This window comes from Schistocerca gregaria, chromosome 5, assembly GCF_023897955.1.
Source record: "Schistocerca gregaria isolate iqSchGreg1 chromosome 5, iqSchGreg1.2, whole genome shotgun sequence".
NCBI classification, from domain to species: domain Eukaryota; kingdom Metazoa; phylum Arthropoda; class Insecta; order Orthoptera; family Acrididae; genus Schistocerca; species Schistocerca gregaria.
The window spans coordinates 625,963,656-626,107,834 of record NC_064924.1 but is presented as its reverse complement, the minus strand read 5'-3'; positions in this window follow the sequence as shown (position 1 = coordinate 626,107,834).

The following is a 144,179-nucleotide window of genomic DNA, read 5'->3' as shown; positions in this document are numbered from 1 at the left end:
TATTAAAAAAAGAAACACGTAAATCACGAAAGTGGGAAAGGTCGCCCATAAAAAAAGAGAAGTTAACGGCAACTATCCTTTCTAGAACAGGATACTTTCATTATTTATTGCTTGGCCCTAGGCCCCTTCTGTTTAGCTACATCTTTTCACTCCTTCACGTCCTGCATTTAAATCTCAAAATAACTAATGAAGTTACAACAACTTATTATATGAAATATGGAAATCAATCCTTTAATTAGCCTAACATTGATAAACAATATATTTACCCATTAACTTCGTATTAAATTTTTAGATAATTACGTGTCAATGTAGTTTTATGCAGTAATTCCTCTTACGAGGCCTGTGTCCAGCAGTGGTTTGATGATGGCATACTAATCCGCGCTTCACTCTCTGCCTATCTAAACCCTGTTAATTCAGGCAAGTATTTGACCCATTTCTGAAAAAAAACGGTTTGAGGCAGGACCTTAATATTTTTACTGTATGTTACATAATGCTAATAGAGTCAACTGTACTAAAATCTATTTTATAGTTTTTAATAAAAACTTTTTTTTAATTTATTAACAAAAATATTAAGTTTTTTCTTCAGAAAATATTTTTGTAAGCTTCCTAATGGGGGAATATTAATGAATGTAGTATAAGAGGTGGCTTTTTTATGTTATGCAGAGTCTCTTAAAATTTCATTCATTTATCTATTATAGTTTCTGATATAATGGGCCATACGTACTGAAAATATTAATTTGCGGAAAATTGACTGTAGAGAAAAAAACTTTTGAAATTTGTTACAGTTAATTAAAACTGCCCTGCTGCATATGATGGCCCTTCTTAGCTCTCTAGCAGGTCTTCCAGCTTCTTTTTTTACCTTCATGGAAATTTGTCTGGCTTTCTTGGCCATATTAGATGTAGACCTCTCTGCATCGGCTATCCACATTTTATGGTAATGTTGCAGTCCAGTGATCATATTTAAACCAGGATTAATTCCCAGCTTTTTCAGTACCCAACTCTTTCCAGTATTACCACAACTGAATGTAATAACAGCATCATGAACTCCTAGTTTCATTGTGTGCATACCTACAAATACAGTTTTTGAAAATCGGTTCCCAATTCTGCTGTTGAAACATTCGTTTGGGTTCTGTGTCTGCCGATGCAGACATTTCCTTAGAAGATCAGGATGAGTCAAGTGTCTGAAAATACGTTTAATTGCTGTAATAACAGCAGCAGGAAGAGAATGCTGGTAGGAATAAGATTCTCCAGTTGCCTGAGCCCTATTGTACTTGCACCACGAATTTTCTCCTGATGGACTCAATCCATGACATGGCTTATCATCAGTAGAGGACTTATGGAAGAGTATGGCCCAAACATCTCTCTTCATTGCCTCCAGATTTTCTTTATTTATCCTAACTGCTTGCCCACAGTATACCTGAAAGTTTTCTATTTCAGTTTTAGTTAACCGACCCTGTCCAGTCAACAATTTTCCATCTTCTAATTTTTTTCCTCTTATATCAACAGTTAGTTTTCTCAGCTTGTTTCCAAGCATTTTTGAACATGGCCTACACATTCTATTTTGCTAACACTGGCTTTTTCATATGGCTTAGAAGCGACAGTGGATGGCTTGACAATGGGTGACTGAAAAGTCGGTGTGGCACATATACACACGTGGTAGGAAAATGCTCTTTAAATGCTAGAAAAAAAGATTTCAGCAAAATCCTTTTCATAGAACTTAAATAAAACCTTAATATATCGAAATATGATGAAAACCGAAAATCGATTTTTTTCGACCTGGACCACGCTTTGGTCCGGAGTCGTGAGAGTAGTGACCAAGTGTGGCGACCCAAAGGGCGGTCACGTGAAAGCAGTGTGTAGTTGACGGTTGCCTGTACATTGCGAATTTTTCGGGGTAAACTGATGCACTCAGCTATTTGATATTGTTGTTTTGATATTTATCTACGTTGTCTTGGAGCTTACATGTATTTAAATTTCTTACTTTAACATCTTTAGATTCATTCAGTTTTTATTTTATTTACTTATCGGTTCCCTGACACAACGACGCTTGGATAAAAAAGACTACTTACATTAAACTTAAAGAGGGAATACATATTATTTTCTTTTACATTTTAGAGGACTTTTTGTGCCGGGGTTTTTCAACATTTTAAATTTCGGTTTTGTTTCACGCTTGTTAAACTTAATTTCACAAGAAGACACGGCACAATCGGCACTCTATCCCCACATTCGCACAAATACTTACGAGGGCGAAACACGAAATTGCGACGAGTGGTTTTCCCACTTATGCGATTTACATATTTCTTTTTTTTTTTTAGTTTACACGTATTTTCATTGACTGTATTTCACAATATATTTAGCTACTTTAGGTAACATAAGCAATAAGCAATGGCGATAATTCTAAGTCATTTCGGAAGAAAGCAAGCTGCCATTAGGCCTAGGACATCTTGAAACGTTGTTGTTGTTGTGGTCTTCAATCCAGAGACTGGTTTGATGCAGCTCTCCATGATACGCTATCCTGTGCAAGCTTCATCACCTCCCAGTACCTACTGCAACCTACATCCTTCTGAATCTGCTTAGTGTATTAATCTCTTGGTGACCCTCTACCATTTTCACCCTCCACACTGCCCTCCACTACTAAATTGGTGATCCTCTGATGTCTCAGATCATGTCCTACCAACCGATCCCTTCTTCTAGTCAAATTGTGGCACAAATTTCTCTTCTTCCTAATTTTATTCAGTACCTCCTCAATAGCTAGGTGATCTACCCATCTAATCTTCAGCATTCTTCTGTAACATCACATTTCGAAAGCTTCTATTCTCTTCTTGTTCAACCTATTTATCGTCCATGTTTCACTTCCATATATGCCTACACTACATACAAATACTTTCAGAAACGACATCCTGACATTTAAATCTATACTCGATGTCAACTAATTTCTCTTCGTCAGAAACGCTTTCCTTGCTATAGCTAGTCTACATTTCATATCCTCTCTACTTCGAACATCATCAGTTACTTTGCTCCCCAAAAAGCAAAACTCCTTTATTACTTTAAGTGTCTCATTACCTAATCTAAGTCCTTAAGCAGCACCAGACTTAATTCGCCTACAATCCGTTATCCTAGTTTTGCTTCTGTTGATGTTCACATTATATCCTTCTTCCAAGGCTCTATCTATTCCTTTCAACTGCTCTTTCAGTTCCTTTGCTGTCTCTGATAGAATTACAATGTCATCGGCGAACCTCAAAGTTTTTGTTCCTTCTTCATGGAATTTAATTCCTGCTCCGAAATTTTCTTTTGCTTCCTTTACTGCTTGCTCAATATACAGACTGAATAACATCGGGGAGAGGCTACAACCCTGTTTCACGCCATTTCCGACCACTGCTTCCCTTTCATGCCACTCGACTCTTTTAACTGCCGTCTGGTTTCTGTACAAATTGTAAATAACCTTTCACTCCCTGTATTTGACCCCTGCCACCTTCAGAATCTTGAAGAGAGTATTCAAGTCAACATTGTCAAAAGCTTCCTTCAAGTTTACAAATGCTAGAAACGTAGATTTGCCTTTCCTTAATCTACCTTCTAAGATAAGTCGTAGGATCAGTATTGCCTCAAGTGTTTCAACATTTCTACGGAATTCAAACTGATCTTCCCCGAGGTCGGCTTCTACCAGTTGTTCGATTCGTCTGTAAAGAATTCGCGTTAGTATTTTTCAGCCGTGACTTGTTAACCAGTTTTAGAATAGAGAAAACTATACTGAAATTGGGGCTTTAGCTTGGGAGCTGTGATGCCAGAGTCAGATACAGGGATAAGTTCAATTTTTAACACCCCTCTGTTTGCATCGTGAGCAAAAAAACTTTCAGATTATGCTGATAATTCGTAGGAAGTCGCTAAGTGGTCTGATTATGAAACAGTATAGTCACGGTAGCTAGCGACCGTTTTTAAGCAAAAGCTACTTCTTCATGCATAGAAATCTCAAGCATAATACCTCCTAAATTACGTTTTGTAGGATGATATAATTTTGTAGGTACATTCAGAGGTATATGTGAATACTGTCTGAAAAATATGCTACGTTTTCCTTCCGTCATTTAGTACGGCCAGCTGATATTTGGAAAAAGAATTGTCGGTCCACTGTTCAGTCGTCCAATGTTTACGCTCTTTAGAATAAGCGAGGCATCGTTTGGCATTTACCGGGGTGATGTGTGCCTTAAGAGCAGCTGGTCGATCACGAAATTCAAGTTCTCTCACCTCCCGCCTAACTATCATAGTATTTGCAGTGGATCTTGATGCGTTATGGAATTAGTGCGTGGTGGTCTGGATAGATGTCTGCCTATTACCCTCTTCAACTGGCCGCAGTCTCTGTCAGTCAACAGACGAGTTCGGCCTATACGCCTTTGTACTGCACGTGTCCCTTCACGTTTACACTTCACTATCGCACCGGAAACATTTCACCTAGGGCTGTTTAGGAGTGTGGAAATCTCGCGTACAGATGTATGACACAATGTGACACCAAAACGCCTGACCACGTTCGAAGTCCGTGAGTTTCCGCGGAGCGCTCCATTCTGCTCTCTCACTGTGTCTAATAGCTGCAGAGGTCACTGATGTGGAGTACCTGGCAGTAGGTGGCAGCACAATGCACCTAATACGAAAAACGCATGTTGTTGGGCGTGTTCGGGTACTTTTTATCACATAGTGTATCACACCCGCCTGCTCAGGGAAGCTACAGAAATACACAAACATGACTATAGCATCAACAAGAAAGAAGAAATCCTCAGGGTGAACGGATCCAGCATTCCTGTGCTGCAGAGAACGATCATTGCTGATACCAAAGGGAGAATCACAGCGGTAATGACAACGAAAAAACCATGGGATGTTGTCGTGCGAAGTGCATACAGTTTGGGACCGACAGTCCATCACCATCAATGAACGGCGTCATCAAACAAACGTTGGCGGAGGAAACCCTGGCAGAGGACAACGGGCAATTTGTCATCCAGCAACCACGAGATTCATGAAATTTTTTTACTAGGTTAAGCCCAGGAGAGTTGGACCACCTTCTTCTTCAGAGTAAAATTTGTGTGTTCCCTAACTTATTTTACTTTTGGAACCATTTTTGTGTAGCGTGTCATATAGCTTAACTACAATGTATTACTGAAGCACTACCACTTAAAATACAAGACACATGATGAATTGAATATGCACATGAGTAGGTCATTTCACCCATACACCAATGGGTGAGATGGACCAGTGTACTGGGAGAGATGGACCATATAAAATGGGTTTGATGGAGAGAAGAGTCAATTAAAATTACATATTTTTGTTTGGAACATGTTCTAGGGAATACATAATTCTACTATTAAATAATTAATCTAAAACAGTATTGTCTATTGTAAATCATGATTGAACACTCGCTTTTCTAATGAGTTGTTGGTTATGTGCAAGCATAAATCTTTCTTTCTCTCATCACAGCAGTTACACTCACTATCAAATATTGATCATGTGACCTAACGGTGTTTCGAAAGGATAGGCTAAACACGGTTGGCGGAGGAGTGTTTGTTAATGTCAGAAGTAGTTTAACTTGTCGCAAAATTGAAGTAGATACTTCCTGTGAGTTACTATGGGCAGAGGTTATTGATGGCAACCGGAATAAAATAATAATTGGATACATTTACCGACCTCCCAATTCAGATGATATAGTTGCTTAAAGGTTCAAAGAAAACTTGAGTTTGATTTCAAACACGTACCCGAATCATACGATAAAAGTTGGTGGTGACCTTAATTTACCCTCTATATGTTGGCGAAAATACATGTTTAATTCCAGAGTTATGCATAAAATATTATCCGAAATTGTGCTAAACGCATTCGCTGAAAATTATTTCGAGCAGTTAGTTCGTGAGCCCACGGGAGTAGTAAATGGTTGTGAAAATACGCTTGACCTCTTAGCAACAAATACTCCTGAGTTAATAACGATCATCAAAATCGACTCAGGAATTAGTGAACACAGGGCTGTCGTAGCTAGATTGAATATTGTAATACCCAAATCCTCGAAAAATAATCGAAAAGTATACCTATTCAAAAAAGCAGATAAAAATTCACTTGGATCCTTCCTGAGAGACAATCTCCACTTATTCCAAATTAATAATGTAAGGGTAGACCAGATGTGGCTTAAATTCAAAGAAATAGTATCACCAGAAATTAAGAGATTCATACCAAATAAATTAACAAACGACGCGGCAGATCCTCCTTGGTACATAAAACGGGTTAGAACACTGTTGCAGAAACAACGAAACAAACACGTCAAATTTAAACAGACGCAAAATCCAAAAGATTGGTGATCTTTTACAGAAGCTCGAAATTTAGCGCACACTTCAATGCAAGATGATTATAAAATTTTCCACAACGAAAATTTGTCTCGAAACCTGGAAGAAAATCGAAATTGATTCCGGTCGTATGTGATGTTATAGGCAAGAAACAATCAATGCCTTCTCTGCACAATAGCAATGGAGATACCATCGAAGGCAGTGCTGGCAAAGCAGAGTTACTAAACACAGCCTTCCGAAATGCCTTCACAAAAGCGGACGAAGTAAATATTCCAGAATTTGAACCGATAACAGCTGCCAACATGAGTAACGTAAATATCCTTGGAGTAGTGAAGCAACTTAAATCACTTAATAAAGGCAAGTCTTCTGGTCAAAACTATTTTGAATGGCAACGAGTTTCCCACACATTATTAGATAAGGGGTAGTGTATAGTTTTACTTTCTTCATATTCTGGCCCAGCTACGGTATAGGCAAAGAGGATATATCTGCCACAAAGTCATCTGGTGAGAAACCATAGCCTCGAAAACTGGTTGTGTCTATTTATTTTTAGTGTTCCGTGCCTCAAATGTTAAAAATGGAACCGTTATAGGATCGTTTGGTTGTTCTTTATCTTTCCGACTGTTATAAGTATGCTGATACATTAGCTCCATACTTAACAATCATATACAACCGTTCGTCCGACGAAAGATCCGTACCCAAAGACTGGAAAGTTGCACAGGTCACACGAATATTCAAGCAAAGTAGTAGGAGTAATCCACTAAATTACAGGCCCATATCTTTAACGTCGATATGCAGCATTATTTTAGAACATATATTGTGTTTTCCAACATTATGAATTACCTCGAAGGAAACGGTCTATTGACACACAGTCAACATGGGTTTATAAAAAACATCGTTCCTGTGAAACAAAACTAGCTCTTTATTCATATGAATTGTTGAGTACTATTCACAAGGGATTTAAGATCGATTCCGTATTCCTGGATTCCCGGAAGGCTTTTGACACTGTACCACACAAGCGGCTAGTAGAGAAATTGTGTGCTTATGGAAAATCGTCTCAGTTATGTGACTGGATTTGCGATTTCCTGTCAGAGAGGTCACAGTGCGTAGTAACTGACGGAAAGTCATCGAGTAAAGCACAAGTGATTTCAGGCGTTCCCCGGGGTAGTGTTAGGGCCCTTTGCTGTTCCTTATCTATATAAACGATTTGGGAGACAATCTGAGCAGGCGTCTTATCTTGTTTGCAGATGACGCCGTCATTTATCGACTAATAAAGTCATCAGAAGATCAAAACAAACTGCAAAACGATTTAGAACAAATATCTGAATGGTGCGAAAAGTGGCAGTTTACCCTAAATAACGAAAAGTGTGAGGTCATCCACATGAGTACTAAAAGGAACTAGTTAAACTTCGGTTACACGATAAATCAGTCTAATCTAAAAGAAGTAAATTCATCTAAATACCTAGGTGTTACAATTACGGACAACTTAAATTGGAAAGAACACATAGAAAATGCTGTGGGGAAGACTAACCAAAGACTGCGTTTTATTGGCAGGACACTCCTACTAGGGAGACTGCCTACACTACGCTTGTTCGTCCTCTTTTAGAATACTATTGCGCGATGTGGGATCCTTACCAGATAGGACTGATTGAGTATGTTCGAAAAGTTCAAAGAAAGGCACTACGTTTTTTATTAGCGCGAAATATGGGACAGAGTGCCACAGAACTGGTGCAGGATTTGGGATGGACATCATTAAAAGAAAGGCGTTTTTCGGTGCGATGGAATCTTCTCACGAAATTCCGACTACCAACTTTCTTCTCCGAATGCGAAAATGTTTTGTTGACACCGACTTACATAGGGCGGAACGATAACAAAATATAAAATAAGGGAAATCAGAGCTAGTACGGAAAGATATAGGTGTTCATTCTTCCCTCGCGCTATACGAGATTGGAATAATAGAGCTTTGTGAAGGTGGTTCGATGAACCCTCTGCCAGGCACTTAAATGTGATTTGCAAAGTATCCATGTAGATGTAGATGTAAATGACCATCGTGAACCGGAAAAACACCGAATTCAGTTACCATATTTATTAGTTTCGCAATACATTTCAAAATACCCAACACTTTCATCTTCATCCCATTCATCAAAATTATTTTCGTAATTTCCTACATTCTTTGAATCTGATCAGGACGGTAAACCAGATGCTGTATTTTTCCTTTTCAGCTTCATCAGCCTGTTTCTCTCTCCACTAGTATTTCCTTTGGTGATCTTTTTGTGCCTTTTTCTCTGTTTCCTTTTCCCTCTTTCTTTTACAGTTTCAATATTTTCAGCAGAGTTTATCCATTTAGATACAGTGGTCGCGTTCCTCTTAAAATTTATAATTTTGTCAATAGATGGAACAGGTGATATTTCTTCTAAAAGTGAAAGAATTTGACATGTGCAAACAGGTCTGTTCTTTTGATGTGATTGGAATCACTAGGTGTTTGGCTGAGTTTAGAACGGTGTGTTGGTCTTGTGTGATATTCTGTTCTTTCACTTGTTGGTACACACGTTCGTTATCTTCCGACAAATACGCATAGTCTGGGACTGCGGCCATCTTCATTGGGATTATTCCACACTCCTTGAAGCAACACTAGTCCATCTCTCCCCATTTTATGGTGAAGGTGGACCACTACGACTTCTGTCTCCAACTAGCGAACTCAGTGGCCATTTCAGTTAGTTTCATACCTACAAATTTGTCAAACTCGTAGTAACAAGACTGCATCAGTACTATGCAAAGTAAGCCTTTGTACTAAAATTATATAACTAAACAATAAAATTTTTATGCTTATCAGACCAGAACAGAGATTTTCCTCCAGAAATACCACGAAAATAACAGCTACCCTTTAGCAACACGCCTGTTCACAAGTGAGCTTCCTCGCAAGTTACGGGAGCTACTCTCTATATGTGCATTTGTGAAATACTCCACTTGTCCGTCTCAGCCAGTGGTCCAGCTCTCCCAGGCTTAACCCTATGTTAAGTGTGTCATAATTCGCTTAGTGGTCTCATTCTCAAACAGTGAATCACGCAAGTCTGGCCATTTGCGTGACCTCAGTCGGTCATATTGCCTTAAGACGTAGATATTAAAAAAAATCTCCTTTCGAGCAAACCTTGCAAAATCCAACGGTACCGACGGACCGTCGTGATACCCCCTGCCTATAGGTGTCACTGGATGCGGATGTGGAGGGCATGTGTCAGCACACCGTTCTCCAGGCCAAGACATGAATTATGACAGCATCTTACCTTCAAGTTCGTTCAGTTATAACCTAAAATATTTTGAGTAAATTTTTGTGCCTCTTGAGCTGTCACATAGGCAACCAGCATCTGCAGTTTGGTTCTAGATTCTGGCATGGACAATTCGTAATATCGATCAGTGAGCTTAATTACGAGAAACCTACCAACAAAGCAGTGACAAAGTAATGGCGTGTCAGATTTATAAGTCAATAAACAGTAATAAAAGTAATGCTGACTGGCTCTCGGATACTGATTTAACATGAGCAATTTCCCGTCAATTTCATAATAGCGACTGCTCAACTACACTCCTAGAAATGGAAAAAAGAACACATTGACACCGGTGTGTCAGACCCACCATACTTGCTCCGGACACTGCGAGAGGGCTGTACAAGCAATGATCACACGCACGGCACAGCGGACACACCAGGAACCGCGGTGTTGGCCGTCGAATGGCGCTAGCTGCGCAGCATTTGTGCACCGCCGCCGTCAGTGTCAGCCAGTTTGCCGTGGCATACGGAGCTCCATCGCAGTCTTTAACACTGGTAGCATGCCGCGACAGCGTGGACGTGAACCGTATGTGCAGTTGACGGACTTTGAGCGAGGGCGTATAGTGGGCATGCGGGAGGCCGGGTGGACGTACCGCCGAATTGCTCAACACCTGGGGCGTGAGGTCTCCACAGTACATCGATGTTGTCGCCAGTGGTCGGCGGAAGGTGCACGTGCCCGTCGACCTGGGACCGGACCGCAGCGACGCACGGATGCACGCCAAGACCGTAGGATCCTACGCAGTGCCGTAGGGGACCGAACCGCCACTTCCCAGCAAATTAGGGACACTGTTGCTCCTGGGGTATCGGCGAGGACCATTCGCAACCGTCTCCATGAAGCTGGGCTACGGTCCGGCACACCGTTAGGCCGTCTTCCGCTCACGCCCCAACATCGTGCAGCCCGCCTCCAGTGGTGTCGCGATAGGCTTGAATGGAGGGACGAATGGAGACGTGTCGTCTTCAGCGATGAGAGTCGCTTCTTCCTTGGTGCCAATGATGGTCGTATGCGTGTTTTGCGCCGTGCAGGTGAGCGCCACAATCAGGACTGCATACGACCAAGGCACACAGGGCCAACACCCTGCATCATGGTGTGCGGAGCGATCGCCTACACTGGCCGTACACCTGTGGTGATCGTCGAGGGGACACTGAATAGTGTACGGTACATCCAAACCGTCATCGAACCCATCGTTCTACCATTCCTAGACCGGCAAGGGAACTTGCTGTTCCAACAGGACAATGCACGTCCGCATGTATCCCGTGCCACCCAACGAGCTATAGATGGTGTAAGTCAACTACCCTGGCCAGCAAGATCTCCGGATCTGTCCCCCATTGAGCATGTTTGGGACTGGATGAAGCGTCGTCTCACGCGGTCTGCACGTCCAGCACGAACGCTGGTCCAACTGAGGCGCCAGGTGGAAATGGCATGGCAAGCCGTTCCATAGGACTACATCCAGCATCTCTACGATCGTCTCCATGGGAGAATAGCAGCCTGTATTGCTGCGAAAGGTGGATATACACTGTACTAGTGCCGACATTGTGCATGCTCTGTTGCCTGTGTCTATGTGCCTGTGGTTCTGTCACTGTGATCATGTGATTTATCTGACCCCAGGAATGTGTCAATAAAGTTTCCCCTTCCTGGGACAATGAATTCACGGTGTTCTTATTTCAATTTCCAAGAGTGTAGATTAGGAAATCAGACACTTAAAGTAGTAAAGGAGATTTGCTGTTTGGGGTGCAAAATAACTGATGATGGTCGAAGAAGGGAGGATATAAAATGTAGACTGGCAATGGCAAGGAAAGCGTTTCTGAAGAAGAGAAATTTGTTAACATCGAGTATACATTTAAGTGTCAGGAAGTCGTTTCTGAAAATTTTTGTATGGAGTGTAGCCATTCATGGAAGTTAAACGTAGACCATAAATAGTTTAGACAAGAAGAGAATAGAAGCTTTTGAAATTTGGTGCTACAGAAGAATGCTGAAGATTAGATGGGAAGATCACATAACTAATGAAGAAGTATTGGACAGAATTGGGGAGAAGAGGTCTTTGTAGCACAACTTGACCATAAGAAGCGATCGTTCTGAGGCATCAATGGATCACCAATTAAGTACTGGAGCGCAGCATGGAGGGAAAGATCGTAGAGAGAGACCAAGAGATCAAAACACTAAGAAGGATGTAGGCGCCAGTAGGTACTGGAAGATGAAGAAACTTGCACAGGATGGAGAGCTGCATCAAACCAGTCTCAGGACTGAAGACCACAAAAACAACAACCCGTAAATTTTGGTAATCTAGTCAACTACCTGGTTGATCTACGATATGAAGCTTTCCCTACATGTATACGAAGCGAATACTGTTGATGACCACATGTAACGAATATTAGGGTTGGTGGTAAAATGTAATCTCACAGTAAACGCAGATGTTTCCCCTTAAACTATACAGTGGATTACAGTAAATGAAACTTCCTCCCTTATAGATTGGCCAGGATTAACCCTCATGGCGCATATTAGCAAGAAATGTTTGCAATCACTATCCCTATCACAGCTGGAAGCCACTTACTTAATATCACGTCTTCTAAAGATGTCCTGTAACCGTTGTCCCGTTTCGCTCCTTCTCTGTCGCTCGCAGATTCTGACGCTTGTACCATAAACCGTACTTAAAAATTTTGTTCTACTTCATTAATACCAACATTATTAAAACAACTTTGTAGATAGTCTATTCTTAATATTCATAACAAGATCCCCGGTCAGTAACCATTAGTTCCGTGGACCGCAAAAGTCACAACAATGCTTCACACGGCCTTACAGGTAGAATCGCAGAAACATGCTTTCCCAGGCAACTATAACAATTACTTCCGTCTTTATGTAGAGTGGCACTTCACACACTAGCCTGCGAATTGCCACCTCAAAAACCGATAATAGACTGCCTTGAACGCACTCAGCGCCGCACAAGTACGACATCCCAGACAGTGTCTGAGCAAACTGTTCCGTCTTTACATGAGATCACATTTCATGGATTCATGTATTACTTTCTCAGGAAATGATCATAGACTGGTAGTTAGCTGTCTCAGCAGTTAGGCGCCTGCCCTCTCAGAGCGCTCTTGTGACTGGTCATTCCTTTCCATCAAATAGAACTGACAGTAATTGTCATTTCCTGATGAATTGAAGAATATTTAAAATATTATCAACAGATTCTTAGTGCAAGTAACGTCGCCAACACGGTTAGAGCTGGATATAAATTTTGAAGCAGTAAATATAGATAACAAAAGATTCACTCTTTGGATCCCTGCGTTGTAGGTGAATCCCGACTGTCTCTTCTCTGCTCCAGTAAGGTAAAGGTCTTGCTCGCCCGGCCATTCTCACGCTATGTGACCATCTGGCGCGTCCTTAGATAAGAATGCCTTGTAATGCTACGTACTCGCTAGCTTCCCGTAACAAAATCTTCCTATACTGTGCCATAGAACATAATAACAAGTTGTAAGAAACGTGGCAAGTAATGTGGCATAAATGCCACACACACATAATGGATGATGTAATCGGAAAACGAAAGGGCGTTTACACCAGGACATTGCCTTCGTCATCAGATGAAAATCGTGCTTAAGCAGTACGAAAAATCTTTTGATATGCACTCCAGCTGATGTAACACACACAAATTTGTCCTGTTTGAGGCTTACAGAATACCACTTGGAGGTTATGAAGTGGCAACACCTATTCAATGGATACTCAATGGATACTCAGTGTATTGAAAAAAAGAGCACAGATAATGAAAAGATCGTGGTTATTCGAAATAATGTATAAATACTGTTATTATCAGATAACAGCACTATTGTTGTTTTACTTAGGTAAAGCCTTTCTGAACAATTCACGTAACTTTCAAGGCAATCATTTATTGGGAACGTGCTACGACTGACGGAACACTCATTATATCCTTTATGCTGGTTATAGTTAGTGGCCACGATGTATTAGTTGTGAAAGATTTGGTCAACAATAATTCCAAGCGTAAAATACAATTTCACGCCTATTCGGAGCAAAGTTTATCACCTCTGTAACATAGAGCAGCTGCACTTCAATGTTTCGTCGATTAACATTTTTCGGAGAGTTGCTAATGAAGGAGCTCATGAATATGCATCAGATAAGTTAGAACACTGCAAGGAATAATGTATTCCTAGCGGTTCGAGGAAGTTGTGATATAAAACCGCGGTACCAACTTCACAAGCCGGATGTCTGTAATCAAACGTTCCACCGAGACGCTAAGATCGAAGACATGATTTGCATCTCTGAGGACTATATTTATTTCGTACTATATTGGCGTATTGTAACTACCTGGAGACTTCCATTAAAACCGGAGGATGCACGAATATTTGAAAATGGGGCTAGCTTACTGTTTTTTATAGTATGAAATCCTAGAAAACTCTTAAACTTGGTAGACCAGATGTCATCTGCATTTACTGACTAGATATTCTATAGTGACAACTCAGTGTATTCCTTAACAATAGTTTTTTGTAGCCTTTCAAAAAGGATGTAGTCACCGTGAATACAGTGTATACTAATTCTAGCAATTTTCATATGTATGAAGAATTAACCAATTATACTGTCACATTGATGTGCTGAACTAAGGCGAAGTCTTTTCTGTTTTGTCCGCGACTTACACCTGAACATCTATTACACCACTTCACTGCAATCCATTTACATGAGTGTCGCTAAGATTTTAAGAATACCGCCTCCTACAACGCATAAGAAGTTAGAATTAATTTCACTTTTTCTCGCGCGCTGGTTGAGTTACGATAAACAAGCTAACTCCACAAATATCCCGTATTTTTAGATACGGGCCTGTCATAAAACTTCATGCACGCGTCTCGGAGATTTATATAAAAAAAGAAACACGTCATTCATGGAATGATTTCTTCTAGTTATTGTTGTAATAAATGTTACATAATGCCATTATATACGACTGCTCGCTCAGGAGTGAGTTGTTCTCGTCATTAATTTACAAGTTAAGCGTGAAACATGATTTTATTAAATTTGAAGTAGGTCATTTAAAGGTAACGAACCCTTATAAATTTATGAAAAACTCGTCACCATTATCATTAAATAACAGTCAATAACGTATCTACGACATAAGCCTTCAATAGGTGCCATGACAATCAAGACAGCATACAAATACCACACGATAACGTACTAGCGTAATGGATAAAATCGTGGTTTCTTGGAGTTTCAAGATGTAGGTTCGCATCATTCCATATGCATATGGTCTGCATATGGTCTATTTCTGTTTTCACGTTAGCGTTGTTGACATATTATGGGACTTTCTTAAGAATGTAATAGAGGAACATACTGCAATATTCGATGTTACTTACATTTTCGTTTGAGTAGAGACCGAAGGATGAAATAAATATTTAACAATTCTCGAGTGCGTCGTTACTTAGGAATCTTAAGAGGACAGCTTAAATTGCTGCGAGTGAATCTAGAAGCAACGACATTGTCTTCCTTGTCAGTAAGTCGAGAGCAGATGATGCCGTCGTCGATATTGTGCGTGACGCGAAAATGACGTCACGTTTGTATGAAGTGTTGTTTCCCAGCGAACTACCTTGCAGCAGGCGCTAGCTGGTGAGCCTTCAGCTTCTAAAACTTTCTGCAGTCTCCCACCTATTCCGGCGGGCAGCGCATTGTCGTGTCACGACGACAATGCGAGCGCACTAGGCAGTGTTGTGGCAGAGATGATCTAGTGAACATTTAAAGAGAGAGTCGTAAGTCAGAAATACTCGAAGTTTAATTATAAAGTGTTCAGTGGCATCCTGAGGGTAATATTCCATTGGAATTTGAATGTCGAGTCATCCGTGGTTTTCTTTGAATGAGAAACCTATAAAATATTGTCAGTATCATAAAGGAAATGGCCGTGATACCATTAGGGGCGTTTTCCAATGTTTTTGAACGACTAAATGAAAATAAAGGGCAGTCTGCAACCATCTGGACTTCTGCATAGTAAACGTCTTTAAAGGACTTAATATACACTGAGGAAAAACAAAATCGCAACACCAAGAAGGAGCTGTGCAAAATACACGAAAGCTGGCTTTTTTATACAAGTGGAAGATGATGTCCAGTCACTTTTCTCTCCACTCGCTTAAGAGTGGCGGCAGTAGAGACACTACGAGGATACAAATCATGTTTGCTTTAAATACAGTCGTGAGCATTAATTACCTTGAGATTGGATGTGATGCGTTGATGTTAGTCATCGTGTTCCGCGTCTCGCTCTGGGGCATCGTTCACTGCACCTGAAGCAACAGTTGAGCAGTAGTTGGCACCACCATCATACAACGATCTGCTACAAATCGGTTACTTCAACGAAAGTTCCAAGCCAGACGCTCTATAGTGTGGATTCCACTGACCTCAAACTACCACCATTTGCACTTCAATGGTGTCAAGCTAGAGCTCAGTGGATGACAGGGTAGAGGTCTGTTGTGTTTTCTGATGAAAGCTGGTTCTGCCTTGGTTCTGCCATGTGTTGGTTAGGAGGAGGCCAGTTGAGGACCTGCAACCTACATGTCTGTGTGGTAGACACACTGGACCTACACCTGGAGCTATGACAACAGAAGAACTCTCGTGGGTACGCCACGCATCTGGTGCAAATTTTTGGTCAATCTTGTGAGTCGACCTTTTGTGCTGCCATTCATGATCAGTATTCCATGGGATCTTTTCTAACAAGATAACACTCGCCCACATACCACTGTTGTAACTTAACAGGCTGTAAAGTGTGTAGAGATGTAGCCTTGGACTGTTCGATCAGCAGATATGTTACCAATGGAACACATACGGGACATCATCGGAGGGTAACTCCAGTCTCTCTACAGCCAGCATGAACCATCCCTACATTGACCGACCAAATATAACAGGCGTGGAACTCCAGCCCACAAATTGACATCCGGCACCTGTACAACTCAATGTATGCATGTTTGCATGCTTGCATTCCAGATTCTGGCTGTTACAAAGGTTATTAATGTACCATCGTTTCACATTTGCAATGGCTTACCACGTGCTTACTTTACCATGTGATCTTGTAGTGTTAATCACTTAAATATGTTACTTAGGCAAATATATTTCCGAAATTTCATTACTCTCTATTAATTATTTTTTTATGATGCGATTTTTTCCGGCTGTATATTTACATAATCAGTTACGCTGCTATGAATATTATTTTTTATTTGAGCGATAGGCCTATTTCAGCCATATAACAGCTCTCAGGTTATGTCTAACATTGGTACATTTGTTATATTACATGTACGTTGCTTATGAATAATGAGATTTTACATACGTTTTCAAGTCGGTGCAATATTGTTGTTTCTTTGCTGTCTTTTTGTTAGTGATTATATTTTACTGTAACGGAGCAATAATGATCAGTTTTGTAGTATGTTCTGACTCTATGTAGTGGTCAGAAATAGATTTTAGTCTGTATGTGACATCTAGTGACGGCAGTTGTGACAGATGATAAGCGATTTTGTTATTTCTATGCTGTCTATTTAGAAGGAATTGAGATATAATATCTACCCACAGGAAAGTATCTAGTTTAATCCTCAACGTACAAACTGAGGTGAAATAAAAGCAATTCATCGAGAGTTTTATTGATATTATTTACAAAGATGTAGGATAAATCATAATACAGCCATAGACAAAATTTAAGGGAAATAACATCATCACAGATATCCATTCAGTATAACCCAATAACATCGCTGACAGAATTCTCATTAAGCAGATGTAACTATCCAATATCACTGAACATCTGACATAATACCTGTCACGAAAATTCCACTGGAAATTATATTTGTTTCGGACTACTGTTAATGAATTGTCAGAACGTAACACACAACGGATTACTACTAGAATAACAACGGAAGAACGTAGCTAGCAAATAAATAGACCGTAACAGAAGTAATAACATCGCTGATAACCTGTCCCAAATGCTGTCTCTAAATGTCAGCTACAGACGAAGGTCTGTATCTGACCACTACTATAAACGTCAAAACATACAGCAAAACTGATTATTGTTGCTACATTAACGTGACATAAAATCAGTAACGAGTAGGCAGAAACAGAAACAACGATAGTGCATTGAAGTCAGGACTAGAAAACGTACGTAAAATCGTATAATTCGCAAGTAACTTACATGTAATACAACAAATGTACCAAAATTTATAAGATGTTACAGATAACCTGATGATGGATGTATAGCTGAAATAGGCATGTGGTTCAAATAACAATAATATTCATAGCAGCCTTACCAGTTAACTCTTTATATAAAAGACAATGTCGAGAGAGACTGACCGACTGACTGCCGCATTATCCCATTATCGCCCAAAAACCAAACTGCCGAGGAAAGAAATTTGAAATTTGCAGTTGTGGATCTTACACTGTAGATGTCGTTCAGGAAGGGATTGTTCGTAAATTCCAACACTAGGCGGTTGAAACGGGGATAATTTTTTTTTAAAGTGTAACTGCTAGGCGATTTTGAAGGTAGACCTATTAAAATTGGAATTGGGTTTCTCGCTAAGCAGCAAAGAAATACGTGTTTCAGTCTTTGCACTCGCTTAGATTGTATGCCCTGCAGAGGTTTGTATTTTGTTTTCATTTAATCTAATTTTTATGTTATTCACAAACTGCAAGACCTTCTAAGCTTTTCACGCTAATGAAGGCTATATAAGCATGGATTTTTCGGAATGTACTTCTGCCCAAAAAGCGATTCTGGTAGTTGGAGTGCAAAGTTTTTGTTAATCCTGCCTTTTGCCTTCTTCTGGAGATACTTCCATTGCAACTTTCATTTCCTAACAGTTATATCTTTAATCTAACCGAGAAGTGAAGTACCAGTTTTCATAAACATAGATTTAAAATTTTCGAATGTAACTAAATATCTTCTTAAACAGTTTCATCCCCTATTGCACTCCCGTAGGAGTTGAATTTCCGGAAACAGAGAAACACGTATATTTTTATTGCTAACCAAGAAGTACCAGTTGTCATTGTGTAGCCATAAAAATCCTTCAATAGTTGTTCAGAAAATTTTTATTTTCAAAAAACTTCCATCCAATGTTTTACATTCTTAGTGACTGAATTTCCATAAATTATGGAATACGTATTTTTTTATTTTCTGACTAAGACACTGGATAACAGTCTTCGTAATTCTAGCTTCAAAATTTCCTTGATAGCGACATACTTCCAAAACCTTTCATCCCTTATTTCACCACCTAAGGAGTGGAATTTCGGACAATTCCTTCTTAAACTGTACCTACAGTATAAGATCCACACCTTCTCTAAACGTCAAATTTCTATCCTTAGGGGTTTGGGCTGGACCCTTTAGGGGTTAAACTTCCAAAAATAGTGAAACGCGTATTTATTCATTTCTAATCGAGAAGGCGAACATCAGTTTCAAAGGTTTAGCTCCAGAAATGCTTTCGCAATGGAGTATTTTCATTAAACGTTTCACCCCCTGTTTCATCTCCTTAGGGGTTCAATTTCCAAAAACATAGATACAAGTTTGTTTTATTTCCTACAGAGAAGCCAAATAAATTTTTTTAGATTTAACTAGCAAAATGTTTGCACAAATCAAATATTTCCATAAAACGCGTGTTTTCTTATTTCCAATTGAGAAGCCAAATTTAAATACTCATACATTTAGCTCTAAAATTGCTTTCATAACAAAATACTTTTACAAAATAATCGCATCCCCTATTTCACAACCTTTGTGGTTCAATTTCCAGAAACAATTAAATACGAGCTTTTTTTAAAATTCTTAACCAATAAATTAAATACCAACGTCCATAGAAGTATCTTTAATTATACTTCAGTAGTTCTTTCATAATGATATACTGTCAAATAAAGCGTTCATCTACTGTTTCACCCCCATAAAGTTAAATTACCAAAAATGCTGAAACATGTATTTCTTTATTTCTGATCGAGAGACAAAAATACTGATTTTCGTAGGTCTAGGTTCAAAATCTCTGTAATAGCTAAATTAAAAAAAATAAAAGTGACGTTCATCACCTGTTTCACCCCTTTATACTTGGAATATAGAAAAATCTCTTCTTAAACGACACCTGTAGTGTAAGATTCACACCTCCAAATTTCAAGTTTCTACCATTAGTGGTTTGGGCTGGGCGATGATTAGTCAGTCAGTCTCTCAGGAGATGGTCTTTTACATATGCTGAAAGAACTACTGCAGTATTTTTAAAGCCACACGTACATCTACTGGCGTTTTTTTGGAACTTAAACCCCTATACGGGTGAAATAGGCTCCTTCCAAACCTAAGGATAAAAACCTGGTGTTTAAATAACGTGTAGATCTTGTAGTATAGTCATCACCCAACGGAGGGACGAACGATGGACAGAATAGCGTCAAGACTAGGTCATTCACTGGTTTGCCACGAAGAAGGGCAGGCGTTTCTGTCCCGTATCGTCACAGAGGGCCAAACGTGGTGCCACCATTGCGAGCCCGATGGCAAATGGCAAAGTCTGCTGTGGAAACAACACCTCACATCTCCCCCGCCAAAGAGGTCCTAAGCTGTTCACTAAAGTTCCGCTAACGTCATGATGAACTCCATCTTCGGCAGGAGCGGCCCTCTGCTCGTAGAGTTCCTGGAGCATGAAACCACAGTCTATGTGCTGCGCTATGAAGACACTTTGCAGAAACTTCGACGCATTATAAAATCAAAACGTCCAGGATTCGACCTGTTGCACGATATCGCCCCAGCCAACTGTGTCAATCGGACAAAAGCTACACTTCAGCGATGTGGTATGGAAACATGCAACATCCTCTGCCCAATCAGTATCCTTCACCGTGTGATATTCAAGTCTTTCGCGACCTGAAGAAAGACATGAGTGAACGAGGAGGGGCAGGAAAGGATGAGGTTGTGGATCCGTCAACGGCCGACCGCGTTCTATGAAACAGGAATTGATTCTCTCGCCACCCAGTGGGATAAATGTCTTAACGCCTGTGGTGATTGCTTTTACATGGAACAATTTCATGGCCGCATCGTGGCGAAAGTGCTGTTTTCATTAGCCTGTTATTCATAATTACCATTGAGAACAATTTGGCCAGATCGTAAAGCGGAAATCTGAACGGATGTCGCTGACAGGGTAGGTACCAAATTTGATCTTGTAAGATTTTTTTAATTTATTTAATAGGAAATATGCATGTAGAACCACATCTTGCACTCAATTTGTCGTTTTGTCATTTACCTACCTTACTAAGATTCATGCTAAGTCAACATACCGTGCAAATGCTAGCAGCCGCAACAGATTACAGTCCCGTAATGCGACATTGGACCGGATTATTATATGATTCAATCTTTTACGACAAAAACATTTCAATAGACATCTCTATTCAGCATCGTTTTCTTGCCGCTGATGTTTCTACCAGCTTTTTTTCCCTAATAGTGACTAAATATAGGTGGGCACTGAAATTATCTTGCGAATTCCTCTACACTGCCATTTGACTATTGATCTAAATAAAGGTAAAGTATTGCCCGTAAATAGCTAGAACGAGCAATTACTGTTCGATTAAATTATAAGTGATAAACATATGAGACCAATAAAAACGTAAAATATCTCGTTTTAAGCATTCGGAAGCGGCTGTAGTGGAATGTCCTCATAAAAGTAAAGCGCAGCGGAGGCGCTGCAGTAGGAGATTCTCTAGGAGAGGCACTCAGCATTCCGGAGAGGTGCGCTATTAACTGAAGTGACCTACTATTCCGTCTCGCATACTGCACGCGAAATGGCTGCGACCGAAAAATCACTGAAATTAGAACGCACGCAGGCTAACCGGCTGTTGATCTCGTCACACACCGACCGGGAATGAAAGACAAAAGTGTAGGAAGGCTGACAACTGTTCGAGGTGTAATCTGCCACGCACTTCAGAAATTTGTTTAGCAGCCACCCATAGAAGGAGAGATTCCCATAAATACAGTAGCATACCAAGCAGGTGCTCTAAGACTGGAGGGAGATATCTATGAGTGCGTGTTGTTACTTTACAATGCTAAAGTACATGAGATAACAAGCCTCCCTTTTTTCATTACTCAGGTGGCGATATCCTAGTAGAAGAACCTTCACTAGGGAGGAAACAGGAGCTCAGTATGCATGTCACCGTCTCGTAAGCAGTATTTACACGAACTGCTTCCTTATATCAAACGTTTACGTGTAGCAAGAGAGACTACTGGTCCTCCCCTATCGCAAATTTCGTGAGAACCGTGTACTGTGCTGTCTGCCACCCGAAAGTTGTGAGTGAGTCTCTGGCGAATCACTCTTGTTACTAAAAGACGAAATATAACAACAGAATCAAGGAAGGTACCATATGACATATTACATATTGTATGGTACGCCCCGACACTTGCTTCTGGTGGTTTTTGTATCGTAGCTCATCCTTTCCTTTGTCTTCCCCTGCTTAAGGGCTAAATGACATACAGAGTTACGTATCTTTGGTTGCTCTGACTAAAAAGACTGTCATTCCAGTATTCTACGTATGTATTGAAGTACTCTTCTATAGACTTACTTAATAGTTTAAGGTTTGGTGTATCACACAGCACACCTGCTAACCAGTAGACTTATCACTTTCATGATAACGTTGGTTATGCCCTTTCCACATATTTAAATATTTGCGAATTCGTTACCGTATATTGCATTAGAAATAGTTTCGTTCATTAAAAATGCCGTTTGAAATAATTGGCCACTTATGAAATTGTGATTGATGGATTGCATTGACGTTACTTTATATTCTTGGTTTGTTATTTGTTATTAGCGTAGGGAACATGATTATACAGGTAGTTGGGGGTTCACCACCGGTAAGTGGTTTTTGTTTACTAGTATATGACAACATATAATTAAATGTTTTACTTTCAGTTTGTACTCATCAGTATGTGACTGTAATTATTTCGCGGGCATTGACATTAGCACTAATATGTGTTTAGCTATGCATAACATGTAGTATTTAACGACATTTAGTAGGTTGTTTCTTACGATATGTACTGTCATGCTTAAAAGTATACGAACGACCTGAATTATATTTCGCCTTATTCACATGTAACCCGCATAACGCAGCTGTCTAGCAGGTCATCTACTCGTTCTTTGGTTAAGTCGTTTGACTATTGAAAATGGTACCAACAAGTCACCACTAGAAAACACTGCTCTATATCGCAATAACTCGAGATGTAAAGTAATACCACGCTACTACAAATACCAGGCAACACCTTATCACAGATAATACTGTCATTAAAGCTTGTAAGCTCACATTTATTACAATAAATGACATACCTGAAATGTTACCACTCTCATTATTACGTCAGGTAAGTAATGCACGTAGTAAGTTCGTCGTATTCGTGATTTCCTCATCAAAGTAACATACCTTTCTTGTTATTTAACATGAAAATGACATTAAAAATTTAAGTTATTCACGAGCAGCTAGTTCAGGTGACACGTCGAACCATGTTGTTCCGCATATGGATTCAAACCAAGGTCATGCACACTAAGCAAGACGGAAACTGACAGTCATTACTGACTAGGCATACAGAGAGTGATATACCTCGATTTTACACAGTATCAGTTAGCAAATATCAACTTTAAATAACATAAGGTGAACATTTTTAACCGACACGATCTCCTACCCAGTATCTATTTTCCCTGTTAACAAAATGCGAGAGATGTTAAATACTGCTTCTTCGCAAGTAAGTTAGTTGAAATGCCATTAGGTAAAGTTTGTGTTCGACAGGGAATCTAACCCAGAACCTAATCGGATTGTTAATGAAGCACAATCAACTGTGACCTGTCTGATTTTTTCGGCGGTAGCTAGATGTTTTAACTAAAGTGACGAGACGAAACATTAATTTTTTCCTTCCCAGGACTCTATACCGGCATCTATCGCTGTTATACTCTAGATAAAACGAACGTTAAATATGGGTTTGTTACACCAGCACCGAAATGTAAGCATGTTTGAATTAGAAATAATATGACAAGGAGTTCAGTGCTAACTGGGAATCGAACTCCACACATGTCGTTGTTGACTACACACAAAGAGATGTCAGATACCGAATTTTTCTGCACCAGCAGCTCCGAATAACAACCTTGAACTTGCAGCGACCTTGTAAATAGTTCTGTGTGTCACTGGGAATCAAAAACGTCAGATATCGTTAGTGTTGAAAATGAATGGAAATACAATTAAAAAATCAGACAGGTGTTCTCATGCTAGAGCCTTATAATACATAATGAAAACTTTACTGCCAGGCCAGGATTCGAACCCATTCATGCGCAATATGTGGACACTTTGAGGCATCTACTGTTTTGAACAAACGACAAATTTTAGTCGATCTCTATTGTCACGAAGGGATCAAATTCTGCGTTAAGGGTGGTCTGAGTTGCATTCCCAATTCAGAACCAATTTTATCGACATACAGAAGCTCAAATAAAAGATGGAATAAGTCTCCTGTGACCCTACACGACGCTTGTTTCGTCACTATAGATAAATAACTAGAATAAGAAAGGTTACTGGTGACAGAGTTTCTACATGTCGCCACTCCTGACGTTATTGTGGCTCAACCTAACGTCTACTTGGTAGAGAAGGAATATCATGTGTAATATGAATTTCAAACCACAATGCCATTATATCTTCTTCACTTGGCGTAGGCAGTGAAGAATAGAATCTGTCTCTCGCTATCAAAAATCATCAGCAGAAATTGGAATGGAACCCAGACCGTAACTATATGAACCTATCATTATTCCTACGTATCACCAAATCCTCTTCTCTGTGACTCATTTTTCTATCTTAACGGCGTTGCTCGACACTGGAAGAGAATTCTGACACACAGGCTCCCTGTAGCGCTTTGCAGCATGTTCAGTACATTCACTTACTAGGGTGACAGAATGGCCATGAAGTAGCAGCCTCTGCTACCCAGTGCATACATTCGACTCTATTTAGTAATCACCGAAATAAAATAACGTAACTACCACCTACACAAAACTGCCAACAGTGTACGATGCAGATATTTAAAAACGAACTGTTCCTTTCCACTTGAGCTACTCTATTGCACTATCTGTCTGTTTAAAACGTCGTGCAGTGCAAAAGAAAAGCTGTAACTGTCTGTCACTCAGAAGCCTAAATGCTGCCATATGCATTATATCACAGCACTGTAGAATGTGGAGGTTCTGGAGGAATTGTTTTTGACTTCTGGAGCTGCTGTAGCAATGTGTTAGCTAACGGCGTAATGTTAAGCTTTGTGCACTGTAGATAAGACGTCACGAGATCGAGTATATAAACTGCTACTTTTTTTAACGCAATTCTGTTGTCCGCTGAAATTATCAATCTAATAGAAGTGTGAACATAATTTCCTTCACTTCTCAACCCAAAAAAGCGCTAATTTCTGCGACATTTTGTTCTTTTCGGGTTTAATAGACGACCAGGCAGTAGATGCACCTCGAAAGCTTTGTATTATGTAGGGGGTGAGCACAGCGTGAAAAACTACATCAAAAATGTATCTTCTACATTAGCCGCCGTGTGGTAGTGGCATTTATTCTTCTTCAAACCTTGTTTGACAGGTTTAACTCAGAACACGTTTTCTACATGCATGTAATCAATAAACTGCATGTGCATTGTCAGACTGTTATAGATAACATCACAGAATTCGCATACATCGTTGATGAATAATTTCTCTCTCATGTTTACTACTTTGTTTAACAACACTAAAAAACTTTATGAAAACTGTGCTGTATTATAAGAAGTGAAATAAAACTACCCACGATAACCTTACGATGAAAGTCTGTTTTAATAAAACTGAGTATCTGTACACAAGTGTTTCTCTGTCAGCACGAATTAGTAAAATACTATTCACTTAAATTTCGGTTGGGTCTGTGTTTAATTGGTATGCTGTGTCATATTCAAGAGGTATGCAAATGTAGCATTTCGCAAATAAGTTGTGTATTTCTAGGAACCCAAAATATGCTTGTCAGCAACGGAAAGAGGCGTTACCTGTCTTGCAGCATTGTTCGTTTTTCACCATAGCGATTTGAGCCGAAAGTATTTTCTTGCGATTTCCTTATCAATGTTTGAATGCTTGTAGCTCTTCACAGAAGGCATAAAGACGTTGGACTCAGCGAGACTGTATTAGCGAACCATAACATACGCTTTTACACAAGTCAGCACATTACCACTAAAGCTAGCAAAGAGGTATGTGGCTTCGAGTGATCTTACGTCGCCAATAGTGGCTATAACTCGTAAACCGCTATTTAAAGGACGAGATCAGTTGCGATTTCCACGTGCAAATACTTTCCTTGGTTGAAAACCATAAATTTACAATCTTTTGTTACGCCTCAAGCGATAATAACTCAGATTATTCAATATAATGACAGGAAAAATCAAGTGAAATTTGAGGCTTTATTCCGTGCACACCAGGAAATAGCTCGTCGTTTATAGAGTTGCCAAACATACCTTGCCTTGTTGCCCAATCTCAGTTACAGTACCAGCAGGAAGAATACGAACCGATGTGATCATACAACGGGCTGCGAAGAGACCAGTCTCAAAGATGCAGCTGCTACTGCCTGGAATACGTAATGCGTCTAATTCGCATTTCTGTAGCTAGGTTTAGGGACAGGAGTGTAGTTACTAATAATACTCAGAACTGACTGCAAACTTAGCATCATAAATCAGTAACTCTCATAGTTCTTTTTATATTTCTTTCGTAAGTGTAGTCAAAGCTAAAAAACTCATTCACGCACGTTTTCGTGAATCGCCGATAGTTGAGCACGACAAACAAATAAAAATGAATGTTTGTGCGAGTGTGTGTGTGTGTGTGTGTGTGTGAGAGAGAGAGAGAGAGAGAGAGAGAGAGAGAGAGAGAGAGAGAGAGAGAAAGTGAGTGAAAAACTGTTGTAAAGAAATTGAATCACTGTATGTTAATATATCTTTCATTGAAACAACACATCATTACGAAATATCGTATTCATTATCAATGGAGCAAGTATTTATATAATCTAATCTAATCTGATCATATCATATTGCTGACTATCCATGAAGGGTCATGAATTACCGAAATTTTCTCCAATATCAGTAACCTAATCTAAAGTGGAAAATAAAAGACGACAGTTTTTGTAATGAACAGAGACTCCTATCATTACCCTTTGGTCCCTCTTCCCTGTTAACTAGCCATCAAAAATGTCTAATATACCTCCACTCAGAAGTAACAACGTGTGAATGCATTTAAAGATGAAGCACATGATGTGATGAACCCTACACATAATCGGATTGTTAACTAAGTAAAATCAAGTGTTACGTATCGGTTTCTCTTACCAGCTGCTATGTGTTTGAATCTAAAATAAGGAACCAAACTTTTTGTCTGAGCGACAATCAAACCGCACATCTACCGTCCTTCTACATCATCCACGAATATAGCTTAAGTATCAATTGCTGACTCACCAACTGTAAAATGTGTACATAGTTTATCAGAAATAACGACACCTATTGCGATTGTTGGCAACAAATGAACAGACATTAAAAATGCACGTTAATGTTCATTAGCAGGCCAGTGTGCATGTGATAGGGCTTGAAACGAAATTATGAATATTATTGTACTGGATAATTATTCGGACCCTCATACTTACCTTTGGAGGAGACCTAAAGAAGATTGGAGTCTTAGGAAAAGGATCGTAATTGTTGCGGTGTACTGTTCCGAGAGATTCAGATCCTCGAAAGATGAGATACGAATTCGAAACACAGTCAGCACCAAATTTTTCAACGTCTCTAGTTCAGTCACGTACAGGTAAAATAAGAGCCCTTTTCCTTTAAATGGCTATCCGTTCATCAAATAAAGTAAAATTTCGTTATGTAAGTAAATTTACTGGTGACAGTATTTCTGTTTACCATGACTTCCACCTATCTCATTTCCCTACGTAAACTCGCTCTGTCCAGGTGATAATGTCGGAGCCTGATGTTTATTGCGGATTCTGGATTATAACAACTATTTCTTGAGGTTACCAGAGGTAAAGTAAATCTGTTTGTGCGTTCTTAAAAGTATATGACTGAACCCACGTATTGCACCTGTGATACTTCGTTCCACTAGACCATTATGGCCACATTTCCCAGCCCCAGTAGTGTGCTGTAACAGATTACATGATTAGTCATGGTGGAAAAAAGAAGACTCTATTAAATGGTTAAGTAGAATCAATCTGCTGACGCGCAGATTATACTATTCTCATGTGAACGGGATGTAAAGACTCTTCTAGGGATCATAGCTTCGATGTGAAGCCTTTTTGAAATTTTCACTTATTCAGAAAATTTCTTAGTTCGAGAAAATCCACTGTGAAGTTTGAAGTTACCGGATAATTCGATTATTACCGTCATTAATACTATCATTTTCTTCATACCGCTGCTGGAATACATGTGCTTGAAGATCATTTAATGCGTTTGGTCATTATAGAAGTAGTTTCCCAAGGACAGGTTCTTTCTTAATATCAAACATATAGCAATTACTCATAGATTACATTAAAACTAAAGTAATTGTTGAAGACTTTACTTGATAACAGAAACGTGCTGTCTTTTTTCATTTATTTGCGACTAGAATTGTCTGTCGAGTACTGCCATCTAAAAGTCAAGGGATCTTAGTGCCTTTCGATATACAACGTACTCAGTTCATCCATATGATTTGGTCGACGTGACCTGTTCCAATTTGTGTATGACACAGAATGCCATAAAATCAATTGTTTTCCTTTGCAATAAACAGAAGTATTTTCACTAAAAGCAATCCAAGTTCAAAATATTCGCAATATTAGTTCAAATTTAATATTCACTTCTATAATGTAGGACAGTATTTCACAGTTGCAAAACCCGCATCCCACCCATTGACCTTTCACTAGTCGCTGACCGTACATTCTAGCTCAGAGTGACACCAGCTTAAGTAACCTAATGTAGCGAAGACTGTTTGCCAGTGCTCTTTCTCACCGGAAAATAAGCAATTCACTCATTGCACTCCATAAGTACGCTGTAACAGTAATTTCTGCGTATTTGCAATGCTTACGGATTGTAGAATTTAGTGGTGATCTCTCTTCCACTTCTGTATACAATAAACCTGACATAAACGGGCGCTCCAATTTTACAGGCTCTGGGCAGTGCAATATCATACAGACTACAGTAATGCACTTACAACTGCCAACCTCACTGTTCGTTTTACTTGATTTTGTGATCATTTAAATAAAAGAACATCTCCCTTTCCCATTCCGTGCAATTTGTCAGCAAGGTTTTGGACTTACAACCAGCGAATTGCAGCAGAGTACCGCCAGTAAACGATTCACAAACCACGATTTTGTGCCGTTAAGACTATTTCTTTATACATTGTCGTAGCTGAAGGAATTTAGTTTCTCCTTAAATCGTCTAATGGAGCAACGTTCACAGATATCTGACATAGGAAAAGCTCTTTAACCAGGTACGAAGGTTGTAAAACAAACTTACCACAGTTTGTGTCACATTAATTTTTTGTCTGATAGCACTGCTTAAGTATTTTGTCTGAGAGGTATCACAAGTAGTGTTCCCGTAGCTGTGGGAATCATTGGTTGAGAACCAGTTTAACACAAATGGGTATGGTACTGCTAAATATTCAGAATGATGATCATCCGAAGTCTGAGTTCATCTACAAACTGAGGTGTATTTATAATACTGAAGCTAGACCTTGTATCCTTGTTTTCCTTGAGTGGGCATCAGAAGGCGTTTACACACATGTATAAAATCCTATGAATACTATGAATGCTATAGTTAACGATGCTCCCATAAACCATTTTTTAAAAATTCTTCTGGGTCTTCAGTGTGCAATATGTGTTATAGATCCAGTCTTAAACAAAAAATTGACTGCCGAGACGTTCACGTAGGTGGACAATACAGTCATGCTCCTCTCAGAATTCTATGTCCGGCAATATGCGCGATCTAGCAACATTGTAGACTGCAGCAGTTCCCAGAGGAAGTCTTGACTGCACTCTGTGTACATCACTCTTGACCACGACTGTAGTCTTGAACTATTTGGCGAGACTAGCTAATGTGAGGACTGGCAAACTAAAGCACATGTCGAAAAAGTTTTTATCGTCCTTTTTTCTCTCAGTGCTGAAACTATGAGTGTAATTTAAACGAATCTACATTATATTTCGCTTTGTGTTACTTTGGTAATACCAGTTTGGTTCAAAAATATTATAGCGAGAGGTTTCTAGGCCGGCCTTCTACCTCTGAACACCGCATGCATCTGAGATCTCTGGAACCCATTTGCTGCCCACTAGCGGAGGCTAAGGTACTCCCCTACCTCGCCTTCCGCCAACACCACCTGCTCCACATCTCACTCTTCATGGTGTAAAATGCTTTAATGTTGTTGAGTGGTGACCCATAAAATCTGTCTACGATTTGTGTTTCACAACCGATAGCAACGGAGGCACAAAGCCATATTTATTTGATGAGTATTTTATTACACTAGTATGGATAACATCAATGTGGCACAGAATTAATTTCATTGTTTGTAATCCAGCTAGCTATAGCTAAAGCATCACGTCCTGTTATTTTTTCTTTCACAGGAGATTCTCCAATTAATTTTTTTTAGGTCATGGATTCATATGTGTTAGTTAGGCGCAGAGAGTAAATGCAATGTAATGTTTTTGGTTTCTTTCTTTGATTCCATATTGTAAATGGACGTGAAACACTGTCTCAGTACCTTTCAGAAGATGCTCCATAGTTACTCAGGCGAATTGCTTGTTTTGAGGTCCATACATTAATTAATGGAGATGTGAATGCTGTTTGAAAGTGATATTTAAAATATTCTATTGGATTTAAGGCAAGAAAATTTTCCATATTTGATGCTACCCAGACAAAAAGGAAGTTGCTAGAGCCGCTGTTAGCAAACGTCTGCAGAGAGTTCCTAATTGCTAATGTGGAAATTTAGATTGTAGGCCCTACACTCATCGAGAGGTTCGTTTTCTTCATACTTATGAGCCTGGCGTAAGAGTAGTAAGTGAAGAACAATATTAAAATTCGTATCGTTGACGGTCGATTCGAGTTTCTTCAGAGACGCATGTCTTGTGAAGCTGCTTGGCAGTAAGAAAGCCGAGATCTGTGACCATTAACACAACTTACTAAGTCGAGTTACCAAGAGGACTTGATGTGCAAGGGTTTTCTTCCGATTTCGTTACAGAATTTTTTCTAGAAATACGCAGCTCCATAAAATAAATCAGAAAAAAGCTCGCACACACTGAACACAAGACTCCAAGATAAATGTGTATATTGTCCGTGAGGAAACATCTCACATTCCATTCATCCTGATCCATTCGTAATGTGCATCATCAGCAATGAGTGATTGGAAAATTGTTGTGGGGTGACCGATAACAATAACAATGGTAGTAATAACAAATCAGTAATCAAGAATGTTTACTGCATTCCAGACAATTGATAACGATTACCAAAATAACCAAGAGAGGCAGAGTGTTTAATTGGCGTACTGCATAGGTGTTCATACCACTTTGTTACTGAATTCTGTTCTGATTGCGTGCAGAGAGAAAAGAAAGAACCCTGTAGCCATACATATCGTTAGTACAACCAGATAGTACCTATCAACTAACCTTGATTTGCATCAAAAGACGAACATGGCGTCACCATGCTGATATTAGAAATACATTTCTGTTTTCTCTCTCTGTCTCTCTCTCTTTCGTTTTATTTTTTGAGGAAAGCATCGAGAAGCGAGAGTAATAAGCAAGTGGCGTATAATATATTTAGAGTTATTTACATCGGGATACATAATTCAAAAATACATCTTTTAAGTGTATTATTGCGTAATTCCTATTACTGACAGTATATTCGTGAGCTTGCCCACATTCAGTGGAGTGAAACCTATCAAAGATGCAATCAAAACACAAATAAACACAAATGTTTCTTGAACCATGCACAACACACAAATGAAAAACTAGTTGCACTGACGTGTTGTCCGATATATAGCTCGGAAAATATATCTGATTCATGCTGCTAAATACAGCTCTATCAGATATCAATTTGGATGTGTACCAAGTGTATAAAAGTATATCTTGAAGTACACAGTAAGGCACATAGAGGTATTCGACTGGAACATAGTCATGACCAAGATCGTAACTGGGATCGACAGTATCGTCGTCTACCACCTTGACAACTCGAACGGTGACAATGCCCGGCTGGTTACTTACGTTTACTGGTACAAAGCTACAGCACGAAAACATAAAAATGTTAATAACCCGAATATCATTAACTTTGGAACCCATAGTAAAGTAAAGCTGTCATCAGTCGGAAGACTGGTTTGAACACGACATTGTTTTAATAGGCACGGTCTTGTTGGAGGTGGTATGCCGTTGCTTTCCTCGGACCTCTGAGTTGACTTACCTAGCCAGTTAATAGGGGAACCTACAGTTTAAAGTGGCTTTCGGACGACAGTGCAACTACGCATTTTTCACATCAATAAAATCTGCCCCTTATGAACCATGGACCTTGCCGTTGGTGGGGAGGCTTGCGTGCCTCAGCGATACAGATGGCCGTACCGTAGGTGCAACCACAACGGAGGGGTATCTGTTGAGAGGCCAGAAAAACATGTGGTTCCTGAAGAGGGGCAGCAGCCTTTTCAGTAGTTGCAGGGGCAACAGTCTGGATGATTGACTGATCTGGCCTTGCAACATTAACCAAAACGGCCTTGCTGTGCTGTTACTGCGAACGGCTGAAAGCAAGGGGAAACTACAGCCGTAATTTTTCACGAGGACATGCAGCTTTACTGTATGATTAAATGATGATGGCGTCCTCTTGGGTAAAATATTCCGGAGGTAAAATAGTCCCCCATTCGGATCTCCGGGCGGGGCTACTCAGGAGGACGTCGTTATCACTTATGTATCATGATTTGTGTATCAGGAAGTCGTTTCTGAAAGTATTTGTTAGGAGTGTAGCCATGTATGGAAGTGAAACATGCACGATAACTAGTTTGGACAAGAAGACAATAGAAGCTTTCGAAATGTGGTGCTACAGAAGAATGCTGAAGATAAGGTGGATAGATCACGTAACGAATGAGGAGGTATTGAATAGGATTGGGGAGAAAAGGAGTTTGTGGCACAACTTGACCAGAAGAAGGGATCGGTTGGTAGGACACGTTCTGAGGCATCAAGGGATCACCAATGTAGCACTGGAGGGCAGTGTGGAGGGTAAAAATCGTAGAGGGAGACAAAGAGATGAATACACTAAGCATATTCAGAAGGATGTAGGTTGCAGTAGGTACTGGGAGATGAAGAAGCTTGCACAGGATAGAGTAGCATGGAGAGCTGCATCAAACCAGTCTCAGGACTGAAGACAACAACAACAAAAGCTGCCCGAGGGAAAATAAGTGTAAAGTGGCACACAATAACCGTGTGACTAACCAGAGACCAAACCCGAAATCTTTGTTATCATAGTTTTGCTCTTTACCTTTTTGCCACCACTTAACAGTTACAATCCTTAACGTATTAATAAAATGTTTTATTTGAAGACGCTCTTTCGGTGTACATAATTGAAAATACGATTGTCCATCCTCAACTTTGGCCTCAAGTTTTCAAAATCTAGTGAGTGTCTAGAAGAAAGCTAGAATGTCCATGCAAGCATGTCAGACTCTTTCCTCGTGAGACTTATTTACAGATCGGAAGTTTGTGAAGACTGTTTCGCCCTGCTCCCTACAACGAGCTTTCTAAGTGACATAGAGCAATGTATGCTATACCTCGAATACACTGAACGCCATAGTTTACTTTAGTGCTAAAATATGTTCGTTCCTTCGAAGTAATAGTTACGACTAAAACATCTTTCTGTTGAACCTGAATTATGTTATACAGATATAAATTGTCATTTAACACAGCTCCCTAAAAATATTTCTATCATGGTTCAAGTTCTTGTTTTTTTTTAATACATATATGGTAAAATCGATAGCTGCGTATTTCAGACTAGTGATATTCGTGGATATATCCATAAACTGAGCCCACCTATCTGTTATAACTGGATCGTCTGCAACACCATTGATTTACTGATATTGCTCTGAACGTTACAGTGAAACCTGAATATAATCTGTGTGTCACAGTATTGAAAGCTTGAAATCGGGATTGAATTTGACATCGGTGCTCGTGAGAGTGCTCTGCGTCCTGTGTGGCATTTCGTTTCCTGTTGCCTTGTGAGTCGCTTCTTACTTCTGTCAAGATGACATTTCACAGCTCAGTGAGTATGATATAGGTCGTATCCTTGCGCTTTATGAAGACGGTTACTGTATCAGTGCCACTTCCCGTGTTCTGGGATACAGCAAATCGCTATTCATCTATGGGTGAAGAGGATGGAAGGTGAAGGCCACATAAACCGTCGTCGCCGCCCTGGACGCCCACGGACTACTACAGAGGATGAAGACAATAGTATGCTCGGCTGCAGTGTTGTGGACCCTTTCAGGAGCATAAGAGAAATTGAAAACATCCTAACAGTGAACAGGTTGACCATCTGTTTAATGAAACTGAATATGAACAGAGACTGTGGCATTATTGACAACTCTCTCTCCTGTTTTGTCTCGTCTGGCGGTAGGCCGCCATTGTAGTACTGTCTAAGTTTTATCTGTATTTTTGAAAAATATAGTAGAAATTGTTGTTAGAAAGTGTGTATTGTTGCCTTAGTTGTGTCCTCTCATGGTCGCAACCATTAATTCTCATTAACCAAGTTTTTTCAGACCTTCGTAGTGCAGGGAGCTCGTTTTCCCTAGCAGCATTTGGTCGGCCATTACGGTGACGATCCATGTTATTAAATGTAAATGCGAGAGACTTCCCAATTTTATCTCATTAATTTCAAAGTTAAATAGGGTAGCGATGGATTTATCAAAATTCGCAGCACTGAATGAGTTCAGTATGTTTCATTTTGGCCGCCTAACGGCAGATGAGATTTTGTCCAGGTTTGCCTTGCATATAATGAACAAGAATTATTGAAAATCATTCCATTCAATAAGCTCTGCAATATCTCAGTTACTCTTTGTGAAATTTGGTACATAAATAACCCGTAGCCTCTGAGACCCATATTAATAATTACAGTTTGCCTAAGAATACGCATATTTTCTTTTCAAAATAGCAGTGCTCACGCAAACTATTTATTAGAAAGCGGTGAGTAGCTCGCTGTGTTTAAAACATATTATATCGTACGTATTTTGGGCAGCTGATATCCGAACGAGTGTAATGGCGTTATTTGTTAATTAATAGTCTCAAGTTAGCACACAATATTTGAAGAAACACCCAACCAAAATCATAAAATATAATTATAAATATAAAAATATATAATTATCCCATGATAAGTGGTCCCACGCGTATATATATACAGTTATACCGTGGTAAAGAGCACTGGTAAACAGTCTTCTAGAATTTATGGTCAGCGACTAAGTGTAAGGTCAATGAGTCGGATGTGTGTTTTTGCAACTGTGAAATACTTAACTACATTATTGAAGCGCATATTAAATCCCGCCTTGGTGCTGATGGCGGCGGGAGATGCTAACGTAGACTGCAAGGAATGCCCCAGAAACAGCAGCTGACGACGGCCGCACGTGGCGAGCGCCGCTTACGCGGCAAGACTGTGTGCCGGCGAGTGTACTGGCTGGCAATTCCGGGCGGCTGGCCGGCCACTGCGATGACGAAAGTTGCCCCGTGCTAGGAGCGAACCCGTGTTCTCAGATTCGGCGGCTCTGGGCGGCGTCCATTGAACTGGATTTCTTCCCAATTCACAGGTGACTTCACTGGTTCGGCCGCATCCCTTCGTCCGAACCAGTCACCCGGGTTATTCACTATACGTCTCCCTCTATTGCTATGCTGAAAACTTGAAAGCAGGTAAAGAATGCAGAATTCGCTTGGTCCCAACTCCCCTTGACGGGAGACTGAGTGGCGGCTCTCTTTGTAAAAGACAGTGTTGCTTGAGGCAGCGGGATGTGGAAAGGGTCCTTCCGGATGCCATGAAGAGCACAGGGTGCAGCCAGCTGCAGGTGGTGGCACATGTCGGCACTAATGACGTGTGTCGCTTTGGATCTGAAGAAATTCTCTCTGGATTCCAGCGGCTATCTGATTTGGTGAAGGCTGCCGGTCTTGCTTACGAGATGAAGGCAGAGCTCACCATCTGCAGCATCGTTGACAGAACCGACTGTGGACCTTTGGTGCAGAGCCGGGTGGAGGGTCTGAATCAGAGGCTCAGACGGTTTTGCGACCGTATTGGCTGCAGATTCCTTGACTTGCGCCATAGGGTGGTGGGGTTTCGGGTTCCGCTGAATAGGTCAGGAGTTCACTACACTCAGCTGGCGGCTACACGGGTAGCGGAGGCTATGTGGCGTGGACTGGGCGGTTTTTTAGGTTAGAAGGCCTCGGGAAAGTGCGGGATGGGCTGCAATGTCAAAGGGTGCTTGGCAATTACAGGACGTGCTTGGATCAAGGAACAGTCGGAATTTTAGTTGTAAATTGTTGTAGTTGCGCTGGAAAAGTCCCTGAGCTTCAAGCGCTAACAGAAAGCACAGAAGCTGATATCGTTATAGGTACAGAAAGCTGGCTAAAGCCTGAAATAAGTTCTGCAGAAATTTTTACGAAGTCTCAGACGGTGTTCAGGAAAGATAGATTAGGCAGAATTGGTGGTGGAGTGTTTGTGTCTGTCAGTAGTGGTTTATCTTGTAGTGAAGTCGAAGTAGATACTCCGTGCGAATTGGTGTGGGTGGAGGTTATACTTAACAGCCGAATTAAGTTAATAATTGGCTCCTTCTACCGACCCCCAGACTCCGATGATACAGTTGCGGAACAGTTCAGAGAAAGTTTGAGTCTCGTAACAAATAAATACCCCACTCATACGGTTATAGTTGGTGGGGACTTCAACCTACCCTCGGAATGTTGGCAAAAATACTTGTTCAAAACCGGTGGTAGGCAGAAAACGTCTTCCGAGGTTGTCCAAAATGCTTTCTCCGAAAATTATTTCGAGCAGTTAGTCCACGAACCCACGTGAATTGTAAATGGTTGCGAAAACACACTTGACCTCTTAGCCACAAACAATCCAGAGCTGATAGAGAGCATCATGACTGATACAGGGACTAGTGATCACAAGGTCGTTGTAGCTAGGCTCAATACCATTTCTTCCAAATCCATCAGAAACAAACGCAAAATAATATAATTTAAAAAAGCGGATAAAGTGTCACTAGAAGCCTTCCTAAAAGATAATTTCCATTCCTTCCGAACTGACTATGCGAATGTAGACGAGATGTACCTCAAATTCAAAGATATAGTAGCAACAGCAATTGAGATATTCATACCTCATAAATTGGTAAGAGATGGAACGGATCCCCCGTGGTACACAAAAAAGGTCCGAACGCTGTTGCAGAGGCAACGGAAAAAGCATGCGAAGTTCAGAAGAACGCGAAATCCCGAAGATGGGCTAAAATTTACAGACGCGCGAAATTTCGCACGTACTTCGATGCGAGATGCCTTTAATAGGTTCCACAACGAAACATTGTCTCGAAATTTTGTACAAAATCCGAAGAAATTCTGGTCGTTTGTAAAGTACACAAGCGGCAAGACGCAGTCAATACCTTCGCTGCGCAGTGCCGATGGTACTGTTATCGACGACTGTGCCGCTAAAGCGGAGTTATTGAACGCAGTTTTCCGAAATTCCTTCACCAGGGATGACGAATGGAATATTCCAGAATTTGAAACACGAACATCTGCTAGCATGAGTTTCTTAGAAGTAGATACCTTAGGGGTTGCGAAGCAACTCAAATCGCTTGATACGGGCAAGTCTTCAGGTCCAGATTCTATACCGATTAGGTTCCTTTCAGATTACGCTGACACAATAGCTCCCTACTTAGCACTCATATACAACCGCTCGCCCACCGATAGATCTGTACCTACAGATTGGAAAACTGCGCAGGTCGCACCAGTGTTCAAGAAGGGTAGTAGGAGTAATCCATTTAACTACAGACCTATATCATTGACGTCGGTTTGCAGTAGGGTTTTGGAGCATATACTGTATTCAAACATTATGAATCACCTCGAAGGGAACGATCTATTGACACGTAATCAGCATGGCTTCAGAAAACATCGCTATTGTGCAACGCAGCTAGCTCTTTATTCGCACGAAGTAATGGCCGCTATTGACAGGGGATCTCAAGTTGATTCCGTATTTCTAGATTTCCGGAAAGCTTTTGACACCGTTCCTCACAAGCGACTTCTAATCAAGCTGAGGAGCTATGGGGTATCGTCTCAGTTGTGCGACTGGATTCGTGATTTCCTGTCAGGAAGGTCGCAGTTCGTAGTAATAGACGGCAAATCATCGAGTAAAACTGAAGTGATATCAGGTGTTCCCCAGGGAAGCGTCCTGGGACCTGTACTGTTCCTGATCTATATAAATGACCTGGGTGACAATCTGAGCAGTTCTCTTAGACTGTTCGCAGATGATGCTGTAATTTACCGTCTAGTAAGGTCATCCGAAGACCAGTATCAGTTGCAAAGCGATTTAGAAAAGATTGCTGTATGGTGTGTCAGGTGGCAGTTGACGCTAAATAACGAAAAGTGTGAGATGATCCACATGAGTTCCAAAAGAAATCCGTTGGAATTCGATTACTCGATAAATAGTACAATTCTCAAGGCTGTCAATTCAACTAAGTACCTGGGTGTTAAAATTACGAACAACTTCAGTTGGAAGGACCACATAGATAATATTGTCGGGAAGGCGAGCCGAAGGTTGCGTTTCATTGGCAGGACACTTAGAAGATGCAACAAGTCCACTAAAGAGACAGCTTACACTACACTAGTTCGTCCTCTGTTAGAATACTGCTGTGCGGTGTGGGATCCTTACCAGGTGGGATTGACGGGGGACATCGAAAGGGTGCAAAAAAGGGCAGCTCGTTTTGTATTATCACGTAATAGGGGAGAGAGTGTGGCAGATATGATACACGAGTTGGGATGGAAGTCATTACAGCATAGACGTTTTTCATCGCTGCGAGACCTTTTTACGAAATTTCAGTCACCAACTTTCTCTTCCGAATGCGAAAATATTTTGTTGAGCCCAACCTACATAGGTAGGAATGATCATCAAAATAAAATAAGAGAAATCAGAGTTCTAACAGAAAGGTTTAGGTGTTCGTTTTTCCCGCTCGCTGTTCGGGAGTGGAATAGTAGAGAGATAGTATGATTGTGGTTCGATGAACGCTCTGCCAAGCACTTAAATGTGAATTGCAGAGTAGTCATGTAGATGTAGGATTACTTTCAGGAAAGACTGAAACCTCCAGCTTTCAGAGGAGGTAGATCGTTAGTACAACTGTTTGCCTCAGCAGACGTGCTAAGCAGGAATGTTAGTTTAAAACACTTGTAACCAATTTTCTGACTGGAGGGCACGTTTTCTCTTGTGTGTACCTACGTGTAAGTCAATCAATTCGTCAGCTTCAGAAACCTGTCATGGACTGGGAGAAGTTTTCTGTCTTTCTCCCCGCACCTTCGAATTATTCATTAATGATAATAAAATCCTCAGGAGTACGAGTTTGTTTAACTTATGTACGAAACCATTACTGAAGGGAACTCGCAGCTTCCGCTGCAGTTTACCAGCAATTTTCCTACAACTGGAGAAACAGGCACGTTACAGGTGGTTAAAATAGATCACACTTATTGCTAGCAGAATGAAGAATAAATACGTGTTGACAGGCGGTTGAGAAGATAAGGCTTGTTGCCAGATACCACTTGCACCCATATGGATGTTTCCATTGTAGTTCCGAGTGCAGAGGTCAAGCTAGACTCAACTGTTACCACCTCTGCCTACTGTATTCATGCTGTATGAGAGTGGTAAGAACGACCTTACAAAAGAATCACCAAGTGGATTGTAGTTAACTTCCATGACGGCCTAACTGCACAATTTTATCACTCTCAGCCACACAGTTGCTTGTCTCACGCAATGTAATGATTCTGCTGATGTTCGTTCTTATTTTTCCGGTTTCTTGCTTTTAACCACATTCCATTCCTGCAGTATCCACGACTTATTCTCCTGATTATACATTTACTGTGTTCTCTCACCTGACAGAAAGATAGATTTAAAGAATACAATCCTTCGTTCTTTCATTAAATGTTCACTTGCTTATCTCAGTGAAATATATGTTGCTGCTTCATGATAATAAACTATGACTCTTACAGTGACTGCCCTGTAATTTACCGATAAAAATTACCTTGTCAGTAATACATGTATGTGTAGTAAGGTACCTATAGAAGCACTACAGTATTTTTTATTTACTTTTTTGATTAAATGAAATTTATTGCTTTTTGGAAAAGATACAATAATAAATATTTTATCTGGCTTTAAAATGAAAATCTTAAAAATGATACCAGTTAAAATGTAGGGCAATAGTCAGAAACGACCATCTGACATCCTTCACTTTTCACTTTCCTCTTCATCTTTCCCCTCATTGTAAATGTATTGGTGCAAATAATTGCCTATTTTACACCAGTAATGAGTTTATTTTTATTATTTGTTAACTTTAGTCCGTCGGTTATATTATTAACAATTTAACAAGTGAAAAGTGGGTGAGTGTTGTATATACCTCAGGATACGCACTTAATTTATCATATATTTCTGAGGTATTATCTAATGCAATACCCAGTTATATTATCTTATCCGTATTTTCAGAAAATATGGATATTTATTTAGTGTAATTTTATTCATTTGATCTGAGGGGCAAGGGTTGGTTGGTGCCAGTATATTCTTCGTTTATCACTCAAAAGTATTAAATAAGGTTACCCAAGGATGCAAAGGAAATCTATGTCATGTAGACATATAAAGATAAAGCAGCCATCAACCAGAAAAGTGGTTCGAACTCCCCAGTAAATTTCTAGCTATAGTTCCGTTGCTTCCTGCGATTTCTCGACTCCTTTATCCGGTCTGTTGTGAGAAGTTTACAGGGAATACGAGTCATAATTCGACTTCGCATTACTAACATTAACAAATCATTGTCGAACGTGAAAGAACAATTACGTGTCCAAATAGTCTTTGGACCAATCCCGGATTGGCACTTGGACCGTCATGATTTGTAATCTGACACTTACCCACCGTACCGCCAAGCAAATTGGAAATCCTAATATTTACACTTTTATTAATTATTGAAGCAGACCGTGGCACATTAATAAAGTTAAAAACTCCTGTGAATTTTTCAGAATGAAATATTGAAGGTATTTTACGCTGAGACTGAAGCACTTCACTGCAGGCAATTGATAGTAGAACGTCTGCTTTGAAAGGATATGCTGGAGACAGGACGATAAGCTTCGGGTCGCAATGGCGACAGAGCATGAGAATTTGGGCTTGAAAAGCAGTAACATTTTGCTATATACCACTGTGGTAGGCGCGTAGGCTTTTCTGTTCTTATCCAACTACAGTTACAGTTTACATCAGCTGTGTAGGCAACCCTGTTTCTAATACTTTCTTAGTCTGAAAGGTTCAAAATTCGTCGTTACGTGATGAAGCAGTAATTTTACTGAGGTTGGCTGTATGCGACTAATGATCGACTATTCACATTTTAGATGTTCTCTAGAAAGGGGCCTTACATTATTTCCACATTTCCTTACTTAACCGAAATTGCTCTGGAATTACTAATCACTGCACAGTGTGTTTCAGATGAAAATACGTTCCTTTTTTTTTCGTTGGCTTTCAGGATTACTTCGTTATATTTTTCCGGAGTCCCAATGCAGTTGGAAAGCTCTACACATCTATGTACATATTGTCTACATTTAGGACTGCTGTGGCAGTGGTGCTGCGTTACATAAGCTCGAAGAGATGGAAAATTATCTTAACTTTTCTCGACACCTCTCTCATCTTATTCTTCTCCTCTTGCCAGGCGCTGACGAAAGGTCAGTTTCTGGCGGCTGCTGTTGCTATTGGTATTGGTTGCTATTGGTCGACCAATACGCAGACGGTTAATCTCGGTTGTGGAATGATGCTGGAATTTTCGCCTGATGTTGTCCCATACTGCTAGACTGGAGACAGATATGGTGATCGAGCAGGCCAAACAACATGTTGACATTTTGTACAGCACTTTGGGTTACAACAGCGGTATGTGGCAGAGCGTTATCGTGTTGGATAACACAGGCCGGAATACTGTTCAAGACTGGCGTACAGTAATGGAGTCAAGGTTCATGGGATGACCACAAGAGTGTTCGTGCTCTCGCACGAAATCGCACCCGAGACCGATATATCGCAGAAGGAGCATCACGCTTTTCGTACTCCTACTACACTGTCTCATTCTTACTGGTTGTAGAGCTGTTAAATGTCTCTTGACTAACATCAACTCATCTCGCTCAATCTCAAAAGTAACTATCTATCACACAATTTTCAGTGTGTATCTAAAACAAACATGCTTTTGATTCTCATAGTGGCGCTACTGGGTTGTTTCAGCTTTTTTCCGTCAGTGTATGCGGAAGAAAAGTAGCTATTGCTCATGTGAGTCGTCTCAGTAACAAATCTTCCATTTCCATGACAGAGATATTCAGCGAAAGATATAGGAGGTTAATACACCAGAAAATGTGTTTATGGTATCACACAAACGGACACAGAAAAATGGTGACTGTTCGCTGCGTTGAAAGAATTAATTTTTAAAAGTGTCCAAACATTTAAACATATTACGTGAATGCGGGATCGAGGACACGAGCTTGCGACGTCGCTTGGAAGCGATGCTATAATCTGAAAAGCTGCAACCTATATGTAACTTATTCAAAATTTTATTTCAGTGGTCGTTTAACCATTTCTGTGGTCGTTTTTATAAAGTTTTGGGCTCTGTTGCCTCTATGTTGGTTATAGGGTATACTAACAACAATGCTATGTCACCTAAAGCGTCGAGGACCGTTGCCTAGCAATTACTTCCGTATTGTCTCGAGTACTAGAAGTGCCTATCCGAATTCGCTGTTTGAGTTATTGGGTGAAAGAAGCTTCAGCTTTGATTTAAGTGTTGTAGAGTGAATTTTGTGTTTCGAGAACAACAATCGAAACATTTTAAAGTTCCTTGGGAGCTTTAGAAGCTTTTTGCGAAGTGAACACCCAGCTTCAGAACCGAGGAGGATTGTACCTGCAAGAGGTATGAGTTATTCGCGTATCTGTCAATGATTTATTCACGTTTCGGAATCATCTGTAGTTAGAATATCGTAGAAGCTTTTAAGTGTCTGTGTACTTGGTAAAGAAATACTAGCAGGTTGAAGCATGTGGTAGAGTGTGATGTGATTACAGAACCTTATGTTAGTAACAGTATATCACGTGAAACACCATTTTGTTTCAATTTTTCATGGAGATTCGAATATTAACTTCTTTTTTTTTAAGAGAGATTTCTACACCATCTGTTTAGCGTAATTCATGTTCTTTTATTTTGTGTTCTGTAACTAATTTCTTAGTTTCTCAATGGCAAACGTGTCAAGCAAATTGGTCTTTTCCAGCCGTTTGCTTTGACCCATGACATCCTATGTGACTTCATGACTTTATGTTGAATTGGACGTAAGTGGACTGTTATTAAAAGTTAGCATGTGGTTGTGTTACTTACCAATGTAGTCTGTGAAGTCTGTAAACTATGCTGTTATTCCAAATACGTCGCGACATACGAGGGTTTGTATGGATGGACCCCGAGACCACACATTAAACTGCCGTGGAGAAACCAGTAACGATTATATTTTTATTCTTTTTCCTGACAAATAACTATCTGTTTCTTTCTGCATATCGCACGATTTCCCAGGTTAAGGGTGGGCAGGACCTTCAGAGCAAAAGATAAATTATTGTGAGTGAAACGATTAGTGATTATGATTATCATTTGATTCTTATAGTTATTTAGCTGTCTTTTTAATGTGGGAAGTTCGTTGAGAGTGAGGTTAGCCCTAACGAAGTTGCATTGCTGCTGGTAATGTTACTGATAATTTTTTAATTTACAAATATTTGGCCGTTTTTCAAATGTGACTCTTTGAGACGCTGCGATTATGAAATCCACTGCCCTAAGAGGCTCAGTTTGTTTTTACTGGTCGCTCACTCTCGCGTTGCATAATTGTTTTTTTTTGTTTTTGAATTTGTTTAGCTGAATTAGATTGACGTTTTGGTATTTACTGGTGAATTATTTGTTTTCGTTTTTCGAGCTTTTTATTTCCGTTTGTAGTGTGATTCCAGTTTATTGTACTATTTTCTTTCTGTTTATTCAAAAGGAATTTGGGTTTATAATTTTTCGATTAAGTTGATGATATGTGGGTGTTGTTTTGCATCTCTGTCCATGGTTTAGGAATAGAGTTCACACGAAAGATGGCCATACCTTTTTCTTTTGTTTTCTTTATACTAGAGAAATTCATGTGCGTCATCCTTGCATAATGCGATTCATGTGTGTGTGTGTGTGTGTGTGTGTGTGTGTGTGTGTGTGTGTGTGTGTGTGTGTGTTGTTTGTTTGTGTGGGGGTTTTGTTGTATATACTGCGATACCATTTGTGAGTTATTTTTTTATATGTTTATGTGTATCACGGAAAAGTTCCTATGCGATATTTTTCGATTATGTCGTTTTGTAGAGGCGTGTGTGATATCGCTGTCATCCTTTGAGGTACAAGTCAAGTGAAGAATTCGATTCCAGTCCTGCCATTTTTGCAGCCTTTTCTGATTATGTTAGAGACATTTGTAGGGGCTCTGTCTATTAGAGCTATATAGGTACAGCGTTCGGTGCGTTTAGGTTAGTTTTTTTATGTTTTCGTTTGCGTCATTCTGGAAGAATGTGTGTGTGTTATTTTGCAGTTATGTTGTTTTGTGGAGGAGTCTAGTACCACTTTCTTCATTTCATCTGTATTGGTCAAGCGAATTCTTCGAATTCAATTTTGAGTATACTATATATTTTCTTTCAGTTTATTCTAGAAAAGTCTTAAATGATCTTAGGGTTAGCTAACGTTTCAGTATGTTCCCATCTACAACCCTCCCATTCCTGAAATTGTCCCCTATAATTTCATTTCGTGTGATGTTTCAAATAGTTTCCATGGGTTTTTGTTTGTTGAGAAGTGCGTTATACAATACACAATAGAATATTTTAACAGAAACGATTGATTACGGTCTAGGACCAGACCAACATTCGTGTCCAGCTATCCGTCTGAGTAAATTTCAGACGTATATTGGTCCGTCATTGACACTAGCTGTACATTCATAACATTACGTCCACTTAACATCGACAACGTTTTTCTCAATATTCCATACACATAGATAATATCAACGATGGAGCTTTGTACATCTGCTAACTACTGTTCTAACTAAACAAATTCGTAGGAGAAAAGGTTTTTGGACCCGATGATTTCCTGGTTCAAGACCGAAATCGATCGTCTGTAATAAAATATGCCGTTACAGTTGTGTGCTGCATATGGCAGTTCTTAACATTCATTAAAGCTGTACAGAACCATTTACACAAAATGTTTTATGTTTGTTTTTGATTGTAGTGGTCTATATTGCCGTTGCTGTCTTGAAGAATGTCATCCGGCTCTTATTAGATGCTAACTGCGATTGTCGTAGTATCTCGTGTAAACATTCCACGTTACTCCAAAAAAGCGTTGTGGGCCAGAGCATGAAGATAGAACTGTACCATAGTCTATTTCTATCAGTTGCCGAGATTCACAAGGAGAGCGAAGTTAGCGATTTTTCTCGCTTGTCGATTACCTGTACTCATAACAGGGTAATGCTGCTGGAATTTTCTTCCATCTGTGAAAGCGAACACATTTTGGAAACTGACGCCAACTGTTTTGAGTCATACTGAGCTGACCTTCCACCTTAACAAAGGCGTATAGCTCTTTTATTTGTTAAACAAAGGCGTATAGATCTTTTATTTGTTAAACAAATTGTATTAAGAGCTTGGACTATTTTTAATTGGTTAATTCATTGTGAATTTATTAGTTATTCGAGCGTTTTCATCTTTTAGACATGCTGTATATCATTCAATAGCAGGGTATGAGTATTTCGTCTGAAATTTATTTAAATTATTAATAATTTTACTACAGTGCTTGTTTACCTATTGATATCGACGTTCCTATAAAACAATGTGCTTGCTGGGACTGCTATTAGTGGGGGTGCTATTTAACGTTGAACACAGGGTATCCTAACAACAATGCTATATCATGTAAACCTTCGAGAACCGTTGCCTAGTAATTTCTTCCGTATTCTCTGGATCACTAGAAGTGCCTATACGAATTGGTTCTGTGAATTATTCAGTAAGAGAAGCTTCAGTTTTGATTCAATTACTGTAACTTCGAAGTTTGTGTTTCAAGAAAAACTGAGGAAACTTTTTAAAGTTCTTGCGGAACTTTAGAAGCTTTGAAGTAAGCTAACGCCCGGCTTCAGAGCCGAGCTGCATTGGACCCACAAGAGGTATGAGCCATTCACTTAAATGTAACCTATTTATTCACCATACAAAGCCATCTGCAATTACAATATAGTACAAGCATTTAAATGATTGCGAATTTACTGGTGAAGCATTGGCAAGTTGAAGTTTTACGACGGACCGTGTTATGATTTCGGAAGGCGTATTTAGTACAGTGTAACACCTGAAAGATCACTTTGTGTTAATTTTTCATACCGGTTCATACGTTAGGTGCCTGACTTGTAGAGACCAACCACTTTACTGAGTTTCTGACGAAGTTCACATAGCTTCACAGATTAATCACTTAGTTTCACAATGATAAGTGTCACCCACCTCCTTGCTTGTCAATTGTACATACACGTTGCCTGTGATCATTGCAGAGTTGTGCCGCTGGAACTTTCGTTCGTCTGTGAGGAAGAAGAAGACGCCTTGGAAACTGATAAAAGCTGTAACACTTAGTCGAGCTGGCTCTGTAACAAGAGAGCTAACGTCTCCTGTTGCTTCAGGAAATTGAATTAAGATCTTGGAATGTAGTTAGCACTTAAATCCATTGGGAGTTGATTAGGTATTTAGGTTTTTTCTTAGATAATGCTGGAAACCTCCCAGTCGCAAAACACCATTACTTTGTGGTACAGACAATGATTTATTTAAAATTTACTCATTCCTATCGACGTTGCTAAACAGTGTAGGGCTCTGCATCTATTGGCGTTGCACTTTAATGTTGTTCACAGGATATGCTAATACCGATGCTATGTTACCTAAACCGTTGAGAACAGTTGCCTAGCAATTAGTTGCATATTCACCCGATCACTTGAATTAACTATAAGAATACGTCGTGTCAATTATTGAATTAAAAAGGCTCCAGTTTTGATTCATATATTGTATTGATACACTTTGTGTTTCGAGTTCAAATAACGAAGCATTTTAAAGTTGTTGAGTACTTCTAGAAGCGTTGAACGAAGCGAACGCCCAGCTTCAGAAGCGAGGTGCCAGGTATGAACTACTGACTTATGTGCCTTCTGTTTACGTACCGTATAGATTCAGATGCAGTTTCAACATCGTATAAGCTTAGAAGTGAATGGATGTTTAGCGGCGAAGTACTGGAACACTCAAACGTTACGACGTAGTGTGATGTGATTTCGCAGTATGTAAAATGAAAAAAAAAGTTTCCTTAACATTCCACTACATTGTTTCAATACATCATGCAGCTATAAAGGTAACGAGAGAGCGTGACTTATAGGGGCAGATCTCTTTGTTGAGGTTTCCACAATTTTTGTTGCGGTAATCGTCTATTCTTTAACTTACTATTTAATTTCATAATGAGAGAGGCGTCACCTACCTCTATCACCAAATCTGTTATATTGTACCTTATGTGAAGAAGAAGGCAATACCTAAACAAGTTCCAGCTGCGTGCAGTCTTAATGAGTTGACATGGCACCATATCAAAAGTATTTTCTCTTTCTGTTACTCAAAGAAATTAAACTAATACCTTTGAACATCGTTAGATGTTAATTCCGTTGGGAGTTTGTAAGGTGTAGTGGCGTTTTCTTAATCCAAATGTCGCTGGTAAAATTTACATTGAAAATATGGTTGTTACGTCGTACGTGGTGTTGAATAGTTCACGTAGAGTTGAAGAGTGATTCTAGGTTTAGTGTTAAACTTAGGTTGTTGATGACTCTGCCAAAAAGAAGGAAAGGCGCAGCCCGGTGAGAATACACTGACTCAGACAAGGGGCATTTGTAAAAATCTTAACCTACTCAGTCACTGCGAAGAGAATTGGGATTTAAACCACTACACTATTGCATAGATTATTTTCTAGTAACTTCATATCACCAACAAGATGTTCCCTTAAGTACTCACTAATTAAATTACCGATCCTGCCTCACGGTGCCATTTTGAACGAACGGATGGTAGTAACCAAATTGCGACCTAATGTCTGTCCAAATGCGAACGTCAAATAACAAAACTTGGTGTATATCTGAAACTGTAGCGATGCACTATCTTGCTAATAGTACTGTCTGTCTGTCTAATAGTGATTGCCTCAAATAACTGCTATCGAAACAAAATTATTCTTTGCAGAATAAATGTATCTCGTAATGAACACACGTTGTGCTGTCATCGAAGAACTAGTGTTATTTTAATGCTACTGTTGGGAAATACTAAAAGGGAATTAAAATAATGAATTCCTCACCTGTTATAAATGGATAATATTTTTCAAGTACATCAATGATATTTAATCGATCTGTATGTTACAGAGACTTTGTAACACTGACAGCTCTTATTTTAAGAGAAGTTACACATAAAGACATGATATCACGGTCTCTAGCTTTCCTTGCGATACACTTGTAAGACAATTAAATATGATTTACTTGTGGACACGGTATGGTCGTATCTAACGTGCTGCCCGTTATCGTTGCATCAAAGTTCCGAAGCATCAAGGCGTTTTTCTCTCGGTGTGTGGAGGGGAGAAAAACGGTCTGCGACTGGACAAGACCTTGGTCGCTGCTCGAGGTAGCTTTGAGGTGGGCCACGTCACGTTGCATTACTGATATCATAATAAGCAAAGCACTAAACTTTTACTTGTATTTCATTGTCGATAGGGTGGTCAAAAGGTATTACAGACTGTCACGATTTACTGTAAATGGATCTGCGGTTCACTATAAACATCCCATGTGACAGTTTATTATGAATAATACACCTAAGAGAGGAACATCTACTAGACTATTGACTATGAAGATTGTGTGTTGATTTCCGTGGAAGAAAGCAGTACGTTTATGGAAAGAATGGGGGTAAATGTGCTAAAATAGCAAAAATTCAACAAAAAATTAAAATGTAAAAAATGTCTAAAAACCTTACTTACACACGCACATACATACAAGCACACGCGATTACATACACACCCACACAAATACGCACACACAATTACAAACAATATGTTCAATACCAAAATGAGATTTTCACTCTGCAGCGGAGTGTGCACTGATATGAAACTTCCTGGCAGATTAAAACTGTGTGCCTGACCGAGACTCGAACTCGAGACCTTTGCCTTTCGCGGGCAAGTGCTCTACCATCTTTTTTTATTTTTTTATTTTTTTCGGGTCCCCTTCTTCCCCTCCAAATCGTCCTTTACGCTCGCCAAGTATTGCCTTCTCGGCCCGGCTTGTCCGCCTTTGAAGAATGAATGTAACTTCATGACGTGGAAACACGCTTATTCTGAACGACAAACTAAGTGTGCTCCTTCTGTTGCCTTTGTTTGCAACATGGCTTGGATAAAAATAAATGTAAATTCCATTGAGAAGGCATTCACATAATTGTTATTGAAATGCAATTCCTTCTGCAAATTTCGTTCTCCGTGCGAGGAAAAACGGAAAGAAGCCAATTCGTTATTGCTGATAAGTAAAATTTCCTTCTTTAGAAGGTAATGAAGTAAAGTAGGTTTCTTCTGCTTGATTTTACACTTAATTAACATAAATGTGTCCTCTTGTGAAAAGAAAAGGAAAGAATGACAGAAACTAAATAAAGGGTGTATACCAGTTTCATCACTGTGCTTCCCCCAAAACAAAGTAATAGATACACATAGGCTTAACTGGTCTATACTGATGATCTTCTCTGATTACTTTCTGTTGGAAATCCTCCTCCTGCTACGTGAAGTACAAACTTTAGCCAAAAATCATTCGTCTGATATACGAAATGCTTGGATGTGTAATGTAAATTACACATATTTATTGGTTACAGCATTGTTTCAGATAAAAAATTGCGTAATTTTCTTTGTATTTTTTAGTACACATCAACTTGTGGTGCTCAGTTGTAAGGTATAGCCAGAAGTCCTCCCTATTGCTTAATTGTTTTGTTAGGATGTAATGCATCGTTTGGCCTTTCAACCAGTTAATTGCGTTACGTTTTGTTTTAGGGTAAGGTATACCGTCATGGTTTAAAAATTCAGCAGTCGTAACGGCATTGGGCGTAGATCTGCTGACGCTCGCTATCTTTTGTCTTATGTAGAGCCACATTTCTTTTACCCTGTTACACAGCAATCTATGCTCTTCGGTATCTGGTATATTACGTAATGTACACAGCGGTGACTCGACAAATCGAATAGAGTGAAGTTTAGAGTTCGTCGTAATTTTTCTGTTACATCGAAGTACCAGGTCGATTTGACATACGTAGGCAGGTTCCGCCAGTGAATATTTTCCCATATTGTGTCCCAGTTATAACAAGGATACTTTTGTTCTAATCGTTTCTGGGTTTGTTTTTCATCAAGTTATTGTAAAGTTCTTTTACTTTCATGATGTCTTTCACAGGAATCCTTGCCTGTATGTAACTGTATTCTACGAAAAAGTATTTCAAGTGGTATAGTCCATTGGGTATGTGTTGGACATTTATAGGTGCACTGACGTCAGCAGGAGCTATTTCGTCTAACAAATGTGCAGCAAGGGTACCTCTTGGCTCTTTCCATTGTTTGTATGTGGCAGCAAGGTGCCAGGCTTGCGCTTGTTTGCTGACATCGTTGAGATTGAACCCACCAATTTCATAGGGAACATCAGAATGTCATATTTGACTTTGAAAATACGTCCGCGGCTCACAATGTTTCCTAGTGCAGATGCGATGCTTTTCAACAAAGTCGCAGGTGGTGGCAGAACTTGTGCTACATAATTAACGTTGGATGTGATGTATACATTTGCCACTGTTACTTTTTGAAGTTCATCGAGTTTCCTAATACTATGTGCTTGTACAGAACGTGCATACTTTTATGTAATTTTCGAAAATTCGCAGCAATAGTGTGCTTGATATTTCTTTTAAAATCTATGCCGAGACATTTCATGATTAAAAGCTCGCGTAACAGATCCTGCGTTTGGGTCCCAATTCCACGGCCGATGTTTGAAAATCCCCTACTTTGTTCTCTTAAGTTTTGCACCAGATGCCTGTTCATATTTTGTTACTGTCCGTAGTGCGCCATTCACGACTAGGAAGCCAACATCATCAGCGTACGCCTTGCACACGATCTTTTCTCCATGTATTTGTAGTCTTTGTAGACGTTTCATAAGTGAGGCAAGCAGGGGCTCGATGGCGATAGCGAAGAGTGCCATTGACGTTGGACACCCTTGCCTAATGGAGCTGGTGACGTCAATCGGGCGGCTAATGTGTCCATTGATGACAAATCTGGCTGAGTTGTTTGTTAATGTATTTCTTACTAACGCAAAGAATCTAGGTGGGAAGCACATTGCCCCCATGGTGCGAAGGAGAAAACTATGATTAACCCAGTCGAAGGCTTTATCAAAGTCGAGTGAGATGAGTGCACATTTTATTTTGCAGACGTCGGCCGTTGTGATTAGGTCCCTGTAATCACAGAGGGTCTGGAGAATTCTTCTGTCTTTGCCCACACTTGTTTGATAAGGGCCAGGGACGTGGGACATTGTGGTTTTCAGCCTGCGAGCGAGGATGCGGCCGAAGATTTTGTAATCGCTGTTTAAAGCGTAATTGGCCTTAGAGCGCTTACAGACTTCGTATTGGTAGTTTTTGGCACTAACACTACGAGTCCCTCACCAAATTCTTCCGGGATGTCATTTTCAGTGTTTAGAAGTTCGTTGCAGATGAGAGTAAACTTGCGTTTTACGAGGTCACTGAATCTGTAATAAAATTCTGCCGGAATTGCATCTGCCCCTGGAGCCTTATTTTTAGTGCTTCGATAAACAGCTTCTTCTACGTCTTCTTCAGTCACTTGCGAGATGAGAGTTTGTGCTTCAGCGTGGCATACTTTGCCGTGGAGGTTGATCCCTGGAGGTTGATCATTAACTCGTCTTGAAGCTGTTTGTCAACCGGTTGACTAGACATTAAGGATTCATAATGCTGCACGATTGCCTCTTTAATCTCTCTTTGCTTCGTCTACTTCCTTCCATCATCAGTTGTTATTTCAGATAATATCTTGCGAGGCGCCCTTTTGCTTTCACGAATGACATGATGAATGGAAGTGACTTCGTGCTGTGCTATTTTGTGAGCACGCGACCTTATTTGGTAGCCTTCCAATTGTTTACGCCGTAATGCTAAAATTTTTGCTTTAATTTTGTTAATTCTTTCGTAGTTGTCCACAACTGTTGCATCGGACTCGTAGAAATCCCTTAGACATTGAAAGTAAAATTTTATAGTTGATTTGTACCAAAAGATTTTGTCTGTTGAGTAGTTTATGAAGACCTTCCGTATTTTGGGTTTGGCATGTTTCAGCCACCAGTCAGTGCCAGAGTTGTACGAGCTAAATTTGCTTTCACACTCTTGCCATACCTTGTAAAATGCCTCCTGACAAGCATGGTCTTCCAGATGTGACACGTTGAGCTTCCATGAGCCTTTACCTCGGAAGGTCCCTTGTTTTATCAGATTGATTGTGCATATTCATGCAGCATGATCCGAAAAAACGGTAGGCCATACTTCGGACTGCAAAATGAGGTGTTTCAAATTGTGCGTTACATACACTCCTGGAAATTGAAATAAGAACACCGTGAATTCATTGTCCCAGGAAGGGGAAACTTTATTGACACATTCCTGGGGTCAGATACATCACATGATCACACTGACAGAACCACAGGCACATAGACACAGGCAACAGAGCATGCACAATGTCGGCACTAGTACAGTGTATATCCACCTTTCGCAGCAATGCAGGCTGCTATTCTCCCATGGAGACGATCGTAGAGATGCTGGATGTAGTCCTGTGGAACGGCTTGCCATGCCATTTCCACCTGGCGCCTCGGACCAGCGTTCGTGCTGGACGTGCAGACCGCGTGGGACGACGCTTCATCCAGTCCCAAACATGCACAATGGGGGACAGATCCGGAGATCTTGCTGGCCAGGGTAGTTAACTTACACCTTCTAGAGCACGTTGGGTGGCACGGGATACATGCGGACGTGCAGTGTCCTGTTGGAACAGCAAGTTCCCTTGCCGGTCTAGGAATGGTAGAACGATGGGTTCGATGACGGTTTGGATGTATCGTGCACTATTCAGTGTCCCCTCGACGATCACCAGAGGTGTACGGCCAGTGTAGGAGATCGCTCACCACACCATGATGCCGCGTGATGGCCCTCTGTGCCTCGGTCGTATGCAGTCCTGATTGTGGCACTCACCTGCACGGCGCCAAACACGCATACTTCCATCATTGGCACCAAGGAAGAAGCGACTCTCATCGCTGAAGACGACACGTCTCCATTCGTCCCTACATTCACGCCTGTCGCGACACCACTGGAGGCGGGCTGCACGATGTTGGGGCGTGAGCGGAAGACGGCCTAACGGTATGCGGGACCGTAGTCCAGCTTCATGGAGACGGTTGCGAATGGTCCTCGCCGATACCCCAGGAGCAACAGTGTCCCTAATTTGCTGGGAAGTGGCGGTGCGGTCCCTTACGGTACTGCGTAAGATTCTACAGTCTTGGCGTGCATCCGTGCGTCGCTGCGGTCCGGTCCCAGGTCGACGGGCACGTGCACCTTCTGCCGACCACTGGCGACAACATCGATGTACTGTGGAGACCTCCCGCCTCGATCTGTATGTTTCAGAGACTTTGTAACACTGACAGCTCTTATTTTAAGAGAAGTTACATTTAAAGACATGATATCACGGTCTCTAGTTTTTCCTTGCGATACACTTGTGAGACAATTAAATATGATTTACTTGTGGACACGGTATGGTCGTATCTAACGTGCTGCCCGTTATCGTTGCATCAAAGTTCCGAAGCATCAAGGCGTTTTTCTCTCGGTGTGTGGATGGGAGAAAAACGGTATGCGACTGGACAAGACCTTGGTCGCTGCTCGAGGTAGCTTTGAGGCGAGCCACGTCACGTTTTATTACTGATATCATAATAAGCAAAGCACTACACTTTTACTTGTATTTCATTGTCGATAGGGTGGTCAAAAGGTATTACAGACTGTCACGATTTACTGTAAATGGATCTGCGGTTCACTATAAACATCCCATGTGACAATTTATTATGAATAATACACCTAAGACAGGAACATCTACTAGACTCTTGATTAAGAATACCGTGTGTTGATTTCCGTGGAAGAAAGCAGTACGTTTAAGGAAAGACTGGGGTGAATGTGCTAAAATAGCAAAAATTAAAAAAAAAAAAATGTAAAAAATGTCTAAAAACCTTACTTACATACGCACATACATGCAAGCACACGCGATTACACACACACCCACACACATACGCACACACAATTACTAACAATATGTTTAATACCAGAATGAGATTTTTACTCTGCAGCGGAGTGTGCACTGATATGAAACGTCCTGGCAGATTAAAACTGTGTGCCCGACCGAGACTCGAACTCGAGACCTTTGCCTTTCGCGGGCAAGTGCTCTACCGTCTTTTTTTATTTAATTTTTATTTTTTTCTGGTCCCCTTCCTCCCCTTCAACCCGTCCTTTACGCTCGCCAAGTGTTGTCTTCTCGGCCCGGCTTCTCCGCCTTTGAAGAATGAATGTAACTTGATGATGTGGAAACACGCTTATTCTGAACGACAAACTAAGTGTGCTCCTTCTGTTGCCTTTGTTTGCAACATGGCTTGGATAAAAATAAATGTAAATTCCATTGAGAAGGCATTCACATAATTGTAATTGAAATGTAATTCCTTCTGCAATTTTCGTTCTCCGTGCGTGGAAAAACGGAAAGAAGCAAATTCGTTATTGCTGATAAGTAAAATTTCAAATTTCCTTCTTAAGAAGGTAATGAAGTAAAGTAGGCTTCTTCTGCTTCATTTTACACATAATTAACATAAATGTGTCCTCTTGTGAAAAAGAAAAGGAAAGAATGACAGAAACTAAATAAAGGGTGTATACCAGTTTCATCACTGTGCTTTCCCCAAAACAAAGTAATAGATACACATAGGCTTAACTGGTCTATACTGATGATCTTCTCTGATTACTTTCTGTTGGATATCCTCCTCCTGCTACGTGAAGTACAAACTTTAGCCAAAAATCATTCGTCTAATATACGATATGCTTGGATGTGTAATGTAAATTACACATTTTTATTGGTTACAGTATTGTTTTAGATAAAAAATTTGCTTAACTTTCTCTGTATTTTTTAGTACACATCAACTTGTGGTGCTCAGTTGTAAGGTATACCCAGAAGTCCTCCCTATTGCTTGATTCATTTGTTAGGATGTAATGCATCGTTGGGCCTTTCAATTAGTTAATTGCGTTTCGTTTTGTTTTAGGGTAAGGTATACCGTCATGGTTTAAAAATTCAGCAGTCGTAACGGCATTGGGCGTAGATCTGCTGACGCTCGCTATCTTTTGTCTTATGTAGAGCCACATTTCTTTTACCCTGTCACACAGCAATCTATGCTCTTTGGTATCTGGTATATTACGTAATGTACACAGCGGTGACTCGGCCAATCGAATAGAGTGAAATTTAGAGTTCGTCGTAATTTTTCTGTTTACATCAAAGTACCAGGTCGATTTGGCTTACGTTGGTAGGTTCCGGCAGTGAATATTTTCCCATATTATGTCCCAGTTATAACAAGAATACTTTTGTTCTACGTCGTTTCTGGGTTTGTTTTTCATCAAGTTATTGTAAAGTTATTTTACTTTCATGATGTCTTTCTCAGAAATCCTTGCCTGTATGTAACTGTATTCTACGAAAAAGTATTTCAAGTGGTATAGTCCATTGGGTATGTGTTGGACATTTATAGGTGCACTGACGTCAGCAGGAGCTATTTCGTCTAACAAATGTGCAGCAAGGGTACCTCTTGGCAATGCATGTGGACGTGCATTGTCCTGTTGGAAGAGCAAGTTCCCTTGCCGGTCTAGGAATGGTAGAACGATGGGTTCGATGACGGTTTGGATGTACGGTGCACTATTCAGTGTCCCCTCGGCGATTACCAGAGGTGTACGGCCAGTGTAGGAGATCGCTCCCCACACCATGATGCCGCGTGATGGCCCTGTGTGCCTCGGTCGTATGCAGTCCTGATTGTGGCACTCACCTGCACGGCGCCAAACACGCATACGACCATCATTGGCACCAAGGCAGAAGCGACTCTCATCGCTGAAGACGACACATCTCCATTCGTCCCTCCATTCAAGCCTGTCGCGACACCACTGGAGGTGGGCTGCACGATGTTGGGGCGTGAGCGGAAGACGGCCTAACGGTGTGCAGGACCGTAGCCCAACTTCATGGAGACGGTTGCGAATGGTCCTCGCCGATACCCCAGGAGCAACAGTGTCCCTAATTTGCTGGAAGTGGCGGTGCGGTCCCTTACGGCACTGCGTAAGATCCTACGGTCTTGGCGTGCATCCGTGCGTCGCTTGGTCCGGTCCCAGGTCGACGGGCACGTGCACCTTCCGCCGACCACTGGCGACAACATCGATGTACTGTGGAGACCTCACGCCCCACGTGTTGAGGAATTCGGCGGTACGTCCACCCGGCCTCCCGCATGCCCACTATACGCACTCGCTCAAAGTCCGTCAACTGCACATACGGTTCACGTCCACGGTGCCGCGGCATGCTACCAGTGTTAAAGACTGCGATGGAGCTCCGTATGCCACGGCAAACTGGCTGACACTGACGGCGGCGGTGCACAAATGCTGCGCAGCTAGCGCCATTCGACGACCAACACCGCGGTTCCTGGTGTGTCCGCTGTGCCGTGCGTGTGATCATTGCTTGTACAGCCCTCTCGCAGTGTCCGGAGCATGTATGGTGGGTCTGACACACCGGTGTCAATGTGTTCTTTTTTCCATTTCCAGGAGTGTATATCCTGTGGAGACGGCTCGCCGAGTGACTTGTGGCGTGGGTGAAGCCAGGGGCTGCACCGTGCATATGTTCCCTTGGGTCTATTAGTGTTAAGTCATTAACTATATGTTCCAGTTCAGTACACTTTCGGTGGAACTACAACTGTGTCCGTAGATTGACGGGACACTTGTAGGTCGTCAGCTATGGCGGCACTGACGTCCATCGGAATTTCAGTGTCTGGAGAATTTGTATTTGCACACAATTCAGTCGGCCGTTCGCGTGCCAGGGCCGCGTAAGTCCCTGGCAGTGCTGTCATCGCCGGTGGCCTGGGGGCCACGACGGCCGGCAGCTGTGCAACGCGCCGCTACTCTCTGCGCGAACGTGCCCAGGCTTGTTACAGGCTGCACAGGTTCGCGGTTGGTCGTCATAAATTACAATCCCTCTATATTCGCCGACATTGATGTGCGACGGAATGTGCTTTTGTAACTCTACTCGAAGCTGCCGTGCGCCATTTAGTAGTGGGATTTTATGCGCTCTTGACCATTTCTCGGCAAAGTTGCTGAGCACTTTCCCGAAGGCTGAAATTACAGCATTAATTTGGTCTGTTGTAATGTCAAAAGGCAACTCGAAGATTCGAATCGTACGAATGCCAAAACCAGCATGTGCAACGGTGACTTCACCAATGTTTCCATCTGAATGCTTAAATTTCATGACACCTCCGGAAGACTCAACTGTTTTCTCGTACAACTCGGAACTACGCATTTTTAAAAAAACACGACACAAGCTACAATCGACAGGTGGATCCCAATTACATCATCAAACGAGAGCTTCACATCTTCTTCTAACCTATTTTCTACTTCAAACGACTTGGGTCTGGCATATCGAGGATCAAAGGTAAGTTTCAACGTATCTTTTCGACTTGGTTGAGCCATCACTACATGCTACCCATTATTTGTCGAAGTGTTCTATAAACAGGGTTTTAAGCCGCAGCAAGCACAAGACGTACCACGCGGAAGCACAGACGGCGCAGCGCACAGCACACTACGTCCTACCTCCACGCCGTCCGCCGGCGAACTGACCATCTGAGCTACCGAAGCACGACTCACGCCCGGTCCTCACAGATTTACTTCTGCCAGTCTCGTCTCCTACCTTCCAAACTTTACAGAGGCTCTCCTGCGAACCTTGCAGAACTTCTGTAAAGTTTGGACGGTACGAGACGAGATAGTGGCAGAAGTACAGCTGTGAGGAGCGCGCCTGAGTCGTGCTTCGGTAGCTCAGATGGTATAGCACTTGCTGGGGAAAGGCAAAGGTCCCGAGTTCGAGTCTCGGTCGGGCACACAGTTTTAATCTGCCAGGAAGTTTCATGTTTAATACCATTTCTTACAGTACGCACACCACACATTTCATTCCTTAAACTACATTTCTCATTTATGTAATTATATTTACATGGTTACAGTGTCTTGTCTTCACTCTGTCTGCCACTGTAACTACAAATAGCTGGGTTCCATTCTCGACTACTGTCGTTAGTTACATGTAATCTGCCTACAACCTGTATATCATCGATATAGACGCTTAGTAGTTTTTTAATTAACCGTGGTGAGATAGGATAGAATATATTGGAAGACTGAATTGAGATAAAAGTAACAGAAGGCGTTCGTGTTCACTCGCCTTTTGCAGCCCAGTAAGTCGGCCGTAGCTGAGCATTGTATTACCACAGGACACGCTATGGAATTTTCGGCCACGAAAATCTTGGCCCCAGCGAAAACTTTTTGGGATTCCGTTATTAAAGAATCTGTGGAAATACGCCTAGCGCAAAATCTTATAAATCGTGACGGCGGTTTTCAACTGGACAAGGCTTGGGACCCGGTGATCTCTCTAATTTCCTCTGAGAGAAGACGGTTTATTCTAAATGACACGTCTAGCGACATCTGACGTCTGTCTTTAGCGACGCGGGCGCGCATTCCGACAGAGGGCGGACATGTAGTTTTCACCTTTACGCATGTGCCTGCGCTCCAAAGATAGAACAGTAGCTCCAGAGGGCGCGGACTTCGACAGAGGACGCTCCTGTGACGGTGGCCAATGCGCATGCGTTTTCGCGCCAATTTTTTGCTATAAAGCTGACTCCCGGAACTTGCAGTCTCCAGTGACGCACACTCACCTGAAGATGGCTGGACGATTGCCAGCCGAAATATCGTGGCAAGAAGTCAACGTGATCCGGCTGCAATCCCGAAATCTCATCGAATACTCAGTACGCCGGGAAAACTTCAAGAATCACACGTCACCTTTGCTTGCACCGTTTCGTCACTACACAGGTTGGGGATGTCGAGGGTATTCTGTAAGTAATGGGAACAGGTGAAAATCGGATGGGGCCAAGTGGGGACTGTATGCAGGATGATCGATGACAGGGAGCCCAAAGCGTCAAATTGGTGCAGACGTCAAAGCGGTTGCGTTTGGTTCGGCATTGCCATGCTGAAACAGAGGTTTCTCTTGTTTCGTCTATGTCCTGGAATTCGAAGTTCGATTACAGCATTGTGTTTCTCAGCACAGATGTAGTCCCGTTACACAGCGCCATTTAACTCGCTACAATTTGGAGACCTCTAGTGGCAGATGGTTGCAAATATGTATAGATGAAGAATAAAGATGCATAATGTTAATATCATCTGTTATATTTAAGAAGCCTCAACAGTTTTCACATTAAAAATTCGGAGGCACAGCGTCCTTGAATTTAGAAACAATTAGTAGTGAACGACACTGCTGAGGTGTTTTATACTCTCGGACTGTTGTAACTGTTTTGTGACGAACTGAATCTGTAAAAGTAGTATGGTGTCTTTTGTTTAATTACGTATCATTGAAATTAGTTTACTAACTAATACCGAGAATATTCTGAATTAATAGAACTATTCCTACATATGTGACTTTTATCACTCGATTATTCACTGTACTTTTTATATTTTATACTATAGTTGAAATATGGAATATAATTTTCGACATCGCCAGGTAACATTCGTTAAACTAAACTACGCGCCAGTGGCGTTCTGAGTCCACGTCATCTGAGGAGTTGTCTGCTCTTTGGATAACGCGGGCAATTCAAAGAAACTTGAACGAACCATGTGCCGCTACATCTATACTCTGTAAGCCACTTTATCGTGTGTGGCGGATGGCACTTTGTTCCATTCTCGAATAGTGCATGGGAAGAACACCTTTCGGAAAACGTATTTAGTCTAAATTTTTCGTATTTTTGTGACGCTTCTACCTGAAAAAAAAAAACCATATGGCGCACGACTTTTCTTCGAATGTACGCTCTCAGAACTTCAACAGAAAACCTCCCTGCGACGCAAAACGACTCTTTTATAAGGCCTGCCACTTCAGTTTGCTAAGTATTTCAGTTAAATCTCGCGCTTGCCAACAAAATGCGTTGCTCTTCACTGCACCTCCTATCTCTTTTCTAGCAACTGGTACTGATCGAATATTCTTGGGCGGCCGCTGTAGTCGAGCGGTTCAAGGCGCTTCAATCCGGAACCAGGCGGCTGCTACGGTCGCAGGTTCGAAACCATAATCTGACATGGATGCCTGTGATGTCCCTAGGTTATTTTGGTTTAAGTAGTTCTAAATCTAGGGGACTGTTGGCGTCGGATGTCAAGTCACATAGTGCTTAGAGTCATTTCGAATATTGATGAGCGACACACAGGAAATGATCATTATAATGTTTTGATAGCCACTTCTTTCACTAATGATCTAACCTTCTCCTCAGGTTGCTCCAACAGACCTCACCTTGTCATTTGCTCGCTATTCTAAGGTATTTTCCATTTCTTCCTGTATCCAGTGATTTATCGCCATTGGTGCAAAAGAACAGTAAGGGATATCTGATATTATGCATTACATTTCTGTGTGATCAGAGTCAGTTATACCAATCTTCAATCCTTGACAGATCTTTCTGCATTAATTAAAGTTTACTGGTGTTGCAACCTTTCCGTAGACAACCAGTATTGTCTGCAAAAAGCCTCGTAGAACTTTCGTCACTATTGGCTACACCATTTATATACAGGGTGTAACAGGTGTAGCTCCAGATAATTTTATATGTAATACCTTAATACGGCCACACGTCAACTTGTGAGTTCTTTTGCCTCTGCATCATACAGTCTTTCCACAAAGACGTAACGAACTAAACGAACCTGGTGTTTTCTGCTTGCAGTAACTGCACCACCAACCGGACATCGCAGATCATATAGATAACTCGTTCCGTGTCCATGCTTCCACACTTCAACACCTGACCTGCTGCCCAGGGGGAAATAGACATTATTGGCTCGCTCTTGATACCTATATTTGGCGGTACTAACCGGCCTCGAAACAAACAACTTGTAATATCAACGAGGGGCGTTCAGTAAACAATGCAACACACTTTTTACAGTCGGTTTCCTCTGAAAAAATTCAGAATTGTGGTATATTGTGGAATATTACCACTCCCGCCCCTATAGTTTAGTGTATTTCCTGTAGGTCGCAGAGGTATAAGCAGCCATCAAAATAGTGGGCATAACGTAGGTGCATTTCAAGCAGTGGGTTTCTTTTATTGGAATGTCAGGGCATTGCTTACAGATGTCTATGGAGACCTGCCAGTGAACAAAGGCTTGGTGAGTAGTTGGGCCTGTCTGTTGTCATCATCGCAACAATGTCACGCAAGCCAATCCGATCTCCCACGTCCGCAGCACGTGGTCGTGCGATAGCGTTCTCGCTTCCCAAGCCCGGGATCCCGGGTTCGATTCCCGGCGGGGTTAGGGATTTTCTCTGCCTCGTGATGACTGGATGTTGTGTGATGTCCTTAGGTTACATTGGTTTAAGTAGTTCTAAGTTTTAGGGGACTGATGACCATAAATGTTAAGTCCCATAGTGCTCAGAGCCTTTTTTTTTTTGTCTTCCACTAGCCGGCTAGAAGCACACAGCCGTAACTCCTGCATTGCTGGCATGGGTGGATACATTCATTAGAAGAGATTGACAGTGCACAATCAAACACCTCGCCACACAACTGGACACCTCTGTTGGTAGTGCTGAAACACTGATCCACCAGTTTGGATAGTCGAAGGTGTGGCGCAACCAATTACCTCAATCCCAAGCGGCAAACCATAAAGATCAATGAAGACCATTTCTGCAGAATTGCTTGACCGTTATGAGACTAACACAGGCGAATCTCCAAGCATTGGATACGGAAACAAACCAGGAATCCATTGGGTGGGCGGGGAGAGGGGTGTAAATCACCTCTCGTCCGAAGAAAAAGTACAAAGCAGCACTCGCAGTGGGTAAAGTTATGGCAACGGTCTTCTGGCACTCTGAAGCGGCTATTCCGTTTGATGTCCTCTCTCATTTTCCAACGTTAAACTCTGAACTGCATTGTGCTACCACCAGGAAATTGAAGAAACAACATCAGGATGTTCATCGCCACAAAAATGGAAACGATATTCTCCTTCTCCATAACAATGCAAGGACTCAACCAACAGAAATTCACAACATTTTCATTGTTTCTTCTCATCCATCCTTCAGCGCAGATCTTGCACCTTCCAAATTCCATCTGTTTGGCTCAAAGCAGGATGCACTCTGGCACTCTGAGTGAAGCAGTATGTGGTTGATGGGGGGGGGGGGGTGTTACTGATGCAGGAAGACGTTGGCTGTGGTACCATGCGTGTAGATAGGCCCTTACAATGAGGTAGCATGAGGCCACCATACTGAACGGAAATTACGTTGAACTCTATGATTTTGTAGCTAAAAGAGGAAAGGATTCGATAGCTTGATTAAAATAGTTTATTTAAAGACCAGTTTTTGACAGTACCCATCCTTCATCCTCCGATCCTCAGATCTCTCAGAAACAGAATTACAAATCGTGTCATCGATATACTGCGAAATTTCTCCAAATATAATAATTCAGCTATGTACTGGTTTGCTTTAAGTATTTTAGAAACAAATGCGGAACTGTTATTGTAATTGAGCGTGTTCTCAGAAAGTCGACTGAATCATGTATAATTATACACTCCTGGAAATTGAAATAAGAACACCGTGAATTCATTGTCCCAGGAAGGGGAAACTTTATTGACACATTCCTGGGGTCAGTTACATCACATGATCACACTGACAGAACCACAGGCACATAGACACAGGCAACAGAGTATGCACAATGTCGGCACTAGTACAGTGTATATCCACCTTTCGCAGCAATGCAGGCTGCTATTCTCCCATGGAGACGATCATAGAGATGCTGGATGTAGTCCTGTGGAACGGCTTGCCATGCCATTTCCACCTGGCGCCTCAGTTGGACCAGCGTTCGTGCTGGACGTGCAGACCGCGTGAGACGACGCTTCATCCAGTCCCAAACATGCTCAATGGGGGACCGATCCGGAGATCTTGCTGGCCAGGGTAGTTGACTTACACCTTCTAGAGCACGTTGGGTGGCACGGGATACATGCGGACGTGCATTGTCCTGTTGGAACAGCAAGTTCCCTTGCCGGTCTAGGAATGGTAGAACGATGGGATCGATGACGGTTTGGATGTACCGTGCACTATTCAGTGTCTCCTCGACGATCACCAGAGGTGTACGGCCAGTGTAGGAGATCGCTCCCCACACCATGATGCCGGGTGTTGGCCCTGTGTGCCTCGGTCGTATGCGGTCCTGATTGTGGCGCTCACCTGCACGGCGCCAAACACGCATACGACCATCATTGGCATCAAGGCAGAAGCGACTCTCATCGCTGAAGACGACACGTCTCCATTCGTCCCTCCATTCACGCCTGTCGCGACACCACTGAAGGCGGGCTGCACGATGTTGGGGCGTGAGCGGAAGACGGCCTAACGGTGTGCGGGAGCGTAGCCTAGCTTCATAGAGACGGTTGCGAATGGTCCTCGCCGATACCCAAGGAGCAACAGTGTCCCTAATTTGCTGGGAAGTGGCGGTGCGGTCCCCTACGGCACTGCGTAGAATCCTACGGTCTTGGCGTGCATCCGTGCGTCGCTGCGGTCCGGTCCCAGGTCGACGGGCACGTGCACCTTCCGCCGACCACTGGCGACAACATCGATATACTGTGGAGACCTCACGCCCCACGTGTTGAGCAATTCGGCGGTACGTCCACCCGGCCTCCCGCATGCCCACTATACGCCCTCGCTCAAAGTCCGTCAACTGCACATACGGTTCACGTCCACGCTGTCGCGGCATGCTACCAGTGTTAAAAACTGCGATGGAGCTCCGTATGCCACGGCAAACTGGCTGACACTGACGGCGGCGGTGCACAAATGCTGCGCAGCTAGCGCCATTCGACGGCCAACACCGCGGTTCCTGGTGTGTCCGCTGTGCCGTGCGTGTGATCATTGCTTGTGCAGCCCTCTCGCAGTGTCCGGAGCAAGTATGGTGGGTCTGACACACCGGTGTCAATGTGTTCTTTTTTCCATTTCCAGGAGTGTATTTCTGGGAGATCTGAGAATCTCAGGATGACAGCTACTTGAAATAATCAGTTTCACTTCGAGCGATCTTGGCTTTTACTATTATCAACTATAATTACTAGTCTGTATATGATGTATGTACTGAAGTACAGCCTTTCAGCACACCGTCCACAGTGACCAAGAGAAATATCTGGACTTACATCCGTTACTCCCTGAATACTGTAAAGAGCAACGGCCCTGTGGAGCTCCCTTGGACCTTAAGCTATACGTTTGGAGCTATATCTCCCAGCACGTGCTGCAACCAGACTTACGGTCCGCTACTCGACAAGCTCTAGTTTCTTCGCTAAAGTACAGTACTGGGCTGTACCGAAGGCGCGGGAGACGGCGTTCACCTGAGCACCGTGTCCTTCGGCGCTCTGGATCTCATGTACTATCATAGCGAGGTGAATGTCGCTGCATCTATGTTTGCGGAATCCATATTGATTTCTATAGAAGGAGTTCCTGATGCACAAGATGGACGTAACGCGTGACCGTAAAACATGCCCCACAATTCTACGACGAAATAACATCAGTGATATAGGCCTACAGTTGTGTCTGTTTTCTTGAAAAGCAGATTGACCTGCCCTCTTTTCAGTCGAATAGTACCTTTTATTGCTACAGCGACCTGCGATAGGCTGCTGTTAGAAGAGGAACTATCGTCTGTACCTAACCTGTCGACTGAATTTGTTCACGTGTGTGATTTCTGATCTAGAAGTATTAAAAATTTGCATGCAGTAAAGGTATCGCTTGGTTCCTTCCAATATGTAAGTTCTCACCGCTCTGCGTGGTTGTAAGAAATTGATCCAGTGGGGAAGCTTATATTGAAACGGAGCAATTATATAAAACTAGAAAAAGTTAAAATGGTTTACTGCTTCTCGAATTCTTAACTTGTTAGTAAGTTGGTAACACTAGAAATGGTTGGCGAAACGGCAACATAGTGCAAAAAAAGGGTCAAAAATTCGGAGTTAGGCGTTGTAGGTTGAATACAGAAACAAAGTTATTCGTACAGAGCCTTTTGACACCATGTAGATCGAAGCGATAAGTACGGGAATGTACCATTGTACGGCCCGCCCTATGAATTTCACCGGAACACATCGTTCTCATCACATGCTTCCCTTTATCTTCAAACAATTAAAAGCAAGGAATATATCTGTCTACTGCGGTCTGAAAGGGAAAAGTGCGTGAACTGCAAAGAATAGGGGTTGTTTCAGGACAGAACCTTCCGTCGACTCGCAGCAGTCATCAAAGTCATTGCGATTATGAGTTACAGAATTTTCGCTTTAGCTTGACTAGTACAATGATGCAGGCAATACGACACCATAGTAACTGGCTCAGCATGAGACTTGGATATCGCCCGTCGGGTTTGAGCTGCGATGTACTGGCGTGGTGAATGACATACATGTACGGAGCGATGCTTTGTTTTGTTTAGGCACGCTAGGAGCGTCAGTGTATGCCATGCTTGTAATTTGAATTGGGTGCATAGAGAGCGTTGCAAATTTGATGGTATGTGCGCGTTATTGAATCCACAAGTTTAGTTAACAGAAAATAACGAGTTTACGCTTCACTCTACCACAGCCTAATACACTCCTGGAAATTGAAATAAGAACACCGTGAATTCATTGTCCCAGAAAGGGGAAACTTTATTGACACATTCCTGGGGTCAGATACATCACATGATCACACTGACAGAACCACAGGAATATAGACACAGGCAACAGAGCATGCACAATGTCGGCACTAGTACAGTGTATATCCACCTTTCGCAGCAATGCAGGCTGCTATTCTCTCATGGAGACGATCGTAGAGATGCTGGATGTAGTCCTGTGAAACGGCTTGCCATGCCATTTCCACCTGGCGCCTCAGTTGGACCAGCGTTCGTGCTGAACGTGCAGACTGCGTGAGACAACGCTTCATCCAGTCCCAAACATGGTCAATGGGGGACAGATCCGGAGATCTTGCTGGCCAGGGTAGTTGACTTACACCTTCTAGAGCACGTTGGGTGGCACGGGATACATGCGGACGTGCATTGTCCAGTTGGAACAGCAAGTTCCGTTGCCGGTCTAGGAATGGTAGAACGATGGGTTCGATGACGGTTTGGATGTACCGGGCACTATTCAGTGTACCCTCGACGATCACCAGAGGTGTACGGCCAGTGTAGAGATCGCTCCCCACATCATGATACCGGGTGTTGGCCCTGTGTGCCTCGGTCGTATGCAGTCCTGATTGTGGTGCTCACCTGCACGGCGCCAAACACGCATACGACCATCATTGGCACCAAGGCAGAAGCAACTCTCATCGCTGAAGACGACACGTCTCCATTCGTCCCTCCATTCACACCTGTCGCGACACCACTGGAGGCGGGCTGCACGATGTTGGGGCGTGAGCGGAAGACGTCCTTACGGTGTGCGGGACCGTAGCCCAGCGTCATGGAGACGGTTGCGAATGGTCCTCGCCGATACCCCAGGAGCAATAGTGTCCCTAATTTGCTGGGAAGTGGCGGTGCGGTCCCCTACGGCACTGCGTAGTATCCTACGGTCTTGGCGTGCATCCGTGTGTCGCTGCGGTCCGGTCCCAGGTCGGCCGGCACGTGTACCTTCCGCCGACCACTGGCGACAACATCGATGTACTGTGGAGACCTCACGCCCCACGTGTTGAGCAATTCGGCGGTACGTCCACCCGGCCTCCCGCATGCCCACTATACGCCCTCACTCAAAGTCCGTCAACTGCACATACGGTTCACGTCCACGCTGTCGCGGCAGGCTACCAGTGTTAAAGACTGCGATGGAGCTTCGTATGCCACGGCAAACTGGCTGACACTGACGGCGGCGGCGCACAAATGCTGCGCAGCTAGCGCCATTCGACGGCCAACACCGCGGTTCCTGGTGTGTCCGCTGTGCCGTGCGTGTGATTATTGCTTGTACAGCCCTCTCGCAGTGTCCGGAGCAAGTATGGTGGGTCTGACACACCGGTGTCAGTGTGTTCTTTTTTCCATTTCCAGGAGTGTATATACAGTCACGACACTCACTGCTGTGAAAATTGTTGCCACCAGAAAATTTGTGTAACTCTAGCGCCCCAAGAGGAAGCAAAGAAGCTTCATTTTTAATCATTTTCTGGTTAATTAGCTAAATAATTAATAAATTATTATGATCATGAGATATATATAAAACGACCGAATCTCCTTGATTCAGTGACATAAGCTACAACATAATTATAATGAAATACTTTCGAAAATGTGTATAATTGTACCTTACTCAACTGGAAACAAGACCACACAAAAACACATTTCATGCATGAGAATATTTTTTTTGTTTGTTCCTAATATGCCAGACACTTACCTTGACACGTAACAACTTTTTATGGAACCTAATGTTCTGCGCAGTCTCACACTTCATGGACTTTTTAACACATAAATATCTTTGTAAATGTAATTACGTTAGTTGCAAAAACGGATGTGTTGGTGATTCATGACATTTGTGGCTCAGATGCAGCAACAATTGTGGAATTGGTTACTTCTGTGTTGGGAAATAGTATTATTGCTAATTTTTCTTTTGTTGTCACTGCCGTGTGGGTTTTTTCTCCAGCTACAGTTGTGTTAGCTTGACGCTACATAAAACGATGTAGTTATTGCATTCCATACTGGTTTCCTTCGTTCCATATTCACTAATTTGACTGGAAGTGTAGCGAAGAAAACTTACGTTTTTGATCAAATATGCGACGCCTTTCTTCAAAAGGTCAGGTCTGCTGCTGTTTACAAGCACTTTTTCGGTTCTTAAGGAACACAACATTCTCAAGTAAATATCTTTACGTTCGAAGAAAGTCGTAAATAAACAGTTCCGTGACACAGTGATTCACACCTTCCAGGGTTGAAAAGAAATCTAAGAAATGGCAAATATACTGCTTTCTTCTTCTTGTCGCTGGAATTTATTGCTTCTGTTTGCAAAAACCATTCTACAGACCAATATAAACAGTTCAGATAAAGTTTCGCTTTTACAAAATCTCGGCGAACTCTACAGCATAATTTCCTGGGCGATTTGCACGCTGCAATCGCGGTGAGCAACAGAAAAGAGTAGGAGTGTCGGGACTATATATGTTTCACTGTGGCCCCGGTTACTCTCCCCATCAGCCAGAGCTTAAACATTATCTTTGATCTTATTATTATTATCTTAGTAACGAGAGTAAGCAATGATTAACAAAATATGAGTACTTGGAATTACTTGTAAATGCATCTTCCTATCGGAATTAATTCTTCTCAATTTATTTAATGAATACCACTCATATTAGGAGAAGTGATACTTCGATGATTATGAAATGCGTAAGTCTGCAGAAATTTAATTCTAAATAATAATTGGCTATTTTAATGTAAGTGTAAAACACGTGATATTAATAACTGAATGTGATCCATAGGAATGTACCAGACTTACCTGTGTTGTACAGCTGACAAGACGTTAAAGAACGATAGAATAAAGTAATTCGCCATTTATAAGTCCTGATTAGGGCGTACTACTCCCATCTAATTGATTTTGCTGTTTTAATTTGCGCTGTGTTGGTGAAGCCATGTTTTCGATACCGCGTTTTGTCCACTGCTTTGTCCAGTGACGTTTTGTGTGACGTCTTGAGTTTAGGATGCGAAAGATGTGAGCGGTTAGGCCTTAGTGACTGGTCGTAAACTGTATATGCTGTTTATTCTAAAGGAGAAGTCATGGATCATTGCCGACTCGTGGAATGAGACAATGCGGACATCCCCAAATGCCTTGCTGTTTCTTTCCGTATGTAGCACGAGTTCCGACAGTAAGGCTAGGCAGGAAACGAAGGGTAGGGCCTAAATTGTTGCGAGAGAAACGGTTTGTGATGTTTTTTACCATGATTCTCACAAATATGTAGTTGTTGTTTGACTTTAGCACGTCTGTCGATGGAAATGTTAGGCACGAACACAGGAACACCGCGGCACATTCGAAATGGATTATTTTTGTAAGAGACGTGTTACAGGCGGTTGCTGAGTCTTTGTGGTGGACGTTTAGGTTTGTGATTAGGCTTCTAGTAAAGGTGCAGTTGAATGAGAACAAGTCTTTAGTAGTTACTGGTTCTCTAATTGTTTCTGGTTTTTTAGTTTACAGTTTGGTATTCTAGAGTGAAAGTTGTGTGTTTAAGTGGAGTTTTACTTTGGAATTGTGTTTAAATAATCAGTTGTTTTCAATATGGTTTGTGTGTGTGTGTGTGTGTGTGTGTGTGTTTTGCGGCCACTTTGTTTAAGGATTCTTGGAAGATGACCATCAACGCCCGTTAAGTAATGTATAAAGACTTTGACTATCAGCTGATTTTGTTTTAAACCCATAGGTCTCGACTGGTTTCAGACATCGACCATCTTCACGGATAAGGGTTAAAGTGGTTTACCCACAAAGTAACATTTGTCATTATTTAAACAATGGTTAAAATGTGTCAGGAATATCAAAATACGACACAGGACTTTCAGAAGCATACATACTAATACCAAGTGAAAAAAGAGCAACACTGGACTGTGATTGGTAAGAACTTTTTTATGTTTCTTTTTGTTTAGTGTGAGATCGTAGTTTGATTATGGAAAGGATATTTCTTTGAAATGAGGTTCTTAGATATGTGTTTAGTTAGTTTCATTTGAGGGGAGTGGGGTTGGGGGAATGGTAGGGGTGATATTGAGCCGATGTCTTCATTGGCACTGAATAGATATAGTGAATTTCGTTATCCTTATTAGCTTTGTTGGTGGGGGATTGTCTGCATCACAGTCTTCGTTTCAGCTATGTATGTAAGGTGAAATTTCCAGTACAGTTCATAATGGATTTCCTTCTTTGGCGTGGGGTAAAGGAGGGAGGGAGTGGTATCACTGTCTTCCTTTGAGCTACATAGGTCTACAAATACATTCTGATCCAGTTATGTGTTTCTCACACTTTTTGGTTATGTTTATTCTGGAGGAGTACGTGAGGGCTATTTTTTATTATGTGCCTCTCTTAGCGTGATTATTGTAGTATTTTTAGTTTGCCCCGCCTGCAGCTCCCTAATTCCCGTGGTTGTCTCATTAGTTTCATTTCATTAACTGACTGAAAGATTTCGAGTCTTTCTTATGTTCGATTGCGACAGTAATGGTCTATATTGTGGTAGTAATCTTCAAGGACGCCAGAGGCCTGCTATTAAATCTGTGGTTGGCATAATAAATAAAGTACGCTTTCTATCCCCGGTCTAACGTCATAGATCAACATAGACATGTGGAATCGAAACGTCCGGTAATCCCAAATGATCCTCTTGTTACCGCGTTATTTCAATTTCAGCGACTTCTGAGCGTATGTATTGACATCAGTTTCTGGCTTTCTGTATTGGTATCACTTTCTTTTCTTTATACTGGTGACTTGTTTCTCAGTTGACTGATGTTTCAGATAGAGCTGGTGCCGTACTTACGTGTTTCGTGCAGGAATGTTACCAGTGCTTGCCGTGATGTACTATGAGAGGAAAAGAAGGGATGTCAGCTGTCCATGTTACACAACCAAAGAGAGACCAGCAGGCAGACAACGTGTTTCGAAGTAATACTTTCGGAAGAAAGGGCGAAACATTGCCGTAAAAGTGGATTACAGACTTATTTGCTCCTTATTTGAGTCTTAGCCGTTCAAACTGTGCTAGTATCTGCAAACCAAGGACAGCGTCACAACTCATGATATACAAGAAAATATAGTGAAATATTTCTGTGCTTCCTATTGCTACGCAATCGATCTGTGAGAGCCCACTCAGTAAGAGGATCAATGTTTTTTAATTAAGTGATTGGAGGAACTTTGTAGATCAACGTTTTTGTTTCTTTTCTCGTTTGCTTTTGGATCAAGGAATGAAGTATTTTGGTCAATATTTTTAATTAGAATGTGGGTAAAGGTACGTGGGCCAATGTTAATATATCTAACGTGCAACTCCCTTCTGATTAACACTGATCCACTTATTCACTGAGCTCGCGCAGATCGATTGCATATTCATTTCCCCACCTAATTGGATATTTACAATTTTCTGTGAGACGTGCACCAACTCATTACTTTCAAGGAAATGGAAAGAAAAAGTAAAAATGAGTCTCCTGCTACAGACGTTTCTTCTCTGACACTACTACAGTGCTCAAAGTGAAAGATAAAGTATTAGAAATCACAGGGGAAAGGGAACGTAATAAGAAGGGATTTCCGTGCTATAAGCGGTAATGGTCACGCACAATCTGTGAATTGTGTATAGATCTTTTGCCGAGCCATGCGTTCGTAGCACAAATGCTTCGTTTACTTGCTTTCAGTTGCATCATTATGCTAACCAATTATTGTTGGCACGATGGAGTACAGTGAAATAAAGCATCAGTTAGATTACACTAAAAGTACCTTAACTTATGTTTCCTAGTTCAAAATGCTACTTTTATGAGCACTTGCTTAGTGTGTCAACGTACCTTCTATTTCGCACCCATATAGTTTTGCAGGAACGAGTTCGGGGGCATTAATTAAAACCAACTAAGCGAGTGCCAATAGCAATGTATCCTGACGGTGTCAAATGTTGATTATAGTGTAGTTTCTGCATAGTTCAGAGTTATATTACATGTGGTGCACTGAGTTACTAAGTAATCGTCGGAATGACAGGCACTAACCTAATTATCCCTAGATGCAGATAACTTTTAGTCACATTACTCTTTTAAGTGCTATTAATAATAAATTTGCTGATGAACTTACTTCGCAAAATTTTGAAAGGAGAGTTTTGTGGATTCTAAATGCTTGTATTGGTGAACCAATATTACAACAGCTTTATTTAAAGAAATATATTGCTCAAATGAATCTCTTACTCTATACAGATAAGATGTAGGAATTATTCCGACCTAACGTCCATGGAAGAACAGGCATTAACAAACGGGGCTCGTATTGTGGAGAAAATCGTACGAGTCGAATTACGAGGGAAATATTCTTGCCGTTTCCTTGATCGACTTAAAGAAACCACTGAAACCATAGATGGTGATGGACGAATTATTGACTTCTACCAGTGTCAGTCCAAATGCGAAGCCCGTGTGTTACCATAATGCCACCTCGCTAGAACTAAAATAAATAACGAGACTATGTTATCCCATTATGCCGAAATTTTATTGAATCGGCAACTTTGGTTTCAGGCGGCATTGGACCCATTTGATATTTGCAACGGTATCGTGGTGGAATATTTTAGCAGCCAGACGCCCTTTTCCAGGCACCGAGTTGACGACGGTGCCCCTAGGAGGCAGCATAAGATTTGGTGGCTATGAAGTGCTGCATGGTGCCGTGTCCTGAGCCTCCGTGGGTTGGCGGGGAGGCCACTGGAGTGACCTGTCGTCAAACTTAAATTTCATAATTAAAAACGTGACTGCAGTGTGGTGACTACATGTTGTTGTCGTCTTCAGTCCTGAGACTGGTTTGACGCAGCTCTCCATGCTACTCTATCCTGTGCAAGCTTCTTCATCTCCCAGTACCTACTGCAACCTACATCCTTCTGAATATGCTTAGTGTATTCATCTCTTTGTCTCCCTCTACGATTTTTACCCTCCACACTGCCGTCCAGTGCTACATTGGTGATCCCTTGATGCCTCAGAACGTGTCCTACCAACCGATTCCTTCTTCTGGTCAAGTTGTGCCACAAACTCCTTTTCTCCCCAATCCTATTAAATACTTCCTCATTAGTTATGTGATCTACCCATCTAATCTTCAGGATTCTTCTGTAGCACCACATTTCGAAAGCTTCTATTCTCTTCTTGTCCAAACTATTTATCGTCCATGTTTCACTTCCATACATGCCTATACTCCATACAAATACTTCCAGAAATGACTTCCTGACACTTAAATCTATACTCGATGTTAACAAATTTCTCTTCTTCAGAAACGCTTTCCTTGCCATTGCCAGTCTACATTTCATATCCTCTCTACCTCGACCATCATCATTTATTTTGCTCCCCAAATAGCAAAACTCCTTTACTACTTTAAGTGTCTCACTTCCTAATCTAATTCCCTCAGCATCACCCGACTTAATTCGAGTACATTCCACTATCCTCGTTTTGCTTTTGTTGATGTTCATCTTATATCCTCCTTTCAAGACACTGTCCATTCCAAGTCGTTTGCTTTCTCTGACAGAATTACAATGTCATCGGCGAACCTCAAACTTTTTATTTTTTCTCCATGGATTGTAATAGCTACTCCGAATATTTCTTTTGTTTCCTTTACTGCTTGCTCAATATACAGATTGAATAACATTGGGGAGAGGCTACAACCCTGTCTTATTCCCTTCCCAACCACTGCTTCCCTTTCATGTCCTTTGACTCTTATAACTGCCATGTGGTTTCTGTACAAATTGTAAATAGCCTTTCGCTCCCTGTATTTTACCCCTGGCACTTTTAGAATTTGAAAGAGAGTATTCCAGTCAAAAGCTTTCTCTAAGTCTACAAATGCTAGAAATCTAGGTTTGTCTTTCCTTTATCTAGCTTCTAAGGTAAGTCGTAAGGTCAGTATAGCCTCACGTGTTCCAGTATTTCTCCGGAATCCAAACTGATCTTCTCCGAGGTCGGCTTCTACTAGTTTTTCCATTCGTCTCTAAAGAACTCGCGTTAATATTTTGGAGCTGTGACTTGTTAAACTGATAGTTCGGTAATTTTCACATCTGTCAACACCTGCTTTCTTTGGGATTGGAATTATTATATTCTTCTTGAAGTCTGAGGGTATTTCGCCTGTTTCATACAGCTTGCTCACCAGATGTTAGAGTTTTGTCAGGACTGGCTCTCCCAAGGCCTTCAGTAGTTCCAATGGAATGTTGTCTACTCCGGGGGCCTTGTTTCGACTCAGGTCTTTCAGTGCTCTGTCAAACTCTTCACACAATATCATATCTCCCAATTCATCTTCATCTACATCCTCTTCCATTTCCATAATATTGTCCTCAAGTACATCGCCCTTGTATAGACCCTCTATATACTCCTTCCACCTTTCTGCTTTCCCTTCTTTGTTTAGAACTGGGTTTCCATCTGTGCTCTTGATGCTGATACAAGTGGTTCTTTATTCTCCAAAGGCCTCTTTAATTTTCCTGTAGGCAGTATCTATCTTACCCCTAGTGAGATAAGCCTCTACTACCTTACATTTGTCCTCTAGCCATCCCCGCTTAGCCATTTTGCACTTCCTGTCGATCTCATTTTTGAGACGTTTGTATTCCTTTTTGCCTGCTTAATTTACTTCATTTTTATATTTTCTCGATATTTTCTCCTTTCATCAATTAAATTCAATATTTCTTCTGTTACCCAAGAATTTCTACTAGCCATCCTCTTTTTACCTACTTGATCCTCTGCTGCCTTCACTACTTCATCCCGTGAATCTACCCATTCTTCTTCTACTTCATTTCTTTCCCTCATTCCTGACAATTGTTCACTTATGCTCTCCCTGAAACTCTGAACAACCTCTGGTTCTTTCAGTTTATCCAGGTCTCATCTTCTTAGTTTCCCAACTTTTTGCAGTTTCTTCAGTTTTAATCTACAGGTCATAACCAATAGATAGTGGTCAGTGTCCACATCTGCCCCTGGAAATGTCTTACAATTTAAAACCTGTTTCCTAAATCTCTGTCCTACCATTATATAATCTATCTGATACCTTTTAGTATCTCCAGGCTTCTTCCATGTATACAACCTTCTTTCACGATTCTTAAACCAAGTGTTAGCTAAGATTAAGTAGTGCTCTGTGCAAAATTCTACCAGGCGGCTTCCTCTTTCATTTCTTAGCCCCAATCCATATTCACCTACTATGTTTCCTTCTCTCCCTTTTCCTACACTCGATTTCCACTCACCCATGAGTATTAAATTTTCTTCTCCCTTCACTATCTGAATAATTTATTTTATCTCATCATACATTTCTTCAATTTTTTCGTCATCTGCAGAGCTAGTTGGGATATAAACTTGTACTACTGTAGTACGTGTGGGCTTCGTATCTATCTTGGCCACAATAATGCGTTCACTATGCTGTTTGTAGTAGCTTACCCCCATTCCTATTTTCCTATTCATTATTAAACCTACTCCTGCATTACCACTATATGATTTTGAGTTTATAACCCTGTAGTCACCTGATCAGAAGTCTTGTTCCTCCTGCCACCGAACTTCACTAATTCCCACTATATCTAAGTTTAACCTATCCATTTACCTTTTTTTAAATTTTCTAACCTACCTGCCCGATTCAGGGGTCTGACATTCCACTCTCCGATCCGTAGAACGCCAGTTTTCTTTCTCCTGATAACGACGTCCTCTTGAGTAGTCCCCGCCCAGAGGTCCGAATAGGGGACTATTTACCTCCGGAATATTTTACCCAAGAGGACGCCATCATTTAATCATACAGTAAAGCTGCATGTCCTCGGGAAAAATTACGGCTGTAGTTTCCCCTTGCTTTCAGCCGTTCGCAGTACCAGCACAGCAAGGCCGTTCTGCTTATTGCTACAAGGAGAGATCAGTCAATCATCCAGACTGTTAACCTTGCAACTACTGAAAAGGCTGCTGCCCCTCTTCAGGAACCACACATTTGTCTGGCCTCTCAACAGATACCCCTCCATTGTGGTTGTACGTACGGTACGGCTATCTGTATCGCTGAGGCACGCAAGCCTCCCCACCAATGGCAAGGTCCATGGTTCATGGGGGGTGGGGGGGTGGGGTAGGGTTGGTATATATATGTAAGGAAAACTGCAAAATTATTGTGTGACCCGAGGCTAATATAGGGTCGATTTCTGTGTCGATATTTTTGAGACTGTAGAACAGACACGAAATGGACTTACTAATTTATAACTATTCGTACAGGTTAGTAAAAGAGTGCAATAACGATATATTTTATAAATTGTTTTGCATGCCAGATACGGGTGTAGTGAAGGGATGTTTCGGTCTCCCCTACTCAACTCTAGATTGTTAGATGTTATAAATAAGAATTTAAATGTGAGGACTACCAGCAATCACTGATTGCCTCTATCCTGTTCCATGAGTACAGTTTCCTCTTATCATTGTATCATGATAGCAGGTGGCTGACGCAACTATGAGAATATTTTTACCTTTATACTGATCATTAGCCTGAACTACGTTCTACGCATAAAGCAACCAAGGCAACTGAGACGGTTGGTATATGCACTTATGCCAGAAACGTAGAGTTCCTTAAAACAAGTTCCCAGAACGTTGAATTGAAATTAGGAGTGTATCATAGATACCTTGAGGCAGTATAATAGAAAAGAACCAAAAGACCAACATACGTGGTTCAACGTGAAACTATACTGCCAACTCGATAATTCTTTCATGGACGGGAGGAGATAAGAATGTTTTCTGAAAGTCCCTCCATACTGTGAAAAGGTAGGAAAGCATATTGTACCATCATTCTTAACATTACGTAGAAGCTAGCAATAGTAGTGCGTAATAATAGACTGTCGAAAAAGGCTGCATATCCGCTCACAATTGAAAACCGTTATAGTAGAATAGTACTGCTAGAATCTTAACATCCAACCACAGCTCAGTACAATAGAATTTACGGTTCGACCAATGAATTTTGCATTTTGTAGACTTTTCTTTGTACCTAAGCTGACAGAATTTCAGTGATATTAAAAACGTACAACTGTAGAGTCGCAAAAATAGCGCAAACGCAGGTTACCGTTCTGAAGTGAGTTACGATGTGGCCATGAAACCAGAAATACACTTAGAAACTAAAATCTGCAGGTTGAAGTTTCACTCACCGTAGCAGTGTGACTTTCCTCTTCTCACTGCAGACGTCTCTGCAGTAGCTCCTCAAAAAACGCGTCGAGCATAAACTGACGCTCCTGTTGAAAAAGAACTTATTACTTTTCTGATACCCAACATGTGGAGTAATACAGAACATGAGTTACATTCTAACATTGCCGCTTTTTACGAAGTGCTACATTTATCGATAATTTTGCTAGCTACATTTATTGATTATATTTATACAATGATCGATTTTAATATTCAAGTATTATCACTACTCAGTCCATGGCTGACCACCTAATAATACCAAACAAATACTAACGTCTCATGATGTACAAGTTTCTTGGTTGCGCAATTGGTTATTGAAGTACTTCAGGGAGTTATGCCGAAGTTTTGTTCCTGTTGTATGCAGAATATTTCAACGACTGACCGAGCCGTGTTCTTCAGGTCATATGACATTCCCTGACTATTTGGAGTCCAGGAATCAAGTTCACATAACGGCATAGCTCGCTGCGCTACAGTCACGGTCATCGATGCATTTTGCACAAATCAGCAAAACACACTATGCAGGGCACTAACTACTGCTAACTTCGTAAGAGAGTATGGATCTGAACATGAAACGAATAGTGCACGTTGGAACCTAATGCCGTTATTCCCTATTTGAAATAATTTACACTCACCTGAGCAACACGGATTTCTTCTTCTTCCTGCAGCCGTTTCTGCAGCAGCTCGAGAAAGAACACGTCAAGTGCTAACTGACGCTCCTGTAGGGAAAGAACATATTTGTTTTATCACAAAGAATACTTTTATAATTCAGATATAGCGATACTTCTTAATACGTACCAGTGTTCGAAGTGTAACACTTATGTATGGACCTGTAAATAGCGATAGTGAGTATACATTGTTTGGCTATAATAGCTACCATTATGCTATGGGTGAACTGTTAAGCTGGAACGACAGAGGGCTACAGATGAATTATTCAAGGTACAGAGTCGCCATTGACGTTTTTATTCTCTGCTCTGGTGTGTTCCTTCTCTGGAAGTGGGACTGTGACAATTTTTACTTTCAGTTCCAGTTTCTCTATTCTCTGAATCCTCCGAAAACAACATTAGGCTTCAAAGTCTGAAATTCAGGAATACATTTCCTCTGGTCATCTAGTATTAGTCTTAGTTAGCAGGTAACTCGTAGAGTAACAAGATGGTTTGTCAAGTTGTGTTCAGCCAATCGCATGTCTTCGAAGCATATTATGTGAAGCTCTGCTCTTACAAGAAATTTCTGCATAATTCTCTACAATTTATTAGGGTCCTTTCCATTCTCAAGCATTTTCTATTCTCATAGTCCTGGCAATTTTGACTAATGCCAGACACAGCTTCCCGGTTGGTCAGTGTTAATTTTAATCGCCATCAGTAGAGTTTTTGCAACCCTTTCATCGGCTTTCGGCTAGACTATCAACTTCGTCTTATCTAATGCTATAAGTGGGGATATAATGTGCTAGTAACATGGAGGAGAGAAGCAGGAGCCTGTGGGATGTGGGGGAAATGAGCAAGCATATCATGCAACAAAGGAGGCCTGTGAGCAACCAACTCATCAAGACAATGTACCATTACCCAGCAGTTGAGAAAGACATAAGACTGTTGGAATAGGTGTGACTGCCCAATCGTCACACCAAGTCCGACCTTATATATATCACTTTCACACACACTGAAGTTACCCTGACTCCTATCTAAATAGGCTACATTTCTAACTAACGTCTCATTTCGAACTAATGTCTTCAAATCTGGTGAGAAGACAGTTAACTTTGCAATGGCTGTGGCGTAAATTTTCTTATACGCCATATTTCCTGTGCACGTTATCCTTGTATCAGAAGGCACAAGTGAATTTAAGAGGAGACCAGCCATTTACTTTGTTTGAAGTCGAGATATCACAAATTTTAAAAATGTCGTGTATCTCAGGAGACGAGGTTGAAGGCTTTGGTGTGTTGCTGAGTGACCATCAAATTCCATTTCTCTTCAGTGATGAAGAAATCTATCCATTCGCCAGTGACGTTTATCTGTGGCTGTATTGTAGATACGGTCGTCAAAACTGACAATGATCCCTCGATATCTGCACCCGGTGAAGCCTATCTGTCGAGTGTGACGTGGCGGTCGGTCAGTACCGATGGGCCGTCAGAGGCTCGTTCTGACGTTCTTAGTTGGTACTTTAGATCACTCTACTAAACTTGTGAATCGCAATCACTTTTTTTATCAGGTATCGAAATGGTATGGAGCATAATTTTTGTAATTATGTCTCTCTCTCTCTCTCTCTCTCTCTCTCTCTCTCTCTCTCTCTCTGTGTGTGTGTGTGTGTGTATGTGAAGAGAGAGAGAGAGAGAGAGAGAGAGAGAGAGAGAGAGAGAGAGTGTGTGTGTGTGTGTGTGTGTGTGTGTGTGTGTGTGTGTGTCTGTCTGTGTTTGTGTGTGTAGTCGCACGTTTGTACGTGTGTGTTCGTGTGTAGGTAAGGTTTTTAGACATTTTTTACATTTTAATTGTTTGTTGAATTTTTAGTACATCAGCACACTGAACCTCACCCTTTCCATAAACGTACTGCTTTCTTGCGCGAAAACCAACACACAATCGTCATAGTCAATGGTCTAGTAGAGGTTGCTGTCTTAGATGTATTATTCATAATGAGTTGTCACATGGGATGTTTATAGCCAACCGCAGATTCATTTACAATAAATCGTGACAGTCTGTAATACATTTTGACCACTCTATCTACAATGAAGTAGCTCTAAAACTTTAGTGCTTTGCTTATTATGATATCAGTAATACAACATGACGTGGCTCACCTCAAAGCTACCTCGAGCAGCGACCAAGGTCCAGTCGCAGACCGTTTTTCTCCCCTCCACACACCGGGAGTAAAACGCCTTGATGCTTCGGAACTTTGCTGCAACGATAACGGGCACCACGTTAGATACGACCATACCGTGTCCACAACTAAATCATATTTAATTGTCTTACAAGTGTATCGCAAGGAAAAACTAGAGACCGTGATATCATGTCTTTAAATGTAACTTCTCTTAAAATAAGAGCTGTCAGTGTTACAAAGTCTCTGTAACATACACATCGATTAAATATCACTGATGTACTTGGAAAAATTTTATCCATTTATAACAGGTGAGGAATTCAATACTTTGATTGATTTTTATTATTTCCCAACAGTAGCATTAAAATAACACTAGTTCTTCGATGACAGCCCAAGGTATGTTCATTACGAGATACATTTATTCTGCAATGAATAATTTTGTTTCGATAGCAGTTATTGGAGGCAATCACTATTAGACAGACAGACAGTACTATTAGCAAGACAGTGTATCGCTATAGTTTCAGATATACACCAAGTATAGTTATTTTAAGTTCGCATTTGGACAGTCATTAGGCCGCGATTTGTTTCCTACGATCCGTTCGTTCAATATGGCACCGTGAGGCAGGATCGGTGATTTAATTAGTGATTACTTAAGGGAACAAATTGTTGGTGATATGGAGTTACTGGTAAATAATCTATGCAACAGTGTGGTGGTTTAAATCCAAAATCTCTCCGCAGTGTCTGAAGAGATCACGATTTTTACAAATACCCTTTATCTGAGTCAGTGTATTCTCACCGGGCTGCGCCTTTCCTTCTTTTTGGCAGAGTCATCAGCAACCAAAGTTCAACATTAAACCTAGAAACACTCTTCAGCGCCATGTGAACTATTCAACAACACGTACGACGTAACAACAATATTTACGATAGAAATTTTACTAGCGACATTTGAATCAAGAAAACTCCCAACGGAATTGACATTTAACGATTTCAAAGGTATTAATTTAACTTCTTTGAGTAACAGAAAGAGAAAATCCTTTGATTTGGTGGCATGTCAAATCAGTACGATTGCATGCAGCTGGAACATGTTTACGTATTGCCTTCTTCTTCACAAAACAGATTTGGTGATTAATATAGGTGATGCCTCTCTCATTATGAAATTAAATAATAAGTTAAAGGATAGACGATTCCCAACTAAAATTGTGAAAACGCCAACAAAGACATCTGCCCCTATTAGTCACGCTCTCGTTACCTTTGTAGCTGCATGACGTATTGAAACAAAGTACTGGAATGTGTTTCTTTTTCCATTTTACATACCGCGAAATAACATCACACTACGTCGTAACGTTTCAGAGTTCCAGTACTTCGCCGCTACACATCCAGTATAAGCTTACACGATATTGAAACTGCATCTGATTCTATACGGTAAGTAAACAGAAGGCACTTAAGTCAGTAGTTCATATCTGTCCCAGATACGTAGCACCTCGCTTGTGAAGCTGGGCGTTCGCTTCGTTCAAAGCTTCTAGAAGTACTCAACAACTTTAAAATGTTTCGTTATTTGAACTCGAAACACAAAGTGTAACAATACAATATATGAATCAAAACTGGAGCCTTTTTAATTCAATAACTGACACGACGTATTCTTATAGTTAATTCAGGTGTTCGGGTGAATATGCATCTAATTGCTAGGCAACTGTTCTCAACGGTTTAGATAACATAGCATCGGTATTAGCATATTCTGTGAAAAACATTAAAGAGCAACGCCAATAGGTGCAGAGCCCTACACTGTTTTTCAACGTCGATAGGAATGGGTAAATTTTAAATAAATCATTGTCTCTACCACAAAGTAATGGTGTTTTGCGACTGCGAGGTTACCAACAGTATATAAGAAAAAACGTGAATACCTAATCAACTCCCAATGGATTTAAGTGCTAACTACGTTCCAAGATATTAATTCAATATCCTGAAGCAACAGGAGACGTTAGCTCTCTTGTTACAGAGCCAGCTCGACTAAATGTTACAGCTGTTATCAGTTTCCAAGGCTTCTTCTTCTTCCTCACAGACGAACGAAAGTTCCAGCAGCACAACTGTGCAATGATCATAGGCAACGTGTATGTACAATTGACAAGCAAGAAGGTTGGTGACACTTATCATCGTGCAATTGACTGATTAATCTGTGAAGGTATGACAAACGTAAGTGAACTTCGTCAGAAACTCAGCAAAGTGCTTCGTCTCTGCAAGTCAGGCACCTATCTTATGAACCTGTATGAAACATTAAGACAAAGTGATCTTTCACATGTTACACTGTACTAATTACGCGTTCCGAAATCATTACATGGTCGGTCGTAAAACTTCAACTTCCCGGTGCTTCTCCTCTAAATTCGCAGTCTTTTAAATGCTTGTACGATATTCTAATTGCAGATGGCTTTGTATGGTAAATAAATAGGTTAGCTTTAAGTGAATGGCTCATACCTCTTGCGGGTACATTGCAGCTCGCCTCTGAAGCTGGGCGTTAGCTTACTTCAAAGCTTCTACAGCACCGCAAGAATTTTAAAATGTTTCCTTAGTTTTCTTGAAACACAAACTTCGACGCTACAACACTTGTATCAAAGCTGAAGTTTCTTTTACTGAGTAACTCACAGACTTCTAATACTCGAGAGAATACAAAAGTAATCACTAGTCAACGGTCCTCGAAGGTTTAGGTGACATAGCATTGTTGGTAGCATACCCTGTGATCAACATTAAATAGCAACACCATTAATACCAATCGCAGCAAACACAGAGCACATTGTTTTATAGGAACGTCGATATCAATAGGTAAACAAGCAGTGCAGTAAAATGTTTAGTAATTTAAATATATCTCAGACGAAATAATCATACCTTGCTATTGACAGATATACAGCAGTGTCTAAAGGATGAAAACGCCCGAATAACTGATAAATTCACAAAGAATTTACCAATTAAAAATACTCCAAGCTCTTTATTCAATATCATTAACCAGTAATAGAGTTATACGCCTTTGTTATGGTGAATGATCAGTTCAGTATGACCCAAAACAGTTGGCATCAGTTTCCAAAATGCGTTCGTTCCCACAGACGGAAAAAAATCCAGCAGCATGACACTGGTATGACTATAGACCCTATGTATGTGTAATCGACAAGCGAGAAAGATTGCTAACAACGTTGTCGTTGTTAATGTCAATCACGGAAAGGAATAGAGCATGCTACAACTCTATCCGTCTGTTCTCACCAACGAATAATATTTGGAGTAAAGTGGATAGTTTACACAAGATACGACGAAAACCAGAGAGAACATATAATAAGAGCCCGATGACATTCTTCAAGACAGCGACGGCAATATAGACCATTACAATAAAAAAAACATAAAACATTTTCTGTAGGTTGTGCTGTAGAGCTTTAATGAATGTTAAGAACTGCCATGTGCAGGACACAGCTGTAACGGCATATTTTATTACAGACGATCGGTTTCGGTCTAGAACCAGAAAATCATCGGGTCCAATAACCATCTATCCTGTGCGTTTGTTTAATTGGAACGGCAGTTAGCAGATGTACAAAGCTCCATCATTGATATTATCTATATATAGATGGAATATTGGGAAAAAACGTTGTAGCGATTAAATGGACGTAATGTTATGAATGTACAGCTAGTGTCAATGACTGAACAACATACATCTCAAACTGCGATTCCATTTACTCAGACAAATAGATGAGACTGTTTTTGTACACGATGATGATCTGGTCATAGACCGAAATCGTTCGTTTCCGTTAAAATATACCGATGTGTATTGCATAACGCACTTCTTAACAAACAAACAAAAAACATAGGAACTATTTGAATGACTACATGAAATGAAATTATTGAGTCAATTGCTGGAATGGGAGAGTTGTGGATACGGACATACTGAAAAGGTTGCTAAACCAAAGAACATTTAAGAACTTCGCTTGAATATACCGAACGTAAATACATAGTAAACACAAAATTGGATTCGAATAATTCGATTGACCATTACAGATGAAATGACGACAGTGGTACAAGACACCTTCACTAAACAACATAACTGGAAAATAGCACGCACACAAGTTCTTACGGAATCACGAAAACGAAAACATAAAAAACAAGCCTAATTGCAGCGTACGCTGTAGCTATATAGAGAGCGATAAAAGATCCCCTACACATGTTTCTAACATAAAAAGAAAAAACTGCAAAAATGGTAGGACTAGAATCGAATTCTTCGCTTGACCTGTAGCTCAAAGCAAGACAGCGATATCAGACAGAGCTCCACAAAACGACTTATTCGAAAAATATCGCATAGGAACTTTTCATTGATAAACCTAAAACTATAAAAAAATAACACACAAATGATATCGTAGTATATACAAACGAACCTCATTATTCTCGAGAAAAAAGCGAGCAAAAGAAAAAGACATTCACATGGGTATTTGCTATCATATTTCGTGAGAACTCTATTCCTAAACCAAGGACAGAGATACAAAACAACACCCACTTAACATCGACTTAATCGAAAAATTATATATACAAATTCCTTTAGAATAAACAGAAAGAAAAAAGTACAAAAAACTGGAATCACATGACAAATGGAAATAAGAAGCTGAATAATCGAAAACAAATAATTCACCAATAGATACCAAAACCTCCATCCAATTCAGCTAAACAAATACTACGAACCACAAAAAATAAACGGATATGCAGCACGAGAGTGAGCGACCGGTAAAAACAAATTGAGCCTCTTAGAAACAGTGGATTTCATAAGAGAATCGTCTCAAGGAGTCACATTCGAAAAACGGCCAAATATTTCTAAATTAAAAAAATTATCAATTAAGTTACCACCTGCAATGCAATTTCGTTAGGCCTGATCTCACTCTCGACGAACTTCCCACATTAAAAACACAGCTAATTAACTACAAGTATCAAATGACAGTCGTAATCACTAACCGTTTCACCCACAAAAATTAATCTTATGCTCTGAAGGTCCTGCCTTCCCTTACCCTGGGAAATCTTGCGATATGCAGAAAGAAACTGACAAATATTTGTCAGAAAACAATAAAAATATAATCGTTACTGGTTTCTCCATGGCAGTTTAAAGTGTGGTCTCACGTTTCACGTAATTTAAACCATCGTATGTCGCGACGTATGTGAAATAACAGCATAGTTTACAAAAATGGTTCAAATGGCTCTGAGCACTATGGGACTTAACTTCTAAGGTCTAGAACTTAAAACTACTTAAACGTAATTAACTTAAGGATATCACACACATGCATGCCCGATGCAGGATTCGATCCTGCGACCGTAGCGGTAGTGCGGTTCCAAAGTGTAGCGCCTAGAACCGCTCGGCTATTTCGGCCGGCCATAGTTTACAGATTACACTGGTAAGTGTAGTTTACAGATACACAACCTCAGGCTAACTTTTAATAACAGTCCGCTTACATCCAATTCAACATAAAGTCATGACGTCACATTGGATGTCGTGGAACAAAGCAAACGGGTGGAATATGCCAATGTGCTTGACAAATTTGCCATTGAGGAACTAAGAAATTAGTTTGAGAACACAAAATGAAAGTGCATGAACTACGCCAAATAGAAAGTGTTGAAATCTGTCTCAGAAAAGCAAGAACTTAATATCTGATTCTCCATGAAAAACTGAAACACAATGGTGTTTCACGTTATATACTGTAAGTAACATAAGGTTCTGTAATCACATCACACTCTACCACATGCTTCAACCTGCTAGTATTTCTTCGCTAAGTACACAGACACTTAAAAGCTTCTACGATATTCTAACTACAGATGATTCCGAAACGTGAATAAATCATTGACAGATACGCGAATAACTCATACCTCTTGCAGGTAAAATGCTCCTCGGATCTGAAGCTGGGTGTTCGCTTCACTCAAAGTTTCTAAAGCTCCCTATGAACTTTAAAATGTTTCGATAGTTGTTCTCGAAACACAAAACTCACTCTTCAGCACTTGAAGCAAAGCTGAAGCTTCTTTCACTCAATAAATCAAACAGCGAATTCGGATAGGCACTTCTAGTACTCGAGACAATACGGTAGTTATTGCTAGGCAACCGTCCTCGACGGTTTCGGTGACATAGCATTGTTGTTAACATACCCTATAATCAACATAGAGGCAACAGAGTACAAAATTTTATAAAAACGACCACAGAAATGGTTAAACGACCACTGAAATAAAATTTTGAATAAGTTAAATATATGTTGCAGCATTTCAGAATATAGAATCGCTTCGAAGCGACGTCGCACGCTCGTCTCCTCAATCGCGCATTCACGTAATATGTTTAAATGTATTCACATGCTCAAAAATTAATTCTCTCAGCGCAGCGAACAGTGACATTTTTTCTGCGTCCGTTTGTGTGATACGACAAACTTATTTTCGGGTGTACTAACTTCCGATATCTTTCGCTGAATCTCTCCGTTCTGAAAATGGAAGATTTGTTACTGAGACGGATCACATGAGCAATAGCTACTTTTCTTCGGCATACACTGACGGAAAAAAGCTGAAACAACCCAGTAGCGCCACTATGAGAATGCGAACCATGTTTGTCTTAGATACACACTCAAAATGTCGTGAGCGATTGTTACCTTTGAGGTTGAACGAGGTGAGACGATGTTAGTCAAGAGACATTTATCAGCTCTACAACCAGTAAGAATGAGACAGTGTAGTAGGGATACGAAAGGCTGAATGTTCCTTCTGTGATATATGGGTCTGGAGTGCGATTTCGTATGAGAGCTCGAACACTGTTGTGGTCATCCCTGGAACATTGACTGCAATAATGTACGCCAGTCTTGAGCAGCATTCCGGCCTGTGTTATCCAACAAGATAACGCTCTGCCACATACAGCTGTTGTGACCCAAAGTGCTCTAAAATGTTGACATGTTGCTTTGGCCTGCTCGATCACCATATCTGTCTCCAGTCGAGCAGTATGGGACATCATCGGGCCACAATTCCAACCTCATTCCACAACCATGATTAACTGTCTGTGTATTGGCCAACCAATAGCAATCAATACCAATAGCAATAGCAACCGCAAGAAACTGAGAGATGTAATAAATTTACTTTTTGGAAAGATTAGTCATTTCAAATGGTGGGTCGCGTTGTGACAGTTTTCCGCTCTTTGTAGTAACTCATTTGACTTTGAAACACTCTATGCAGAGATTATTACCTCCAAAGCAAATGCAGTTAAGTAAGGAAAGGTGAAAATAAGTTAATGTAAGGCCCCTTTCTAGAGAACATCTAAAATGTGAACAGGCGACCATTAGTCGCATTCAACCAACGTCAGTAGAATTACTGCTTCATCACGTAACGACGAATTTTTAACCTATCAGATTAAGAAATTATTACAAACAGCTAATGCTAACCGCAACTGTAGTTGGATAAGAACAGAAAAGCCTACGTGCCTACCACAGTGGTATATAGCAAAGTGTTACGGCTTGTCTAGCACAAATTCTCATGCTCTGTCACCATTGAGACCCTAAGCTTGTCGTCCTATCTCCAGCTTACCTTTTCAAAGCAGACGTTCTACTATCAATTGCCTGCAGTGAAGTGCCTCAGTCTCAGCATAAAATGCCTTTAGTATTTCATTCTGAAAAATTCACAAGAGTTTTGAGGTAGTACATTGTATTTACATACTAAATGTTTACCACGATGGGCCTTCCTCTTTCTATCTTTCCCTCTCCTTCTCTCTCTCTCTCCCTCTCTCTCTTCTGATGCTTTCTTTTCTTTAATGTCCTTGAGTAAAAGTATTCTCTTAAATCGGCATCTCGTACCAGTTTTCTGAAACACACAAGGGTACATGTGCAGAAGGATGATAGTACAAAAATGCATAAGGCTTTATCATGATACTCATTACAACTGCAAAATATTTCCTTACTGTAGTTACTGTATCTGTATTTATGAGTTCAAGTTACCTCCATTTTTCACACTGTAGTGATCCTCGCCAAACCATTGCAGCCAAGGTTGGTACTCGTATTGCTGTAACACTTTTTTAACATAAAAAAGGTGGGCTCCCGCAGGATAACATTTGCATCCCCTGTGAACATAGTGAAACAAGTTTTTCATCTTCAGTTTCTTGATCTCACGTACTTTCACCTGAGGTGGCAAGTTATTACACAGTAGCTTGGTGCCTTATACTACCGGTGTATTGTACACTAACTATCCACATTGGTTCAGCGCTTAGTGCATCTTACTTTTGGCAACAAATATTAACTACAACACGCAAATCGTCCTTGCAAGTCAAACTCGACCTAAGTGTCAACCATTACACTCGTCTTTCAATACTGCCTCAAATTTGAAAATCACGCACAAGTACTCCACATACATTCGTCTCCTTCTTCTTCGTTCTGCACCAGTCCATAGTTATGAAAGTGGTTAACATCCATTAAACGAATCTTTTGAGATGGTAGATGTGTAGTCGACCATTCAATCTGCGACTCATGAGGGTCGCACTCTCATGAAGTTATTATGAAAATTTTTGTCACTCTGCAGGCACTACAGTATACGTAAAGAACTTTTATCGTACAAATCAGCATCAGGTACGTCATTTGAATTTATTATGTCTTCAGTATCGGATACTTTCAACATATTTATCAGAGAGTATACATATATGCCACTGAATGTACAGTCGTGCTCAAAACTATCCGAAAGACATGATTTACATTTCGCCTGTCTCGCATGCAACCCCCATAACGCAGCTGTCCAGCAGGTCCTCTAATCGCTACCCGGTACAGTCGTTTGACTATTGAAAATGTTTCCAACAAGTCACCGCTAGGAAACACTGCCCTGTATCGCAATAACCCAAGATGTAAAGTAGTACTACGATACTACAAATATCAGGGAACACCTTATCACATATAAGACTGTCCTTAAGGTTTGTAGCTAACATTTATTACAATTAATGACATACCTGGGATGTACCCACTCTCGTTATTACGACAGATAAGTAATTCACATAGTACGTTCGTCATATGTATCATATCCTCTACAAAGTAACATACTGTACTTATTATATAAAATAAAATGACATTAAAATTTTCAATTATTGACGAGCTGCTACTTCAACATATGTATGATCTTCAAATGACTATGAACCGTGTTGTTCTCCATATTGATTCAAATCTGGGTATGCAGACCAAGCAAACATTTTGTGATAACGAAAACAAACAGTAATTCCTGATTAGGCATACAGAGAGTGATATTCCTCGATTTTAGAGACTATCAGCTATCAAATATCAACTTTAAACTACATAACGTAAACATTTTTAACAGACGCGAGTTCCTACCCAGCGTCTATTGTCCCTGTTAACGAACTACCGGAGATGTTAAATACTGCTTCTTCACAAGTAACTTACTTGAAATGCCGTGAGGTAAATCTTTGTGTTAGACAGGGATTCGAACCCAGAACCTAATCAGATTGTTATCGAAGCAAAATGAACTGTGACATATAGTATCTACTCGGCAGTAGCTGGATGTTTTAACTGAAATGACGAGAGGAAAAATTAATTTTTTCCTTCCCAGACTCCAACGCGGCACCTATCGCTGTTATATTCTAGAGAAAACGACCGTTATATATGGGTTTGTTACACCAGCAGTGACATGTGAGCATGTTTGAACTTGAAGTAATATGACGAAAACTTCCGTGCTGACTGGGAATCGAACCCCATTCATATCGTTGTTGACTACAAACAAAGAGACATCAGCTACCAAATTATTCTGCACCAGCAGTTCGGAACAACATCTTTGAACTTACAGTGATCTCGCAAATAATTCTGTGTCTCACTGGGAGTCTAAAACGTCAGATATCATTAGTGTTGACAACGAATGAAAATACATTAAAAATCAACATTATTATCCATCAGCAGATAAATGTTCTCATGCTAGAGCTTGATAATACATAATGAAAACATTAGTGCCTGGCCAGGATTCGAAGCCATTCACATGTGGTGATGTTGAGGAATCTGCAGTTTTGAACAAGTAACAAATTGTAGTGGAGCTGTATTGTTACGAAGGGATCAAATTACGCATTAAGGGCGGTCTGAGTTGCATTCACAGTTCAGAATCAATTTTCTCGACTTACAGAAGCCCAAATAAAAGATGGAATAAGTGTCCTGTGACTTTACATAGCGACTGTTTCATCAGTAGAAATAAATAATTACTATATATGAAAGGTTACTGGCGGTAGAGTTTCTACATGTCTCCACTCCTGACTTTATTGTAGTTCAACCTGACGTCTAATTGTTAGAGAAGGAATATCATGATTAATGTGAATATGAGACCACAATGCCATTATAGCTTCTTCACTTGACGTAGCTAGGAGACCATAGAATCTGTCTCTCCTTATCAAAAACCATCATCAGAAGTCGGAATGGAACCACACCACAAGTATACGAACCTATCATCTATCCAACAGACAACCAAATCCTCTTTTCTGTAACTCGTTTTTCTATCGTAACGGCGTTGCTCCATAATCGATGAGAATGCTGACACACACGCTCCCTGTAGTGGTTTGCAGCATGTTCAGTACATTCATTTACTTGGTTGACCGAATGGCAATGAAGTAGCAGCCTCTGCTACCCAGTACATACATTCGACTCTATTTTGTAATCACCGAAATGAAATCACGTAACAGCCATCTACACAGAACTGTCAACAGTGTAGGACGCAGAAATTTAAATAGGGAATGTTCCCTTCCACTTGAGCTACTCTATTGCGCTATCTATTTGTTGAAAACGTCATGCAAAGCAAAAGAAAAGCTGTAACTGTCTGTCTCTCAGAAGACTAGATCGGGCCGTATGCATTATCTCACAGCACTGTGGAATGCAGACGTTCTGGAGGAACTGTTGTTGACTTCTGGAGCTGCTGTAGCTACGTGTGAGCTATTCGCATGTGGAAATAGGACTAACTGCTGATAAATTTCGTTCTTTTCAGGTTGAATAGACGGCCAGGCAATATATGCATCTCGAAACTTTTGTATTACGTATGGAGAGAGCGCATCGTGGCAAAATAAGTCAGAAAAGTATTTTCTACATTAGCTGTCGTGTGGTAGATCCATTTTGTTCTTCTTCAAACCATGTTGCCCGCATCTCGTGGTCTTGCGGTAGCTTCCCACGCCCGGGTTCCCGGGTTCGATTCCCGGCTGGGTCAGGGATATTCTCTGCCTCGTGATGGCTGGGTGTTGTGTGATGTCCTTAGGTTAGTTAGGTTTAAGTAGTTCTAAGTTCTAGGGGACTGATGACCACAGATGTTAAATCCCATAGTGCTCAGAGCCATCTGAACCATCAAACCTTGTTTGACAGCTTTAACTGAGAAGAAGTTTTCTTCATGTATGTAATTAATAAACTGCATGTGCATTGCCAGACTGTTATAGATAATATCAGAGAATTCCCATATATCATTGATGATTCATTTCTCTCTCGTGTTTGCTATTGCTTTAACAACACTAAAAGAAACCTTAAGAAAATTGTACACTGTGTTATAACAAATGAAATAAAACTACCCACGATAACCTGACGATGAACGTCTGTTTCAATAAATCTGAGTATCTGTACACAAGCTTGTCTCTATCGGCACAAATTAGTAAAATAATACTCACCTACATTTCGATTGGGTCTGTTTTTAATTGGTATGCTGTGTCATACTTAAGAGGTATGCAAATGTGGCATTTCATGAATAAAGTTATATATTTATAGCCGGCCAGAGTGGCCTAGTTGTTCTAGGGACCACTGTCTGGAACTGCGCGACCGCTATGGTCGCAGGTTCGAGTCCTGCCTTGGGCATGGATGTGTGTGATATCCTTAAGTTAGTCAGGTTTAAGTAGCTCTAAGTTCTAAGGGACTGATGACCTCCGATATTAAGTCCCACAGTGCTCAGAGCCATTTGATCCACGTATTTCTAGAAACCCAAAATTTGCTTGTCTGCATCGCAAAGAGGTGTTACCTGTTGTGCAGAATTTTAAGTTTTTCACCATTGCACTATGAGCGTAAAGTATTTTCTTATCGCTGTTAGATCTGACTTCTTGTAGCTCTTTCACAGAAGGGATAAAAAAATGTACAGTTAGCGAGAATGGAACCGCAAACCTGAACAGACGCTTTTGACAGGTCAGCGTGTTACCACAGAGCTAGCGATGACGTATGTTTATTGGTTTCCCTTATGTGGTCAGTGGTGCCTAGAACTCGTAAACCGCTGGTTAACGGACTAAATTAGTTGAGATTTCCTTGTGCAACGACTTTTCTGGGCTGTCAGCCGTAAATTTACAGTCGTTTGTTGAACCTCATGCGGTAATAACTCAGACTATTCAATGCAAATGACAGGAAAAATCAAGTTAACTTTGAGGCTTAATTCCTTGTACACCATAAAGTAGCCCGTCAATCACAAAGTTGCAAAATATGCCTTGCCTTGTTGCCAAATTTCAGTCACAGTACCAGCAGGAATAATACGAACCGACGTGTTCCTACAGCGGGCATGCAAGCGAGCATAGTTGGCGTCTCAAAGACGTGGGTGCCACGGCCTGTAATACGTAACACGTCTGATTCACATTTCTGTAACTAGGTTAAGGGTCTGGAGCGTCGTTACTGTAATACTCAGAAATGACTGAAACTAAGCATCATAAATCAGTTACTCTCGCAGATGTTTTTATATTTCTTTCGTAAGTGCACTCAAAACTATGAAACTCATTCAGGGACATTTTCCTGCCTAGCCGATAGTGGAGCACAACAAACAAATAAAAATAAAATAAGAATGTGTGTGCGTGTGTGTGTGTGTGTGTGTGAGAGAGAGAGAGAGAGAGAGAGAGAGAGAGAGAGAGAGAGAGAGAGAGAGAGAGAGAGACAGAGAGAGAGAGAGAGAGACAGCTAGAGAGAGGGAGAGGGAGAGAAATATAAAAAAGAATGAGAGAGAGGGAGTAAAAAATTGTTCTAAAGGAATTGAATCATGGTATGTAAGTAAATCTTTCACTAAAATGACACATTCCACATCATTAAGAAATGTTGTATTCATGATCTATGGAACATGTATTAATCTAATCTAATCTAGTCATAGTGCTGGCTAGCCATAAAGAGTCATGAGTTACCGAAATCTTCGCGAGTATCAGTAATCAGATCTAAACTTTAAATTAAAAGACGACAGTTTTTGTAATGAACCGGGACTCCTATCATTACCTTTTCGTCCCTCTTCCCTGTTAACTAACCATGAAAGATGTCTGATACACCTCCATTCTGAAGTAACAACGTGTGAATGCCTTTAAAGATGAAGCGCATGATGTGAAGATCTGTGACGGAGATACGATCAAAACACGTAATCGGATTGTTAACTAAGTAAAATCAAATGTTACGTATCGGTTTTTCTTACCAGCTGCTAGGTGTTTGAACCTAAAATATGGACACAAATTTTTGTGCCTGAGCGACAATCAAGCCGCACACCTACCCTCCTTCTACATCATCCACGAATATACCTTAAGTATCAATTGCTGACTCACCAACTGTAAGAAGAGTTTGTGCAGAAATAACGACACCTATTCCGTTTGTTGGACAGACATTAAAAATCCAGCCATATGCGTGACCTCAAGGCACTGTAGAAAGCTGAGGTTTTGGAGGAATTGTTCTTAACTTCAGCCGCTGTAGCTCGTATCAGCTAGTAGGGTAACGGTAAGTGTTTCGCATCGTACATAATACGTCACGAGTTCGAGTTTATTAACTGCCACATTTTTTTAAAACGCTGTTCTGCTGTCTGCTAAAGTTATCTATGTAATGGAACTTTGAACACAATTCCCTTCACTCCTCAACCAAAAGTAGTCGCATTTGGAAAACGGGCTAACGTCTGTGATATTTTGTTCTTTTCGGGTTTAATAGACGGCCAGGCAGCAGATTCATCTCAAAACGTTTGTATTATGTTTGGCGAGAGTGCATCGTGTCAGAATACGTGAGAAAACTATTTTCTACATTAGCTGTCGTGTGGTAGTTGCGTTTTATTCTTCTTCAAACCTTGTTTGACAGCTTTAACTCAGAACAAGTTCTCCATATGCATGTAATCAATAAACTGCACGTGCATTGTCAGACTGTTATAGATAACATCACAGATTTCCCATACATATCGTTGATGATTAATATCTCTCTCACCTTTACTACTTTTGCTTAACAACACAAAGAGACACGTTACGAAAATCGTGCACTGTATTATAAGAAATGTAATAAAACTACCCACGATAACTTTACGACGAAAGTCTGTTTTCATAAACCACAGGAGTGTCTCTATTGGCGCGAATTAGTAAATACTATTCACTTAGATTTCGATTTGGTCTGTGTTTAATTGGTATGCTGTGTCATACTCAAGAGGTATGCAAATGTGGCACTTCATAAATAAAGATATGTATTCCTGGAAACCCAACACTTGCTTTTCAGCAGCAGAAAGAGGCGTTACCCGTTGTGCAGTATTGTAACTTTTCGCCATTGCACTATGAGCTGAAAGTATTTTCTTGCGATTCTCTTATCGATATTTGATATGACTGCTTTTAGTTCTTTCACAGAAGGGATAAAAACGTTATAGTCAGCGAGACTGGAACTGCGAACCATAACAGATGCTTTTTCAGAAATCAGCACGTTACGACAGAGCTGGCAAAGAGGTTTCCTCTTACGAGGTCAATAGTGGCATGATCTGGAATTCCGCTATTTAAAAGACGAGATTGGTGGCGATTTCCACGTGCAACTACTTTCCTCTGTTGAAAACAGTGAATTTACAATCTTTTGCTACACCTCAACCGATAATAACTTAGATTATTCAGTGGAAGTCACAGGAAAAATCAAGTGAACTTTGAGGCTTAATTACTTGCACACCAGGAAGTAACTCGTCGATCACAGAGTTGCCAAACATACCTGTGTGTGCATGCATTTAAAGATGTGGCACATAATGTGAAGTTCTGCGACGGAGATACGAACCCAACACGTAATCGTATTGTTAACTAAGTGAAATCAAATGTTATGTATCAGTTTTAATAAGCAGCTGCTACGTGTTCGAATTTAAAATAAGGATACTAATTTTTGTGCCTGAGCGAGAATCGAACCGCACACCTAACGTCTTTCTACATCATCCACGAATATATCATAAGTGTCAATTGCTTACTCACCAACAGTAAGATGTCTGCGTGTGTGACCAGAAATACCGAAACCTGTTGCGATTGTTGGCAACACATGAAAAGACATTAAAAATACACATTAGTTTTCATTAGCAGGCAGGCGTGCACGTGATAGGGCTTTGAATGAAATCATGAATATTTTTTGTACTGGATCAGGGTTCGGTCCCACATAGTTACCTTTGGAGAAGTTTGGAGTCTTGGGAAAATGAACGAAATTGTTGAACTATTCCGTTGCGAGAGATTCGGATCCTCGAAAGAGGAGATACGAACTGGAATCATAGCCCAGCACCAAATTTTTAAACATATTTTGTTCAATCCAGTACAAGTAAAATAAGAGCCCTGTTGCTTTAAATGACCATCGGTTCATCAAACAAAATAAAATTCTCTAATGTAAGTTTCCTGGCGACAGTACTTCTGTTTACCATGACTTCAGCCTACGGCATTTCCAAACGTAAACTGGCTCTGCCCGGTTGGTAATGAAGGAACGTGATGTTTCATGCTGATTCTGGATTATAACGTCTTTCTCTTGAAGTTACCAGAGGCAAAGTAAATCTGTTTGTGCCTCTTAAAAGCAAATGCCTGCACTCACGCACTGCACCGATGATAATTCCTTCCGCCAGACCATTGTGGCCACATTTCCCAGTCCCAGGAGTCTGCTGCAACGGTCCATGTGCTTAGCTTACAAAATTAGTCACGGTGGAGAAAAATGCTAGCCTATTAAATATTGAAGTAAAAGCAAGCTTGTGACTCGCAGTTTAAGCTATTCTCAAGTCAGTAGGATTTAACGACTCTGCTAGGCACCATAGCTTCGATGTGAAGCCATTTTAAATTTTTTACGACTTCAGCGAATTTCATAGTTAGAGAAAACCCACTGTAAAGTGTGAAGTTACCGGACAATATGATTATTACTGTCTTTATTACTATCACTTTCCTCATACCACTGCTGGAAGACATGTACTTGAGGATCATTTAGTGCCTTTTGGTCATTATAGAAGCAGTTGCCCAGGGACAGGTTCTTTCCCTGTCTACAGAATCCTTTACTGGTTAATATCAAACATTACAAATTAAAAAAAAAAAAAAAACGTGCTGACTTCCTTCATTTACCTGCGCCTAGAAATGGCTTGCAAAACTGATAAACCAAACGCCAATGGATCTTGATGCCTTCCGATATACGTCGCTGTCAGTTCTTCGATATGATTTGGTCGACATGACCTGTTTCAAGTTGTGTCTGATAGAGAATGTTTTAGAAAATCGGCTGTTTTCATTCTAAGCTATCCAAGTTCAAAATTTTCGCAGTATTAATTCCAATTTAATATTCGCTTCTATAATGTAGGGAAGTATTTCCCAGTTGCAAAACCCGCATCTAACTCATTGAGCTTACACTTAGTCGCTGACCATACAGCCTTGCTCAGAGTGACACTAGTTTTAATAATGTAATGTGGCGAAGACTGTTTGCCAGTGATCTTTCTCACCGGAAAATGCATAATTCACTCATTGGACTCCATACGTACACTGTAACAGAAATTTCTATGTGTATGCAATGCATACTGATTGTACAATTTAGTGCTGCTGTCTCTTCCACTTCTGTATACAATATGCCTGACCTAAACGGCACTTTATCATTACACGCCCGAGGCCACGCAACATCATTGATTTGATACATTGATTTTAACAGGGGACCTAAAACTGCTTAGGCCGGCCGATGTGGCCAAGCGGTTAACGGCGCTACAGTCTGGAACCGCACGACTGCTACGGTCGCACGTTCGAATCCTGCCTCGGGCATGGATGTGTGTGATGTCCTCAGGTTAGTTAGGTTTAAGTACTTCTAAGTTCTAGGGGACTGATAACCTTAGAAGTTATGTCCCATAGTGCTCAGAGCCATTTGAACCATTTTGAACCAAAACAGCTTAGGTCTGACCCGCCACTGCCCGCACCGAAACTAGGCATACTATGCGATATCGCTCTCTGTATGTCTAGTAAAGCTAACCAGTGTCCTTAAATAGTGCAAGGAATCCCGCTAACAGATTTTTGTTAGACAAAAGTTCTTCAGGTCTAGTTGTCCCGAGGATTCTGTGTGTTGTACTCCTCAATGCCATGCATTCGAAGATTAGGTGTGATGTAGTTTTTTCACCCTCATCGCAGGTCCTACACTTGAGGTCCTCTTCCGTTATACCCATTGTGTGTAGGTGTTTTTTGAAATTCCCATGGCCTGTCATCAGTCCAGTCATGAGTTTGATCACTTTCCTGTTCAGTTCCAGGATTACAGAGCTTCTTTTAAAACATTGCTTGGGCATCATTACCTTGTCATGTTTTTGTTTATGGGCCTTGATCCAATATCCTAAGTGCTGTATTCTAAGCTTCCGTAGTTCTAATTTGATCATAGACTTGGTGATAGTCAGGAGAGGTTCCGGTACAGTAAATGGAGTTGTTGCCCTCATCCTAGCCGATCTATCGGCTTGTTCATTGCCACAGTTTCCTGAGTGGCCAGGAACCCACACTAGGTACACCCTATTGCTTCCCCCTAGCTCCACCAGAGCACTGTGGCCATCTGCAACAATCTTAGATCTTGTTGCAGGAGATGCCAATGATTTCAGGGCTGTCTGGCTGTCTGAATAGATGTAGATGCTACGGTAATTGTAGCACTTATGCGTATTCTTCTCCATACATGCCCTGGTTGCAGTAATTTCAGCTTGGAATACAGAGCCCAGTTTCCCTAGGGAGATGATGCTCTCTAGTCTTGGCTGAACTCTGTACGACCCTGCCACAATGCATTGGTCTGTTTTCGACCCATTGGTGAACCAAATGATGTCCCCTGTATGATGCCGAACTGTTTTTTCCCACTGTTCCCTACTTCCAATTATTATGTTGTAAGGCTTGTCGAAGCAGATGGGAGTTATTATATAGTCGGCAGGCATTTCTTCCGCCATTCCTATATTTACCTCACTCACTATGTTAGTGCGTGATTCTGGCTATCCGAATGAGACCCAGTTTTTCCCAGTTTTAAGTCTGTGTGCCCCAGCTGCTGCCTCCCTCTAGATCCAAAGGTGAAGTGGAGACATATCCAGCATGTCTTCCATTCCAGCGGTTGGTGTGCTGCTGATTTCGCCATTTATGGCTAAGCGGGCCAATCTCAGCACCTTAGCAAGCTCTTTAGCAGCATCCACTGTTCTACCTTCTTCCACCACACTACAGCCCCATAGAAAACCGTAGGTCTAACCACTGTGGTTTATATCCAGTGCATACTCTTGGGGCTTAGGCCCAAGTTTTTGCACTGGATAGAGTACCTTTTGCCTTGGATCAGATGCTCTTAATGTGAGGGGTCCAAGTTAGCTTCTCATCCAAGGCTACCCCTTGATGTTTCACTATCCCCTTCACAGGTACAGTTTCATCGAACAGCTTTAGATTCCAACTTGCGTGATGAATATGTCTCATCGTAAATGGCTCCATAACAGTCTTCTTAGGATTCATTCTCAGATCCTGTTTAATTAACCATTTTTGCACAATGTCCAACCCTCCTTGTGTCATATTTCTGATTGTGTCAGTGAATTTGTTAAATATTACTATGACACGGTCATCTGCGTATCCTTCGCAGAAGCATTGTCTGGAATTTAATTTCTCAATGAGTTCCTTCACCACTAGATTCTACAATAGAGGAGAGAAAACACCTCCTTGTGGGCATCCTCTAGCTGTTTTAATTACCATCTTTTCATTCATCATGGTAGCCCTTGTCTTCTTCCAAAAAGCATGCCCCTGGTCCATCTACATATAGTGGTCCCCAGGTCAAGCAGCTCTGCTGCCCTTACCATCGAATCGAATGTCATGTTACTGAAGGCCCCCTCAATATCCATGAAGATGCAGAGGGATATTTCTTGGAAGTGAAGTGCTTTTTCCACATTCCCAACGAGTTGGTGCAGAGCTCTCTCACATGATTTACCTGGTTGTTATGTGTGTTGGTTAGGGTGTAGAGGGATCCTAGTTAGCCTCCCCTCCCCAACAAATACATTAACTAGTTTTTCCAATGTTTTAAGAATGAAGGAAGACAGACTGATTGGTCTCACATCCTTGGCCTTGGTATGATCGATTCTCCCTGTCTTTGGAATGAAGACAACGTTCACTGCCCTCCAAGCATTGGGAACGATTCCTACTGCTGGGCTAACCCTGAATAGCCTACATAGGACTCTTACACGTTTTCCTCCTGCCTGTTGCAGGAGAGCTGGAAAAATTCCTTCTGGGCCAGGTGACTAGACCCACTGGAATGTTCCCACCGCCCACTGTATTCTGTTGAAGTTCACACACTCCTTGGCCGATTCCCAGTCATGTCTTCGAGTGCCTGAGAAATGTAGTCTCTCTGGGATCACATACTGGTCTGTGTTGTCCGGCAGAGCATAGTGAGCTTTTAGGAGCAATTCCAGCGTCTCATATGCTTTGTATATTATCCAACCTCCTTCCTCGACGTACCTCCAGGATTAGTTGGTACTCTAGTCAGAATCTTGTGATGTCTGGCTCGTGCAGTTGTGCCTTCCACCTCCTCACAGAATGCCTTCCAGGACGCCTCCTTTGCTTGTCTTACTGCAGGATTGTATTTGCCAAGGGCCTCACAATATTTAGCCCACTGTCCTTTACGTCTCGCAATATTAAACAGTCTCTGTACCTGTTTTCTTTGCGTTTCCACTTTGTTATTCCACCAAGGAACACTCGTATTTGTGCACTTGCTGGTGATTGTGCAGTTGTCCTGATATGAGGCCACTGTGGCAAAGGTAACAGCCTCTGCTACTTTCTCAAATCCATCTGGATTCCTTATCGAGGTTTTAATTTCCGATAAGCCTATGTCAAGATCCCTCCTATATGTTTCCTAGTCTGTTTTCCTGGGATTCCTATAGGTCATGGTCCATCTGATTCGCATTTCAACCTTGAATTTGCTGTACATGTGGTCCGACGAAGACGGCTCCTACACTACATGCCAATGTGTGACATAGCTATGCATCGTCATGGAACCAAAGGTTATGTCAATTACTTCTTCCCTTCTGCTATTCCTGAAGGTAGGTTCATTACCGCTATTTAGGACCTCTAAGTTGTTAGCTAAAGGAGATTTAAGAAGGTACTCAAAAGGTACTCAACTCTACTGTTGGTATCGTTGCTGCCCCACACTAGGTTGTGGGCATTGGCGTGTCGCACCCCACCAGCAGTTGATCACCTTTCCGATGGGAAGTCTCTACCGTCTCCTCACCTTCAAGGGAGGAGGATAGCTGTCTTTGAAATGAAGGCCGGCTGCGGTGGTCTCGCGGTTCCGGAACCGTGCGACTGCTATGGTCGCAAGTTCGAATCCGGCCTCGGGCATGGACGTGTGTGATGTCCTTAGGTTAGTTAGGTTCAAGTAGTTCTAAGTTCTAGGGGACTAATGACTACAGCAGTTGAGTCCCATAGTGCTCACAGCCATTTGAACCATTTTTTTTTTTGAAAGGAAGGTAGGCTGAGGCCAAAATAATTTCCCTCCTGATACCTTCCTCACATTGCTGCATTTTAATAGTCACTAAGTCCCTGGAGCAGAAATCCATCATTGGCATGACAAAATGCCATTTCTTACATAGATGCATGTTCTGGAGTTTCTCAGATTCCTAGCATAGATCAACATACTTCCAGTGCCACTGAGACGCGATACATGCACTTGGTATAAACAGGGTTGTTGTATCAGCGCCATGTCCACTTCCTGTCTCCCCAGGCAGCGGCTCAGGGCAGCAGAGGCCCCTTTACTGTGCTGCAGATTAATCTGCAGCACCTCCAGGCTCCGTCTTACTGCCATTTTTGAGGTCTTTGAGAACCGTGTTGGTGATCTGCAACCCTAAAACCCTAAAAACAGTTTCAGATCTTGCTCCCACATCGCCTTCAGGTACTTCCCACTAACCTCCATAACTAGGGTTCGTCCTTCCAGAGCAACCTTCTGGTTAATCACTCTCCAGTCTTCTGTCGAGACTTTTGGGTCCTGGTCCCCTATTTTTCCGAACATAGTCTTAAGAGCGACTTTCTTAAGGATCTTAGGTACCCATAATGATATCTTTGCGGCCTTAAGAAGCTACATTGCCATCTTGACGAGCAGCTTCGCATCCTCCCATGGGGATATCACGGGCACCTTGTCCTTGAGCCATTCTACTGTGTGCACCCCCTCACAGCCAAAAATGACTACCTGATTTTATAATCACTTAAATAAAACAACATGACCTTCCAGTGGGAGACATTTCGGCCCTCGTTTCCTTCTGTGTAATTTGTCAGTAAGCTTTCTGCCTTCCAGCCAGCGAAATGCGGCAGAGTACGGCCGGTAAACGATTCACAAACCACGATTAAGTGCCGTTAAGATTTATTTATACATTGTCGTAGCTGAAGGAATTTAGTTTCTTCTTAAATTGTCTGATGCAGCAACGTTCACTCTTTATCCAGGTACCAAGGTTGTAAATCAAACTTCCCACAGTTTGTGTCATGTTGATGTTTTCATCTGATAGCACTGTGTAAGTATTTTATTTAAAAGGTATCAGGTATTGTTCCTGTAGCTGTGGGAATCATTGGTTGAAAACGAGTTTAACACCAGTTATTACAGCACTGCTAAATATTCAAAATGATTATCCACCTCAGTCTGACTTCATCCACAAACTGAGGCGTAGTTATAATATTGAAGCTAGACTGTGTATCCTTGTCATCATGAGTGTATATTGGAAGGCTTTTACACAGACGTATACAACACTATAAACACTTCGAACGCTATAGTTAACGTTGCTCTTATATACAAATTTTGTTCTTTCACTTCTTCTGGGTCTTCAGCGTGCAGTATGTGTTGTAGATACAGTCTTAGTCAAAAGCAAATTGACCGCCGAGTCGTTCACGTAAGGTGGTCAATACAGCCGTGCTTCTCTCAGAATTCTATGTCTGTCAGTATGCCCGATCTGGCAACATTGTACACTGCGACACTTCCCCGAGGAAGTCTTGACTGCAGTCTGAGTACATCAATCTTGACTAGGACCTTAGTCTTGAGGTAAAACGTGAGACTAGCTAATACGACGTCTCGCAACCCAAGGCACACGTCGACAAGATTTTTATAACACCTTTCCTCTCAGTGCTGAAGCTATGAGTGTAATTCAAGCGAATCTACAATATATTTCGCTTTCTATCACATTAGTAAGAACAGTTTGGTTCAATAACATTTTAGCGAGAGATTTCTTAGCCGAACATCTGCTCTGTACACTGCATGTGTCAGTTCTCTGGGACCTGTTTGCTGCCTGCGGCGGGGACTGAGGCACTGTGCTACCTCGCCTTCTGCCAACAATGTCTGCTCCACTCCTCACTCTCGACGGTGTAGAATCCTGTACTGTTGTTGAGTAGTGATCCATAAAATCTGTCTACAACTTGTGTTTCACACTATATAGCAATGGAGGCACAAAATTGTTTTCATTTGATGAGTATTGTATTACACTGGTATGCAGTACATCAATGTGGCGCAGAATTAATTTCATTGTTTCTGATCCAGTGCGCTATAATTAAAGTGTCACATCCTATTCTTTTCCTATCACACGATATTCTTCAAATAATTTATTTTTCTCATTCATACATGTTAGTAGAGGCGCAGAGAGTAAATGCATGTAATGTGTTAGGTTTCTTTCTTTGATTCCCTATGGTAAATGGGTGTGAAACATTTTGTCAATACATTTCAGAATGTGCTCTATGAAATTCTTATCGTTGACGGTTGATTCGAATTTGTTCAGAGACACTTGTATTGTGAAGCAGCTTCGCAGACAGAAAGCTGAGATCTACGACCATTAACACAAGTTACTGAGTGGAGATACGAGGAGGCGTTGGTGTGTAAAGGGTTTCTTCCGATTTCGTTACAGAATTTTTCTGGAAATTCACAGCTCCATAAAATAAATCAGGAAAAGTAGCCTGGGCGCACTGACCCCTGCCACGGTTAGGACTGACGATCATTGAGCTGTTGCGACACGAGCCAAGTGTGATACCACACTTGCCGCCACTCTCATCACGGTATTGGCCACTCAAGCTCCTAACGCATTGTGAAAGATAAAGTGGTCATTTATGTGAAGAATAGCATTTCTTCAGCCAAAATTTTGAATTTTCTGTCTCAGTGTCATAGTTTGCATGAGGATTATACAGGGGGGTCCATTGACGAAAGATATCTTTGCATACCGTGATTCAATTTCTTTACAATTTTTTACTCTCTCCCTCATTGTTTTTTATATTTATCTCTCTTACTCTCTCTCTTTCTCTCTTTCCTCTTCTCTCTCTCTCTCTCTCTCTCTCTCTCTCTCTCTCTCTCTCTCTCTCTCTCTCTCTCTCCCTTTCTCTCTTTCCTCTTCTCTCTCTCTCTCTCTCTCTCTCTCTCTCTCTCTCTCTCTATCTCTCTCTCTCACACACACACCTTTTTTTATTTGTTTGTTGTGTTCCACTATCGGCCAGGCCCGATAACGTCTGTGAATAAGTTTCATAGTTTTGAGTATACTTACGAAAGAAATAGAAAAACAATTGTGAGAGTAACTGATTTGTGATGCTTCGTTTGCAGTCAATTCTGAGTATTAATAGCAACTACACTCCAGTCCCTAAACCTAGTTACAGAAATGCGAATCAGACGCATTACGTATTCCAGGATATGGCAGCCACGTTTTTGAGACGCCAGACGCCAGCTATGGCCACTTCCCAGCTCGCTGTGGGAAGTACTGTACATGTTTTTACTTATGATGTGATTTAAATGGCCATGGATTCTGTTTGCATTGACTTAGAAGTTTACATTGAGCACAGGGCCAAGGACCTATAGACCTTAGTACGTGACATAAATTTCAACTTGTCCCCAAGAAAAGAGGTTTTAACTGTCAAATAGACAGACAGACAGAACACGCGGACAGCAAAGCGATAATGTAAGGATTCCGTTTTTAACACTTAAGGCACAGAACCCTAAAAACTTGGTTTTGTAGCCAAGAGAGTGGAAAGTAGTATGATGGGTCTTGAATGCAACCAACCTGCTTTCAGATAAAAGAAAAATGCGTTGCATTACTTACTGAAAGCCCTTCGTACATTACCATGACAAGATTGAGTGTGGCATGAATTGGTTAATTTCTGTTGTCAGCAGACGGCTCCATTCTCCCATTTCTGCGCGTGCGCAGCCTTCTGCATACACAGCATTGTGGAAATCTAGACTGTGCTGAATAAATTGTTTAATAACGTCACGGATTCAGTCGCAAAGGATTTGGAGGCTGGTTATTCGTAGGTATCACTAGTAGTCGATTTTGATCAGAAAATCGCTAGCGAGAAACGAGCTTCACAGGGTAACTGCACAGCAGCCATTTAACAGTGTGATTCATTCGTTTGTGACGAGGTACATTGATGTAGCTACAAAATTTGCTGGCAGCTGCAAAACTAGTAGCAGAGTTGTTGCAGCAGCACAAATTGGATGCTTACTTGATTGGCGTAGTTCTGTTTATCGCTGTGTAAATAACGTCTGTATACTCAGAGAACTTGCCCTAATGCTGACAGTACATTATCTTCAAACCGCTGTTTCGCTACTTCTGCTCTCAGTAATCACGTTTCTCCGTTAAGAGATTCTTATTATATGACTGAGTGGTTCGAAGGAGCCTTTGTAAGCGCGAGAACACATGTTCTTCGTGGTTTGTGAACGCTTCGGGTATGAGCACTGCGATAGGTAATAACTTTTTTCATTTTCACTTCTGAAAGCAACAAGTAATGACGAAACAGATATTTAGTGCTAAATCACTGAATGTAAAATTTAAGGATTTCATTCGGAAGTTTACGTTAAGCTTTCTCTCATTATAGGGAAAGTGCAGATAAGCACATTGACATCTGTAACAACTGTGTACTAGTAGAGAGTTGTGCCACTAGAAAATATGTAGAAGAAAAGGACTCCAACTGTTTTATCGACCTCGGAGGACTCTTCCACTTGAAGTTACACTTAAATCTACGTTTAGAAAATCATCGTATCTTAAACCGCTGCGTTTTTACACACTTCACTTATTTCACTTTTCATAATCAAGTCTGTTTTTTATGTCTGTTCACAGATTTCTGCCGAGGAACTACAGTGTTACCTTTTGCATCACTAGAGTAATCGTCTTTTGTTCTACACAGTTAACTTATAAACACAGTATTTACTCTCAACTTTGGAATTCAGCGTTCAAATTCAAACGTGCAGAAAATACATGCATTTTGAAATGAGTCATTTTATACAAAACATGATTTGGTAGGTATGGTGCTTCCACCGAATGTGATACAATTGTGCAGCATTGGTCTTCGGCTTGGAAACAGAGACAGTAAAGTTACTTTACAACTAGCTAATAAGTTAATAATTTGAGTGCAATTCATGTGATCTCACATTCTTCCTTAACTTTCACCATTCTTCTGAGTGGATTAACGCGAAATGCTACTAATTCCTCTCATGTGCCAACCTCGTATTTCTTACAAATGACGTCCTCATTATTTGTTGAATCTACTCCAATATCTGTCTACGCACAACAGCTTTTAGAGTACACAGCTGCCTCTAGTAATATTTAAGATTTTCCCCGATCTCTCAACACATGTCTTATCATGCTGTTCCTACTTCTTGTTAGCATTTTCCATATCTTCCTTTATTCTCTGATTCTACGGAAAACCTCCTCGTTCCCTACTACATCAGTAGATGTAATTGTTACCATCCTCGTGTAGAACCATTTCTCAAACGCTTAGATTATTTTGTTTCCTGATTTTCCCACACTCCAAGATTCACTCCTCTATGATGTTGTGCCCCAAACGTACATTTTCAGACAATTCTGCCCGAGATTAAGGACGATGCTTGACACTGGCAAATTGCTCTTGGCCACGAAAGCCCTATTTGGCTATGCTAGTTTGCTCCTGATGTCCTTTTCACTTCGTCCGTCGTGTGCTCTTCTGTTACCTAAGTAGCAGAATTCTTTAACTTTTACTTCGTGATCATCAGCTGTGATGTTACGTTTCTCAGTCTTCCCGTTTGTGCAATTCCTCAATCCTTTCATCTTTCTCCGGATTATTCTTTATCCATACTCTCAACTCAGTATAATGTTCATGCTGTGCAGTATTTCCTGTAATTTGTCTTCGCTCCCGCTGAGGATACCAAAGCAACCAGCGAATCATACAACTTATATTATAATACCCTGAATTTTAATTACACCCATGAGCGTGCCTTTCACTTACGTCACTACTTCTTCGATGTGAAGGCTAAATAGTAGCGGCGAAAGACTCTATCCCTGTCTTACACACTTTTTAATCCGTTCCCTTCGTTCTTGTCTTCAGTTACACAGCACAACACACTTTTCGCCGTCTACATGAAAATAGGTGATTATGAGTAATTTTCGTAGGTAGATTTCTTATTTGATTTTAGTTTTCTCCATCATGTACACTTTCTTACTGTCACACAAATGTGTTTTAATTTTGATTGAAATAAGTTTGAGTTCAAGGGCAACAAGGAAAATTCATGCTCGCTGTGCATTTTGATCTCTGTATTTGCCCATGTAATGTTATCTATCACAAACAGAAGCCTTATGCTTCCACCTAGTGAGTTTTCATGCAAATTTCGAAGATAAAGTGTTGGTGGTACACTGTAACGGCAGTTACGACTTTGTTGTATGTGGTGCTTATCTCAAGTTAGTAGTATACAAATATATTTTATCAGGAAATTCTGTGCAAAATGTCTTGCCGATGTGTAAATAACCCCGGTATATTGTGTTACATATTTTGGGAACACGTAGTAAAGATTAAGTCATAATCTTACTTCTTCAATTGAAAAGGCATACAAGTTATATTTTGCCTGTTTGTGTACTGTAGTGAGGTTCGTGATTTGTTTGGAGCACTACGTCATGTTCACAACACCGAGGAGCAGATACTCTTTAGTGACCAAGATAAGCGTTTTACTCCTCATCTTTATCGTGGCACATGTGCAAGTACCTTCTGTAAGTGGCTGCACGGTTAACGACCCTCAATGTTATTTACGGTATCAATGGTGTGGCGGAAGTAGAGAGACCACGTCACTAACAGCTATATTTTGCTTGACCAAAATGAAAGGGTGTCCTGCAAAATCAACACAAGCAATTCAATATCCAACTTGCCTTCCGCCATGGGACGAGACCCTATGATGCTTGTCCATCTCCTATGTCAACAAGTGTTTGGACCATGGATTACCGGCGTAGAGAGGTGCTATCAGTGGGAACTACCACTGGCAATGGAACAGCTGCAGGAACCAGCACTGCACGTGTTGGTCCGGTACCGGAGTATTTGCCACCACCACCAGCATCACGTCACATTGCGCAGGGAGACGTTAACGACCTCTGTAGAGACTTGAATCTGTTACAGGCACAATCTGAGTTAATGCCCTCGCGATAGCAAGGATTAAACTTTCTCAAGAGGCGCCAAAGTGAGTTAGAAAAATTTTCTCTTCATTTAATGAGTTTGTGTACTGCAGTGACATCAATGGTTTGCTTGGAGTCCTGCATCGTGTTCTTCACAATTATTTGATTTCTAAAGAAAAGTTTAAGGACAGTCCTCCTTCATAATGGTAATAAGCACGCAAATATGCATGAGAAATACTTAAAAATGCATGAAAAAGTGTCGGAATATGCTAGAGCAAATAATAAAGGAACATGGTAGTTACTGCGTGCGTTATGTCTCAAAGTCGAACCTGTGCATATCAGTTACGACGGAGTGCCCCGGCCACGGGAAAAATCGGTACATTTAGAATGCTGATACAATTTTCTGAATAATTATATTAAATTTCAGTCTCCAGTTACATAAACAAAGAAACATTACCCAGAAACTTCCTGGCAGATTGAAACTGTGTGCCCGACCGGGACTCGAACTCGGGACCTTTGCCTTTCGCGGGCAAGTGCTCTACCATCTGAGCTACCGAAGCACGACTCACGGCCGGTACTCACAGCTTTACTTCTGCCAGTACCTCGTCTCCTACCTTCCAAACTTTACAGAAGCTCTCCTGCCAACTTTGCAGAACTAGCACTCCTGAAAGAAAGGATATTGCGAAGACATGGCTTAGCCACAGCCTGGAGGATGTTTCCAGAATGAGAGCAGGAGAGCTTCTGTAAAGTTTGGAAGGTAGGAGACGGATACTGGCAGAAGTAAAGCTGTGAGTACCGGGCGTGAGTCGTGCTTCGGTAGCTCAGATGGTAGAGCACTTGCCCGCGAAAGGCAAAGGTCCCGAGTTTGAGTCTCGATCGGGCACACAGTTTTAATCAGCCAGGAAGTTTCATATCAGCGCACACTCCGCTGCAGAGTGAAAATCTCATTCTGGAACCATTACCCAGGTTTCGCGTATAATAATGTAGCCTCCTGTAGAAATGTTGCAACATTAAATTAAATAACACATGCCAGATATTGGCCTTGTCAAACTCAAAATGTTAGTACTACAGTACATAGGCATAAGACTGCGTCACTTCTAGTAATGTTTTGCCGATAGGCCACACAAACTTGCCAGACAGGCGGGCCGCGGGAGCTGAGTCGTTAACTGGGAGCCGTCGGCAGCGACGCAGAGAGCTCAGCTGGTGGCCGAGCGCATGCGCGTCAGGAGTAATACTGACTTGAAACCAGAAAATGTTAAATGCGATTATTATGGAAAATAGTTTATTATAATAGTTCGGACTATTAATGGCAAAAGACATATAAAGAAAGTGTACTGTACAAAAGTATGAATAAACATTAATTGATAACATTATTTGTTACAACAGCTAGAAATCTTACTGGCACATAACCCATAATAACTGAGGTTACAGTTCTATGAGAAGCAAGTGGCATTTTATAGCGTAAAGGAACCTTTTAATAAGAAAAGGCCATAAGTTAAGGTTACCAGTGACTGAGATGTGTGGAACTTAGCTAAGAATTAACGCCTATGAATGATAAAAAGGACAATTTGTAACCTCCCAGTAGAAAAAATAATTGATTATAGATTGACATTTAGTGTAACCCATCAACAGATAAATTGTATAACAACCCCCCAACAGTAAAAAATATAAGTATAGCACTCACATTTAAGGTAACCTTCCAATAAATGAATTCCGTAACCTGCCAATAATACAATGTGACTAATCTCCTAATAAAATATGTGACTCATATACAACCTTTCAATAATTATCTGGCTGTGAATGTAAACTGATATATTTGGACTTCAGCAGCGCTGCGTCATGGCCCTGAAAGACCATACTGAATAAATTGAAAAGTCTTACCTCAATGAAGTCGCCGGATAACGCATATAAAGGGTGAGTCACCTAACATTACCGCGGGATATATTACTTAAACCACATCAAATACTGACGAATCGATTCCACAGACCGAACGTAAGGAGAGGGGCTAGTGTCATTGGTTAATACGAACTATAAAAAACGCACGCAAGTAGGTTTTTTAACACAAACCTAGTTTTTTTTAAATGGAACCCCGTTAGTTTAGTTAGTACATCTGAACATATAAACAAATACGTAATCAGTGCCGTTTGTTGCATTGTAAAATGTTAATTACAACCGGAGATATTGTAACCTAAAGTTGACGCTTGAGTAGCACTCCTCCGCTGTTCGATCGTGTGTATCGGAGAGCACCGAATTACGTAGGGATCCAAAGGGAACGGTGATGGACCTTAGGTACAGAAGAGACTGTAACAGCACATTACGTCCACATGCTAACACCTTTTTATTGGTCTTTTTATTGGTCTTTTTCACTGACGCACATGTACATTACCATGAGGGGTGAGGTACACGTACAAACGTGGTTTTCAATTACGGAGTGGAATAGAGTGTGTCCCGACATGTCAGGCCAATAGATGTTCAATGTGGTGACCATCATTTCCTGCACACTATTGCAATCTCTGGCGTAATGAATGTCGTACACGCCGCAGTACATCTGGTGTAATGTCGCCGCAGGCTGCCACAATACGTTGTTTCATATCCTCTGGGGTTGTAGGCACATCACGGCACACATTCTCCTTTAACGTACCCCACAGAAAGAAGTCCAGAGGTGCAAGATCAGGAGAATTTATGCGTCTTCCACGTCCTATAAAACGCTCGTCGAGCGTGTACCCCACCCCTCATGGTAATGTACGTGTGCGTCAATGAAAAACACAAAATATTTGAAGTATTAGCACATAATTGATTTTCATCCATAAAATTCGATGTTTCCGACAAATATGAGTAGCTCATCAGACAAATGCTGTCAGTCTGTATCTGACGCAAAACTCTTCACTGTTACTTATTTTACAGATTTTTAGGTGAATTACTGTCTTACATTAATTCGTAAAAGCAGAATGTTAATCTTTTCGTCGTATTACTCTTTCTGAAATAGTGTATATGCGTTTTACTGTACCTTGTATGGTTAATCTAGAATTAGTGTACTGCTACGGCAAAAGTGTTGGTGGGCTACACTTTGTCCAGCCGTCTCTCCGCCAGAGGATGCGCAACTTATCGGTCACAGCGCTGTTTGACAGAGCAGGACTATGTGGTTGCCTGGCTTGAAGCACCCTGCGCTGCGTTAAGGTGCTTTTGCACCTGTGCAACTTTCCGTAAGCACGAAAAGCAAGCAGCTGTTGCACAAAGATGAAAGGGAGCTCATGGAACAGTGCAGAATTAGGCGCGCATGGAAATTGTACGCCCACGCCACTGTGCGCAGGTGCCAGAATCTCCACTTTCCACCAGGGGACACGCCTGTAACGGTAATGCGTCTGTCAGCGGTTCTGTTCGTTGGACACTTTGTTTTACGACTGTTAACTTTCGGAAATTTCAGCCTTCAATTTGCGTTTGCACAATGGTCCAGTTGTCTGACGAGAAAGGCATGGAATTTGTAGAGATGGATTGTCGTTTGTGATTGCATATTTCTCGTACTGCAATGACAGAGTGAAACGAAATGACAGTCTGCCGCTCCTCTCTGATAAATGCCATATAGAAATTTGTTATTCCTCCAGCAATTGCATTCCATACTCTTAAGTACTGTGACATGTTCAGAAATAAATACATGTTCACGTATTCTTTAGCTACTAACTGTAGTCTGTTTTCAAAGAGAGAGAACTGTCGTAACTTAATATAGCTTTCCAGGGATTTCATATGAGCCCCGAAAACTTGAGGGATTATGTTGATACACATCCAGTAGATAAACTGAACCGAGGTAACTGCCCCTGATTCTTTTTTAAATTACTAGATTATGGAAGCAGTTATAAAAGTAATTTAAAAACCAGCATTAACCTGCAAAAGGGTAATAACAATGAAATGTACGAAACAACTTAACATATCATTCTAGTCTTGGTACATAGACCCATCTCGTATTCCTCCTTTTTAGTTCTCTTGTTTTACTATTGCAACGCTGGTTTCAGCTATTTGACGCATGTGATTCGTATCCGGTTCTCTGGATTTTTTCAAGAATTCGACATCAAGGTATTTGTTGTTTGTTTCATGACTAAAGGTTGCACGTTGTATCATTTTATACGCTGTGAGGCTGAAGTCACACACAGTTGTTGCACACTTTTCTTTTGGGTATCTCAAGTTTTTCGGGTTGCCGAATTGTAACATTTATTGCATCTCTTGATGTTTTATATATAATTGCCAAACGTAGCCTTAGAGAGATTTTTGACAGATATAATGATACCACAAATTCGTCTGTGGACAAATGCATCCACGCAATCACACTATGGACAAATATCAGCGTACATCGTACTACTATTTTGCCATTTTTTATTGATAGCAGTTTTGTCGCTACGATTATACACCGTTTAGATCAGGCATAAAAACTATTCTATTTGAATCCATAGTCGCATCACGGCACTGCACTGAACAGATATTTGACTGTTGTGCAGCGGCAGCTGAATTCAGAGACACTAAACTTCTTGTTTTTGTCGTTTATAGGTCCCCTAACTCTGGCTTCAGAGCATTTCTGCTTAAGCTGCAGAGGGTTGTTGATTCACTTTACAGGACGTGCCTGAAATTAGTTATATCACGTAACGTCAGTATAAATTTTGTATATAATGGTGGAAGAAAAAGGATGTTAGTAGATCTCCTAAATTCAAATGATCTGATGCAGTCTGTTTTTTCAAGCTAGGCTGCCGGGGAACAGTAACACAGCCACAGACAATATTTTTATTACTAGATGGCCATTCTATTAGTATAAGGGTGAATTGCCTTTCATACCATGATGCACAAATTTCAACACTAAAACGCTTTTTTCTTAAACAAATGTCACATATAAATACAAATTATGTAGGAAAGTAAATCCAACAGTAATAGAGGGTTTTATAAACCTTATCAAAGAAAAAGAACGGCAGGATGTTTATAGTGCCGATAACATAGATGATAAATGTAATGCTTTCCTTAACGCATTTCTGGTGCTCTTTGAGAGTTACTTTCCATTAGCACGTTCTAAACGGGGTACTAGCAGTAATAGGCAGTCTGGTTATCTGACTAGTGGGCTAAGGACATCACGTAAGACAAAGTGGGAATTGAATCAAAATTGTAGAAATAGTCACAATCAGTCTACAGTAGCCCGTTACAAACAGTACTGTAAGGTGCTTAAATATGTTAGTAGAAAGGCAAAGAGTATGTGGTATACAAATAGAGTAGCTAATTCACAGGATAAAATTAAAACCATATGATCAGTTGTGAAGGAAGTGTCTAGTCAGCAGCACAAGTTCGACGATATAAAGTCAGTTCGTTCTAAAAATATTTCTGTTACTGATAAATCAGATGTATGTTCAGTATTTAATAATCACTTTTTGAGCACTGCCGGTGAATTAAATAAAAATTTAGTTTCTACGGGGAATCATATAAGTTTCCTGGCAAATGCGTTTCCGAAACTGATGTCTGAAATCCTCCTCTGTGATGCAGACAAGAGGGAGATTGGGTCAATAATTAAATCACTGAAGACTAAGGACCCCCATGGTTATGATGGAGTGCCTAGCAGAATATTAAAGTACTGTGCTGCACACGGTTGCCCTGTATTTAGCCATATTTGTAATTTTTCTGTTAGGAACGGTCAGTTTCCTGAGTGATTAAAGTACTCAGTAGTAAAGCCGCTTTATATAAAGAGAGAAATGAGTAATGTAGAAAATGTTACACCAATTTCTATGACACCAGTGTTTGCTACTGTTATTGAACAGGAAAAGGCTGCGTATGTAAGGATAATTGATCAATTTATATCACACGACTTGCTATTAAATGTACAGTTCGGCTTTAGAAGTCGTTTAACAACTGAAAATACTATAGTCTCTTTTCTCTGTGAGCTACTGGATGGGTTAAACGAAAGATTTCGAACGCTAGGCATATTTTTTTATTTAACTAGAGCAGTTGATTGTGTTGATCACAAAATATTGCTGCAGAAGTTGGACCATTACGGAATACGGGGAGCAGCTCAAAACTGATTCACCTCTTACTTTAGCAACAGATAACAAAAGGTCATTATTCACGATGTTGAGAATGGCTATGATGTGGGGTCTGAGTGGTGTACAGTCTAGTGTGTGTGTGTGGGGGGGAGGGGGGAGGGGGGGGGGTACCCCAGGGATCAGTGCTTGGGCCACTCCTGTTCCTTATTTATATAAACCATTATGAATAACCCTAAGATATTTCCGTTTGCTGATGATACTAGCTTGCTAGTAAAGCATGTTGTGAGCAACTCTGGCTCGGTTCCAAATAGTGCAGTTCATGACTTAAGTTCATGGCTGGTAGAAAATATGCTAATCCTAAATCACAGTAAGACTAAATTTTTACAGTTTCTAGCACACAATTCAAGAACACCTGACGCTTTTATTTCACAGAATGGGCCTATGGTTAGTGAAACTGAACAGTTAAAATTTCTAGGTGTTCAGATAGATAGTAAACTGTTGTGGAAAGCCCACATTCAAGATCTTGTTCAAAGACTTAATGGTACTATATATACTATTCCAGCGGTATGTGTTGTGAGTGGTCGCTCGACCCGAAAATTTATCTATTTTGCTTATTTTTATGCGCTTAAGTCGTATGGTATTATATTTTGGGGTAACTCTTCCCATTCTAGAAGCATATTTTTGGCTCAGAAACGGACGGTTCGGGCAGTAAGTGGTATAAGTTCACGAACTTTTTGTCGACCCCTGTTCAAGAGTTTGGGTATTTTAACATTGGCCTCTCAATATGTGTATTCGTTACTGTCATTACTTGGTAACCATATTATCTTATTCCCAAAAATAAGTAGTTTGCACTCAGTTAATACTTGGTAGAAATTCAACCTGCATTTGGATCGCACTTCCTTAACTCTCGTCATGAAAGGTGTGCAGTACAATGCTGCATCCATTTTCAATAAGCTATCAGAATTCAAAAATCTTCACAATAATCCACGCGCTTTCCAATTGAAACTGAAGAGTTTTTTCATGGATCACTCCTTCTATTCTGTCGAGGAGTCCCATGAAAAATTTAGATGATTCTTGTTGTATTGTTTATTGCGTTTATATAAACTTATGGTTTGACTTTTTTTGGGTTTATAAACATTTAATTTTTATCTGTTATTGGTTTTATATTGTGCTTTGATGTACTGACACGTTCCATGACCTTGAAGATTTGGTCCTCAATTTGGTCCTATGGAACTTGACGTGTAAATAAATAGCTAAAAATAAGTGAGCAAGTATTTTACGTACATTTACGTCACACGATATTCCAGTTTACTGTGGCTTTTTATGTTTATAGACTGAAATGTCCAAAAGTGTGTGAGTTCCTAAGGGACCAAACTGCTAAGGTCAGCGGTCCCTAGACTAACACAATACTTAAACTAACTTATTCTAAGAACAACATACACACACATGCGCGAGGGAGGACTCGAACCTCCGTCGGGAGGTTTATACGTTCCCAACTACACTGTCTATTTAGATGTTGATATATTTCTTAGATAAGTTATTGTCGTTCATCCTTTTGTGAACGTTCTCTCGTTTTGAAGGAATCGAATACTATGAGCTAACCTGCAATAGCCCTGCAAGATATTTCTGAAGACATCCGGACGTACATGGCACCAGATGTAACCCCACAGGTAATGAACTTGCTGTGCAGCTGTTTCCAGACACAGAGCTGTTGACCGTTACCGTCCAGATGAGTACCGTAGTAAAGTTACGTTGGTTACTGCCAATTTTGTTTACATTTGTGACGTCAGGAATACAGGTCAGAACCCTACCCATGAAGTCACCAACCAAGCAAACCTAACAATGAACCCTAAGGGAGGATCAGCAGTTTACATAACAGCAACCAAATGCATTAAATAAAACAGAACATTTGCACACATTGACATTTCTACCAAAAATTATTCACACAAAATTACAATCATATATAGTAAGATTTGTTCCCTGCAAATGGGACAAAGAATTTAAATGATAGATATACTACCTTGCATAGAATAAAGCCACAACATCAAAGTTTTAAACAAAGAAAGTTGTATAATATTTGATGTTATCGATTCAAACAAACACATTTACAGAAGCACAATGATGTAACGTTAAATAAAACAAAAGCAAACTAAATCAATAAAGCACTAGAGTTATGGTGTTACACATGCATACATGAAGATGGAGACGAGATGCTGTGTTATCAGAAACCTGATAGGCAGTTTTGTCAGCTAAATTCTACCTTCTCAATAAATTTACTCCTCCTGTCTCTCTTTCTCTCACACACACACATACACACACTCAGCCACATATATTTACATTTATAACTCCTATCAAAGCCCATTGAAACAGCCACAGATTCCACTATGTCAAAAGTAGCAGAGTTATGTGAATTTTCAGTAATTGTAGTCATGTTCAGAAGTATCAAAACGATCTAAATTTCGTATAAAGTGGCACCATATACAAAAGTGTTCAAGTGACCTGAATTCAAAAAAAAGGAAAAATATTAACAATACATCTGTAAATTATAATATTTCTACATCATTATTATTTATAAAAAAATCATAGTTATAGAAAAAATTACGGAGCACAAATGTGCATTAGAGCATGTAAGAAGTTACTGCTGATGTAGCTTACAGTACCAGCTACATTAATCAATAAACATTGTACAACAATTGGTATATGACTATCAAGTCCCACATTAAACATTTCCGCATCTAAATTGCCAGCACTGTAGTTCTATAACCGTAGAAAACGGATGTTAGATGAAATAATATGCTTGTTATGTAACACCATATTATTAATATGTCTAAAATATTTGACAAGCATATGTAAGCTATTCACAGTAGTGACGTAACTCACAGTATTTTCACATTAAAAAGTCACTATTAGTTATGACCAATGTGTAAGAATACACACGCACACACACACACACACACACAGTGGTAATGTCGATATTATTACCATTTTCAAATTGTATGTGTTGTTCTGCATAATATATTGTAAATAAAATAACACCAGCAGAGAATGTAGTTAATCTGTGAGCTTAGAGGCTATTTCAACGTAAAATGTTCTATAAAAGTATAAAATACATGTTCTGTGCTAAAATATCACACTCCAGTAATACAAATTGCATTTTGGCTTCCGTCTCATGTTATTCGACCGACGTGTGTTTGATAAGTTTTCTGACGTTTCGCCACCGCAAGTGGATGGAACTGAAAAAGCTTCACCCTCCATTTCTGGAGTCGAGCTTGTGGCCGCAGATTATATGTACCTGGCGCGCCTACATCCAAGGGTTTTCCGCAGCCGCGACCTCGACTCCGATCCACTATCAGCAATGGAGGATGAATCTTTGACACTACTAGCCACTCGTGTTGGAGGAACATCAGCAAAATCACCAAACAATTATAGTCTTAAGAATCCGAGGCAGAAACTGTTGTGGTTGGCAGGAGAGCCAACACCGTTTTACTAAAGGAGGCCGAAATGCACGCGTCTCAGGTCACGCAGGCTGGCGTGAGGTCTGGAACATGAGAAGGGAATTAGAATTGAGAAAAACGGACGTAGCTGCTGGAATACTTAATTTTAATCCATTAATGATGAACGTCGCTCGTGACAGTACATGATTCACGATATCAATGGTAACTGAATATGGCGCCTTGCTAGGTCATGGCAAATAACGTAGCTGAAGGCTAGGCTAACTATCGTCTCGGCAAATGAGAGCGTAGAAGTCAGTGAACCATCGCTAGCAAAGTCGGCTGTACAACTGGAACGAGTGCTAGGAAGTCTCTCTAGACCTGCCGTGAGGCGGCGCTCGGTCTGCAATCACTGATAGTGGCGACACGCAGGTCCGACGTATACCACAGGACCGAGGCCAATTTAAAGGCTACCGCCTAGCAAGTGTGGTGTCTGTCGGTGACACCACAGAAACCAGCACGCAATTTGCCAACAAGTGACCACGAAAGTCCTAAAAGTTTTGACCTCCAGCAAAAGCTGATACCTCAACTTTAGCCTAAATGAAGCTATATTACTGACAGCACAAAATCAAGCTGACCAAGCGTCATTTTAGGGGTGGAGAAAGATAATTAATCAAGAAGAATGAACGTAACGTTACTGTATTATTTTTCATGTTGGACATACCTGTGGTAAGATCTTTAGATAAGCTTCACATTTCCCGTCACTTTCGCACAGCAAATTGTACAAAAGATGCTGCGGTTTGACAAGATCTTTAATGTACTGTTCCACTTAAACTACATATTTTGTAACACACAAGTATAACGCTTCAAAATATGCAAACTACATCACATAAACACAACGAGCTAAAATACAATGTCGGAGAATCTTCGACACCGAGGAAAGTTCTAACTCTCGAAACATCAATCTTTGAACATAAATAAAACTGTTCATCGAACTATGTACATACGTTGAGTTCAAAACACAAATGGCTCTGTAATCATAATACACAAGTATGCTGGTGCCCAAAATTAGGGCAACAAACTTATATCTTGAAAGGTTGCGTTTATTTTGCTACACAATGGGGTAAACAGATGATAGTAAAGCATAAATAATGTAAACAAAATATAATGCAATGAAATGCAACATGCATACCGGTAGACAAAACCGTTCTTGGTTTGTTTTTTTTCAACTCAACAGATTTGCGCAGACATTCCGATAACTGGTTAATGTGCTCAGTATGGGGTGTGAGCACCTCTGGCAGTAGTACAGGCCTTACATCGACGGCGCATGCTGTGAATGATGTCATTATCAATCTCATGTCGAGGCAATAATGCCCATTCTTCCTTCATAGTTCTTCGCATATCATGGAGAGTGGACGCTGGATGTTAACGTCATGTGCAACCCGTCTCCCTAGTGTATCCCAGACTTGCTGTATGGAATTCAAATTGAGAGAGCGAACGAACCACGCCATGCCTGCAATATCTCCCGCTTCCAACAAAACATAAGCTACCCCTGGTCTATGAGGTGGAGAATTATCGTCCATCCACACGATGTCTACAATTTCTTGACGAGGTGTTCGACTAGTCAACATAATCCCTGCACACACCATCAGGGATCCTCCTCAATATCGGTCTCTTTCCACGATGCTTGGGTCCCAAAATCGTGTTCGACGTTCCCCTCAGATGCGAATCCGTTGAGAATCACTCTCCAGACCAAATCGGGACTCACCCACAAAAACAACATTTATAACACTACCGTCTGCAAGAGAGCAGTGTTACCCTCTGAGAGGAATTTTGTTATGTTGACCGTGTTGTACCTAACGGAGGTGGCTTATCAAAAATGTAAGTCAGAATTAGGTAAATATTTGAACAGTAACAAACAAAATTTTGCCTATCTGCACAGTTTAACAGATAAAGAAAACGGTTGCCAGCCAAACTAGGCAAGAGAATGATTAACATTCTCGTTCAAGAAAATAGTTATTAATAACTTTAATGGACATACACAACCTATACTTTGTCACCCGCGAGTGCAATGAACTCTGACACACAAATGTTTACGGCAAGATTCAAACTAACAGTCAGAGCAGCACAAACTATTTACAAAATTTTAACGGATACCGAAACACGCTGTTTCTTTGAGGGCTTACACAAACTGAATGTTCTTTATAGCGTTATTATTACTATTCACTGCAGTATCATTAACTGGATATAGGTTAAGTCTCTCTCAGTTAAATACTTTACTATTTAAAATGAAAGTTAATTGGAATCTACTAACAGGTTGCTTCTCACTATCATTTGAATAAAGAAATAATGTTTTTCATAATTAGTGGTCTACCCATTACTTGTTACCTAGCATTAACACAATCGGAAAACTGTGGATCCTGTTATATTATTAATATGCACTTCCCATACACAAGAGAGACAAACACTTAGCAAACATGAATATATAACGTTAGACATTGCAGTTTTCCACTTTTACTACATTGAGAGACAAAATTAAGATATATGTAAGATACTGACTCACCTTCTGCGATTTACAACAGTCAGTAATGTTATCATTTATTAAGCAAAACTTTATAAGCCTCAGTCTTAAGAACTCTTAATTTGAAGTTGGCAACAACACATTAATAAGCAGTTTTAGTAGGAAAATTATTTTCAGCACGCATCATTGACTTTAACTCACTTTTTACTATGTTCAAGAGGCATTAATCAGCAAAACTCTGGTCTTTAATGTTCTTTCCGTAGGGACACTTGGTAATCACTTTAGTTGAAACGGAGAGGAACCTGAGAGGTGTTATGATAAGGAGAAAAATCAAGGTAGGTACATAAATTCAGTTATAAATTACCTTATATTTGAGCACACTAACACATCCATTAAGCTGATCCTTCACTGTACATTACTATAGTGCTCCATTACAGTGATTGCGCAATGTCGTGGCGATTGCATGTTGGTAGGTGGAATTGCAGGTAGAATTGCTGGACCCTGTCATTTCTTGGTGGCGATGATAGATATGAATTCCAGAATAGTTCCAGCTGTTTATTCATCCATCCGGCCATTGGAAAATAGCAGAAAAATCCTCTCTCGGAACCAGCACAATATGCATCTTTTACATGGCAATGCACAGACTCGTAGCTCGTCCCCGACTCGTAGCTCAACCCCAACTGACTCTCAGTTCCACCTTTTATACTTGGGACAACCACAATTTGCGCGCACTACACAGTTCCGTTCCCGAGGGGAATCACAACAACTTTTACATACAGAATAACTAAGAACCCTAAGTGAGGATCAGCCGTTTACATAACAGTAACCAAATACATTAACTAAAACAGAACATTTGCACATATTGACATTTCTACCAAAAAATTATTCATACAGAAATTACAATTATATACAGTAAGTTTTGTTCCCTCCAAATGGGACAAAGAATTTAAATGACAAATATACTACATTGCATAGAATCATATCATGACATGGAAGTTCTTACAAAGAAAGGAGTATAAAATTTTATGTTATCGGTTCAAACAAACACATTTACAGAAGCTCCATGATGTAACATTAAATAAAATAAAAGCAAACTAAATCAGTAAAGCACTAGAGTTATCGTGTTACACATTGGCCCATTATTCGATAGTCCAGGTGACATTTTGAAGACTCCAGTCTGGACTTCCCCTTGTGGGAAGAAGCGTGAGGCGTGAGAGGCACACATACAGAAGGTCTTCGACAGTAAGACACTGTCCTGGTCTTCGAGGCACAGTTTCGGTATCCATAAACTGTCACAACATCCGAGAAAGACTGACATTAAGCCATCGAGCCCCATCAATTTTACGCCTGTCCTGCTTCCATTCCTCCTATGACTCTCCACCGCAGAGAGTCTGATAAGCGTCTTCTCTGTGCTGGCCGGCCGGAGTGGCCGTGCGGCTCTAGGCGCTACAGTCTGGAACCGAGCGACCGCTACGGTCGCAGCTTCGAATCGTGCCTGGGGCATGGATGTGTGTGATGTCCTTAGGTTAGTTAGGTTTATTTAGTTCTAAGTTCTAGGCGACTGCTGACGTCAGAAGTGAAGTCACATAGTGCTCAGAGCCATTTGAACAATATTTTTCTCTCTGCCATGCCGTACCTTCTGCTGTGACTGCGCACGCAGCGATTGTGGATGGAAGACTAACCAACAAACACTACCGTTTGAGAGGTGTCGTGACGTCATCGTTGCCGTGGTTTTCTGTTGAGAGGAATCCTATCTTCCGTGCTGAACGGGATTGTACGGACATCTGTTGACAGTCTGTATGAGTATGTCATTAGTTAGCCACAGAACGGGGAAACAGCAGTTTGTTGCTTTGATTTTGGACACCAGTGTATATCTACAGATCTCTGATTATTGAAAGAATTTGGATCTTTGCATCAAAATTTAATTATGTTACTTATCAGACATATAAAGATATCTGCTATAAACGCACAAAACACAAATATCACTACCGTTTAAAGATAATTAATCCACAACATTAAAAAGTTACACATGACTTGCGTATTGGTGCTACAGAATTAATTTAACGGATAAGCTACACTCGTCAGTGAGAACTCTTTTTATCATTGTAGTAGACATGGACACTAATGTTGATCTGACTATCAGGTTAAGCTGCATTTGTCAATGAGCGTAGTTCAGACGCTGAAGTACACTTAAAGGAAACCGAAGAAAGTTTGCATTATTTATGAAAATACATAAAGATTGGTTCTGTGTTCATAGAAAACTGATCTAACTTACAGATCATTTGCATATGATGAGTATTGTCTTATGCCCTCAAACAGTAGAAACTACGTGATAGTGCAATGAAATAGTGTGTTGAACAGTGGTATACATTCATAAAGGTAAGAAACAAGGATTGCTTTGATTTCAACTACCCACTTTGAACACGATTTCGGAGTCGGCTAAACATTGTTTTGAATGCGTGCTAGGGTGAAAAATTTTATCTTGTATTACAAAAAGTTTGTAAGGTTCCTCCCATATGGCTGACTTTTGCTGTTGCGCAGTGGAGACTACATGATACTTCGATGGAATAACATAACGAACACTAGACTGTGACTGTCAGTACCCTGATCATAGTAGGTACCATTACCCTGAATCCATCGTGAATGCTGTTGGGTGTGAGAATGATTATCAGTTGTTGTAATTACTGACATTAACCAGAACATTTGATGGGTGCAGTTGGGTAATGATATTGAGTTGACATGATGACAGCCATTACTCTGATCAAGGTAACTATCCTTGCTCTGAACGTATGGTGGATACTGGTCAGTGGGTTAATGATCAGTTAACGGGCTGTCATCCCCTCAAGCTCGAGGTCTGTCATTAGTCCAAGTACATATTACATTGAAGAAATTGCCCAGTACATTGCAATGATAAAACGTAATTCTAACAAATTGCCCCATACATCACCAAGGTACTTCTAACAAACTGCCACAGCCACCTCCCCAATTTTAGTAATCTGCCCCATTTTCGCCTGACACCTTACTGACTAAGCATACGTACAATCCTCACTCTACATCCCTCTGACATCAAAGGCATTATGCTGAGATGTACACAATGTGATCAAAAGTATCCAGACATCCCTAAAAACATATATTTTTCATATTAGGTTCATTATGCTGCCACTTACTGCCAGGTACTCCACATCAGAAACCTCAATAGTCATTAGCCATCGTGAGACAGAAGAATGTCGAATGGCAGGCTATGGGAATGTCGAATGGACTGTGAACGTCATCTGCCAGCGTGTGTAGTGCCAACAATAAAATGCGGAAGCGGTGGTGTTACGGTATGGTCGTGTTCATCTTGGAGTGGTCTTGCACTCACGGATTTCGAACGTTGTCAGGTGATTGGGTGTCACTTGTGTCATACGTCTGTACGCGAGATTTCCTAAACAATCCTAAGTCCACTGTTTCCGATGTGATAGTGAGTGAAAACGTGAAGGGACACGTACAGCACAAAATCGTACATGCTTACCTCATCTGTTGACTGACAGAGCCCGCCAACAGTTGAGGAGGGTGGTAATGTGTAATAGGCAGATATTTACCCAGGAATTTCAAACTGCATCGGGATCCACTGCAAGTACTATGACAGTTAGGCGGGAGGTGAGAGAACTAAGATTTCATGATCGAGCGCTTGCTCATAAGCCGCACATCACGCCGTAAAATGCCAAACGACGCCTCGCTTGGTGTAAGGAGCGTACACATTCGACGACTGAACAGTGGAAAAACGTTGTGAGGATTGAGAAGTGACGAATCACGGACACAATCTGGCGATCCAATGGCACGCTATGAGAATGTCGAATGGATTGTGAACATCATCTGCCAGCGTGTGTAGTGCCAACAATAAAATACGGTATGGTCGTGTTTATCTTGGAGTGGTCTTGCACCCCTTGTTGTTTTGCGTGGCCCTATCACAGCACAGATCTATAATGATGTTTTAAGCACCTTTTTGCTTTCCACTGTTCGACAATAACCTCCCTGTTATGGACTCCTGACCTACATCCCACAAAACACCTTTGGGACGTTTTGGTACGCTGACTTATTGCCAGGCCTCACCGACCGAAACCGATACCTCTCCTTAATGCAGCACTCCGTGAAGAATGGGCTGCCACTCTCCAAGAAACCTTCCAGCAAATGATTCAACGTGTGCCTGCGAGAGTGCAAGCTGTCATCAAGGCTAAGGGTGGGTCAACACCATATTGAAGCCGTCCGTGGTGGCCGAGTGGTTCTAGACGCTAGAGTTTGGAACCACGTGACCGTTACGGTCGCAGGTTCGAATCCTGCCTCGGGCATGGGTGTGTGTGATGTCCTTAGCTTAGTTAGGTTTAAGTAGTTGTAAGTTCAAGGGGACTGATGGCCTTAGAAGTTAGGTCCCATAGTGCTGAGAGCAATTTGAACCAAACTGAATTCCAGCATTACCTATGGAGGGCGTCACGAACTTGTCAGTCATTTTCATCCAGGTGTCCTGATACTTTTGATCACATAGTGTATATGCATACTTTGATAGCAAGTTCTCAGAAGAGCTGTGAATTGTCGGATATTTGGGGGACATAACTATAAGTGGCTTCATGGTTATGTAACAAGTGACTGTGCTAGGACACGTACATACGCTTAGTCAACAATAGTTACACCCAATATTCAATTTTATGTGCCACAAACGAAACTGCAGTGAAACTAGTTAACATTGCAGCTTCATTCACCTTCTTACTGCAGTCCTACGTTAGTCGAATGATAGTCCCACATATGTTAAATTACCAAAATCTCTTTAAATAGACACATGCTGAAAATAACTCTTTATTTTTAGGATAATGGAATAGTTCTGTGATGCTGACAATAACTGTTTGTGTAAATAAGGATACATCTTTGTTTTGACACCCTTTTCCACGCTCCACATCCACACAGTTCTTAGTAGACATGCTGCCAGCACTGTCAATTTCAGAGTAACGCTGTCTTGGATACTGCAGACTCCTGTGATTATATCTGTCACTTTTCGTTAAGTCTCTGTCGTTGCTGTTGATACAATCCATTCACCTTTGATGCTGGAGCTATGTTTCTTGGCTATTTCCCGTATTTATATCAAATTTTCACTCATATGGCTTAGCTGAGGCAAAATTGTGTTTATATAAGCGTATGTAATGACATACACTAAATGTGTTGTGCGAAATAAATTCAGGCTGAAACAGTGTCATTAAAAATGCACCTACCCTTTTTCAGTGCCAGTTAGCTGAGCTGCACAATACTGGATGAACAGAGAGAGTAAGAGAGAGAGAGAGAGAGAGAGACAGACAGACAGAGATGGACACTGATTTTCTTTGATTTCAAGTTAACGGACTTTCCCAAATGCTGGATTCGTCCTATGACACTTCACGTATTAGCTCAAAAAGGTTGAGATGGCGGTATGGCATGAACATAGACTTGCTTTGTGGAGTACAGAGATACAAATCTCTGGCCTATTGATTAAGGTTTTTAATGGTTCCTCTAAATTTTTATGGGGTATGCTGGGATGGTGCTTTCAAATTGACCAGAACGATCTCCTTTTTACATCTTCCTCAACCGAAGTTCCTGTCCCATCTCTAGAGTTCTCAACGTTGGTGGTATGTTAAGTTTCAGTCTTCCAGCTTTGCAGATAGTTGTGGTGTCTAACCTCTATATTCAGGAGACACAAATACCTCTTCCCAATTTTTTGTTTATAAGAAATTCTATGTTATTGTTTTTGTGACACATGGCGCTGAAGAAATATACTGGCATTTGCAGTTCAGTGGGGAATGGAAAACATGAGATATTTGTCATCATTTACGACAAAGTCTAATTTTTTATATATGTATGGAAACCTTACAGGTCTATTTGAAGCACCCAGAAGTGGAGGAATGTGCAGTGTGTGGAACTGTGCGAAAATCTGAATATCTTCCACTGTGCGACAGTATGTCAGTGATACACTTAAGCGTGGGCATGTGAACTGCTCTTCGAGAGATTTTCCGTCTGACCTAGCAATATGTAAGTTAGATTTTGTGTTTATCTGCCATATACCAGAGAATCATTATATTAACACCTGTTAAGTAGATTCGTATGGATATCACACGCATCTGAAGACCTGACTGTTTCCGCAAAATTTCGTGTCGCTTTTCTTTAATTGGAAACTAAAAAAGGTATTACAGCTGCATCAGATGTTGTCAGTCACGAATAATATTCTTAACAGTTCTGGATGACATATCAAGAGAAACACATTTCATATTTTATAATGAAAAATATTACAATTTATGAAAATAAAATTTAAATAATTTTATGCTACAGCAAATAAAGCGTCGACAGTTTACGTTAAATATGATGAGTAGCTTCCTAGGCTCTTTGGAACTGCACATTCCTCCACAGGTTACAAGTAGCCCATAGTCGGGTCCTTGTTGACCACTCATACCCGATTGACCACTCACACCCGATTGCCATTCTCCTCATTTGGAAAATAAATCGCATCACAGTCTCGTGAAGTCATAAGGTCAGAACTATTGTACTAACTAAGTTCTCACAGTTGTCGCAATTAAATTCCTTCTGTCTCCATACGTAAGGTAGATCGTATTTCGATATCATACTCCCAAATAGAAGTTTAAGACTTAACGGCACGCTAGTGAACGAAAAGTGATTGCATGTGCAGGCCCACCCGGTTTTAAACTACGTCCTCCCAGGGCACAGTTTGAAACTCAATATTCTTAATAATAAACATCTTAAAATAACACTTCATAAGATAACTTTCGTAATCCAAAGACAACATCGTGTATCAGATAACATGTAAGACACAACTGATATTAACAGAGAACTTGTTAAAATGAAGTACTCAAAGAGGTATACTCACACTTCTTGACCCAGGTATGGTCTAGAGCGTGACACAGGAACCACCACGGTGAATCTTGGATCAATATGCCAGTCACTAGAAACGGGCCACCTACAGGTCGCGCACAAAACGCACAGAGGCAACAAGCTGCATCAACACTGACGAGGACACCACACAACTATTGTAGATTTGAAACATTTTATATTCGTGGTACGTGAAGTCCAGATCTCAAATAACAATCACGTTCGATGCAACTCTAAAAATTTCTCGAAAAAATAAGCTTCGAGTTTTCCTGACCAAATTTAATACACGAAAGTAAGAACGATTTATAGCGGCAGGCAGCATGGTGCTGTGGTAGAATGCTCGCCTGTCACATAATGGTCTCAGATTCGATTTCTGGCCAATGCAGCTTTCAAAAGAGACACGCAACCTCTAGTAGCATTTCGGTGAGCCATAAAATACATAAATATAGAAAAACGCTAGCGCTCGACAATGGTAATCGCTGGTTTGAGTTTCGTTTCGGTCACTGTTTTCTTTCCTTTTTTCTCGGTTCAGTTCGAATACTAGTGTCATTTAACCATAATATTCATCAAATTTCTGCGAATTAACTTCTATCTAATAGATTTTTTAATGACAAATCCGCTTGTTCTTATAGTCAGGTTCATAGTCATTATTATTATCATTATTATTTTCGATTATTCCCATTTAAGATAGAGTCTGAACTTCAATTCCTTTATGATGATTGTTTGTGTTTTTTCTGAGCCCAAATTTTCTTCATGTGTTCACTGTGTTGTTTTTTTCGCTCCACTGTCCATTTGCATCCTGGTCTCTTCTGTGTTGTGGTGTCAAATTTATGTTTTTTGATAATGTTCCTGAATTCAGTTCTATTCTCTGCATCGTTTACTGTTATGTGTGCTTGTCTGAGGTCCTCTTCAACTTCTTTTATCCATTTTGTTTTTCACTTGCCTGACTTGATGATTTTAAGAATTCGCTTTGAAATTCTGTTTTCATTGATCCTGTGGATATGTCCGTAGAACTGCATTCTTCTTTTCCTTATTGTATCCGTAATCTTGTCTGTTTATTTATATAATTCTGAAGTTGGTCTCTTCTTCCAGATTCCTTGCCCTTGTATTAGGCCAGAAATTTTCCAGAGAATTTTCCTTTTTTTTCACTGTTTCTTTGATTTTAGTTTGCCCACCTATTTTGGTTGTTTCAGATGCATACAGTGCCTCCAGAAGTACGACAGTTGTAGTGCCTCAGTTTTGCGTTAATGGATATGTACTTTTGTTATAATAGTTCCACGTGAGTCTATATGCTTTCTGTAGGTTTTTTATTCTTTCCTCATTGGCCTTTGGGTTGATCCCTGATGGCTCGATGATTTCTCCCAGGTACTTAAAATGTGGTACTTGTACGATTTCCCCATGGGTGGTCACAATAGGCAATTTGTCTTGTGGCACTTTTTCTATGTACTGAGTTTTCTCATATGAGATTTGAAAGCCAGTTCTTTGTGCAATTTCGTGTAACTTCTCTATGGCGTTAGTGGCTTCTTTTCTAGTACTTGGGAGGATTGCAAGGTCATCCGCAAAAGCTAAACACTTCACATTGAATCTATTATCTTTTCTAATGCCAATTTGGATTTATTTGACTTCTTTTTCCCATGTCCTGATATTTTTTCAAGAATGATATTAAAGAGTAATGGTGAAAGTCCGTCACCCTGTCGCACTCCAGTTTGGATTTCAAATGGTTCCGAGATATCCCCCATAAATTTAACCTTGGAGACTGTGTCAGTTAATGTTTCCCGAATGATTGCTATTGTCTTTCTCTCAATGCATAATTCTTCCAGCGTCTTGCAGAGCGCTACTCTGTCTATTGAGTCGTAGGCCTTTTTAAAATCTACAAGAGTAACCACTGTGTTTCGAGTGTTTCTCCTCTGAAGAATCATTTTCAGATTCCATATCTGCTCTATGCATGATCGTCCCTTGCGAAAACCAGCTTGGTATTCTCCTATTTGTGGGTCAGCTTCTTCTTCTAATCTGTTCATGAGAACTTTTGATAGGATTTTATGTGTGACCGGTAATTATTTAGTTCAGTTTTGTCCCCTTTTTTGTGGAGTGGATAGATGAGTGCGTATAGGTTCATAGTCATTATTTTATAGTTTGTTTTTTGTCCAATTCAGTTACAGTACCTGTCATTTAAACATAAAATTCATCAGCTATGTGTTAATTAAAATACAACTAATTGTATTTTTATGAAAAATCCACAAAAGTCCAGTTTTGATTGAAAATATAAATTCTTAATTTCAGATATTTTATGAAATTTTGTTTAAAGTAAAAGAAATTAAATTTATTTTCGTCTGTATGTACGAATACATAAGAGTTTTCTGGGTATGGTACCGCGTCATATTGTATTAAACTACTGTTGGAGAAAACCAACGTTTCGGCCACGGTTTGAGCGGCCTTCTTCTGGGTCTACTATGGTACTGCGTCATATTATTCTGGGTCACAGAAGAACGCCGCTGCAACCGTGGCCGAAGCGTTGGTTTTCTCCAGCAGTAGTTTTATACAGTGTGACACTGTACCACACCCAGAAAACTTGCATGTCGACTGACTGGCCGCGGAAGCCTACGCTATTATATAAGCCGTAGGAAGTCACCTGCAGAAATACTGAGCCATGCGCCTCTGTAGCCGTCCATAATTGCGAAAGTGTTGCCAGTGGAACATTTTGTGCACGGGATGACCTCTCGATTAGGTCCCACAGATGTCCAATGGGATTGATGTCGAGCGTTTTGGGTGGCCAAATCATTGGCTCGAACTGTCCGGAAAGTTCTTGAAACCAATCGCGAACAATTGTGGACTGGTGTCATGGCGCACTGTCATTCATAAAAATTGCACCGTTATTTTGGAACATGATGTCCTTAAATGTCGGGGGGATCTCCAAGTAGCAGAACATAACCACATTAACTCAATGCTGGATTCATTTGGACCAGAGGATCCAGTTCATTCCATGTAAGTACAACCCACACCATTATGGAGCTACCACCAGCTTGCACACTGCCTTGTTGACAGCTCTGGTCCATGGCTTCATGGGGTCCACACCTGTCATCAACTTTTACCAACTGACAATGTCACGGTTTTCCAGTCGTCTGGAGTCCAAGCGATATAGACACGAGCCAAGGAGAGGCGCTGAAGGCGATGTCGTGCTGTTAGCAAAGGCACTCGCGGCGCTCGTCTGCTGCCACAGACCATTAACGCCAAATTTCGCCGCACTGTCCCTAACGGATACGTTCCACGTACGACCCACATTGATTTCTGCAGTTATATCACGCAGTGTTGCTGATCTGTTAGCAATGACAACTCAATGCAAAAGCCTCTGCTCTCGGTCGTTAAGTGAAGGCCATCGGCCACTGCGTTGTCCGTGGTGAGAGGTAATGGCTGCAATGTGGGATTTCCAGCACACCCTTGACGCTGTGGATCTCGGAATATTGAATTACCCAACGATTTTATAAAAGGAATCTCTGACTTGTCTGACAATTTCCGTCGTGCGGCGGCTATAACCACAGCCGGAAAGAAGAATCACCTGAGTGCAAACAACAGCTCCGCCAATGCACTGCCCTAAAATACTTTCTGTACGCGATACTACCGCCATGTATATATAAGCAAATCGGTACCCCATGACTTTATGGTCATCTCAGTGTACAGTACGACAGCACTATCATCTCACACTGCCAACTCCACTTGTCACGTTACTACAAATAAGAGCCACCTTACTGTTCGTAGGTTCACAACAGACTGTCCTCGCAGCCTCACCAGCCTACCTTCACTGCTTTGCCACTTCAAAGAGCCAAAGATCGCATCGGCTCGCGTCAACAATAGTGCCTGACTGCACATCACACACACGGAATGTAAAGTTTCGTTGTTTTCTGCTCTTCCTGGGTTTGCAATTGTATTGACCAGTCCTATACAGCTCTACGTACTAGAGCATGATGAAAAGTAACTCCTCCGAATTTTTTATGTGAAACATCTTACATCTTTTAAAATGAAACAAACACTGTTAGCATTCTACATCTTTTTTCTTTGTGTTTGCATATTTCTTTTCAACGTTGTCACGCTGACAACGAACACATTTCCCCCAAGGAGAGACCAGTCTGTAGATACCGTCAGTGTAAAATTGCGGGCTTTCTCATTAAAAATAAAATGACAGATGTGATTTGTGGTGGCCCTCAACTTCGTACCCTACATCTCAAAGTTGAGATATTAAATGTTTTGCTTGGTTTCGTTGTCTAGGAGCTGGGATACGTACTTTCTTCATTACATGCCAAGTTCTGCTGAGTATACAGTATACGATAAGAATACACACATGAATCGAATGGTCGAAGGTTTCTATCACTCGGCAATTGCGAATTATGAATGTACCATATAAATTTATAAATGAAAATATTGCAATTAAATAAAAGCTGAAGGTAGTATCTTAAAGACTTTAAATGATGAGCACGATAGTAGAAGTACTTTTGAGAATGCGGTATAATTCTGCAAAACACTTATTGGTGTGGATGGTCCTGCAATGAAATAAAATATAAGTTGATTGACAGGGAAACAATAGATTCCTACTTCACGTAATTAGTTGTGAACGGCAACATAGCTCACGAGATATTCACTTCTCAACGCTCACTGTAGAAGCCACGGAAATTTCACAAGTGCATAAGTCGGCCCTACGAACTATTTCTGTCTGTCGCGACCACACGCAAACCGCTCCACACTCTGAAAGTCTCTCTCGCGACTGTCGCGTGCGGCACTTCCTGTGTCCTTGCGACCGTCGCCGTCCCTCGTGCCGCACTCTTCCGAACTCCCCCGTGTTCTCTCCGGAAACGATGCTCCTCCCTAACCTCCATACGTCTCTCTTTGTATCGAGCACTGTCATTGGCTAGAGAGCTCCCCCCTTGTCTCTAAGCCAACGTACACTCTCAAACGTAATAGAACATATTAGAAATACTGGACTTTCATTTAAATACTTGAAATTAAATAAATATTCCTATAGCTGGACCATAATCAGTCTGGATTCCGTCGAAATGTTGGAACACGTGAGGCAATACTGACCTTACAACTTATCTTAGAAGAAAGATTAAGAAAAGGCAAACCTACGTTTCTAGCATTTGTAGACTTAGAGAAAGCTTTTGACAATGTTGACTGGAATACTCTTTTTCAAATTCTAAAGGTGGCAGGGGTAAAATACAGGGAGCGAAAGGCTATTTATAATTTGTACAGAAACCAGATGGCAGTAATAAGAGTCGAGGGGCATGAAAGGGAAGCAGTGGTTGGGAAAGGAGTGAGACAGGGTTGTAGCCTCTCCCCGATGTTATTCAATCTGTATATTGAGCAAGCAGTAAAGGAAACAAAAGAAAAATTTGGAGTAGGTATTAAAATTCATGGAGACGAAGTAAAAACTTTGAGGTTCGCCGATGACATTGTAATTCTGTCAGAGACGGCAAAGGACTTGGAAGAGCAGTTGAACGGAATGGACAGTGTCTTGAAAGGAGGATATAAGATGAACATTAACAAAAGCAAAACGAGGATAATGGAATGTAGTCAAATTAAATCGGGTGATGCTGAGGGAATTAGATTAGGAAATGAGACACTTAAAGTAGTAAAGGAGTTTTGCTATTTAGGAAGTAAAATAACTGATGATGGTCGAAGTAGAGAAGATATAAAATGTAGACTGGCAATGGCAAGGAAAGTGTTTCTGAAGAAGAGAAATTTGTTAACATCGAATATAGATTTATGTATCAGGAAGTCGTTTCTGAAAGAATTTGTTTGGAGTGTAGCCATGTATGGAAGTGAAACATGGACGTTAACTAGTTTGGACAAGAGTTCATCTACGAGATGTGCCGTCGGTTAGGACCATTAACTTTCTTGCAGGTCTTACAAGCCCGGCGGCCGTTAATAGTAATTTAACAATTTTTACTTACAGATTTTCTTTATATAACGAAATAACAATCAAGGGAGAGAAGGTCTGGTCAGAGGGTTCCAGTTCTACTATAGGATTTCATTTGTAGATGCTACTCTTGTTACCTTGTATTGGTGAATGGAAACGAAACCTCGATATTAAGTTACGTATTGCAGTAGTTTACATCGAACACACTTGTGAAATATTCTATGGTCCCATAAGCACACGACTTCTCACGAGCCTGGAATAATATATGTTGAGTTGGGTGAAGAAGGAAAGGACAATTAACTATCGACGATTATCTAAATTCCCTGAGAATTGTGCTAGTTTATTAATTACTGATCTGTGTCGGGCTAACATAAAATATATTGCACTGTTAGGAAAGAGTAAGTATTAAAATCCATGCAGAAGAAATAGAAACTTTGAGGTTGGCCGATGACAATGTAATTCTGTCAGAGACAGCAAGGGACTTGGAAGAGCAGTTCAACAGAATGGAGAGTGTCTTGAAAGGAGGATATAAGATGAACATCAACAAAATCAAAACGAGGGTAAAGGAATGTAGTCGAATTAAGTTTGGTGATACTGAGGGAATTAGATTAGGAAATGAGAAACTTAAAATAGTTATGAAGTTTTGCTATTTGGGAAGCAAAATAACTGATGATGGTCGAAGTAGAGAGGATATCAAATGTACACTGGCAATGGCAAGGAAAGCGTTTATGAAGAAGAGAAATTGTTAACATCGAGTATAGATTTAAATGTCAGGAAGTCGTTTCTGAAAGTATTTGTATGGAGTGTAGCCAAGTATGGAAGTGAAACATGGCCGATTAATAGTTTGGACAAGAAGAGGATAGAAGCTTTCGAAATGTGGTGCTACAGAAGAATACTGAAGATAAGGTGGATAGATCACGTAACTAATGAGGAGGTATTGAATAGGATTGGGGAGAAGAGAAGTTTGTGGCACAACTTGTCTAGAAGAAGGGATCGGTTGGTAGGACATGTTTTGAGGCATCAAGGGATCACAAATTTAGCATTGGAGGGCAGCGTGGAGGGTAAAAATCGTAGAGGGAGACCGAGAGATGAGTACACTAAGCAGATTCAGAAGGATGTAGGTTGCAGTAGGTACTGGGAGATGAAGCAGCTTGCTCAGGATAGAGTAGCATGGAAAGCTGCATCAAACCAGTCTCAGGACTGAAGACAACAACAACAACAACTGGACCATAAACACGCTCTAACACACATTATTAGATACATAAACAAATTAAATAAACATATATCAATGGAATAGAACAAAAGGCAGGCCTGTAGCCTAATGTATCTGTGCTTTCTATAAGACAGTAAATATTTAACGAATTTCTTCATGAATAGTCTATATCTCATATAAACAAAGACGTAGATGAATAAATGTATTTATAAGCATGCTGCTGCCTTTTTCGTGTAACTGTGGAGTACTTAAGTCCTGACGCGATCAATAGTAATCGGTCACTTTGACCTCAAATAACTCATGTACTCTTGAAGTTACATGCCTGTAATTCATACCAATTTAGATTTACACTAATATCTTTCTAAGGACACGGCGATCGACAAAATCGGATGAAGCGGTTATATTTTGGAAATGCGCTACTCGGTGTTACTTGTATAATTTACCGTTAAATACTAAACTTTAAAATAATAAAGGTATTGAAGATCTGATTACACCATGAGAATGGTCGTGCAAATAATAGTAATGTGCATATTTGTTTTTCAGGTATCATGATTCATCTGGCTACTATTAATTTCTATACGAACTGGGAATTGTCTGCCATCAAGGTTTCACAAAGTCCGCCATCTTTGGCACTCCCGGCATTGACATCTCCTTCATTGTCACAAAGCACCGTCCTCGTCACAGCGGAATTCCCAGCCACGCGGCTGGATCATGCGCTGGGGCTACCCCTCTCGTCCGGCTAAAGTTCACCACCACGTGTTTCTTGCAGGGCCCCGGCTGGCCGAGCAACCTGCGCATCACTGTTTCCTCCCAACTTAGAATATTTTCAGGCTGCGTCGACTAACTCGTTACCTCACAAAATACTTGGCTTTATTGATGGAGCCCCAATCTCACCTTTCCTTGCACCGCTTCATCACAAGTGAAGAGCTCGAAGGCGTTCTTTAAGTTTTGGAGACCATTGGCAATCGTATGGTGATAAGTCGGAACTGTGTGGAGCACGATCGATGATCCTGAACCCAAAGTGTCGGACAGTTGCAGATGTCGCTGAGCTCGTGTGTGGTATGGCATTGTCATGGTGAAGGAGCGGGCGCTCCTTATGTGGGCGAACTCTTTGCATTCGAAATTCGATTACAGCACGCTGTTTCTCACGCACCGAGGTAGTTGTTATGTACTGCCATGTTACACACTACAGTTAGGAGCCATAGAGCTGCAGAGAGCTGCACATACGTAGACATGAAAAATAAAGAATTAGAGTGTTAATAACGTTTGATTTATTTAGAAAACTTGAAGAGTTTTCTGATTAAAAATTCGGAGGGATTACTTATCAGCACTCGCTCGTCTATGTATTTGTGGGAATAACATCATCGACAGCTCTTCTCAGAGACATAAGCATCCCTGGACAGAGATGGTGTAAGAGGTCCATGACTAAGGAATTTATTGCAGGGGCACTCGAGCAGATGTAACTTCGATGGAAGACCTACGCGCTGCCTACGATATGTAATTACAATAGAATCGCAGACCAGAGAGCAATGTCGGCAGTAGTAGTAGCAGTAGAAGAAATAGTAGCTTGCAGTCGGGCGGTTGGGCCGGTCGTGGAGAGCGATGGCGGTGCCTGGAATATGTAGTATAAGGTAAAATCAAGAATTACTAATCATAGCCGCTCACATATGTAATTTGTAACAACTAACTTTGTACTATTGTTATATCATTCCCACGCAAATGTTTTTAAAGAAATCTTTTAATAATAATCTTTCTTATAAAAATAACTTTTGTCAATCATTCATCTGAATTTAAAGATTTTAGTAATTCCTCCTATCCATGGTCATCCCGTTTATCGTAAAGAAAAATCTGTTATTTGTGTTTGTACATGACAAATGTAGCGGCCAGCATTGCACTGAGCTGCGCCAGAAAAAAATTCTTATAGGAGCATATATATACGTTATCTGGCGACATAATTTAGAGTTTTCAGTTTATTCAAAATGAATTTTCAGGGCAATGACACAGCATTGCTGACGTCCAGATTTACCAGTTTAGATTCACAGTTAGTTAATTATTCAAAGGTTAGGTATGAGTCATAGTTTTATTGAGAGGCTAGTAACGATTTTTATTGCGAGGTTACGGGGATAATTGAACTGTTTGGAGGTTGCAATGGTAAGGAAACCGAACAGGAATATCTGTGAAATAGCCAATGACTTCAATGCGCTGTGAGATATTTGACTGTGCAGTCACGGTTTTGTACCGTTCGATCACAATGAAACATTGTTTACACACAGCCATATCGTCTGTGCTATTGGAACTTTCCTAAGACCCGGTAGGGAAATATTCCATTAATTCATATTCCGTGCTCGCTTTTTTTGTACATATTCCGGCTAATCTCAGAAACTATTATAGGGATTTTATACGATTTTTAGTGATAGGTTAACTGATTTAAGAGGAAGGTTTGTGTATATAACTAATAAATATTTCGAGTAAGTGGCGGAACTTAGATGGCTTTGTCAACTGCCGCTGACGTTGCCATATAGCAATGAACGAAGGATCTCCTAGGATCTGTGCAACACGATGTAACCATGGCCAAATTGAGCACGCAAACGCTCTGCTTTGTTTGATGTACCGAAGATAAGCGTTTTGAGTGGCACATTCAATACGGATACGACTTAACGTATTCAGATATTACCTGTTTGGACAAAACGAAATCAAGCTACATCTCGTGTGCATCACTCTATAACGTAAAACGCACCAAACGAAAACTAGCAGTATTGCTGATACACGTTGGTAGATTCATCTTTACTTAAAGCAGGAAACGTATATGAGCTCCATCCCCTTTAATCTTAAAAACAGAGGATGGAACGGCATTCACAAATTACTAGCATACGGATAAAGAAAAATTGCGAAACACTTCTACAAATCGGTGAGGGACGCATTCCGAAACAAGGAGACGATTTCAGACTGCCAATTTCTTCTTTCCTTCCATGCACAATCACAATTCGCAAAATTTATTGCACATTTTTGAACAAACTGCAGTGAGCTACTCAACTTTGAAGTATCGTGGGCAAACGTTTAAGAACAACAGCTTAACAATAAAAAAAATGTGAATCCGATATCTGCGTTTCCTTAATGTTTTCCACATCCAGCAAATCATTTTCCGAAAAACTACTTCACACGGGATGCACCTTCGATTCGATTACATAAAGTAAGTTTTTCCAGCATGAAGCAGGTGGTTCAACTCTTAGTCTTCTGCTTCCATTGAACGAAACCTAGAAGCGGACACAATTCTTTGTGTGTCACACTGAAAAAGTCAGCCGATAAGAATCTTCAACAAAGAATTACGGCAATGAGTATGAATAGAGAAGGTATGAGTACCGAGGTTTACAAGAGGACTACTGGCCGTCACGGGTTACACATCTAGATCAGGCATGTTTCTTTCGCTTTCATTTTCTTTTACTTGTGGCCGTCGGACATGAACCACTCAGCTAGCCTCCGATACATGACATGCTACAACTTCAAAGACGTATTGACTCAAGCACTCTCATGCGCTCACGATTTGCCAAGATTATTCATATTGATTGTAAAAATATTTGTTAGTTCACGATATAATCTCATCACTATCACGACGCATCATTCCAAACGCCAATAACAAACCGAACACAAAACATTCAAGCCTTGTAAGAAGTTTTGTAGCTTGCACTGTTTGCATTATTTGTGGCACTGAGAACCACAATGGTCCAAAGTACAGACAAAAAAGGTTTGAGAAAGTAGATGTCTCAATACCCTATATTTCCAATAAAAATTATAAACCCACATTATGTCAAGAAATTGTAATTAACTTTTAGTATTGTTATTGACCTGCCAGGGTAGCCGAGAGCGCTAACGTCCTGCTTCCTGGATTCGGGTAGGCGCGTCTACCCTGGATCGAATCCGTCCAGCGTATTAACGGCAAGGGCTGGTGTGCCGGCCAGCATGGATGTAGTTTTTAGGCAGTTTTCCACATCTCGCTAGATGAATACCATGCTCGTCCTCACGTTCCGCCTCAGTTACACGGCTCGCTGACACCTGAAGACATTCGCACTCTTCCATGGCTTACACTCGACACAGACAATTGGGGTATACTAATTCTTTCCCAGGAGCGGGGGGGGGGGGGGGGGGGGGGGAGAGTGGGTATAGGGTGGCAACAGGAATGGTATGCGGCCACCCCTTATATTAACAATTGGTTGAAATGGCTCTGAGCACTATGGGACTTATTAGCGGAGGTCATTCGTCCTCTAGAACCTGGAACTACTTAAACCTAACTAACCTAAGGACATCACACACATCCATGCCCGAGGCAGGATTCGAACCTGCGACCGTAGCAGTCACGCGGATCCGAGCTGAAGCGCCTAGAACCGCTCGGCCACTACGGCCAGCTTACATTAACATGCCACATCCATTTAATCATGGCCGACTCAGCATAAACGTGGGACAGGGCTCAAGAGATAGAGATTTATTATTATTATTATTATTATTATTATTATTATTAATGTTAATACCGATATTTCACTAAATTTTAACATATTGGCTAGTGTCAATGCTGTCGTTTTGAATGTTGTGTAGTTTTTAACTAATGTCAGAACGTAAAGAACTCGAACTAAATGCAACACACACACACACACACACACACACACACACACACACACACATACACACACAGTTATGACGTATCCCAACACTGCATGTTTCTCTTTATTTTCATTTCCATGAAGTAAATTCTATGGCAGATAATACTGCCTGTTCAGTTAAGCATGAAATTTAGTAGTTTTGTTAAGTCTTCGTCTTTTATGATTGATATTTGCTTTCCACATAGGTCTTAGAGCACTAGACTTTCGAAGAGATCCATAGATTGTGGCGAAATAACAAATTTTATTCTCCCTCGATGTGACTTCAAACAAATGGTGACCTCCCACGACTCTAGTAGAAATGTGATACTGCAAACGACAGTTCATACCCGTCTGTTGGAAAACTTCATCACTGTAAAATTTCTGAAACGTACTTTGTTACCATGAATATCAACTTGTGGTTTTGAAGCGAGGTCGGAATCACTTTCAATAATTTTGAAGTAGACGCTATCCATTTCACAGACTGAAATGGTGAAACCATGGATCATGGTGTTACTATCGGACTTTCATTCAAGAGCTTCAGGCTTTTATGAAGAAATGAGCATCATTGTATCCAATGAGCTCTCGTACAGCAATGAAAATGCTATGGGCAGATATGGCAGTTAATTTCAGGGACATAGATGACATAGCATTTCCCAAATGTCCAAATGTACAGTGTAGGGGTATAGCAGAGGTAAATCTGGTTCACTGTTACATCAACAGATGTCAGGAGGTACCGTTTCAAAATGGACAGCAATGTGCTTTAGGCCCGTATGGTTCTCAGGACCGTATTTGTTGTATTAAACTGATGATATTCGTCAGCCTACCATTGTTCTCAGTATTCTTCGCGTAACTCTACGCAGTGTCTCGTAAATAAATTTAACTCCACGTAAGACAAGCCGTATTGCCGTAGGTACTTTTCCCTATGGGAAACCAGGACGGGTCACAACAAGTGGACTACAAGGTGAACGACTTAAATGCACCTTCTTTCGTTTAGCTCAGTGTGCAGTTCAGACAATTTGGGGACATAAGACAGCAGTTATTAAATCGCAGAACTATTTGTGTTAATGCTCGTGACTATCGTGTTGCAGGTCCCAAAGCTAGCAGACGATGGATCGTTATTCCTTGGCAACGCGAGGCAGGGTGTTAGAAAACCGGCGCAGACGTGAGGGGCTGCATTCGCGGCAGCCGTGGATACGGCGTAACGCGAAACCCGCTCGCTGCTCGTTACGCGACGTACGCCCGGCGCCGCATCGCCACAAAGTGCACGCGTGTCGAGCCGTGCCGCACCTTTGAGCAGCACGCACGCCTGGAACAGCGTGCACGACTTCCGCCGAATGGAGGCGGTGCTTTCCCGCGACGTGGGCCTCAGCCGGTGCGTACATACAAGGAACGCCGTGCGCTGGCGTGATTACCAGCTTAGCGGGTGTCATTTCGGGAGCTTCCAGCAAAAGTTACGTTTTAAAGCCGTAAAACATTTGCGTTTACTCGGTTTTCACTTTGGAATACGGAAGCTAAACGTTACGCGGTCTCTAATTGGACGGGGTGCCCACGTCCTTCTAGCACTATTCTCTGCAAACTGTTGTTGTTGTTGTTGTTGTGGTCTTCAGTCCTGAGACTGGTTTGATGCAGCTCTGCATGCTACTCTATCCTGTGCAACCTTTTTCTTCTCCCAGTACCTACTACAACCTCTACCCATCTGAATTGCTTAGTGTATTCATCTCTTCGTCTCCCTCTACGATTTTTCCCTCCACGCTGCCATCCAATACTAAATTGGTGATCCCTAGGTGCCTCGGAACATGTCCTACCAACCGATCCTTTCTTCTAGTGAGGTTGTGCCACAAACTTCTCTTCTCCCCAATTCTGTTCAACACCTCGTCATTCGTTATGTAATCTACCCATCTAATCTTCAACATTATTCAGTAGCACCACATTTGCAGAGCTTCTATTTTCTTCTTGTCCAAAATATTTATCGCCCATGTTTCACTTCCATACATGGCTACACCCTATACAAATACTTTCAGAAACGACTTCCTGACACTTAACTCAATACACGATGTTATCACATTTCTCTTCTTCAGAAACACTTTCCTTGCCATTGCCAGCCTACATTTTATATCCTGTCTACTTCGACCATCGTCAGTTACTTTGCTCTCCAAACAGCTAAACTCCTTTACTATTTAAGTATCTCATTTCCTAATTTAATTCCCTAAGCATTACCCGAATTAATTCGACTACATTCCATTATTCTCGTTTTGCTTTTGTTGATGTTCGTCTTGTATCCTCCTTTCAAGATATTGTCCATTCCGTTCAACTGTTCTTCCTAGTCTTTTCCTGTCTCTGACAGAATTACAATGCCACCAGCGAACCTCAAAGATTTTATTTCTTCTCCATGGATTTTACTACCTACTCCGAATTTTTCTTTTGTTTCCTTTAATACTAGCTCAGTATACAGATTGAATAACATCGGCGAGAGGCTACAACCCTGTCTCACTCCCTTCCCAATCACTGTTTCCCTTTCATGCTCCTCGACTCTTATAACTGTCATCAGATTTCTGTACGAATTGTAAATAGCCTTTAGCTCCCTGTATTTTACCCCTGCCGCCTTCAGAATTTGAAAGAGAGTATTCCAGTCAACACTGTTAAAAGCTTTCTCTAAGTCTAGAAATGCTACAAACGTAGGTTTTTCTTTCCTTAATCTATTTTCTAAGATACGTCGTAGGGTCAATTTTGCCGCAGGTGTTCCATCATTTCTACGGAATCCGAACTGATCTTCCCCGAGGTCGGCTTCTACCAGTTTTTCCATTCGCCTGTAAAGAATTCGTGTAAGTATTTTTCAGCCGTGACTTTTTAAACTGGTAGTTTGGTAATTTTCATATCTCTCAACACCTGCTTTCTTTGGGATTGGTATTATTACATTCTTCGTGAAGCCTGAGGGTATTTCGCCGGTCTCATACATCTGGCTACCAGATTGTAGAGTTTCGTCAGGACTGGCTCTCTCAAGGCTATCAGCAGTTATAATGGAAAATTGTCTACTCCCGGAGCCTTGTTTCCGCTTATGTCTTTCAGAGCTCTGTCAAACTCTTCAAGCATTATCATATCTTTTCCATTTCATCTGCATCTACATCCTCTTCGATATCCATAATATAGTGCTCAAGTACATCGCCCTTGTATGGACCCTCTATACACTCCTTCCACCTTCTGGCTTTCCCTTCTTTGCTTAGAAATCTGCAAACTAGGGGGCCCATTTCGAGATCCACTTTGTTTCCTCGTTCACGTGATTCTCCTGCTGTCGAAATCACTGTTGAAAGTGAGAGATGGACATCCACCCTGCTTCTGGCTTTATGTTCGGACAGTCATGTACCAAAGCACGCACCTCTGATTTTTCTTGCAGATACGACGACAATCAAGTCATGTTATTAAAGCAAATAATGGATAGAAATCTCACGGTAGATCGGATTTATTAAATGCAACGGTCATTGAACTTTCGCGACTCGTGGTTGCCTTGAAATATTAAGTGGTTGCTGTTGAGGAGGTAGCAGTGTTGCCAGATATCCCAATTAAATCGGGATTGTCCCGCGATTTCTGTTGAAAACCCTACTCCCGATTAAACCTTGTCGGGATATGGAAAAGCCCCAATCACACAGAAGTGGACCAGATTTCACGTAATTGTGAAGTCTCCGCTTTAAGTTGTTCAGTATTGTTTTAAAACTGAGGGCCAGTTTCGAAAAAGGTATTGTAATTTTGAATTCGACATTTAGTTTCAGAGAGCTAACAAAGAGAACACGCCTAGCTGCATAACCTGATTTCTCAGAAACCTCGCTCAGTGGACGATGAGTCAAAATAAGCGACAACCTGCTTCGGCTTTTCTGTAGATATTCGTCCGTTCCTGAGAAAACAAAGGTCAAAGTTTTCGAGGTAACTAATGTGACTTTTAGGAGGTGACGGTATAACCGATTGGACAGTGGCTAGCTTCGTGGCTTCACACTTCTACGCCCGTTTTCGAAACCAAATTATTATTTTTATTTTTATCTTTGCTTATCATTTATCTATCCATGCCCTTAGAACATAAAAACACGAACGTTTTTCAGCATATACTGAAATAACGTTACCCTTGTTCGTCTACAAATTGTATGTCTGGTGAACGAATTACAAAAAATCAAGAAATCAATGGGAATATTTTTTGAAATGGTTTTCGGTGAAATTCCTGTGGCGTATCGCGGTTCATAATGAATTACAAGCTGCAGTTTTTGGCAAAGTGATCCGTTACGCATGGTTTGCCAAAAAATTATTGCCAGCGCGTGAGATCTTCAACAATGTTAATGACGTTTACTTCCCGAATGAGACTCATACGAAGAAATGTCGCTGAGGCAAACGTGCCTTCGCGCGATGCTCGTGGTGTTATTTGCTGACGACTTAATGACTTGTACGTTGCCGGCTGCTGTGGCCGCACGGTTCTAGGCCCTTCAGTTCGGAACCGCTCGATTGCTACGGTCGCAGGTTCGAATTCTGCCACGGGCATGGATGTGTGTAATGTCCTTAGGTTAGTTAGGTTTGGGTAGTTCTAAGTTCTAGGGGACTTATGACGTCAGATGTTAAGTCCGATAGTGCTCAGAGCCATTTGAACCATTTGCACTTGTACGTTGTTACGCTCCAGGCAGATGGGAGTTATCAAGGACACTCCCAGATAGGAAATAAGACACGCAATGCAGAGAGCAGGCAAAAGTGGTAGCGTTTACGTTACCGGAGCTAAATAGTAACAGTATAGCCCTGCAAATTGCAGTTGCTCTGGGGATCTGAAGTTTCACTTCACAGAATTAACTGGTAACTTTATCTACGGCCATGGTGCTGTTGTAAGGCGTCACTAAAGAAGATGGGCACGAAAAGGCACCTCTTATCGCAGGCTCCAAGCTCGATACTTGCTCCTGAGAACTGCAACGTCAATAGGTTTGCACCGAGTGTTACTACAGCAGCCTCCTCTCACAAAAGAAAGGGGGGAGGGGGAGGGGGAGAGGGCAAGTGACGTAATCACTGTTATTGTTGGCCATAATAGGAGTGGCAGCTCAATCCTGTTGGTATCAACTTGTTGGTTGGCGGGATTGGTGGGTCCGCTATAGGAAGAGATGAATAGTGCGTCCCCGCTATCTGACAGAGAACTCTCCCAGAATACAAAAACGTGGGTTTTCAAAGAGTCGTGGTGGTGCACCATTTTTCCGTTCCTATAGCCGGCCCACCAATCCACCGGCACTTAACAGGGCTCGGCTAACCTGGACAACCACCTTTAGATTCCTCTACTGCACCAAAGCGGTAGGTACTGATGCTTCTGCATTTAAATTAACAAACTCAAAGTTTGGTATTAACAGCCTTCAACTGAAATCTAAACGTCACTGCCGTTTCTATAACGGCCAGCAACAACAGTGGTTTTCGTCACTTCGACTCGCCCTCCTTCCTTTCCCGTGTGAGGGCTACTGCAGTAGCACTCTACCTCGTGTAAATCCACTGACGTTGCAGTTTTCAGGAACAAATATCAAGCTTGCTGCCTCCGCTAAGACACGCCATTGCGTGCCCGACTCCTACTTTGACGCCTTGCAACAGTGTCTAGGTGCGGGATGGAGTTACCAGTCAATTCTCTGAAGTGAACTTCCCCCTGGGACAGCTGCCCAGAGCGAATGCAGTTTACTGGGCTCTGGTGTTACTATTTTGCTCCGGTAACCTAAACGCTACCTCATTTGCCTGCACTCTGCATAGCGTCTCTGCTTGTCTATCTTGGAGTGCCCTTGATGGCGGCCAACAGTCCGAAGCTTAAGAATGTACAAGACATTAACATATGACAGTCGTATTAGGAGTTTGTATGTTTCGAATGTTCCTACAATCGGTATCATACAAGGGAATGCTCCAACTCTCGCTGAAAAATAAACAGAACAATACAACATCAGGATTAAGAATTGATATAAGAATCAAATGCAAGAATATGAGAATTTAAAAAATATTGCAGTCGCTGAAAGTAATATACAGAGATATGAAGGGCTTCTTTCAATAGCGGTACAAGTCCATTTTTGTTCTTATTGAGATACAGAGTCCTAAAGTTAAAAGAGCGTGAAAAATCTGCAGTTGAGATACCGGAAATATTCAAGCACATGGCTTCTTCCTAGAGATGTACCTTTCTTTCTGTTTGTTAGGATCGTTAATTTGAGAAGCATTATAGGCAGAAAAGTACCACTATTGAAATAAGCCCTTCGTATATAATGCAATAAATGTACGGCACTTACTGTGAAACCCAATAAGAATGAAATATAAGAATATGAGAATCTAAAAAGGGTGGAACCCGTGTAAATACCATACACAAACATACA